This window comes from Alosa pseudoharengus, unplaced genomic scaffold (assembly GCF_046254945.1).
Source record: "Alosa pseudoharengus isolate Yale_2024_CS ecotype anadromous, Long Island Sound unplaced genomic scaffold, YU_APseudo_1.1 YU_APseudo_1.1_scf_10, whole genome shotgun sequence".
Classification (NCBI taxonomy): domain Eukaryota; kingdom Metazoa; phylum Chordata; class Actinopteri; order Clupeiformes; family Clupeidae; genus Alosa; species Alosa pseudoharengus.
Window position 1 is genome coordinate 11,775,787 of NW_027468565.1, and position 115,103 is coordinate 11,890,889.

The 115,103-nt window shown below is 43.3% G+C and overlaps 8 protein-coding genes and 1 long non-coding RNA gene across 16 annotated transcripts; 6 read left to right on the forward strand and 3 right to left on the reverse strand.

Moving 5' to 3' along the window:
* Nucleotides 1-822: 822 nt before the first annotated feature.
* spire2 (spire-type actin nucleation factor 2) lies at nt 823-14,471 on the forward strand. 3 transcript variants are annotated; one of them, XM_076263412.1, is made up of 15 exons: nt 823-1,468; nt 3,896-3,939; nt 4,288-4,671; nt 5,219-5,299; nt 6,085-6,249; nt 6,460-6,546; nt 7,582-7,702; nt 8,490-8,656; nt 8,978-9,200; nt 11,082-11,209; nt 11,437-11,574; nt 11,696-11,763; nt 11,856-11,883; nt 12,405-12,502; nt 13,064-14,471. In XM_076263412.1, the coding sequence occupies exons 1-15, from the start codon at nt 1,159-1,161 to the stop codon at nt 13,359-13,361; spliced, it is 2,340 nt and encodes a 779-aa protein (XP_076119527.1). In that variant the 5' UTR covers nt 823-1,158; the 3' UTR covers nt 13,362-14,471. The 3 variants fall into 3 exon arrangements, with proteins under 3 accessions (XP_076119527.1, XP_076119536.1, XP_076119546.1); XM_076263421.1 differs by lacking the exon at nt 13,064-14,471 and adding an exon at nt 12,018-12,059 and having other exon boundaries at nt 12,405-12,494; XM_076263431.1 differs by lacking the exon at nt 13,064-14,471 and adding an exon at nt 12,021-12,059 and having other exon boundaries at nt 12,405-12,494.
* Nucleotides 14,472-15,100: 629 nt separating this feature from the next.
* Nucleotides 15,101-31,871, forward strand: sntb2 (syntrophin, beta 2). Its single transcript, XM_076263445.1, has 7 exons — nt 15,101-16,042; nt 22,566-22,770; nt 25,056-25,263; nt 27,354-27,496; nt 27,690-27,886; nt 28,495-28,685; nt 28,851-31,871. The coding sequence occupies exons 1-7, from the start codon at nt 15,310-15,312 to the stop codon at nt 28,941-28,943; spliced, it is 1,770 nt and encodes a 589-aa protein (XP_076119560.1). The 5' UTR covers nt 15,101-15,309; the 3' UTR covers nt 28,944-31,871.
* Nucleotides 31,872-32,327: 456 nt separating this feature from the next.
* On the forward strand, nt 32,328-39,190 carry vps4a (vacuolar protein sorting 4 homolog A). 2 transcript variants are annotated; one of them, XM_076263468.1, is made up of 11 exons: nt 32,328-32,506; nt 33,325-33,436; nt 33,622-33,766; nt 34,036-34,097; nt 34,701-34,820; nt 35,026-35,182; nt 35,408-35,556; nt 36,377-36,458; nt 36,698-36,951; nt 37,793-37,933; nt 38,063-39,190. In XM_076263468.1, the coding sequence occupies exons 1-10, from the start codon at nt 32,486-32,488 to the stop codon at nt 37,900-37,902; spliced, it is 1,212 nt and encodes a 403-aa protein (XP_076119583.1). In that variant the 5' UTR covers nt 32,328-32,485; the 3' UTR covers nt 37,903-37,933; nt 38,063-39,190. The 2 variants fall into 2 exon arrangements, with proteins under 2 accessions (XP_076119583.1, XP_076119573.1); XM_076263458.1 differs by having other exon boundaries at nt 36,698-36,917.
* A 96-nt stretch (nt 39,191-39,286) lies between these two features.
* On the reverse strand, nt 39,287-43,710 carry cdk10 (cyclin dependent kinase 10). 2 transcript variants are annotated; one of them, XM_076263480.1, is made up of 14 exons: nt 43,696-43,710; nt 43,343-43,461; nt 42,880-42,952; nt 42,724-42,795; nt 42,495-42,597; nt 42,329-42,410; nt 42,170-42,237; nt 41,917-41,969; nt 41,680-41,749; nt 41,504-41,563; nt 41,088-41,211; nt 40,544-40,683; nt 40,187-40,239; nt 39,287-40,101 (listed from the first exon to the last, which is right to left on the reverse strand). In XM_076263480.1, the coding sequence occupies exons 2-14, from the start codon at nt 43,433-43,435 to the stop codon at nt 40,007-40,009; spliced, it is 1,086 nt and encodes a 361-aa protein (XP_076119595.1). In that variant the 5' UTR covers nt 43,436-43,461; nt 43,696-43,710; the 3' UTR covers nt 39,287-40,006. The 2 variants fall into 2 exon arrangements, with proteins under 2 accessions (XP_076119595.1, XP_076119604.1); XM_076263489.1 differs by lacking the exon at nt 43,696-43,710 and having other exon boundaries at nt 42,724-42,791; nt 43,343-43,357.
* A 1,305-nt stretch (nt 43,711-45,015) lies between these two features.
* chmp1a (charged multivesicular body protein 1A) lies at nt 45,016-56,205 on the forward strand. Its single transcript, XM_076263503.1, has 7 exons — nt 45,016-45,153; nt 46,115-46,134; nt 46,256-46,333; nt 48,259-48,405; nt 48,783-48,911; nt 50,534-50,724; nt 54,526-56,205. The coding sequence occupies exons 1-7, from the start codon at nt 45,147-45,149 to the stop codon at nt 54,545-54,547; spliced, it is 594 nt and encodes a 197-aa protein (XP_076119618.1). The 5' UTR covers nt 45,016-45,146; the 3' UTR covers nt 54,548-56,205.
* A 2,231-nt stretch (nt 56,206-58,436) lies between these two features.
* Nucleotides 58,437-60,842, forward strand: slc10a3 (solute carrier family 10 member 3). Its single transcript, XM_076263516.1, has one exon. The coding sequence runs from the start codon at nt 58,846-58,848 to the stop codon at nt 60,259-60,261; it is 1,416 nt and encodes a 471-aa protein (XP_076119631.1). The 5' UTR covers nt 58,437-58,845; the 3' UTR covers nt 60,262-60,842.
* Nucleotides 60,843-66,089: 5,247 nt separating this feature from the next.
* Nucleotides 66,090-66,624, reverse strand: LOC143139599 (uncharacterized). The gene is made up of 3 exons (XR_012990440.1): nt 66,538-66,624; nt 66,204-66,275; nt 66,090-66,108 (listed from the first exon to the last, which is right to left on the reverse strand). It is a non-coding gene; the product is annotated as an uncharacterized LOC143139599 (long non-coding RNA).
* Nucleotides 66,625-67,659: 1,035 nt separating this feature from the next.
* fanca (FA complementation group A) lies at nt 67,660-105,396 on the forward strand. Of its 4 annotated transcripts, none has more exons than XM_076263531.1 (43): nt 67,660-67,913; nt 68,018-68,136; nt 68,339-68,454; nt 68,810-68,918; nt 69,204-69,340; nt 69,811-69,906; nt 70,035-70,102; nt 76,273-76,376; nt 76,890-77,000; nt 77,429-77,501; nt 77,695-77,807; nt 77,940-78,016; nt 78,611-78,752; nt 79,163-79,296; nt 80,122-80,232; nt 80,557-80,652; nt 84,681-84,740; nt 84,942-85,030; nt 85,124-85,184; nt 85,307-85,356; nt 85,545-85,621; nt 85,953-86,054; nt 86,249-86,382; nt 86,633-86,703; nt 86,847-86,946; nt 87,230-87,462; nt 87,899-87,986; nt 88,371-88,586; nt 88,793-88,866; nt 89,354-89,482; nt 89,814-89,892; nt 90,151-90,314; nt 90,640-90,745; nt 94,030-94,089; nt 94,346-94,450; nt 96,143-96,258; nt 96,730-96,883; nt 97,151-97,213; nt 98,022-98,124; nt 98,265-98,340; nt 104,520-104,667; nt 104,900-104,998; nt 105,301-105,396. In XM_076263531.1, the coding sequence occupies exons 2-43, from the start codon at nt 68,073-68,075 to the stop codon at nt 105,394-105,396; spliced, it is 4,404 nt and encodes a 1,467-aa protein (XP_076119646.1). In that variant the 5' UTR covers nt 67,660-67,913; nt 68,018-68,072. The 4 variants fall into 4 exon arrangements, with proteins under 4 accessions (XP_076119646.1, XP_076119663.1, XP_076119655.1 ...); XM_076263548.1 differs by having other exon boundaries at nt 90,190-90,314; XM_076263540.1 differs by having other exon boundaries at nt 67,660-67,876.
* znf276 (zinc finger protein 276) lies at nt 105,394-112,350 on the reverse strand. The gene is made up of 11 exons (XM_076263569.1): nt 111,713-112,350; nt 111,215-111,536; nt 111,057-111,097; nt 110,568-110,945; nt 108,271-108,352; nt 108,087-108,170; nt 107,902-108,006; nt 107,735-107,810; nt 107,047-107,164; nt 106,687-106,786; nt 105,394-106,363 (listed from the first exon to the last, which is right to left on the reverse strand). The coding sequence occupies exons 1-11, from the start codon at nt 111,963-111,965 to the stop codon at nt 106,006-106,008; spliced, it is 1,917 nt and encodes a 638-aa protein (XP_076119684.1). The 5' UTR covers nt 111,966-112,350; the 3' UTR covers nt 105,394-106,005.
* Between the last annotated feature and the right edge of the window lie 2,753 nt (nt 112,351-115,103).

Consider the following 115,103-nt stretch of genomic DNA (forward strand, 5'->3'; position numbering starts at 1 on the left):
CCTAAAAGTCGCATTGACTTCAAAATATTACTTCTAGCATACAAAGCCATTAATGGCCAGGCACCAGAATATATTAAAGATCTCCTAGTCCCATATAACCCACCCTGACCGCTACGATCACAGAATACTGGCCTTCTTGTAATTCCAAGAATCTCAAAAACTTTAGCTTTTCTGTTGTTTAGACACGGCTACAATCACGTAAGATATCCAAAGTGCATAATACTCCATTGTACTTCATTCACAGAGTACCAATATGGCCGCGCGTGCTGGGTTACCATGGTTACCGGCCAGAATGTGACGTCCGTGCAAACCCCTAATAGGACAGAATGCAGGGGGAAGCTGAAAGTGGAAGCGACAGAAGGCAGATATTTCATGCATGCAAATGTCTATAATTTGTGATCTGTGAAATCTCCTCCAATTTACATTAATTTGATGACACCAGGATACTTCTTCTTTTGAGATAAATATATTTCATACATGAATATAATGCAACATATTAGGCCTGAAGAAATTGATTTAAAGAGCATTTATTTGTAGCTTATATCGAGAGAGGGCTGACATATATTATAAAGGCAATCATAATCATTTTACCAACAGTGGCGTAGAATCATGTATTTCTTCAGTGTAAAACACCAGCATAAAGTTATTACCACTACAGGATAGGGTTGGAGCTCTGAGCGAGATGGTTTGATTGATCTGGGGGTTCAGTATAGCCTATTTGTGGGCCGGGCACTTGCGCGAGACATGGGAGGAGCAGAAGGAAGACGCTCTGCGGAGAACGCAGGGTGTCAGCACATAACAAGCATACGTAATCTAGGAGAACCCCCCTTCCGGCAACGACCACTTTTCCCTATCCCTGCATTTTATGGAAGTACCAGATTTTCAAACAACTTTGTCCTTCCCCCCTTGTGTGGTCACCAGTTAGTCGCGGATGTGCCACCGTAAAAGGGGAGGGGGGATAGATTTTCCCCAATAGCCGCGTCTGTTTTGCTCGGCGCTGAGTGACATTCCTGTGGATCAAAGATCGCTTTCATTTGCTGGTATGGAAACTCGCGGCTGCGGCAGTTGAACGCCTATTTAATTAAGAAGCGAAAGCGAGGGAAATAAGGAGCTGATCATGGCCAACGCATAAAGAATGGACTTGCTTGTGCCGCAGTCATGGCCAGATCCGCCAACAGATGCACTCAGGAAGGCGATTCCAGAGTGTCAGTCCCGTCGGAACGGGCAGAGGCCCGGGACTTCGTCGAACCTCGGGAACTGTCTCTTGAAGAAGTGCTGAAATCCTACGAGCAGCCCATAAATGAAGAGCAAGCTTGGGCGGTGTGCTATCAGTGCTGCAGTTGGCTTAGGGTGCCGCGCCTGAACCGCGCAGAAGACAGAACAGTTTACCAGGTGAAAGATCCATCTTCAATATTCCTTCACAGAGACGGGACTGTTTCTCTGCATCCGGAGCTCTGGAACAGTAACGGTAATAACCTTGTGTGGTTTCCAACTTCCTGATATTGCTATTAGGCGACTCAACGGTGAAAGGGCTGTATCCGCATCGTTAGCTCACTCATTGCCCACTAACTTGTCTGGTGTTTGGGGATTTTTTTGTCATCAGATCGTCACTGTGGGCTAGATAGCTCTCACTGCGGCTGGGTATCAAAACATCAGCCAAAATAAATAATTGGTCAAAATAACTCACCTGCTAGCCAGCCACCCGTTGAAGAATAGACTTCTCTTGGATTGTGCCGGTTTAATATGCATTATTTATCGGATACAGTAGGCCTAGGCTACAGTCTCTCTTTGGCTTACATATGACATAGGCCTACTTTAGCTTATTTATTTTAGATATTTACATTATATGCTATAGGCCCTGTAGTTGTAGGTTGCAAACCCTGGCATTTTATGGCTCAGAGACTATAGGCCTGCATGCCTAGGGGTTGCACACCTGACGAAAGCTATGTAAAGAGGGGTTGTTAGGTCTAATAATTAACAAATAGTGCGTGTTTACTTTTGGTGTGGTTTCAAAATAAGTCTCGGTTTGTTGATCTATTTTTGTAATCGATTATAAAGAAGCCTAGGCATTTCAGCAGTTCAAAAGTGGCGAAAGTGTTCAATCTCAATAGTCAACACATTATGGGAATAACTGTAGGCTACTGCAAAGCAACAGAGTAGCCTAGCCTTATCTAAAGATTCCAGAAACGTTTCTATATTTTTAATGATCAACTTCTTATTGCCCTGAGCATGAACATAATCAAAGTACTTTTTACTAATGCTTTAGGTCTCTGTAGTGTAGACTTACAACCTGTGTTCATTGGCAACATAATACAACTTCTGACCACAACACATAATAATTGACACAAATCTCTAGTCTGTAGTTGGACATCTACCATGTCACATAATAGAAACATAATAGAAGTACATATTTCCATGTTCAGTTCAGCTGGCATGAATGGTTCTATAGAGTTTTGATGACATAGCCTTGCAAGAATTGTGCTTGGAATGTGGGCATTTGTAGGCAAATGGTGTGTTGACAGTTCAAGGTCAGGATTGCTTTTAACGCTTTGAGGCTATTGTTTTGGTTGAGGTCAAGATCTTGACTGATCTATATTTAGCAACAGACTCAGGGAGGTCATAAGTAATACCGCTGCACATCAGGGACTTTTTCAAGGTGAGTGGGCTTATTGCTGGGAAGGAAATAATCCAACTTTTCTCATGTTGTTTCCTGTTCTTCTCCTATTTCCCCCTCCCCCTTTCTCTCTCTCTCTCACCCACTCTATCTTCCTCCTCTTTTCTCTATATGTGTCTGTGTATATGGGATCATCTTCTCTTGAAATCTCATTCAAAATTTCCATGGCAACAGATAGTCTTTCTTGGGAAAGCAGAGAAATGGAGGTTGCATGAATAATATTACTAACAGTCTCAGGGGTTGGCATAAAAAATAAAAATGGACTATTTGGCGAGAGATTACATTTGTAATGTCTGACCCATAGTTAACACATGCTTTCTCTCTCTCTCCTTCTCTGTCTACCATTCACATTTCTTTCCCTTTCTCTCCCTTTTGTGCATTCTCTCAGTCTCTGTTTCAGTGTAGAAACTCTCACTCTCTTTAGTCCTTCGTGTTAAGTATTAGTTGGATTCTACTGACCAGTTTCTATTGTATTATTCAACTCTTACCCTCCAAAATAGCACCTGCCCAAACTGGTTTAGGCCAATAGAGCTCCAATTCTATGTGTATTTGTTTGTGTGTGTGTGCACGCACGTATGCAGGGTGTAAATGTGTGTATGAAATGAAGGCTATTGACTGGAAATGTCTTCACATCCATCTGCTATCGGCAGTCCTATCCCAGCCCCCCTTTTTTGTTTTTGCCAGGGCCTTGCCCTGCTTTCCGGGCTCCTCTGTGGACGGAGAGGACAGTGCTGACCTCCAGGTTGTTGTATCACATCTCAGGTTTTGGCTGCCCTGCTGATTGTGATGTTTCGGCCCCCCTGGGTGTCCTAAGTGATATCTGAGTCAGGCATTCTGTGCTCTACGCGTGGAAAAGCAAACTGCCAGAGAGCAAGGACCGCAGCTCAGGCTACAGCTTAATAACATCAACATGAAGCAGCTCCACTAATGCCACAGAGAAAGGAGGAGAAAATGCACGCAGAGAGCATTAATCAGAATGTCCCCTTTTTACAGAGTTTTCACTTTCCCCGCATTCATGTTTCATTCATGTGTCACTTGCTCTTAATTATAAGAGGGAACTGCATATAGCATACCAATGTCTGAAAGCTCAGTTCATGTGTTGGTGTAAGGCGACTGAGCCCCTTTCTTTTCAAAGAAAAGAACAGGAGAACTGTGGGAACGAGGCACGGTGGTGTGAGACGGCTCTCAAATCTGTCATCTCTTTCTTTCCTCCCTTCTCAGATGACACAGAGGCACTGTCCTACCCGCCTGTTGCTGAGAGCCAGGTGAGCGCCCGCTGCTCTCGGTTCACAAGTCCGACCTGTGGACAGGCCTTATCTAAATAAACATCCTCCTGTAGAACTTTGCTCTGATGTGATTCATGATTACAGTTGGCATTATTTTTGGCAGATGCTCTTATTCAAAGTGTCTTACAAGTGAGACATAATACAAGCAAGATACAGGCAAAAAAATTCAAAGTAAAGTGTCATGAAAAACATGCTTCAGTTCTACCTAACATACATGGTTTTACATATTTTATTGTGTCATAAATAATTACTGAAGGTCTAGTTAGGACATTTTTCTTCCTTGTGTCTTTTCTTACCCACTCTTCCCTCTGACACCCTCGCTTTCAGTTGGTTCAGTCCCTGGGAGTGGCCATCTACAAGGCCCTGGACTGGGGATTGGACGAGAGTGAGGAGCGGGAGCTGAGCCCCCAGCTGGAGCAGCTCATTGACCGCATGGTCGGGGGGGTCGAATCCACCGAAGGTGGGAGTGAACCTGGGGGCAATGGTGCAACCGACGAAGGCTACAGTGGTCAGGAGGAAGAAGAGGAGGAGGAGGAAGGCGAGGTGGCGACTCGTGCAGTGCGCACCTTTCGTCAGGTGATGGCTCTGTGTGGAACCAGGCTAGCGAGCCCAACCCTCGCCCCGGAGCACTACCAGTCGGTGTGCAGGGCCCTGTTTCTGGAGACCTTAGAGCTGCAGACCTTCCTGAGTAAGATCAGAGATGCCAAAGAGGTACGCTCCAAAGATGGGAGAAAGGTAGATGGGGTGGGGGGGGGGTGAAAATTATAAGAGAAGACTGAAGAAAATGAAAGGTTCTGTTCACACAAAAACTTAAATCTGGCACAATGTGTTAAAATATATAATAATATAGTACTAGATTACAATTGAAAACAATGCTTCAATACCATTGAGAAAAGAAGAGGTCTTTGTTAATAGTGAGAAACAAGTAAGCATTTGTTTGATGTGGAAAGGAGATCCAAGAATAGACTGATTTTCAAGTCAGACTGTGTTGGAAATACACATGTTGCAGCCCCCGCCATCCTTTTATCACCAGCAGTTATAGGTGACCCCAACACTCCCTCAAGGGTCCTCAGAGTCCCTCTCTTCCCATGATTCCATGATTTCAGAGAGCCCTTGCTTTAAGTGTTGCTGATCACCACGCTGAATTATTCATGGCCTCCTTCGCCGCAGTCATAATGGCGGTGAGTCAGTGTCTGCCCGAAAGAGTACTGCTCTATTGTACTGCTATTGATCCGGGTGGTCTGTCCTGGTCCCGTAGATGCTGAAGAAGATCCGCACAGAGGACAGCCAGGAGGACCGGAGCGCAGCAGAACTGGACGCCCTCAAACACACAGACTGGGTGAGAGACGCTGCTGGGTGGACTCTTCAGGGAGGGAGGCTGTGGCACAGACTAAACTTGGACCATGGTCCTGATCTTTCCTTCTGTGGTTCACCTTCACTTAGTGCACTATGTTGGATGAGTTTGGTTACTCAGAGTGACCGAAAGTGGCCGAAAGATCAGTGAGATGGTCCTGGTCTGTAACATACGGTGAGCCTAATTTCTCCTCTTGAGAACTGTGTGGAACAGGCTTGGCATGGAGAGACTTTATCTCAATTCAAGTCCCTTTGGATTGCTGTCGGTGTCCATAATATAAATGCCAGCTGGCTCATTTCTTTAACGGCCGCAAATACTGTACCCTCTCTGTCTGTTGTTTATATTGAAGTCTCACTCTCCCATAACAACAGGATATGAATTGATCAAATCCAATTCAAAATGCCATCTGTTTAGGTAAAGCGGTAATGAAAAGAGGATTATGAAATGCCAGTGCTGTAATTTCAACCCTTATATCATAGCATGTTGATTTGACAAGGATGATACTCAGAGTGAAATGAGATAGTCAGATGGCTCATATATAAGAAACTGATGAAGCTCCTGTGAGGACCATGATGATTATGATGACGACAGGCATATGACTGGTGACGTGTGTGTGTGTGTGTGTTTGTGTGTGTGTGTACTTGTATGTATGTGTGTTACTGTGTCTGTGTATATGTGTCTGTGTGTGTGTGTGTGTGTGTGTGTGTGTGTGTGTGTGTGTGTGTGTGTGTGTGTGTGTGTGTGTGTGTGTGTGTGTGTGTGTGTGGCAGGCTCGTCTGTGGGTGCAGCTGATGAAGGAGCTGAGGCAGGGGGTGAAGCTGAAGAAGGTGGAGGAGCAGCCCTTCAACCCGCTGCCCACCGAGTTCAGCCTCACGCCCTTCGAGATGCTCATGCAGGACATCCGCTTGCGCAAGTACAAGCTGCGCAAAGTCATGGTGAGCCCAAACAAGCAGAGCCGTCTCTCTTTAACAGTCTCAGAGTCCACAGTGGCGGTGAGTGGGCATGGCGTTTCTGTTCCGCTAGACGTAATTGCTGGATGCTATTCTCTTGTGTCTTCCCTGTCCATTACTCTCCCTTCCTTTTCTCTCTCTCTCTTCCTCCCTCTCTCTCTTTCCCTCTGTGGCTCTTTTGTTCCTGTTTCTCAGGTGGATGGTGATATTCCCACGAGGGTGAAGAGAAACGCACATGAACTCATCCTGGAATTTATCCGCTCCAGACCACCTCTAAAACCTGTGAGCTACCTCAGGATTTTTCCTATGATTACATGACTGTTAAGAACTTAACCAAAATACATATGTTGTAATGGTCTATTTACCTACATGTAGGCCTATCCATCAAATGAACCACACAAACAAATCACCCTGAACACTGGTTTACATATAGACCCTTTCCTCGAGGGTTTCCTGTTAAAACGCTCTAAACAAATAGAGATACTTTGAAATGAAAATGAATTGGACTTTAGGGTGATGTCCTGCAAAATGTCAATTTTAAAAAGTTTTATTTTGTTTGTCCCCTAGTTATCATTAGCTCAATGTTGTTTTCTGTGCCACCAGAAATGCCTTAGGAACGCATATGTTTGTTCATGCAGTTGAAAGCGTCTATATAAACTATAGGAGCTATAATGTTTGACTATGACAGTAGCTGTGCATTGGTGATCGGCTCCACTCCCAGGAAAAGCATATTGATATGATTTGAAATACAGTACACCTTCATCATGACATGCCACTTTATTATTTAGCAATAAGCCCCGAGAGGCCGTAGGTTACATTGATTCAGCGTTGTTAGAAACCCCCTTAGCTGTTGTAGAATCAGTGTAACCTATGGACTCGAGTGGCTTATTGCTTTTCTAAAACTGTTACTATAATACCTGGCAAAGTTTCATAAAGTAAAGGCACAGCAACTAGAAATATAACGAGTTATTCCTAGATAATCATTCTTCCGCCAAGAAATATATTTCCTCTATCTGAATGGTTGCCAAGCAACGTTGAGATGCAGCTACTTTAAGTTTTGTATCAAGTTATGGTAGTGCAGTAATATAGAACGAAATGCGGTCAAGGTGTATGTTTATGCTGCATTTTACAACGGCATCAAACGTGATTCAGCCAATCACAATCAAGGACCAGAACTATCAGTTTTAGAATAAAAAGTCTAAAACATGCATTTTAATGAGTCTTAATATAAAGCATTTTGAATCTGTTCTATGTATCTCCCAGTGATGAGCTGGACTGATGAGCTGTGTGTATCTGTGTTCTCATCTTGTCTGACAGGTGTCAGAGCGCAGCTTGCCCCCACCACCACAGCGGCCGCAGTCCCTCCATGATCGCGTCCTGGAGGGGATCCGACAGGAACGCAAGCTCAGGCCTGTGGATCCTCCCAACTCTAAGAGACGTGAGTCAGTCCGAGCCTAACACCTTTAGCCAGCCCAATCAGTTAGTCATTACTCCTGCTCAGTGCTCTGCAGTGGGTTATAGTTTACTGTGAAACTGATAAAAGGTGATGTGTCAGTGTAGTAACAGGAAGTAAACGATAATGTGTATGACAGTCAGTGTATGAAAATGACTGAAGTGGAGTGTGATAATACCTTGTGGGATGTGGTAAATGGTATCATCATTCTTTGAAGTAACACAATGTAGGAATTTATTTAATTGCTTTCCTTTACTTTTGCCCATTTCTTTGATCAATTTTAAGTACTGGGTACCCAGTTAGTGCTGATGGGTAATCCCAATTTGTCTAAAACCAACGGAAAAGGTCATTAAGACATTAGGACATTACATAGTGCAATACAAGGGGTTCCGGAAGAGCATTTGCAATATCAGAGGCTCCATTCTCTTTATTTTTTCTCTTTATATTGTGGACAAAGCAAGACTGCAAGCTTTAGCCATTTTTTTAGAAGTAAAATAACTACATTATGTTGCTTTAAAGTAAAAAATGGCACTGATAATCACAATGGTGAGGATGATTATCGTTACTATGATACCATGATGAGGAATGATACTAGGATGTTGATGATGATGGTAATTGTGGTCATGATTGTGATTATGGTGATTATGGTGATGATGATGATGGTAATCATGGTCATGATGGTGATTATGGTAATGATGATATTGTTGATGATGATGATGAGGATGATGATGATGATGATGATGATGATGGTCCAACCCCTCTTGTCTTGTAGCCTTCGGCTCTCTGCCTTGCCTGGCACACACCTGCTTGTGTGACATGAAGTCCACTTCCTGTATAGACCTGTCTGTCACAGAGCTTGGGACACGCCCCCCCTCCCGCCCCAGAGTCCTGCTCAAAGCACCGACTCTGCAGGAGATGGAAGAGATGAACATCTTTGAGGTAACAGGAAACTCAATACTGTGATCTTGCCTCACAGACAGAAAAAAGGGGTTGCATTTCCCGAGTCATATTTCCACAGGCACAAATTCCAGTAATGATTTTAACCACTCGACAGACTGATATTGTTCATCAGATAATACTGCCTCAGACGCTCAGCCCTTATCACTGATAAATGTGCACCTTGCCAAGTTATGGTTGGTGATGTCTCGCAATGGTATGCTGTTTGTAGTGCTGTTGGTAGCAGTAGTGCTTTACCTGTAGACTGCTATCCTATCGATGTATTCCCTGTTCAGTGTGTTGTTGTGCTGGTGTCTCTTGCAGGAGGAAGACTCTCCGGGCAGTGGGGAGATGCGCCGGGCTGAGAGCTCCCCCACACCCCTGAAGCGGGACCGCTCCTTCTCGGAGCACGACCTGGCCGAGCTGCGGGGGGAGATCCTGCCCTCACTGTCCGAGTCGGGGCACCTGGGTGGCCCTGTGGTGCTGAGGGGAGAGAGGCCTCGCGCCAACACGCTGGGAGGGGCCTGGCCGCTGCCCACGTACAGAGGTCAGTCAGTGCTAGAGCCACGGCCATAAAAGCATGATTTATGGAAGTTGTAGTATGTAGAAGTAGAGCAAATGTAACCAACATTTTTTTTCCATTAACTTAAAGGAATTATCCGGAGTAAAATGCACTTTAGATCAATTTACGGATGATTGGGAGTACATACGTTGAGTTGACATCCAAATCATGTCATTCGGATGTGTTTTGAGAAAGTTCGATGTTACCGTTTTTAGTCAAAACTCGTTAGCGTGGAAGTGAGAAGGGCATATTATTTCGCCGCTACAAAACGCTATTTTTATACCTCTTCTACAGTTCCAAACAACATTACACTTACGTGGTAGTGAGTAGAGGGTCCCTAAAGCCAAACCGAAGTATCCCGAGGTCTTTATGTGGTCGGATAGAGAGTCCAGAATGAATTTCATCAAGCCAGTACCTTTCCGGAAATGTTGCCATCTTTGCTGCCATCTTTCCTGCCATCTTTAGGGGAAAGTCCGTAGGAGTCGATTGCCAAGTGTGCTCTGGAAATTCACAATTTCGTCGCAGTTTAAAAAAAAAAAAGAAAAACATAGTCCAGTCCATACAACTTCATTTCAATTTCAAAAGAAATACTGGACTATGTTTTTTTTTTTTTTAAACGGCAACGAAATTGTGAATTTCCAGAGCACACTTGGCAATCGACTCCTACGGACTTTCCCCTAAAGATTGCAGCAAAGATGGCAACATTTCCGGAAAGGTACTGGCTTGATGAAATTCATTCTGGACTCTCTATCCGACCACATAAAGACCTCGGGTTACTTTGGTTTGGCTTTTGGGACCCTCTACTCACTACCACGTAAGTGCAATGTTGTTTGGAACTGTAGAAGAGGTATAAAAATAGCGTTTTGTAGCGGCGAAATAATATGCCCTTCTCACTTCCACGCTAATGAGCTTTGACTAAAAACGGTAACATCGAACTTTCTCAAAACACATCCGAATGACATGATTTGGATGTCAACTCAACGTATGTACTCCCAATCATCCGTAAATCGATCTAAAGTGCATTTTACTCCGGATAATTCCTTTAATTTTGCTTTCTTTTTTAGATAATATCCAAAAGATATTCATTTTTATCTGCATTAAAGGACAACTTCTGTCTAAGAACCATCTAGAATCTATTTTCGGAGTTGTCCTTTAAGCATTAAGAAAACCTACAGTATAACATGTCATCAGAAGGTTTCAAACTGAGTGCTCTGATGCCTTTTACACTAGACTTCTAATCTAAGTAATGAATGTAATGTAATGCAATGAATGATTAATGTTTTTTAGTAATTACATCAACTGGCAAAATAACCTATAATGGTATATTTAGAAGTGATCAAAGGTGCCTTCATGTGTCTGAAGGTCAAAGACATTTTACTTAACAGTTTCTTCAGGGTATTAAAGGGACTGAGTCTGTTGCCGTCTCTTGACTCTAAACCAGGTGGTGTTGATTACATTGTCCTTATGTATGACAAGAGCCCATGTAAAATCTGTGTAGTCTCTGGGACATGAAAACAAATATTGTGACAGCATGTTTCATTACGTCCCCATACTGCCCACTAGGGGGAGCCAGAGCCTTGTCCTCTCTCAAGGGTAGCAAGGCCTTGAAGAGGGAAAAATATCATCTAACCCATGATTCCGATGTTCTGTTGGGCCCACAATGAGTTTTTTTGTGTTTGACCCAAATGATTATGATTTGATGAAAGGGACATTAAATGTTCTCAGGGCCCTTATGGTATTCAACTGATAAACGCCACTCGGAGGCTACTGTATACTGTGCACACCTAGAATACTACAAGCTGAATTATTGTTTGTTTTTCTTTCTTTTCTTTCTTTCTTTCTGTCTTTCTCTTTCTCTCCCTGTAGCCTCTTTTCCTGTTGCTGGCTGGATGCCGTCCTCTCCGGCTCGCTGCTCCCTGAGTTCAGTGGAGGAGGCGTCAGAAGGGGTGGGGAGTGTCTCTCCCTCTCGAGGGGCCAGCAAACGCCAGTGGATGGTGAGTGGGAAAGGCTCGTTACTGCAGCGCCGCGCCGCTCCTGACGCGGCCTCTCAGCCACTCAGCCGTGCACTCCTCCCTGCCTCGCAGCGCCACTCCGCTAACACGCAGCGGGACACGCCTGCTGTGTCAGAGCACTAGTTTCAAATCCCCCTCTCTCTTTCTATCTCTCCCTTTTTCTCACTCTCGCTTTCTCTCACCTTTTCTCTCTGTCCTCTTCAAAAAAGGAGGAATTCAGTCACCCTGTGGAGAGCCTCGCATTAACAGTGGATGAGGTCATTAACGTGCGCCGAGTGCTGGTGAAGGCCGAGATGGAGAAGTTTCTGCAGAACAAAGAGCTCTACAACAATTTGAGGAAGGGCAAGGTGCACAACAAGTCACTCAATAAAACAATGGCACCAGTTTGTTTTTGACCTCTGATTCACACAGTCGGTGTGTGTGTGTGTGTGTATGTGTGTTTGTTTATGTGTGTTTCTACCTGCCCAGGTATGCTGTTGCTGCCGGGTGAAGTTTCCACTCTTCTCTTGGCCATCCACTTGTCTTCTGTGTAAAAGGTGAGGGGCATTGTGACTGTTTGTGTATGGTGGCTGTTAACGGAAGTTGTATATACAGTGCAAACTAATGCCTTTTCCTCTTTGTTTCGCAGGTCTGTCTGCAGTTCTTGCAGTGCAAAGGTATCTATGTTCCCTCAACACATCACATGGCACTCGTATTGATGTATATGCACCATGTGCTGGTGTGTCTCATGGTCTCTATTAAGTGGAGCATTAACGATTGATAGATTCTATTGTATTTCTTGGAATGGCAGCAGCTGATTGAAATGGAGAAAATAACGTAACGTATTAAATTGGTCAGTATCATCTGTTATCCATTGACTTCAATAGATTACCTATCATTACCTGTCCTATATCTGGTGGGTACCTTACAATGATATCTTTCTTTGTGCTGTGTCGTCTGGAGCTATGGTTTGTGGGGTTACATGTGTCTGTTCTTGTCCCTCCAAGTGTGTATGTGTGTGTTTCTCATGGGGTCATGTGGTGCTTTGTTATTACATTATTATCCTCTGCTGGTCTGTCTTCCGTATCACTGCACTGGACTGCCACTACTGTAGGTCACGCTACGCTACTTGACCCCCCCCCCCCCACACCTCCCCAAACCTCGTTGTTCACTTCTTTTGCTTGCCCCGACCCCGCAGATGAAGATCCCTTCCAAGAAGATGGCGCACATTCCTGTTTACACCGTCGGCTTCCACAGCAGCCCTAGGAGCCAGCATCGCAAGAGCGAGGTCTACAAGTGAGTCTGCCCGTGATCTTCAAGACACGCCCGATTCCATTTCAATTCCACAATTGTCATTTGATTCTTTCTGGTATTATCAGTTCTACTGTAGGTAGACAGTTGGTCTGTCACTGCATTCTGCCTGCCTCTGCCACCAACGGTTGGCTTTAACCAGCCCTTCTCAGCAGCGCTCAGTAGCGTCAGCCTAATAAGAGTCCATCACCTAGATCCTTAAATACTCTTGCATAATGACCCCTCCTCTTATCTGGTGACGGCACTAAGTAGCCATTACATAATCCCTGCACTTGCTCGCTCTAATACGGCCGGTCTCCTTTGCATTGTACTGGAATCCCCAAATGTAGATGCTGCACAGTGGTTCACCCATGACACATAGTAGACTCTATCAACAAATGTTACACTGTTAATAACACTCTAAATAACAGATAATACACACACTCAAATCTCACATATCTTAGTCACATGCACCATCTCATTTTCTCTCTATCTATCTCTCATACACACACTCACAAACATACACACACACACACACACTGACTCTCTCTGTCTTCCCCATCATAGATCTCTGCGCTCTCTCTCTCGTCGGTCGGTGGAGGAGGAGTTCCCACATCTATACGCTCACGGCTGCAGCTTGCGGGACGTGTGCGCCGAGTGCACCAAGTTCGTGGCCGACGTCATCTCCTCCAGTCGCCGCAGCTTGGACATCCTCAACAACACCCCCAAGAGGGAGAAGGCGCCCCCCACTGTGTCCTCAGCCCCTACCTCCACCTCAGTTAACCAGCACCCTCAGACTCAGCACCTGGCCCAGCCCACGCCACACCCACAAACACCATCCACGCCCAGGAAGAAGATCAAGTGAACCCCCCACCCCACCAACACCCCATAGACATACATTGACCGCCTGTTTGACTGACTAATGAAAGACCCCCAGCTTTAATAATAATTTAAAAAAAAACATTAACACCTTCCATGGCAGACCTTAGATGGACTGACTGACTGACTCTGATTGAGTGCTGTTCTGACAATCGAATGAACTATCGCACTTGACTATTAACGCTTCTGCTTTGAATGGCAGTCTGTTTGAATGATTGATTAAATCATCGAAACTGATCAAAGAGTTTTAACACATAGATCTGCTGATTAACTGGAACTTGTACGCAATCCCAGTTGCCCCATTAGTGCACTGCTCAGTATGCCCCCCAACTCCACACATGCTGCCCTCTTTGCCTCAGCCCTGCCCCCCCCCTTCCCTCCGTGCCCCCAGCATATGCGCTTGTCTGATGTTGCTGCACCCCATTCAGGCTGTGTTCCAGAGCTGGACGTATAGGGCAGACCAGCGAACGCCATCTCTGCCTTAGCTCTTCTTTCCCTTCACACTGGCCCTTCACCTCTCTGCACATGTTTGGATAAAGAGTAACCGAAGAGTAGGATAACAAAATTGAAGAGGAGCAGGGTTATCCTAAATGAAAACTCCTAGTTGCCTTGCATTTTTTATGTTTGAATGTATTAATTTAGCTATTGATAAGCAAACCTGGCACCTCTCCAATACACAGCCCCTTAGCACTAAAAAGGCAATGTTGGCCTAGACTGTTGTGTGACAGACGTGGTGATCCCCAGGAGGAAAAAGAATGGACTTTGGACATGACTGCCAGATCAACGAGCTACTCCGAGCACTTCTGAACTATTTTTAAAACTGATGAAAAAAGAACTTCACCCATGATGGTGAGCGCTAGTGTGCTTTGCCACCACTGTGCGACTGTCTGAATGTAGATAGAGACAGTAACATACTTGACATTTTGGCAGAGAGTTTCTGAGCAAAAAGTCTGTCGCCTCAGCACCTTACTGAACCCAAGCTCTCGAGTTCCTCTGCAGAAAGAGGCTGGATGTCCTCCTTGCCCTGCCCGCCGTTACCCTCACCAACTCTCCACATGGTCTTGTGTGATCTGCTTGTATTTTGTAAACACCTCAACTGCAATAAATCAAACTGAAAAAGTGTACCCTTTTGTGGGGTGACTGTTTAATCGCTGGGGACTTGATGTAAATAATTGGTTTGAGGTGGAGTACAAGGCACTCTAGCTGGCTTTTTTCGAGACAGGAGATGTGTTTGTGTGAGTGTGTGTGTTTGTGTGTGTGTGTGTGTATGGAGGGTGGGGGTTGCTGACAAAAACACTTTGTGTTAAATGCTGACAGAGGGGCTTGCTGTTCTGTGCAGCACCCTGCAAAAAAATGGTCCTCTGGAGAAAGATCAGTGTCTGTCCACTCCTAACCTTTTTTGTTTTTGCCAAAACCTCAGATGAATCACAGACACATTTGCATTTGTTAGAACACTAACTTAACAAAAAGTAAGAGCAACTTCCAATTGTTTTTTAGAGCAGACATTCCTGTTATGACTCTGACGAGCCACTTCCTAATCAGCTGTAGAAGAAATCTGACAGTAGCACAGTAACTCACCGAAGCAAACTCCAGCGGCAAACACTGTATGCAACGCTCCGCCTCTGGGCATGAATAAGTAATCAGAAAGGCCAGGGCGCACGTTCATTGGTTGCTTGCTTCATCCGGCCTTGAGGTTTTTTTAGGTACTTAACAGACCGCTCTCCGAATCTGGCGCTCACTGCACGATAGCCCAATAGATGTTGTTTTCCTTTCCCTCTTTGGGTTTTTTTTTTTTGGAGAAACAGTTCTCTGTCTCCCTCGGCTCCCGAACACTGTGCGTAAGTGGGTGTGTCGATGAGTAGCTTAGTGCGCACTCCGAAAAAGAGGAAAAAGTTCATTATGAGTTTAGTTTGAAACCTGCCCTGAGGACCAGAATGGCTATCTGGACTCGAGCGGACAAAAATGGTCAACTGGATCTTTTGCTACGGGACCGCTGGATTCGAGTAGCGGCTGAGCTCACCCGTGAAACTTTAACTTTGACGGCAGAAGCCGATTTAAGTGGTCCGGGTGGTAACTTGGATTACAATAATTCGTCATCTGGCCTAAGAAATGGTTTGTCGAACGGTGGCGAACCTGGATTAACATCAGGAAATCCGAACCGAAACCAGAACTCGGACATCCACCCCAACCACGGTGCTTTAAGGCGAAGTGATAGCCCAGCGCGGGGGGCACTCACCCGAGGTCATTACGACAACAGCGGCAGCTACGGCTACAACAGTCCTGGTTCTGGCAAGTTCAGTCGAGATAACGGAGCCAACTCAGACTTTGGAAGTCCTGGGTCTAGTTATGGTAGCCCTGGGTCTAGTTTTAGCTCACGGCATGGCGAGACACCAAATAGTTTCGAAGCTGGTGGGTCGGAAGCATTACGGAAAGTAAGAGTTGTCAAACAGGAGTCGGGTGGTTTAGGCATCAGTATCAAAGGTGGTCGAGAAAACAGAATGCCCATCCTCATATCCAAGATCTTCCCCGGGCTTGCTGCGGACCAGAGCCGAGCTCTACGTGTCGGCGATGCCATTTTGTCCGTCAATGGCAATGACTTACGTGAAGCCACACACGACGTGGCGGTGCAGGCGCTTAAAAAGGCTGGGAAGGAGGTTATGCTCGAGGGTAAGTTGTCTAACGCAATAACGGGGATTCATGAAGGCCTGGGTTGACACGGAAAGTAGTCAACTCTTGAGCTTACTTTTGTACTCATTCACTAGGCTATGCCACTGCGCAACTTAGCCTATTTTACAGAGCCATAGCCTACACATCCCAGGGTGACGTCTCAGTTTATTATTTGCCCCGCTCAACACAAATAGACTAGCCTACACTTTTAAACAAATATCATGATCACAGGACTGCTATGCACATAATCGTCAGCTAAATCACAGCAACACTGATATATTGCATTGGTTATTTCAGGGACTAGTGTAGCCTAGATTACATTTTAATCAACAGGCAAAGCACAATGCTTACCGCTACAGCGGTGCGTGCGAGGTTTATCAGAAGTGTTTGTGGAGATTTCAGAGGGGCGGGGTGTACAGTATGTCATCACATTATGGAGGTGTTTGTTTATTCGGCTACGCTGCAACAGCCTCATGCATGATATACGTGTCGGTAGCCTATATTGGAACGTTTACTTATCTGCCGTTATTACTTTGTAACAAACTATACTATTATGTAGTTTAATATCCAAGTATTGGCAGCTCTTACTACAAGTGTGTTACCGCATGCATGTAGACTAAGCTACTGTTGCAAAACAACTTGTGCCCACAGGGAGTGTGTGCTGATTGATGCAACAGCATGAACACTGCCAATAACCTGGGGAGATTTGGAAACACGTCGGACATTTTATTGTTAAAATGTCCAGAGGCCCGGCAAGGGCAGTGGTCCGAGACTCGTTGTGGTTAATGTGTTGGAAAGAATTGAGCTGGTTAGCGTGATCTCTCGTGATTTAACGTCTTGTTCACGCCTTGTAACACCACGTGCTCAGCTAATTCAGCAAGTCAATGTCTCTAAATTAACATTAATAGACAAGCTATTGTCCCAGATTTTATCCTCAACTTCACGTCTCATATTCAGTGGCCAGTGTTTGGACCCACCTGTCACGACTATAAATGGGAAGTTGTTCGTGTTAAGATGCTCCTGTGAATGTGTGCAAAGAATGTGCCACGTCCATGACAGTGTTTGCCTTTCTTACACAAAATGAGCTCTTGTATTTGCCAGTGTAACTTAGAGTGTAAGTCCCAATTGATGCATGGGCCTGGTAGCAAAATCGGGGGATATTTTAACTGCCTTGTCAGTCACCTATAGACTGGACGAAAAATGTGCTAAGACCAAGCTTTCAGAAACCAAACACATCCAGAAACACTTAAACTCTACAGGAGGCCTATACTTCATTTAATGTACTACCAATGTGGCTAATATTTATCTTTATGATGTACAAGACTGAAACCTAGACAGTCATTTGTTAAAGCAACTGGCATGCTTTTATCTGACTCCTCAAAAATAATTGTCATCATCACACTTAAACTTAGCTCCTGTGCCGGGATCTACACAAGGTTACGTCCTGTGATACACTGAAACAGAACATGTGGTCACGTATGTTTGTTTCAGTTCACAGAAACAAGAAGTGATCCAAACAAAAACAGCTGAATTGAGCAGAGCACAGTGGCGAGCAGGGCCTGAGGTGACACTGACCTTCAGCCGGCCGTGTCACTTAGTGTCTGTGTTCAGTGGTGGATGGGAAGATGTGACCATTGTTTGGCCAGGGGGGAAAAGAAGCGTCGAGAAAGAACTGGGGCTGAAAACAGTGCTGAGACAAAGCCCCCCATTCATGAGGGCATCTCAGGAGTACTCAGATGAGAGACAGTTATTTCCTTTTGTTTCCCCAAAGCCAAACACCGAATGACTGCCGGGAATGTAGCATTAGGCAGAGAACCTGAGCAAACATCAGTCCACAGTACTGTACAACCGCAGACTTAAATATGAACTGAACCGGGCCAGATTATGTAATTGGCCGTTCGCCTACCACCATCTTTTGACTGATTATGAGGGGAGAGGAAAGTATGAACTCCGATGAAGTTGTCTTGTTCTTTTTTGCTTGCTTTCAGCCTTGTTTTATCTTTTATTTACTTTCTTTTCATTCTTTGCTCTATCTATTATTTTTTCCACCTATCTATCTATCTCATATATCTATCATTCTTTCCAGCTCTGTTCCATACATTTACAGCTTTCTTCTACTTCTGTGTGTATCTCTTCTTTCCTCTCTTCTTCTGCTCTTTTCCTGTGACTGGCAGAGCAGAGGTCTGTGGGTCCGAGCCTCCTGTCTTTGAGGCCAAGCCAGGGGGAGCGGATGGCAGGAGCACAGAGAGAGCAGAGAGGGGGGGCGGATGTCAGAGCAGGAGCATGTGTCTGTGACAGGCCTCTGATGCAGAGCAGAACCACATTGTTTTCAGTGCGCAATGGACGACGGCGCTCTTGGCAGTAACTGGACTTCTCTGAGTTGGGACCACTCTCTTTCCCACTAAACTCGGCCCAGGTGGCAGGTGATTGTGTGTGTGTGTGTGTGTGTGTGTGTGTGTGTTGGGGGGGGGGGGGGGTATGAGTGGGCTTTGTGTTGGTGTAAGCATAGGTGGTCGGTTAGGTTTGTGGGAGCTTCTCGGTGGAAAAGTGTGACATGGCCTCTACCACCCCCCTTGCCCCTCCCACACGCCCTCCTCCTTTTCCCCGCACAGTTTTTGGAGGAGTCTGACACACTGTTCTCATTAAGGTCCTGGCAGCCTGCGCCATGGGAGGGAGGAGGGGAGAGAGAAGAAAGAAAAAGAGTAGGGACAGATTGCAGGGGAATTTGGCTAGTGGGAAAGCAGTTGTGCCTTTGTGGGTTTCAGTGGAAGACTAACGTTCTGGGGGCCTCTGTCTGATAAAGGAAGCAAGAATAACAGGAGAAGCACTAGGTGTGTGTGTATGTGGTGTACCCCATTCCGATGGTGTGATAGTGTGTTTGTGTAATTTATCTGTAATTGTTTGGAGGGAGAGGCAATGACTTACTGTATAAACTGATCATGTGTGTGTTTAATGTGCATATTAACTTTTTGGTGTCTTGTAGTAGTTTTATCTTGCATTGTTCTTTGGGTATTCAGGGAAACATTGTTATATGGGACAGCACCACTTGGGACACTATCCCTTATGCACACACAGACACACACTCACACTCACACTCACACACACATAAATTCCTCGGTGTCTTCTTTTGTATGGTGTGCCCTAATTAAAATTAGAACTGGAGCTGTGAGATGCTGCCGACGTTCCTAATGAGATCTTTAAACAGAGCAGAAGAGGGACTTCCGATGCTGGAGAATTGCCTAGCTCACTGGCGCTGGGTTGCTGGAACCCAGCACATCTCTCTGCCTCTCTCTGTCTCATGCCTGCATCTAAGTCTGTGGCTGCTTCTCCCATGATCTTTTTGCTGTGAAAGAAAAGAATACTTTTCTGAGTGGAAAATTCCTCTCAGATGACCTGCAAAAAACGCAACTCGTTGAAAAAATAGTCATAGCCTGTAACAGTCAAACCTGTGCTTCCTGTCGAGTCACCTCTAACCCTTGACATGGAGAGGGAGAGAGGGTGGGAAAGGGAACAGATTTGAGATAGTGAATTACTAAATCAGACAGATAGATTCTAGCTGTAGATGGTTTATGGCTCAGTTTATGGCAGTTGCAGGTGGAGAGAGGCCTTGTACTTGCAATATTGAGCGGTTAGTAATAAATTGTCTAAAATGACAATAATATTGTTTATGGCAATATTTCTGGTACATTATAGTGTTTATTATGTTATTATAGTTATTATGATGGGCTTTCTTGTAGGTCTATTGAGCCCGAGCTGCATCCAGTGGTAGTGATTGAGAAAGGACATCAGTTTGAATTCTCTACTGTTGCACTGGAATAGATGTCAACAGGGTCATACTTGGAATCTGGAGGAAAAGGAGACAGATGACTGTCCTTGTGTTTGTGAATGTGAACACAGCTATTTTGAAAAGATGAGGACACTGTCTGACGAGAGAGAGAGAGAGAAAGAGATTGAAAGAAAAAAAACAGGCCGCCTTCGTTCCAACCAATTAAAATCCCTTCTAATTAGTCTAGAGACAGTCTGGGACTGTCAGATCTTGTAAATGTGGGTTCACTTCGGCTGCAGGGTCCCAGAATATTGGCCCGTGAGTTATTATGTCTGTCCATTCCAGCGCTGCTTCATTGATTAAGCCGGCCGGTCAGCGGCTGCTAGCATTGCCCATCCAGACCTTGTGCAACTTGTGACGAGAACACGAGAACAGTCAGTCTGCAGACGGTTCTTTGAAATGGTGAGAGAAATGCTTGCTTGGCTTCCCACTCGAAACCTGCCCACGTTTCAGCTAAAACACAGCACACCTCTCTGCTCTCTCTGTTTGACTGCTCTATTACTTTGAAGTCTGGCCTTTTGAATGCCTTAATCAAAGTCAGTAATCTAACCATTCCCACCCATATTTTAAGCTAACTACATGCCATGGGTGTCTCTAGACATGTAGAGTATAGTAAAGTAGAATGTTACAATACTGCCTTGTGCCATAATACTAGCAGTCCTTGTGCCATAATAATACTAGCTTGATGGTTGACTGTGGTATGTAGGGAGCAATGGCAATGTCAATATATGAGATATTTTCTGCCCTTGAATCCTGTCCCTTATCTATGTTATGTTTGCTTTATTACTCCGTTGAGTTTCTAATTATGTTTTCACAGATAGGGGAGCAAATGTTGGCAGGCAAGGTATCTATTAATGAATTGTGTTGTCGGTGACTGTGTGTGCATGCATGGATTGCCTCTGTGATTTACAGTAAGAAGTATTATGACTGTCACTAATGTGTGTTTCATACTTGAAGAACAAATAGGAGAAGGCAGAAATAGGATACTATCAAAGGAGCCAGATCTGGAGAAAAACTGTACACATTCATTAAGCTCTCAACACTACCCTTGTTATTAGTTTTGGGGGTTGGAGGTTTTTGAAACTGAAGTTACAATCTCCATTGGGCTTGCATGTGCCACCCCATTTTCTACAGTGAACCCTAGTGCTACCTTTCCTCTGCTTGTCAGCCATGCTGATCCCACAGATTTGAATTGGGTTAATTGCTATAGTGATAGTGATTTATGGATTTCGCAGAAAGACAATCTGTCTTAGGCTGCCCTCTTTTGTAAGAGTCCGCTTTTCACAGTGCCTTGCCCAGACCGGGGCTTGATCTGGCTGGATAGGCCAGAGTTCTGAGGCCTTCAGCTGAGGACAAACCACAGAGACCAGATCTGCCTTACTGATCCCTCCTCGCCTAGCCTGTCATCTGCTAACTTGAGTCTGAACACTGAAGTTTGGTTAGTTGAGGTCCCTGGCTGAGGGCCTCACCAGAACCACTATACCCCAGCCCTCAGTTCCATCTAGATGAATAACACACACACACACACACATACACATGCACACACACACATGCATATGCACATGCCTCCTGGCCAATTGCTTTCGCAAGTATAATCCTCTCCCATGAGTGACCTCATCTCTTCAAACTCAGATCAAGTTTCTCCCTCTTCAATAGCCCATCCTGAAGACCACCCCCCCCCCCCTACACACACACACACATACACACGCACACTCACACATACACACACACACTCACAAGCAGACATTCCATGCAAAAGTGTATGTTTGCGTGTGGCTGTGTGGGTATGTGTATGCGTGAGTGTGTGTACAAGAAAGTATGAATGGCAAGAGAGAAAGCAAGAGTTTGCATTATTGTGGTTTCGCTGTGGCATAGGGCACCCAACCAAAAATGGGGAAATTGAAGCCATTCCTCCTTGTTGAACGACAATTTTTGCCTTCGTGCTGAGGCAGCAGAAGCTCCGTGTCAATTCCCCCCCTACGAAAAGGCATGCAGCGCTACCCAGATGTTCCTCCCAAAGACAGCTTTGTGCTGAGCTCTCTGAATCCCTGTTCAGTTGCAGGGTATCATTTCCAATGGAAATTCCACTTCACTCGAAAACGCTGAGCGTTATCGGTGCTGGTAATGTGGTGGGCCAGAAGCCGCCATATATGTGGCTTCAGGAGACTCACGCCTATTCTCCACATTCTTGTCTTTGTGGTTGTGGGCATCGACCACGTTGCCGACCGTGCCGGAGGAATGTGAGAGCCATCCTTTCCGTCAAACTCTTGACAACAGCAGTAAATTCATATTACAACCAAACAGCATGGAACACTAACACAGAGTGGTCTGTTACAGGATAGGGGCTTGTCCTTTTTTGCCTCTGTGTGTGTGTGCGTGCATGCGTGTGTGTACTGTCTCAGCTACAAAGCAGTGTATCACAGCTACCCCCTTTTCCAAACAAGTCCTCCATGGTCTGTGGCATTTCAAACTATGAAATCTACAAAAAATGGAAATAAATGTTGTTTGCTACAGCCAAACCACAGAACATATCAATGCACATTTTCAAGCATTTTTGCTATAATACTCACTTCTACTTACTGTAATAAGTTACTACCACTAGGCATTGTACAGTAAGCACAACTGAGCATAAACACAACAACCCACACACACAAAAAAAACTGTACTGATTATGTGTCTGTGTTTCTCTTCTCATAGTGAAGTACATCAGAGAGGTATCTCCCTTGTTCAAGAAGCCCTCTATGGTGGCAGACCTGCCTTGGGAAGGGACGCGCTCCAATTCCCCCAGCCTCAGTGGCGATGAGCTACCCAAACACAGCCCTGGCACAAAGGACAGGAAGATCATCCCACTGAAGATGAGCTTCATCAGCCGCAACCTCACCATGCCCGACCTGGAGAACAGGTGTGTGTGTGTGTGTGCGCGCGCTATATGCAGAGAGAGAGAGAGAGTGTGTGTGTGTGTGTGTGTGTGTGTTTGTCCACCAGGGGCAGCCGTGGCCTACTGGTTAGCGCTTCGGACTTGTAACCGGAGGGTTGCCGGTTCGAACCCCGACCAGTAGGCACAGCTGAAGTGCCCGCAGCTCACTGCGCCGGGATTAGTGTGTGCTTCACCTTACTGTGTGTTTTCACTGTGTGCTGAGTGTGTTTCACTAATTAACGGATTGGGATAAATGCAGAGACCAAATTTCCCTCACGGGATCAAAAGAGTATACTTATACTTATACCATCCAATAATGTCTTAGAATTATCAGTATTCATTATTATTATGGTCCTATATTTGGATGTATGTGAATCTTCACAGTCAATCAGTATATGCTGTATATTTTCAATGTGTGTGTGTGTGTGTGTAAACTTACTATTAATTGACTCACTTATGGGTACAGTGGACAGGCTCATTAATAATCTGTAAAACTGTTGGCACACATGGCTAATTCATGGCTAATTTATGTGCCTAGCCCTGATAAAGACAGCTACAATATAGCTGATAAGACTGATTTTTGCCTCTATTGGAAAAATACCATTTACTCTAGGACTATCAGTCTCTTTTGGGAAAATGCCATTTACATTAAGACTATCACAGGAGTGTTAAAATGGATGTATAGTCCCTCCCATCCCATCAAAGACCACCCCTCACCCCTCTCTCTCTGTGTCCCTCCCAGGCCACCATAGACACTCACCCCTCTTTCTGTGTGTCCCTTCCAGGCCACCATAGACAGACACTCACCCCTCTTTCTGTGTGTCCCTTCCAGGCCACCATAGACACTCACCCCTCTCTTGCTCTGTCCCTCCCAGGCCACCATAGACACTCACCTCTCTCTCTCTCTCTCTCTCTCTCTCTCTCTCTCTCTCTCTCTCTCTCTCTCTCTCTCTCTCTCTGTCCCTCCCAGGCCACCAAAGACACTCAGCCCTCTCTCTGAGTGTCCCTCTTAGGGCTAGTCCACACGTACCAAACCGATCTTTTTTTCCTCCGTCTTCCCTGGAACCATATCAAGAATATTTGCGTCCAAACGGATCCATCTCAACAAGACTCAACATGTTACTTCATATCCTAGGCCTATAGGTGGCACTGTTTCTCTTACAGAAATTGACCAAAGCTTGCGCACTGTAGGCTATACTTGACAGAATAGGCTAGGACGAAAATGGCTAGTGCAAGGAAACCAGAATTGTTTGTGTGGACTGAACTGCCAACTGTAGTCAACTGTAAAACTAATAAACTTCATTTTTACGGTTTGTGAAGGGTGCAGTCCCGTCCTTTATTTGGCTAACGCAGGTACAAATAATCTCCTTTCTTTGGTTGTAGGATAGTCCGCGATTCACATTAGTTTTGGCTATCACCGCAAATGCATAGGCTACTAAATGCTAGGTCTACCCAAGTTAGGCTATTCTGTCGCCACATTTATAATATTGCTATAATACCTTCGTTAGTAACAGTCGATAATTTTGCCTGCATCAAATCACGCATTCGCATTTAGTGCGCATCTACCATAGGCTTAACATGAGTTACGCATCTTTGTATGCTCATATCTGACTTCACTAGACTATGAATGCATTTATTTATGTCATGTAAAAAGACATGTAAAATAAATGAATGACACCGGCACTACGCACAAATTAATTTAAACTTACACCGCGCTTCGCTAATAACTTCTGACTAGTTCTCTCGCGCACCGACGATAGCTAGAAATGCTTTAAGAAAACACTGTTCAGTCCCTATGTTCAGTCCACCAAGTCATGATAAGCTATTGGCACTGCGCAGCACCAGTTGTGATATTTACCCTACTGAATGTAATCGTAGGCAATGTCATGTATGAAAACTAGTATTGTTAGGCAATACTATAAGTGTCAAGTCCAGGGCAGCTGAGGTGTGGCGATGACATCATCAACACGCAGGTATGCGGTTTCGCCGTCCAAACGAACTCACAAGGGCTACGGTTTCAGATTTTTCCACCCTGGGACCAGGTTTCAAAAAAGTGCGGTTTTGGGCAGTGCGTTTACAGGATTCGTTTGGACGATCAGCCAAGACGAAGCAAAACCGGTGCGTTTAACCCAAAAAGCGTCTCCGTGTGGACGGGGCCTTAGGCCACCATCAACACTCACGCTCCCCCCCTTCTCTCTCTCTCTCTCTCTCTGTCCCTCCCAGGCCACCATAGACACTCACCACTCTCTGTCTGTGTTGTCTCTTGCCAGGCTGCTGGAGCTGCACTCCCCGGACGGTCAGCACACGGTGGTGCTCCGCTGCAAGGATGCCGCCTCGGCGCAGGCCTGGTTCACCGCCATCCACACCAATATCGCTGCCCTGCTGCCCCAGACACTGGCCCACGTCAACGCCTACCTGAGTGTGCCAACCACCGCCGCACACCCCCAACTCAAGCACATCGGCTGGCTAGCCGAGCAGGTAAGTGCTGCTGGAGGGCCAAGTCAGTCAGACACAGACAAATGTTGCGTGTGGTCAAATACCTTGCACATGACAAGTGGAAGTATTTTTAATTTATACAGTCATATACATACACACATACACAACCTAACTTATCCAGTACATTAATGTATTGTATACAGTGTTGGGGTCGTTACTCAAAAAAAGTAATATATTACACATTAGTTGTTACTGTAAAAAAATGTAATCTCTTACATTACTTTAATTTCTATGGAAAGTAACGTGTTACATTACCTTTTGCGTTACTGCTTTGAAATGTTTCTATGAACGCTGTTATTGATTTTGTCCCCTTTTATATATTATTTAATTAATGACGTTGTATGAAACATTAGGTAGCATAATCTAGTCTATTACACTACTCCAACCCAGGTTGCCCTGTAGGCCTACCGGACATTTCTTACAGATAGCTGATCATTGCTTTGTCTTACTGAAAGCTGCCTTCAAGATCACAAACATGGCACTTCAGTGCTGCTTTTAAAAATTGCAAATTCTATCTGCTTTATGGAAGCACTGCTGCCCTGCTCGCGCACTCTCCCTCAATGTTGAATGGTGACACGCACACAACTTGCAAAAAATGTAATTGCTTTGAGTGAAGTGCACTCGCGAGTTGCGCACCTTCTGTCATTAATTCTAGATGCTCTTGTTCACATTGAAAACAGTGGCAGTCCTAGCTTGTATAACACCCTGAAATGTTTTTGGAGGCAATTCGTAGTGTGAATGACTTCAGACTAGTCATTAGTTAGTTGTGCACTGTCTCCCGCTCAATATTAAGCTAACAAATACTCCGATGGGTTTTGTTTTTTGTTCTTTTCGCCTTCTCAGAAGATGCACGCACACACACACACACACACACTCACACACTCACACACATACACACACACACACACACACACACACACACTCACACACATACACACACACACACACACACACACACACACACACACACACACACACACACACACACACTAATACCGGCAACACAGTTTAACTTAGAATGCACTCGCTACCGCAACATTTGGAACAGCAGATTTTTTTTAATACAGGTGAATATTTAGTCTTTTATTTTTACCCCTTATAAACGGCCTGATTGTAAATAGGAAAGGATCTAAAGCCAAGAAGACCATCTCAGAGGCAGTGCTGTATTTGTAATGCGTTACACCCAACTCTGACTGTACATAAAACCAAGAAATCCCCTCTGTCACCTGCACAAATATTGACCCATATTCTAATGACACATTAGCAAAGCAATGCTGCTGTACTGTAGTTTTTTTTTTATCGCACACTGATCCTCTCAATACTCTCATATCTTTTTTAAAAGAATATTTTATTTTATAGATTGCAACCATCACAGAAATAGCCTGTTTTGGCCATTGTGCCTTCTTTGGTAAATTCTTCTCTGTTTCGCCTGTGTAAAAAACCTGACCCAAATACCAATGGCATCACATCACTTGAGCATCTCAAGAATACTCAGCTGGTGTCAGGCGAGTGTGTCAACAGTGAGTTCTTTCCCTGGGCCTATTTTTCTATTGTTACACAACATGTGAGCTTTTGTGCCCTCCTGTCACAAAGAATTTTTGAAACAACTTAATTCATGGAACATGAATGAAACGCGGTGAATGCACTCGGTCAGACCACTCATAGTTCCCAGTTAAAAGACTAACGGATCTGCGTTAAGGGATTCTCGTGGTGTGGTCTTGTGTTATTCCGGAACTGTGTCTGTGAAAATGGAGTGTTGAGATTGTGTCGAGTTATGTAAGTGGGGAGTGTAGATGGCAGTGGCATGGAGGGGTTACAGGAGGTGCAGTTGAGACTGAAAACCACAGGAAGATGCGTTTGTGTTAACTACTTCCTCCGGGCCCTGCTAAGACAACACACACACACTAGCAGCTATTACACATAAACAGATACCATGGACTCAGAGGTTTGGAAGCAGCATCCCATGTCATCCAACTGGATACACACACACACACACACACAAGCACAAATGAGCACAAACCCACTCTCTCGTACTCACACACAGCCTGACTATCTGCACTGTTTGGTTTTAGATCCAGTTGGAAGGTGGGCGGATACAGTACCGCCCGGTCGTCATGGCGCTGACCGAGAAAGACATCCTGTTGTTCGACTCGGTGCCCTGGAGTCGTGAGGCCTGGACTAACCCGCTACTCACACACCCTATCCTCGCCACAAGGTCTCTCTTTCTCTCTCTCTCTCTCTCTCTCTCTCTCTCTCTCTCTCTCTCATTTTTCTCCATCCTCCTTTTTGCTGGTACATAAACATGTTGTATTTTTACAGGTGTGCTTACCTGACCGTCTCTCTGACCTTTGCCCACCCCCCTGTCCTGTCCTGTCTCTGAACTATTCCCTCTCCTGCTGTCCTGGTAGGCTGGTTCATTCGGGCAGTTCCCACGGGTCGCCGGCAGTGGGGGCAGACCTGGTGTTTGCCACACGGACGGGCACGAACCGTGGCATCGAGTCGCACGTCTTCCGTGTGGAGACCCACTGGGACCTGTCGTCATGGACACGGGCCTTGGTGCAGGGTGGGCACGCCGCCGCAGAACTGATCAAAGAGGTGTCCATAGGTACGTTTGTGTGTATATGTGTTTAAAGAGGTGTATGTTTGTGCATTATGTATGATTGTATAATTAGGCTTTGTGTGTGTGAGTAATGTAGGCTTTCTGTTGCACTTGTGTATCTATATGTCCGCATTGTACAGACGTAGTATGTGTCTGTGAGTGTGTTTACTCCTACTTTTATTTGCTGACATTTCACAATGAGTCAAACCCACCTCCTCGGGGAGGAAAGAGGACAGTGTCCCATGTACCAGAGAGAGAAAGAAAGAAAAAAAAACAGAGAAAGAGAAGGAAAGAGCGATAGACTGAGAGAGGAATTGCCAAGTTGAAAAGAACAGTGCTGATTAGGGTGAACTTGGACTGGAAAAGAAGGCACTCTGCCAGTGGGTCGACTTTCTCCCCCACTTATGCGTAGAACAATAGCTGGCCAAAATTAAACACTGGAAAAGTTCACTTGTTTCCTGTCCTGTTCTGCCATATCCTTGAACCTCAAAGATGTGTACATTTATCTTCATGTTCCTCCCCCCTACACACACACACACACGAGCGCGCACACACACACACACATACACCAAGCAGTATCTGTGTGACAGTTGTGTGGTTTTGTTGTGTTCCAGGTTGTGTGTTGAACAGGCAGGAGGTGCGTTTGACCCTGCACTATGAGAAGGGCTTTACGGTGAGCCGGGAGCCAGCAGAGGCGGCTGGGTTCACGGTCCTCTTCCGCTACCCCTACGAGAAGCTCAAAATGTCCGCTGATGATGGGGTCCGCAAACTCTACCTGGACTTTGGTGGTCCCGAGGGGGAACTGGTATGTCAAAAAATAGTTTAGTTTAATTCAGTTTCAGTTGTTTACAAATGTCCTAATAGTACTTTTATGTTTTACATTATGTAAAGTGTTTTTGTTTGTTTTGATATATTATATTAGTGCAGTTTAAATGTACTTTCTTTCTTTCTTTCTTTCTTTCTGTGGCAGGTGTTTGACCTGAGATCGGGGCCAAAGCCTGTAGTGTTTGTACTCCATTCCTTCCTGTCAGCTAAACTCACTCGCATGGGCCTGCTGACGTGAATGGGGACAACAGGAGCTCAGCGCCTCAGTTCCTTTTTACATATATACATATACGTCTTGATATCGACACCATCTATCATCGCCTTCCATTTTTTTTCCCGAATTTTTTAAGCAAACTTTGCTTTGTTGTCATGCTTTGTTGACACGTGTGTGTGTGTGTGTGTGTGTGTGTGTGTGTGCGTGTGTGTGCGTGCGTGTGTGTGCGCATGTTTGTCTGCATGTGTGCGTCTGTATGTGTCTGTGTGCGCATGTGCGTGGTCAGTGGCAATGTGGACTTGTGAGCACTGTCGGTAGAAGGCTGTGTACACCAGAATATGTGTGTTAGTGAGCTTGTATTTCCATTTTTAGCATATTGAAATGTGACTTATCAGGATTACCAAATGTGCCTTGTTGTAGAGCTAGTGGAAAAACTGTCTTCTAAACTTTTTCCATTTCCTAGAGGCTAAAGCAAAACTAGCTTTGAAAAAAGCACACTTTCTCACACACACACACACACACACACACACACACATAATATTACTTTCATATATTTGTGTTTGTTTGTTTTTGGTCCTTACCTATGTTTCATTTCCTGTATTTTGTATTTATGTTTTCTTTCTCTTCATGTTAGGGCACAGTGAGTAAGGTATTGTTGTTGTGCCGAGGAGTTTAGGAGTGCTTGAGCTGCCTTGTTTAGAAGTGTTGAGGAGTTTAGGAGTGTTGACGAGTGCTTGAGCTGCCTTGTTTGACTTTACAGTAAAAACTCTCACTGGCGTAACCTCTATGTGCCTGTGCTGTGCTCGGTTCGCCCGTTTTGCAGTGTGTGGTTTCACGTTGGTGAAATTGTAAGGGGTAACTGACTGAGTAGTTAATCAGTCTAACGCAGCAGTTGTTATGTGGGTAGGACAACACCTAGAGCCTTTTCTCCAAGCCAAAAGAAAGTCATTCACTTTCACAGTCCTTCATATCACTGCCATCTCCACAATCCCTGTTTGCCTTGTATCATTGGATTTCAACTGATCCCACACTAATGACTGTGCTGCCACCCAGCCTAGGGGGAATTGCATAAGGGATACCGACTATGTGTAATTGTGTGCGTGCGTGCGTGTGTGTGTCTGCATGGGTGTGTGTCTGCATGGATGTGTGTACCTGTGTGTGTGTGTGTGTGTGAATGGTGGAAGTGGCAAAGGGCTCGAAAGCTTCTCGCCTCCCAACCCCCCTACACCCCCCCCCCCCCCCCCACACACACACACACACACACACACACACTCTGGGGAACGATCCCTTCATCTCTATTCAAATGCACATGAGTTTGCAAATGAATGTTTTCCACCACTTGTCAAGGTTAATAGCTGTCAGTGAGAAGAGCCTGAGGCACTTTGAATCCAAAGGACGCCACATCGCCCCCTGTGGCCGCTCTTAAATGCAAACATAATCTTGTGCCAAGTTTCATCCAGGCATTTGTGTGAAAACAGAGGGCGAGGAGTGTCATCTATTCTGTATTTCAGGTTTATAAATGAAGTCCAATCCAGCAATTGCAGAACAAAACAACAACAAAAAAAGACGCCTTAAGAAATGACATTCCTAGAACATGCACTTGCCATCCGTGATTGGGTGACCAAAAAAATGCACCGCAAAGCACATTCCTTACCTTTTCTGTCCGGGGCAGCACAAACGTGTACAGATGGAGTAATGTGTTGCGTCGAAGAGAAGCCAATACTGATTTCTTCCTACTGCAATGGGGGCGCTAACTATGCCTTTCTGACTAAACCCATAGCTCTGTAAAGATCCTCCACATAGCTGCACGAATGCACATCCCCTGTCCCAGAGTGGGATTGATCACAGCACAAGCACGACTACAGTCATTCCAGTGGCCTTTAATATTCAGAAGTTGAATAATTTCCCTGCCCCCCCCTCCCCCCCTCCCAAAGAATACATATGCAAGTGAGAATATTTCAAGAGTTTCAAATGGGGAAAAATTTTGTTGAAATATGTTGATATGCAATACATCCTGTCTTTGTCTGCCGTTAGGATCACCTGTCTCTCTCTGTGTGTACTGTATGTGTTATTGAATGTCTGTGCATGGGCATGCTTTCACGGTCCAAACTCTTTCTACTCTGTTCCTTGGTCTGCAGAGTTTCACTGAGCGAAACGTGAGACATATCTTTCTTTTGCATCACTGCTGGACTTCCACCGATGGTGTGGTGTGGGTATCAGCTCCGGCTCTCTCTCAAAGGGCCGGCTCTGTTCTCCCGCAGGTCACCTGCTGAAAGACAGGGACTTGGCGTGCACCTGAGACACTCTCAAGCTCAAATCTGGGGCCACGCCAGACTCCCAGCTAGTCCAGTCCTCGGCTGAACCCTTTCCTGGCTCACTAAAGGTCAAGGCTTTCACTGAAGATTCTGAAAGATCCCAGGCCCTGTTTGCCAATTCTTCTGCATGTTGTTATAAGGAAATCACTCCAGGTGTTATCCGAGCTAGAGCAATTCACAGTTGTCTTCACGACCACAGCATGCACACAGTCCTTCATGGCACATGGATGGCATGATTTTAACATCTGACCTTACTAATGCTCTGGTCTCCTTATTAACCAAGAATGTAGTAGCTTCTCCAGATGTATGACTGAAGAGTTTGCATTTTGACCAGTGACATGTTTTCATCCTATGTATTTCTGTTCAGTGCTTTAGGCATGAGGCCATTAGGCTAATTTTTAGTGTTCCATAGAACTTTTTTTTTTTTTTAAACCAAAGGTTATTATCTGTGGCAGCTTGCGTGACATGCAATCATTTATAGATCAAAAAAGAGAAAATATAGCAGATACACTGCTGCTGCAAAGTTGTTTTATACAAAGTATTTTAGTCTTGAAAGCCTGCTCCTAAGATATGCAAAAAATGTCTGTTAAGAAATGTGCTCTCATGAAACTGTAAATAAAACAACCACACACCAGTACGCTTGCCTCTCTGGTTATTCATAATTCTGTGTGTATCAAATGAACATGTTTTTGTATACATGAACATCGCCTCAACACACTTGCAATTTAATTTATCCATTTGATGGACAATTGCCACTAAGTAAGCTGATGACAGCAAATCGGATGACAGCTGGCTGGCCTGATTAGGGATTTATGGAAAGCAAAGGAATAAGCTTACTCAGGTTTTGTGGTATTTAATCACAAAATATTAAATGGCTCTGTTAATATCAATGAATCCAATAAAATATCGTGAAAAGTTTTCATCTGCTGACATTCAATTAAATCAACACACAATTCCAAAGGGGAAACTGAGTTGCATGTCCATATGGGCCGGACCGATAGGTGGCACTGCCGCGTTTTAATGTGCACTTGTGGGGCATACTGGATCTTAGATTGGATTCGGTATCTATGGTTAATACTGTTTTCGTGTTTTCCTCTGTTGCTGGGCCGAGCTTGTCATGTAGCTAGCTAGTATTATCATAGGCAGTAAACGCACTCTTATTTTGGCAAGACTATATTTTTTAACAAATCGTCAAGTTTGCTACGTTAGTTGGATAAAAGACTGGGGAAAACAGCAGAAGCGTGAGATGAAATGACAACGTCAACACTACAGGTAGCGTTATCTTCCAGGCTAGAATTATAGCCAACCCTACTATCCTTTCGCTATGCTCCTAACCAGCAATACAATAGTAAACATTGCAAACCGCTAGCAGAGCCCGTTTACTTATTAGACATTCTCTGCCGCTAGCTACCAGGTTGAAACCGTTAGCTTCTTAGTAAATGCACCCATTAGACAGACGTATAGATACAATTCGGCGTCATTGGTTATTTTGTCGAAATGGACAATTCTTTGTTATCTTTTTGGTGTCGATCGTGCTGGCATTTTAATTAACCTTAACGCTAGGTTCCAGTCTGGTTGGGCATCTCAGCTTGACTGTAGAAATAGCTTGTAAGTTGTTCTGTTCTGTCATCGTTTATTTGTAGGCCCTAGTAGGCTAAAATGTTTTGATTAAGTTCCATGACAGGACTCATAGACATATACACATGTATGTGTATATATGTATATATACACATATATATGTATATATATGTATGTGTATGTAGGTGTATATATCTATGGACAGGACTAAAGAAATGCGTTTGCATCCATTGGTGTTAAGTCCATTTACGTTAGCCCGCTAGCAGTGTAATTATTATGGTTAACGTTACTGGTTAATTATTTATGAAAATGAGTTGACAGTTGACAGGTGGGTGATAACGTTACGGAAATTATTTGTTGTCTAGCGGCGTAGGCACAGCGTTAACTTCAGTCGGCTGACTAGATATTAAGATCTAGTCAACTTATTACTTTGATATACTAGCCTACTGTGTGAAGTGCCTTAGCAACTGTACTAGTGTCTTTGTTTACCGATTCCCACCTGCTCTACACAGAAAGCGATTGATCTGGTCACCAAAGCCACGGAGGAAGACAAGGCAAAGAACTATGAAGAGGCCTTGCGCCTGTACCAGCATGCAGTGGAGTACTTTCTGCATGCTATCAAATGTAAGTTTTACTATCGTAAATTTCTAGAGGAATGGGCGTGTAACTCACATAGCATAACCCGTGTATGTAACAGTTTGGATAATATTGCCCTAAATGCAGTATGTTTGTCTGAAGTCTAAATTGATTTTACTATTAAACTAAAACGTGATCTTGATGTTAAACGGGTAAACCACTCGTCAATGCAGATGAGGCTCACAGTGACAAAGCGAAAGAGAGCATCCGAGCCAAATGTATGCAGTATCTTGACCGAGCTGAGAAGTTAAAGGACTACCTGAAGAATAAAGAAAAGCAGGGGAAGAAACCTGTGAAGGAGGCACAGAGCAATGACAAGTATGGGGTTTCTGATATCATTTACTGTATTTCTTTCCATCTTTTGCCTTTTCTCCCCCACCCTCATTGTGTCTCTTTCAAACATCTTGGCCCCCACTGTCGGTCAATGTCCCCCCCCCCCCCTTCCGCACGCATGCACGCACACACACACACACACACAATGGTGTTTAAAGTCCATAATCATAATTTGGTGTGATAGCTATGCACTGGCATTGCACATGTCATGAGGGCATTTAGTAAATATTGTGTGTTTGTGTGTGGCTCAAAAGGAGCGACAGTGACAGTGAGGGTGAGAATCCCGAGAAGAAGAAACTCCAGGAGCATCTGATGGGTGAGTATGCTTTGTAAGTCACTTTGTCTTCTCTCTCTCACTACAGGTGGGCAGGAATAATGAAACATCCTGAAAAACAAAGTCATTTGCAGCAAAATTTGAATACCTCTATTTGGTTAATATGTGCAGAATCATGGAACGTCCCAAGAAACCATGGGAGGCCTTTTGCCCACCTCAAATAATTGCACTGTTGATTTGTAGAGAAATAATGCACTCACAGTTGTGGTATCCATGTGTGGAGTGAGATGGCATACTTTCCAGATGCATCAAGCCTTACATCCACCGCTGCAAATAATGCAATAAAACAACTGCCCCTACTGTAATAACAAACTCCCCTACTGGAAGTGGATGTTCTTGAATAACAAACTCCCCTACTGGAAGTGGATGTGTTCGGTGCATAGAACAACTCCTGTCTGACCATTTCCTCTCCTCTACTACTGTTTGTGGATGTTGTTGCCGCAGATAGAACAAGCCCACCTATAAAAATAATATAAATCAAAATATAATGAATTCAAACGGGTAACAGGAGCAAGCTCATTCAAGCTCTTTGACAGCATCTTTGCCCAGGATTAGCAGTCACCATTTTGTTTTGCGGTCACACAGGTGCTATTGTGATGGAGAAGCCCAACGTGAGGTGGAGTGACGTGGCGGGATTGGAGGGAGCCAAGGAGGCCCTCAAGGAAGCGGTCATCCTCCCCATCAAATTCCCCCATCTTTTCACTGGTCAGCAATGCATTATTACAAGCAGTTTTGGTCCAGTCCCTATAAAAAATCAATGTATTGAAATGTAGGGCCAATATATTAATTTTGTTATCCCTTCATTGATGTGGATATTACACAGTTAACTTGTGGAGAGTGTGGAGTCAGCAGTGGACACAAGTCATCTGGATGGTCTTGAGGGGTGTCTAAAGCGCCACTGTTTTTGCAGGCAAGCGGACACCATGGAGAGGGATCCTGCTGTTCGGGCCCCCAGGGACGGGCAAGTCTTACCTGGCCAAGGCGGTGGCCACCGAGGCTAACAACTCCACTTTCTTTTCCGTCTCCTCCTCCGACCTGATGTCCAAGTGGCTTGGAGAGAGTGAGAAGTGAGTGGACCTTTTGAATGTTGTTCACTACTAGTCTTCACATGGATCTACTGTTTAGTTAAAAATGGTAAAGTTGGCTTTATTTGTGTATGTGTGTGTGTGTGTGTGTGTGTGTGTGTGTGTGTGTGTTGGAATGCATATGTCTAGTTACTACCAGTAACATGTGTTTTGTTCTGTTCCGTTTCTGTCAATTCTGTTACCATCCCCTTTCTTTGCCTTCCTCAGGCTTGTTAAAAACCTCTTTGACCTGGCTCGCCAGCACAAGCCCTCCATCATCTTCATAGATGAGGTGGACTCGCTGTGTGGCTCACGTAATGAGAACGAGAGTGAGGCAGCGCGGCGCATCAAGACCGAATTCCTGGTCCAGATGCAAGGTCAGTGTAACCTGGCTAACGCCAAACCTCATCTCATTGAGATGGGGTCTGAGAACTACATGTACATTTTCTCGTATTTGAAACGTGGTTTACGAATGCCCAGAGCCGTTTATTGGGCACTACGAATGTCTATCAAATGCGTCTGTACGTAGCACACCGCTTCGGTGTGTCGTCATCGTCTTGCTGTCCCCCCTCCGTTCGGTGATTGGTTCCTTCGTTGAGGTAAAAACGAAGTCCATGGAATCGAGGCTGCCTAGCAGCGGGAATAAAATCGCACGCGTATGGCAGCATGGGAAAACCCAGGCTAAGGTGAGTGTGGAGGAGAGTGTCATCTTCCTCCTACTCCGTTTCAGTACCTGATCCCTCATCAAGTCCTAAATCAGAATTTCCAGTTTTCAGAAAGAGAAAGAAGCAGAAGAGTACAGTAAAGACAGTTTAAGGCTATGTTCAGACTAGGCATCTTTTTCACAGCTGCCGGCATCCTTTCTACATTATAATCCTATGGAGTACACCGTGTTGTCAAAAAAGTCCTCGGCTTCTTTCAAAACGCGATCGTGGCTGTCTTTTTCTGCATTTCAGAGCTGTTTTTAAATTTGAAAAATTTTAAACCTCCTAGTGGTAAAACGTCCTACGTCAAGCTGTTTTTTGGCAGCTGATCAATCACAAGCGGATAATAAGAAAAAGACGCTTTAGGCTGCTTTTTGTAACAAAAAACAGAAAAGTGGTCTGCACAAATTCTCTTGTCAGAAAAAGACGCCTAGTCTGAACGTAGCCTAAGTAGTGAATGATGCAGTGTTGTTCTTTGTTGTCCTGCTTATAGGGGTGGGAAATAACAATGATGGGGTCCTTGTCCTGGGGGCCACGAACATCCCTTGGGTCTTGGATGCAGCCATTCGCAGAAGGTCAGTAGACCTATGGGAGAGTCACATAAACATAATGGAGCATGTCATAATGCTGTATTGTGACACAGTGCATTTCGCTGTCTAAAGGCTGTCATTTTCAGGATCCTTTTGCCATTTATGGTATTCTCTTGCCTTGTAACATGTCTTGTTTGTTTTATAAATCTATATTGTGAGCAAGATGCAGGGAGACTTTTTAAAGCAGTTGTGGTGTGGTGTCTGATCTCCCTTCATGCGGTCAGGTTTGAGAAGCGTATCTACATCCCGCTGCCCGAGGAGCAGGCGCGTTCGGCCATGTTCCGCCTGCACCTGGGCAACACGCCGCACAGCCTGAGCGACGCCGACCAGCGGCAGCTGGCACGCAAGACCGACGGCTACTCGGGTGCCGACATCAGCGTCATTGTGCGCGACGCACTCATGCAGCCTGTGCGCAAGGTCCAGTCGGCCACGCACTTCAAGAAGGTAACTGACAGCAGACGGTCAAGAGAAGAACAGGGTCAGAACCATACGTATTTCATAATGTTGTTGTAATTGAGAACCCCTCCACCTAGGGGAAAGCCAGATGTCACAAATTGCATTATATATTGCTATAGTTACATATTGCATTACATATTGCTATAGTGTATGATGAGGTATATGATGATTAGATGGTCATTATGTTGAGTTGCTTTTGTATGTTTTCAGGTATGTTGTGTATGTGTCCAAAGTCAAACCTGGATGCATGGTGAAGTGGTAAAGTGGTGCACAACTAATAGAAGAACCTTAGCTGTATCAGCTGTATCGCTAGGAGAATGAAGCCATAAGCTGCTTCTATTAAGTTTGCCCTTTACTATGAGGTAACTTGCCCAGGTTTGTCACTAAATCACATACTTGAAATACGTCCCTGGTTATTTGACCTGAGAGTGTGCTAAGCAGATGGTGTAGGAAATGGTTTCAAATGTTTTCTGAATATGCAATGGAATAATGTAGCAGGCTGCCCAATGACATGTCTGTATGCCAGAACATAGCATTTGACATGTAAATGCACTACAAGTCTTAATTTCTGTGTGTATGAGCTTAGTGCTTTGAGACAGTGCCACCCTATGGCTTAAAGGGAATCTTACAGGTTGGTGTTGTCAATCAGCAGACAAAATCATAGCATTGAGTTTTATATTTTCATATGCATTGCTGAAAGACCTCTATGATTTTTTGATTATTATTGTATGTTTATACAGGACAGATTTTAGACACAACCTTAGATTTTAGACACAACTGCTGAGCACAGCAGTGTCTGTGAGCGTAAAGTAAATTCTCACCCATCCCTGGTCTCACCTGGCAACGGCGATGTGCTTGTGCAGGTACGAGGCCCGTCCCGCGCAAACAGCTCGATGATGGTGGACGACCTGCTGACTCCCTGCTCCCCTGGCGACCCTGCTGCCATAGAAATGACCTGGATGGATGTGCCTAGCGACAAGCTTCTAGAACCCATTGTGTGCATGGTAAGCTTAGTGTCGGCACACATCTTGGCATTCTGCCAAACCCAATGAATGGACTATCTAAATACCCAGATTGTTGTGATCACTGGTTGTTGTAATGTGACTAAGCGCACACCTGTTCTGTTTCCTCAGTCTGACATGCTGCGGTCTCTGGCCACCACTCGTCCCACAGTGAACACTGAAGACCTGCTGAAGGTGAAGAAATTCACAGATGACTTTGGACAGGAGGGCTGAGAGGCCGTGAGAGAGTTGTAGTGGCGTATCTATCCCAGCTTCAGACACCAACATTGTTATCCGGCATCTCTAGTACCCCCCCCACACCCCCACCCTCAATCCTCTCTCATTCATACAATCCCATCCCATTCAAACAGTAGCACCTGCAAACTCGACTGACCGCCACTGGACTATCTACTCTAGACTAACCCACCATGGTGACAATGAAGGAGTGTTTTACCTTTTCTCTAATGTGTACCTTTTTTTCTCTTTGATCGCTCAAAGCATAACAAAAAGCAAAAGAAAAGGCTGAAGGACTTTTATCTCTGTGCACCACACCAGTGCTGTTTGATGTTTCCAAAAAAAAAATAATTTCAAAGGACGAACCAATGGCACGTTGAACAAGAAGCTAATCATTTTTATGTTGAAGGATTGCTGTGTGGGTACCTGTGCATTTACTGTAAGAATGTCCCTGTCTGTAAATGTTTATTTTTTATTGTTGTGTGTGAGATGTGTGAATGCGTCACAAGACTGCTATTGTTTGATTCGGAGTGCGACCTCTCTATCACTCTGATTCTGTTACGATTATCGATGCTCACCCTGCGAAGGAAGAATTGTTGTTCTGTTATAGACAGTATTACATTATTTATATTTATTTATTTGTTTGCCATGTAGGACACTAAAAACTCAATGTTTACTGGGCAACTAAAAGAAACAGCATAATTTTTTTGTTTAGTCTTCTCCACTAACCTAACGGAGATAGTATTGGAAATTCTGGGGCAGTACCTCACACCCCCCAAAGCCCCAGAAGTCTTAATAGTATGGCGGGGTATTGACTGAGTGATGTTCTTGTTTACCTGACGAAAGGACTGAACACGCAAAAGGCCTCAGTCACACTGCAGAGGATGCACTCGTTTCTTCTATCTATCTCTGTCTAGGTAGTTAATGGTGCAGATAGTGATGTCAGACTTGGTGTCCACAGAGGCATCGGTCACCTGTCATGACTACAGACTTTGCCTGATCTGATTAAACTGCGATTCTAAAACAGTCTGATAACCTGTGTTGTTTCGAGGATGCCAACTCGACTTAAGACACATTTACACACAACACGTCTCTCTGAACACATATCCTGAGAGAGACAAATTGGGTTTCAATAAGGCTCTTTAATTCATGAAAAATGGCCCCTCCACATCCCAAAGAGGATAAAATGTATGAGGCCATCAAGACCTAATCCAATACACAAAATATGACATCCTCATACACATAAATCTGTGCACAGTCATTTTACATTGTAAACATGCAACAACAAGTTACAATAAAGCAGGCTAGCGAATGCATGCCTCCAGACATACTGGACATCAGGATCCAGGGAAAGCAAACTGGAGAAAAATTCTGCCAATGTCTGTGGACTAAGCTAATGATCTGCTGTCCAGACATACTCCTGAAGAGCCTCCCAGGCCAGAAAGGCACAGTCAATGGTCCCTTACTATCCAGTGGCCCTTTTGACATTTCCAAAGTTATTTCAAAACGTGCAAGACCAGGCGGATGCCCACTGCTCACATATCTGAAGGGCTAGATATACAAACTCGATTTTTCCTTGCCATGAAATGGTGTAATGTAAGTGGACATGTACTGATGGCTTCTGCACACATATTCACACGGCAGCTATGTGCAAATTAGCAGTAGTAGGGCTTAAAAAGTATTCACAACTAGCAAATAGTTCTGTACTTGTACACTGAGACACACTTCTGTATTGTTATCATACATACAGTATCATCAACTGTAGATTTGTAAGTTGTCCTTGTTTTTGTCATGTCATTCTTCGCACAATATTTATTTTACAGCAGAAAGGTATGAATGATGTCATACTTTGCTGCGTTTTGACTGGCCCTCGGTGGCTGGGCCGTGCCTTTTGTTGCGATGATGCGGAAAGGTTGGCATGAGTTCTGGTTCGCATGCTGTAAGGGAGACAAGGGCTGATTATGACAAGATAACTACCATCAACTCATTCAACTTTGCACCATAGTCTAGCACCATACTTACGCAAAGGTTTTTCTTTAAAGTAGGAGCTCTCTAAGCTGTCTCTAGCAGAGGCCCTAAGAAAAAGGCAAAGCCAGAGGTTGAACATGCAGGTACTACACAACAGATCCCATTAAAGCTGTTTATGAATGACAAAATATTTTTTAGACTTTTTTAAAATGTCTTCACATCAGTTTTCATAGCTGCTTTCTCAATACAACTATACTTAAAAGTACAGTGTGATGCAGTTGGTATCTCATCTCTACAGGCAATGAAATTACAGCCCTTCCTTCTATGCTGATTGGCTGGAATTGTTTAGTGCTTGGCCCGTGTCACTGTGTATGGGACAGGGTTGTAGGGCTGTGCTGAATAGGTGTCTACCTGCGCTGAGGGTTGTACATGAAAAGCAGGTTAAGCAGACGCAAGCCAGCCTCTGAGAGCCAGGTGAATTTGTTCTTCAGGTTGTTGTATGGCTGCTTCCTCAGACTGTACTGACCCACAAGAGGCAGCCGAGAAAAACCCTGTGATGCAAGCAACAAATGTACCTCAGGGAAGAGACATAGTGTCATAACATAATGGCACAAGAGCAGAAAACAAATGCACAGTGGTGGTCCTAGCTTCTAGGATGCATTTATTTATCTATCTATCTATCTATCTATCTATATATCTATCTATTATTTTGTTTATTGCAAGCACTCGTGCTGCCTATATGAGGATCTGCCAGTGCAGCAAACCAAGTCAGGGCTTCAGTCTGGATACTTGTTAGAAAACCATTCTGAAGGTAGTTGTGCTCCATCGACTGAGACATATACATAGACAAAACCATTGTTTGCTTGTGCTTGAGGAACCCAATATGACTTTGACAACATGATTTTCTTCATGGTTCTAAGATCCAGCAGGAGAAACAGAGACAATCGGACAGTACCGGCCATATGTTCTCGTTGGGCGTCCCCAGGAGCTGCACGATCAAGTCCACCTGCTGAATCTCTGAGCCACCCGGCAACAGGGGCTTATGGGCCAGAAGCTCTGCCAGGATGCAGCCCACTGCCCTGTGGGCGAGAAGGAGCGGGGGGATTTATTACAGAGCACCACAACTCACAAGGATTGTATGACCACCTGCAGAGCTCCTGAGAATTACAACCACTATAGGAGCCCTCCTGGGCGGGGAGGGCTAGTTCGAAAGAACAGTGTCAGCATGTGGAGGATTGAATGTTCCCTGTGAGGGGAGGAAATCCAATAGCTCAAGACGGGACCTCCAGTAAATCAGCGCGTGATTGGGCAGTTAGCCAACGTGGACAGTTAGCCTAACCCTAACCCTAGCAACATGGCAGACGTACGTACCACATGTCCAGGGCTGTGGTCTGAGTCTTGGACCCAAGTAGAAGCTCTGGAGCTCTGTACCTGCAGGACAAGAGAAAGAAAGAGTGATAGTGTCAGAAAGAGTGAGAGAGAATATTACAGACAGGATTGAGAGAGCATCAGGGGACAGAGAACACCATGACATCTGGTGGCCTTACCACAGCGTCACCACACGAGGAGTCATAGGTTGGAGGGGAACACCATAGACCCGTGCCAAACCAAAGTCGGCTTAAAGGAGAGGAAAACAACTGTAGTAAGACAATCAGGCTTTTCTAAGAACAGCCTCAGCCTATTGTAAAACAAGTCTGCACGACAGCCACAGTAATTTTGTAGTATATAAGTAAGTGTTTGAATTATAATGCCCATGAACCACATCTGTGTATGCAGCCACTCACCTATCTTAACACAGCCTTTGTCAGTCATGAGTAGATTGGAGACTTTAAGATCCCTGCCAGTCACAAATAAACAGAAGCAACCCATCTAAATAAAATAAATAGAGCTACTGCTTTGGACGGTTCAGAGCAACTTCATCTGAAACAGTTCCCTGGCAGCCAGCGCACAGGTCAAGCACATCTTAGGAGTGCCATGGACTGAAGGAAAATGGACTAGCCAGGGCTTAGGGATTTAGGAGACAGCCAGAGGTCTTACCTGTGGAGAATGAAGTTATGGTGAAGATAAGCCAGTCCCTTAAGCAACTGCAGAACAATGCACTTCACCTACGAAAAAGGACAGCACCGTTGAGCACTCAGATGCTTAATCAACATTGACATGTGGATGTACATGTAATGTATACATCTGTGTGTGTACCTGTGCCTCTGAGAAAGGAGATTGCATGTTTTCCAGCAGGCTTGCCAGGTCCTGCTCACAGTAGCCCATGACCAGAAAGAGGCTGAGAGGAAACCCACACAGACATCAGTCAAAACTACTTGTGCTGATTCAGAATCAGACCACAGTGCAGATGTGTGTACCTTACCTTTCTAAATGGTTGCCCACCACGACCTCCTTAAGTTCCACTATATTAGGATGCCTCAGCTCGAGGAGCAGGGTAATCTCCCTTAAACTGCTGATTGGTATACCTGAATCAGACACCCAAAATTAAAAGCAGCATCTAACTCATGGGAGGAAGAGTCACATTTCAGCAGTAAACAAGGTGAAGACAAAATAATCTAGTTTAAATGTGTTTATTGACATGACACACTCACCATCTTTCTCCTTGTCCATCCGCACTTTCTTAAGAGCCACAATCTCATCTGTCTTTGTGTCACGAGCTCTATCTAGAGAGTATAACATAGCAATATAAAATCCCTCTTTTTCTGACCACTGTCACATAAGAAATTCCATGAAAATGAATTACTTACACACAATGCCATATGTTCCTTCACCTATCCGATTAAGTTTCTCAAACTCCTTGACACTTCTGCAGTTCCCCAGCTGTTAAGATATGGTTGGCATTTTAGGCTGCATCAAAGAATTTTCATTGAAACTCATACGAACAGTAGGATCTTTACAAGTTTCCAGGTACAGTACAGTAAAGCCTGTTAAGTAATTGACGTTAGAGATGTTCTAAACTAGCCCACTGACGTTACATTGAGATTAACTTAACCGATCTGTGGTTAAGGTTAAATGCTAATCGATGAAGGAGGACTTTAGCCTGAACTGCAGAAAGGGAGAAGTGCTTTAACGTTACACAAAATATACTTTGCAGGAAGACCTCCTGTTAAGCGCTCCGAACACTTTAGCCTGAACTGCAGAAAGGGAGAAGTGATTTAGACAAAACATGCTTTGCAGGAAGACATCCTGTTAAACGCTCCAAATACTCACCCTGTCTTTTTGTGGAACTATAAATGTCTTGCCATTTTTGAGAGATTTCAATTTGATCGGATCCTGATCCGCCTCCGTCGTCGTCGTCTCCATCGGAAAACTGCGTTGTTCTTTGCACACTGTTGATGAATATTTTTAGAGCAAGGCTTAGCCAACCATAAACTTTCGCGGAGTTAACAATAATTCAATTCACAGATGCACACGCACACGCACCCACACACACACACACACACAATAATGATAATAATAATGATAATAATAATAATAATAAATAAATAAATACATTGTTATTGTTACATCAAAATGGAGAATGAGTGTGAGAATGTTTATAGCCTAAATATTGGAGGCCATACCTGGGTGAAATTTTCATATTTATGATGTAAACATACAGGTCATTAAGGACGGGTGGTAATAGGCCCACGTCCAACACATATAGGTGATCTTCTAGGTATGGCCTCCCTTGCTTCACGTCCAGCCTCTTCAATAGTTTTGGCAGGGGGCTCAGCCAGTAGGTCCTCTCTTGAAGGGGCTGTAATTATGATGCTTGGGGGTGGTGGAGGGCCACAGCTCAACGAAGAGTCACAGCTCTGTAATGATGTAGTTGAATTGGGTTCAGCTACAACAGTGAAAAGTGGGAAGACATGACTCATTCTTAAGCATCAGTTATGAGAATTTGTATGACAAGTTTATTTAGGTCAGCTGAACAATATTATGCCTAAACATGTCTAGGATACTGAGTTTCCATTATTACAACCATGCCATTTACATTATATTAGCACAAACAAATGAACAGATACTATTATTTTATGTAGGTATACAGCCTAGCCTACAGTATGTAGAGCAACAATTCAGTCATTGACTATGAAAAGTCTACATTGTTCTTAGAAAGCTGTGCCGCATCTCTAAAGTGGATTACTGGCATTTTCCTAAGCAAGCCATGACCCTTAAAATGTTCATCACAATTATTTTACATAATATTGCTCACATTCACTTTCAACCCCAATAAAGTTGCTAGGTATTAGAATAAATTAATTATGAGCAATTTCAGTATTTGATACACATTTATCCAAAGCACATCAACAACCATCAGCAACCAACAACAACCAACAAAACAACCTATTGGCCACAACTTACCAGCATTGTTGATGTTCTTGCTTGCTCCAGACCCCATTCCCCATGAAAAGGAAAGGATTCAGTGTGGCAGGCATCTACATCAAACTGCTGTTACTGTGATACTGTAGACTAAAGTCTCTCTCTCCCCCTCCCTCTCTCTCTCTCCACTCACTCACTCAATCCAACAATCTGTCTCAATCCCTATCAAACAATTGGTTCACACACAATTAGGTCAATGCCTGTGCACTGAATAGAATGAGATGGGGCTTATTTTCAAACTCTTTTGTAGGAAGATTTCCTAGGAAATCCTAGGAAGATGCCAATTAAATTAGACCCATATGGCTATATATGTAGGCTAGGCTACTGGACTTTATTAAATAAATTATCGAATTATCTTATTTAGCTGACATATGTATTCTATTGTTTGTATGTCTGATCATAACAACATACGTATTCTATTGTTTGTATGGCTGATCATAACAACAGGCCTCAAACTTTTTAAATATTTGTCTATTGATGCCTGTTTTAGTCTCTTCGTGGATTAATTTGGCCATCATTTATCACGTGACAACACTGAGCCAGAACCAGGAAGAAGATTGCCAAGAAGGAAAACAACATATACCTGAAATTAGAAGTAGCTGTGTCAGCGCCGTGAGAATTAACAAAAAGGAAAGAACAAACACCCACTGCCATGGACGGTAACGTATTCTAGTTTAATCCTTCAAAAGACCAGCCACTTGCTGGTCAGCGTATTAGTATTGATTGTCTGAACGTTTAGCCTAAAAGCTAACGTTAGCAATCTAGCCAGGGAGGGAGGGAGGTAGCTAGCTGGCTTAGAAAGCAAGGTTGGTTAATTATATGATTGTGATTTACCAGTTGACAGTACATACCAGACAGGAAGAACCCGCATTTCTGTCAATATTGTTAATATGTCATTATGCTCCATTGACGATTTATTTTACTCATATCAAACTTTTTAAATATCTCTAGCCATCCTGCTAGCCACCGCCGCCGCCTAGCTAACGTTAGTCCATGTTGGCTAATTTTACGTCACTGTATCAACGCAAGACTACTTTATCTATTTGCTTTTACTTGTAATGTTACTCGTTTCTTTCTTTTTAAAATTAATCTAACCAGATAGATAGAAATATAGTTCATAACGTTCCTTGAAAATACTCGTTAAGGTTAAATTAGATGCCTTGCAAAACTACCTGTTAAGCTAACATTAACGTCATCTGTCATGCAAAAATTCTTCATAATGTTTTCTAAGCAACAACGCCGTGTAATAATTTATTATTATATGTAATATGTAATGATGCTGTATACTAATTTGAGAATTAAGTCAATGCGCCTGTGTGAGACAGTGACAGTGAGCTAATTGTTCGTAACACTATGTTTTAGATAATGTATAATGTATAATGTATGTCCAGCACCTGCGTGTTCAGGCCATGTGCAGTCAGGGGTTGTCTCAAGTATTGCTGTCAGTTCTTAACTGATTATGAAGTGATGGCTGGAGCTTTATACAGTCTATTAACATCAGGAAGTACTTCACTGTATAAGTATAATTTTGGACAATGTGAGAGTGAAACCCTCTTATGTCATGTCATGTCATGTCATGTAATATGATGTAATGTTTTTCTCGATGTCTTTCCCCAATAGAGACACTCTTTCAATTAAAGGTAAATAACCACAAAGACATTGTACAATAGAACTGATGTAATTACCTCCGATGAAAATGAACAGCTTTAGGACAATTACAGATTTGTTGGACTATTGGACTATTAACTCTCATTTTTAAAGTTTACAGCAAAGCAGTTGGAAAGACTGTCAAAGAAGGCAGAGAAGGACTCAAAGGCCGAACAAGCCAAGGTTAAGAAGGTATGTACAAATAGGATTGTTTAACCATTTATGATGTGTTTGAGACTAGTTGTAACATAATATAATGTTGGAGTTAGGATGGAGTTAAAAAATACATTTTGTTCCCCATAGCAGCATTGTACACATGCTAATGACACATATTAATCTGGGGAACAAAGTGAGCATCTTGTATCTGGACCTAGGCCAGTCATATTTTCAAAAGGCATGGTCACTGTAATAATGGAAATATCCTGAGTAATGGTTGTCGAAGGCTGTTCATTTGTAGATACTGTCCTATAGACCGTACTGTGCAAATTTCATCAGGGCGCTAATTGATTTTTCTAGCCATGTAATGAAATCTCGCTCTTGCTTTCTTGTCAGGATGTTTATTTACATGCTAAACACTACTCTTTTCATTATATGGTAAAAAGATAGCACTCCAAATCATACAGAAATGAGAGATTAAGCTGCTGCAATGCTTTTTTGCTAAACCTTTGTTGTCTGATTACAACCACAAATGATGATTACGGTATAATCATACAGATGTTTCTGAAAAGCTGTTTTCAGACATGACGTCCAGACAATGCTCGAGTAATTAGATCCCGACCTTAAACGCAGTCGGGTGTTCAAAAATGATCCTCTCACAACGGACATTGCACGGATGGGACTTGTTTGTACCTGGAGTAAATACTCGGGGTAGTTCAAATGAGGGGAGAATCCAGGATTGACGCACATATTGTGTGTCACGGTATGACACACAATATGTATGGCAATGCTAATATGGCAAGTCCAGATCGTTGAAATGAAAAGAAGGTCTGAAAACATTACACACATGGAGAACAGTGGCCTAGAATGGTTGATCATCGGAACTTCTTGTCTTTGCAAAGTAGCGCCAGTCTGTCATGAACGAGAATTCATGGATGAACTTGATTACGACGAAGTCATAAACTTATAAACAGTTACAGTTAAGCCAAAAAGACACCATCAGCTTCGCATGGCACATCATCACCACACCCCCTCATTAGTTTAATCTACCCATTTAAATGCGCTGTGTGACCCGGGTGATTTTGAGGTAAAGTAATTCGGACAATGTGTTCACACATACAGCCCGCCCGTTTGATTCCCGGATCATGTCTGGAGTCCAGTGCATGTTTGAAAGGGACTTTAGATTCTTTAACAATTGTGTTAAGCTCTTGTAAATGAGGACATTTCAAGGTGAAGGTCATTCCAAATTTCTGTTTGTTTTGCTTTTGTACAATAATAGAAGGAATTGGAGACTGACAGTCACCAAACCAGGTTGAAGTTAGCATGACCAGTTCATGAACAGCAGCTTCAAGGTTTTAGGATACACCCTAGCCCTCATATACCGTTTCAGCTGGTGACCAGCAGGGGGCAGGGCATCACATGATTTGGAAAGTCATGTCTTTTCTGACCTAATGGAAAATGTTGTAGCTTAAAGACACTTCTGTTCTTTTTTACAAGCTGTTTCCCAGCAGTGTAAAATAAATACAGCTTAGAAGAGGTCATTGACTGAAATCCAAAACAGATGTAGAAATGCCAGGTTTTCATGTTTACTGTCGAATAGGAAGTCGGTTGCATATTTAACTTAACCACAAGTGAACCACACTGGATGTAAGGCATTGTATTAACACCAGATTTTGCAATGAAAGACAGACACGGAAGAATCCTCTTGCAATGTGTCTGACTGAAGGTCTTTGGTATTCAATTCTCTGTATTGTCTACACCTGATAACAGTATCAAGCCCACTCACAGTGCTAACCCTAAAGGATAGTTTCCAGTATCTAACAACAGCTTTTCTCCAGTGTCTGAACTCTAATGCCCTGTAGCATATGTTATATTTTATGATTTTCAGCAAAACAAGCTCAATCAGGTTACCTGTAGATGAGTTTGTTTTGGTGTTTGTGTGTGGTCTTTCCTGACTCCAGGCCCTCCAGCAGAAGAATGTGGAGTGTGCCAGGGTGTATGCCGAGAACGCCATTCGCAAAAAAAATGAGGGCGTCAACTGGCTACGCATGGCCTCACGTGTGGACGCTGTGGCCTCTAAGGTCCAGACCGCAGTCACCATGAAAGGAGTGAGTATGAGTGTCTTTTCAGACTATGACCAATACACAGCTCATTGAAATCTATAATGCCAATGAGTCACAACATGCATAACACTGGTTAAAAAATGTGTCCATGATACTGCCTTAGCTGATCAAAAATGTGAAATATCAGAGTTGGACCATGGCTTTCAGGGCAAGGACCATACATAGAGTAAGGTTTGCCATTTGGAAGCTTAGTTGCAGGGTGATACTTCAGCCTTCAGGGATTGACATAAGGGGCGTTTATATCACTGGTGACTGTTTTGTATTTGTGTAGCACCCTTATGAACAGATGATTGATCCGTTTTGCAGAATGGAGATACTTATGCGGCCATACATGTTATCATATTCCACTTTTCATAACATAGGTCACAAAGAACATGACTCAGGTGACCAAGGCCCTAGATAAGGCTCTTGGCTCCATGGATTTGCAAAAGGTGTCAGCCGTCATGGACAAGTTTGAGACACAGGTGCAGAACCTGGACGTTCACACCTCGGTAAGTTCCACCTAACCACTCTAGACTGAGTAAGGATATTTTATATAAGGTCCATAGTTTATATTGCACAGTGATCTTTTTACCTGCTTGAGGTATTAAGATCTCTTAGCGCAGTGTTTCCCCTACAATGTATTCATCAGCGGCGCAGCGCCGCTCCTGGAATTCAAGCGCCACTGCAAAAAAAGTTGCCTAATTAAAAAAAACAAATAGACGCAAGTGAACTTCAGGAACAGCTGCCGTTCGTTCAGGTTTCATGTCAACAAATAATAGTAGGCTAACGTTGAAGGCGCAGTCAGGGATTCCACAGGAGATCACGCTTGTTTGTGTTTATTTTTAAGTTTATTAGCAGACGCAATTTTGTGCAAGAAAAACGTAGGCTACAGTATGTTAAGGAACCAAATTAAACACGCCAGCGATATAGCTCGCCCCTACCTTCAGTAGCCTATTCCCAGATAAATTCCACGCATTGTTTCGTTTTTGTTTGTGATACAGGCAATGCTTTCAAGCCCTGTGTTGCTAACATACCTAGGCTGTGAAACTAAGGTCTAGCTAGCCTATTGGTGGGTTTAATTGAATTTGAGTAATAGGATACGCAACCATTTACATCTGAGATAGTTTCTAATTCCTGTAGAGCTCACCAAAATTATAGATATGATACAAGACACTTATCTGCTATAATCCAAGATAGATTTTCTTCGGGTTTTTGACCATTTATTTTACCAAATGACATGGGAAACATAATTCATTTCATCCACATATTCTTATGCACCATGCACAACAACGCTACTAAGTTAGCTTAAAACCGTGAGAATCAAGCAAGCGTCACGGCCCGTCACGACATTAAAGTGACAGGCACTCAATTCGACTTGCACAGCACCAATACATGAAAGAGAAGTTTATATAGTTTAAACAGTGCTGTGCAAAATTTAAGACACCCATGCTGAAATTGACTAAAGGGAGGAACAAAAAAAATACTTTGCCTTTTGTCTTAATGCCTTAATTAAAAAAAAAAAATAGGACATCAATTATTTTTTAATGTATCATGTATCGTAAATAAATAAATGTTATTATATAAATGTCTTAACTTATGCACAGCACTGTATATTCTAAATAGTAATCGTTTGTACAGTGGCCTACAGTTGTACAGTGGCTAATACTAATAATGTAAATGAAAAAGGTGAAAGAAAAACATGAATAATCCTGTTCAAGTACTACAATAATCATGCTTTGTAAATGCTTGCTTGTGTTGATGGTTATGTCATAATTTGTAACTCAATCTGTCCATTTCTTTCACAAAATCCACCAGAAGTCATTTTTTCAAAATGTTCTCTTTTCTTGGGGGGGGGGGGGGTAATTCCTACAATCAACAGCACCGCTGCTGGAAAAAATTCTAAGGGAAACACTGCTTAGCGGGTAGTTTTATTTACATTTATGTGTATTTACGTTACGTTATTTACGTTATTCCTTAGTTTGGTTGTGGCTATCTTTGTCCTTCAGTCTTTGATCATATTGCAGCTTCCCACATTACCTGCAGTATGTTCCTGTTTCTTGTTGTTGTTATTGTTGATGTTATCAGTCCAGCTAGTGAACGCCAATTCCTATTTCTCCACCTTCCCCTTCAGGTGATGGAGGACTCGATGAGCTCTGCCACCACCCTGACCACACCCCAGGAGCAGGTGGACGACCTGATAGTGCAGATAGCCGAGGAAAGCGGCCTGGAGGTGATGGACCAGCTCAACCAGCTGCCAGCTGGTGCCAGTTCTCTGGGGGAGAGCTCCCGGGCCCAGGAGAGGGAGGACCAGCTTTCGCGCAGGTAAGTGGTCACACACACACACTTACTAACCATATACACTGATCAGGCATAACATTATGATCACCTGCCTAATATTGTTTAGGTCCCCCTTTTGCCGCCAAAACAGCCCTGACCTGTCGAGGCCTGGACCACTAGACCTCTGAAGGTGTGCTGTGGTATCTGGCATCAAGACGTTAGCTGCAGATCCTTTAAGTGCGAGCTGGGTCCTCCATGGATCGGACTTGCTTGTCCAGCACATCCCACAGATGGAAATTAGGAGGCCAGGGGCCTGTACTACGAAGCGGGGTTACTGGCTCTCTTCGCAGGGCGAGGGGTTTTAGAGACCGCCATACCCGGACGATATTCTCTATGAAGATATAGATTGTCAGCCGAAGGAATTCGTTATCTTTGTCAGATGATCTAGGCAGAAGTCTCTAATGTCACCCGTCATAGCAATGCCCTTACATGGACATTCATGTATTCCATCTAATCGGTGATGCTGAACATCTGATACTGTATGTCCGAAAATAAATCGGACATAGGCCTATAGCCTACAGTATGTTGAACATCTGAGCAAGAATTGCCTAAAATAAATCGGACATAGCCTACAGTAGGCCTAATAAATTAAAATCACCATTTTAACAAACTTGTTGAATTGAATGTCATATTACTGTACCCTGCACATAAAGGCTACACATTTCCACAGCACCAGAATCCGACCGAATGCCTCCCTCAACCCCTTCCATAATCGGCCTTCCACTGTTACTGCCGACGTATTTGATTTTTGTCGTAGAGTGGGTTTTAATTCCTCATAACTTGTCATAATAATTGTGCATTCCTCATCCGTAAAATAAGGTGATCGCGTCATCACTGAAAGTGGTGACTTGCGCTGCAACCCGCCCCTTTTATGTGAAACTCCAATTAGGTTAACCCCGGCTCAACAAATCAACTTCATAATCAGCGTCGTAGTACCGATTAACACAACTTAAGATAACCAGGTTTTGTCAACCCCGGTTTAACAAAGTAACCCTGGGTTACATCAAAGTCCTTTTAGGCAAGTCCCTCCACTCGGCGACCATATACCAACGTTTTATGGGCACTCATCGGGCACAGTCTTTGGGTCAAACTGCGCGTACGCAAGGCTTCACGACACCAATCTTGCTCCAGCGGCGAGATCACAACACATGATTGGCACGATGTCTTCACAACACACCATATGATTGGCTCAATGTATTCACATGTCGACGTTTTGCCGAGGAAGGGGTGGGATATGTGTAGACAACGGCCATATTGGCGTGACAAACTAGCCCCATGCATTTCTATGGAGTATTTTTTGAGCGCTGTGTCTCGTCATTAGAAAGTCTCTGGTTACATCTGGGTGATTCAGCTCCCTTCGTAGTACAGGCCCCAGGTCAACACCTTGAACTTGTTGTGTCTCAAACCATTCCTGAATGATTTTTGCTTTGTTATGGGGTGCATTATCCTGTTGTAAGAGGCCACTGCCATCAGGGAATACCGTTTCCATGAATGGGTGTACATGGTCTGCAACAATTCTTAGGTAGGTGGTACGAGTCACATGAATGGCAGGCCCCAAGGTTTCCCAGTAGAACATTGCCAAAGCATCACACTGCCTCTGTCGGTTTGCCTTCTTCCCATAATGCATCCTGGGGCCATGTGTTCCCCAGGTAAACAATGCACCCAGCCATCCACACAATGTAAAAGAAAACATGATTAATCAGACCAGGCCACCTTCTTCCATTGCTCTGTGGTCCAGTTCTGATTCTCATGTGCCATTGTTGGTTTTCGGTAGTGGACAGGAGTCAGCATGGGCACCATGACAGGTCTGCGACTACACAGCCCCATACGCAACATACTGTGATGCACTGTGTGTTCTGACACCTTTATATCAGAACCAGCATGAACTTTTTCAGCAATTTGAGCTACAGTAGCTCTTTTGTTTTATCCGACCACATGCACCAGTGAGCCTTTGCCACCCATGGCCTGTTGCCCGTTCACCTCTTTTCTTTCCTTGGACCACTGCAGACCGGGAACACCCCATAAGAGCTGCTATTTTGGAGATGCTCTGACCCAGTCGTCTAGCCGTCACAATTTGGCCCTTATCAAAGTCTCTCTAATCTTTATGCTGTCCCATTTTCCCATCAACTTAAAGGAGAAAATGTTCACTTGCTGCCTAATATATCCCACCCACTGGCCGGTGCCATGATAACAAGATAATCAGTGTTATTCACTTCATATGTCAGTAGTCATACTGATATGGCTGATCGGTGTACTATGGATATATGAACCATATCTGGCTGCATAGTATGCCCATGATTTATTATTAATTGATTAGCTTTGTGGTCTATGCAAGTCCAAGATATCAATTCTCAATGTATTGTTTTGTCTCCACCCCTTTGAAGATTTTAGTATAGTATAGAAATTAGACACGTTTCAAATTTCAGAACTTTCAAAACTTTTTTCATCTGTTGTTCCTTGTTGGTGGAACGCGCTACCAGTTCCTACTAGAGCAGGGACATCCCTCTCCATCTTCAAAAAACCCCTGAAGACCCAGCTCTTCAGAGAATATCTCCTCTCGTAGCACTACTTACAACTAGTCTTGCTGATCCTAGCACTTACTGTACCACCTGACTAGAACTGACACTTGACTGTTTAAAAACAGCACTCACTGATGCACTTATTTTTATTGTACTCTACCTTTTTAGAATAGAATAGAATGGAATATACTTTATTGTCATGCCTGCATGAAAATTATCTTTGGTCTCACTGATAGGAATAGTATAAAACACAGAGGAAACATAGAGTAGACACATTCATTCCATTACACACAGACATATATCCACAGGATTAACACAACACAGCACATCACATGTATCCCCTCCCTCTAGCCCACACACACATGCATACACATCAGATACAAGGCAAAAAGCACCAGTTCCAGCCCATTTGTAGTGCTCTTGGCTACACCTCCCTTCTGTCTGTTTTTTCCATTGTTTGTTGACCATGGAAATTGCATTTGGAATAAAAGAGTTTTTGTATATATTTCTCCTTGCCATGTGTACTCTGTAGCGCCGCCCTAGGGGGAGGAGCTCAAATTCAGAATGAAGGGGGCGTGTGTCATCATCTAGTATGTTCATGGCTTTTCTGTGTACTGCAGTGCTGTATAGATTATCTGGTGTTTTTTGAGGTCGCCCTATGATTAGCCATTTTAACAATTCTGGACAGCTTGTTCTTATTGTGTAAAGTCAAGTGACCATACCAGACAGAAATGTTATAGGTAAGGATGTTCTCTACTAAACTGACATATATCCTCTCAAGAATATTACAGCTGACTCCAAATCCCTTCAATTTCCTAATTAAAAACAGTCTTTGGCTGGCCTTTTTGTATATAGCATCAGCAAAAAAATGGTCCTAGAATTGTTGAGAGAATTGCTTTAAAAAGCTGTTTACTGTTGTTAGTCACTTTGGCTAAAAATGTGTCAGCCAAATGTAATGTAATAATGTAAAGAATCAGATTCTTTATTTAAAAAAAAAAAAAACAATTATCAAAATAACTGGCGATTATTGTAGAAGTTGACAGCTAATCAGTTAAAGTTCATTGATAAATTGTTGCAACTTAATGCTTCTCTCAGAAACATCTAAATAAATTCACTGTTTTGTCAGTGTTATTGTTTAGAATTGGTGTCTAAACAGTGAATTGCACTGCCTTTTATACACGCGCACACACACACACACACACACACACACACACACACATATCAGTAGACGTCCAGGCATATATGGATTTGTTCTTCTTCTTCCCAGGTTGGCCGCCTTGCGGAACTGAGGACCCGTCTCAGTGGCTGTTTCGTAGAGTGGAGAGCAGAGGCTAGATGTTCACCGAGAAAGAGACAACCAGGACAGTTTGGCTCTCTGCAATTCTATTGAACTGTTCCTACAGTGAAGACCTGACAAGCCTGTATTGATTCACCCGTCTATTTATATACACATTGGCGCTCGGTGTGGCTGAAAATACTACTGAGTGTGTGTTTCGTTCTTTCTCCCGCCCACGCACGCACACACACTCACTTTCTCCCGTTTTACACTGTAAACGATCTGTCTCCCCTGTGACTTTTTGTCCTCCCTTTCTATTTCTGTCTTGTCTCTTTCCCCATCACCTCTTTCCCCATATGTCCCCCTCTCTCTTCTGTTCTCTCCTCTGTCGCCACACAAACACTCACACACACACACACACACACACACACACACACACACATACACACACACACAGACACACACACACACACACACACACACACACACACATACACACACACACATACAGATGCTGGCTGTAGTGTGAGCCCCTCATCTGAGGTTCAGTATCTGATCGGAAGAGCAGAGCTCAACATAATCTTTTATCCAGATATGTTTTCAATATGTACAAAGGAAATGTAAAAAAAGTTTACTGTATTTAGGAATGAGTGCTGCTTTCAGCCCGGCCATATCCTTGGATGATGGATCTCATCTTTTCCCCAATGCAATTTAGGTTTCACGGTCTTCTCGAGAGTTTTATATACAATACCTGTTTTGTTCAAACTGAGGCAGGAATATGATAATACAAGAGCTGAAATGAAAAACAGGATTGCAGGGGATCTTTCTGATGCAGTCGTGAGAGCTGCCAACCATAGAACAGGTCTCTTTCCCTGACTTGTTTTGCTGTAGATATTAGTCAGAACAGGAACATGGATATTTAGGAGAAACACTAAGACATCTGGGACCCCGCTCCTGTATCACATCATTTAAAGTCATGGGACTTAGTCACAGCATAAACAGTCATCATTTGCATTGCATGCAGTGTAATACTGCTGCAAAATGCATCATTTTTTGCTCTGTAAAACAGCTTTTGAATTTGTGTAATACATTGGTAACTGTTTTTTGTTTTTTTGTTGCTGGATTATTCAGTTTTTTTTAATTTTATTTCTTTTTCAGTGATTCATGTTTTTATTGTTCTGATGTGTCTGGTTGCTTTGGTGAATTGTTTGTTGTTGTTTTTTTCATGAATGCCTTACTGTCACACAGCTGCTTGTCTAGGTGCTCTTCCTCAGTGCCTATGTCAGAAAACCCATAGAGAGCTTAAGAGCTGTAACGACAATAAGAACACCCCCACCCACCCACACACCTCCCATCTCATCCCATCCACCATCATTACCATTACTGGCTCCATGTTGTCATGGAAACAAGGAAGTCCCCTTTCTCTCTCACACACACACTCTGTAGTCCTGCCACAATCAGCCCTGGGTAAATCTTTGCTTGGTTCCTTCTGCCATGATGACTATCATCATTTTAATTTCAGTTTGTTTTGTTTGGTGGCTCTCCCCGTCTCTCAGTTGAGAGGGTAGGACAGGGGTTTATTTGTACTTTAACTTACAAAAATGACTCCAAACGGCAGAGATCTTTCTTTTGTATATTTAACTTGTGGAAATAAAATTCCCTCTGATATTATTTTTTGTGTGTCAGTTTTATTATTGCATGTAACTGTTAACACAGTTGATCTTGCTCTCTTACATTGTCTGTAATATTGCTGTGACACCTGTCAACGCCTATTAGGCTAATGTAATCTGCATTAGGAAGGGATGTGAATCTGCTCATCACAAAGAGCATTGCAGCTTGGGAACGAATTGACTCGGGGCAGTTTTGTTTTTCCTGTGTCAGGTACGAGCTGGTTTCCCCCAGCTGCATTGGTGAGGCACGGCTTCTGCCTTGCCACTCTCCGCAGCTGTCACTCCTGCTAATGTCACAAGAGCTCTCCACATCAGCAGGTTGTCAGGTTCAGAGTGCCACAGCGAGACAGAACCTCTTTTGTCTTTCTCGGAACCACATCCTGAGACATGTGAGTCATGATTTGAAGTAAGCCAGCGCGTCTTCTCTGTGACATAGCAATAGCACTGGGGACTCTTTAACAAGGGTTAAACATTGCAAACCAAGGCCATAGAGTGAACAGATGGAGTGATATGTTTAAACATATTTTATACTACCCTATCCCACACATAGCATTCTATTTATATTACAAAATGTACATACTGTAACTACACTTATGTACCAATATTCTACTGCTCTTATAATGTTAATGCCATCATACTGTATACTATACTCCATAATCAACCGTATATCTGTCTATACTGTTAATACTGCACATACACTTTTTTATTATAAGGTTACTGTTAATACACTGCACATATCTGTCTATATTGTCCATACTGCATATCCATATTTATTTTGCTCTTATAGTGTATTGTTAATACACTGCACAAATACCTACTGTGAACCATGCCACTTGCTTAACTGTATACTGTCCACACTATTTACACTGCAGTACCTGTCTGTTCACATTGCACTTTTCTACTTTTTTGCACAACTTACACTAACTTCATTTCGTTGTTTCTGTACTTGTACTCTGCACAATGACAATAAAGTTGAATCTAATCTAATCTAATTTTGTTTTTTACAATAGTGTCTATAGTAGCCTATTACATAGTCTTGTTCTTCCCATATTCGTGTTGTTCTATCTTATAACATTCCATGATTATTATAGGAAAATAAGTCCAAATATAGTAGCCAAATTTAGCTAACTTCTTTTTTTTATTATTTAAATCTTAAAAACTATTTTTGCCTGTGATGGAGTGCAGTCACTACAGTTGAGTATGTGCGCTGACTGCCATACCAATGAGCCTGGCTTTTAGGCATTGTGCTCAAGCTGCAGGTTAGGCCATTTGCTATTTATGTTGGATTGTCTGATGCTTCAACAGGCAAAACCTGATTGATCCCCTTTGTTTCAACTTTTTGTTGATTTCTCAAATCAGGATGCAACAATTGCACTACCAGCCTGTTTTGTTGATGGCTGTTAAAATGTCTGGAGTTGGGGGGTTGCTATTTACTTTTCCGTTGCAAATAGGTGTGTAAGGTTTCACTCTCATGTTTAGTAGCCTACCTACTCGAAAACTGTACATGCAAGATCTGAACTGGACACCATTAATGTGGGCCTGAAGTCAGCATCTAAATTATTCATTGAGCTCATGGGCAGATTTTGAGCCTACTAGGTCAGATTTGAAGAGTTTATTATATGGCAAACTATGGAGATAGCTATATTTAACTATGTGAATGTCATTATCTAGCCTATCATTCTCACCACCAAATGCATCAACACGGGAAATTAATTTCAAAGAGTCGTGACATGTTAAAAAAAACATGAAATCGCCCTTTTGCCCCCACCCCATTGGATAGGCACACTAAAATTAAGTAGCCTAGGCTACAATTACCAGTGGATCCACCTCAAGACCATTGTCCTTTGTTTATTTTGTATAGTCGGGGTTGCAGGGTAGGTTACAGTGACTTTATTTATTTTTAATATAAAGCAATAGGCTAAATATTTCGGTCCCATTGCGTTACGTAAATGATTAAACCATTTCATAACGCCAATGAATTTCACTGCGGCATCGACAGCATCTTCAGCATATCTACAGTTAGAGCCGCTTTTGTGTGCATAATTGCATAGCTTACATCCCCCACACAACACAATGTAGGCTATCCAGGGGATCCGGGGAGAACACCCCCTGTATGTGATTTCTCGTATGACGTTGGCGTTTCTTCAGGAAGGCGCCCAGAGAGTTAACGGTTTGGGCTGCTCTGATTGGATTAGCCGGGGCTCAGCAAGTGAATGGAAAAAGATAGAAACTGGTAGGCAGGGGTAATGACAGCTGCAATCAAACAGACAAAAAGGAGCACGCACGCACAACGTCGGCTTTTGGACGGTAGACATTTTTTTTCCTGTTTTACGGAAGGAGAAATGTGAGCTAGGTCAATACGACACAAGTATGACATTTCATATCCGTGGGGAATTGAGCCATTTGAGCTGCACGGGGCGGGGTAATGTCTAAGTTCCGGTAGAGCGAGAGAAAGCGAGCACAGTCAAATGGGTTCCAGACGGAATTTACCGGGCGCGGCTGCCGACGTACTGATTGTATTCCCGGACTGGATAAGTTTTTTCGGTGTACGGTGAACGAAAGACGGCTCTAGACGGACCAGGGACACGGCAGATAGGGGACGCGTTGTGTAGCGCCCCTCTGCCCCCTGTCCGTCAAAACGATGAGGATGCTATTAGCATTCTGTTGTCTTTTCTTCGTAACTGGGGGAGCGGACCATACAACGGCAGACAGGTCCACGGCAAACAGCAACATCGACGAGAACGTGACGGCCGACAGCAACAGAAGGTATCTGAATATTGGAGATGGGACATCTCAAGAATTCGAGTTCCCCGAGAACACGAAAGGCGTGATTGTTCTATCAAGTAAGTACGGGAGTGCGGCGAGTAGGAAGGGCCGGGAAAGCTGGAAGCAAACAGTCCGAGTGCGCTCTTTGGACCCAGATGTGCTTTCCATTTTGAACGTTACTGATAGCGGACACACGGGACCTGTGAGGAGTTACATTATCAGCATTCGCTCAGGTCTAGCAGGCCGGGCTCCGCTGCTCATCCAGCTAATAGACCTGGACCAGAACTCAACTCCTGTTCTCATCGAAGAGCGATCGGACTATTCCATCAGAGTGGCGCCTGGAGACGATGACCCCGCCACCCGGCTCATACAGTCGGGTGGGTTGTCCCATTTCTCAGAGAATCCTGTGCTTTTCGCCCTGCTGCCGCTTATATTCATCAACAAGTGTGCTTTTGGGTGCAAAGTGGAGGTTGACGTGTTACGAGGGCTGCTGAAGAGGCCTGTGCCACTGCTGCTTGGTGTAGTGGGCCAGTTTTTGGTCATGCCTCTCTATGCGTACAGCTTGTCCAGGCTGGTTTCCCTTCCCAAGCCACTGGCCCTGGGCCTGGTCATCACCTGCTCAGCTCCAGGCGGTGGTGGAGGCTACCTTTACAGCTTGCTGCTGGGTGGAGACGTGACCCTGGCCATTTCAATGACGCTGGTGTCCACGGTAGTGGCAGCAGCAGCCATGCCTCTGTCATCAGCGCTGTACGGGCATCTGCTAGGTGTCCATGCCGCCCTGCATGTACCCTTCGTCAAGATCCTGGGCACGCTCCTGTTCATTGCCATCCCCATCTCCCTGGGCATGCTGGTGAAGCTGCGTCTGCCGGCCCTCACCCGCGTGCTGCTCACCCTCATCCGGCCCTTCAGCTTCGTCCTCATCGTGGGTGGCATCTTCATGGCCTACCAGATGGGCGCCTCAATCCTGGCGCACGTGCGGCCGCAGATCGTGGCGGCGGGCGTGACTGTGCCACTCTTCGGCCTGGCACTCGGGCTGTGCATGGCACGCGGCGCCGGGCTTCCGCTGGCTCAGAGGAAGACGGTGGGCATTGAGGTGGGCGTGCAGAACAGCCTGCTGGCCCTGGCGGTCATGCAGCTGTCCTTCCGCAGGGCTGAGGCCGACTACGCCTCCCAAGCGCCCTTCATCGTGGCCCTCAGCAGCACCTCGGAGATGCTGCTCACTGTCCTGGCACACATGGCCTACCGGCGCCTCTGCTCAGCCCCTACCAGCCTCGCCCAGACCGACGCCTGATTGTAGCTACCCAAAACACTCGGCGCCCCTTGGACACACCCGGAGGATTCTATCAGCCTGGAGAGCCGCCATTGGAAGCATTTTACAACAGGTCTGAGCAAGAAATGTACGTACAATGAAGCCACACTGCTCACAGGGAACAGTGCCTGTGAATAAACTGTGATCTCTTTTGTTTTTGTCTTGAAACCAAAGGCCTTTTTTTCCCACCCTGGCCCCCCGTTTCGGTTAAATTTGTTTCTTATACTTTTCCTATAAAAGTAAAAATTAAAAAATCATGTAAATAACAGAGAGAGATACTTATGAAAATATTGATATTTTTCTATGAGATTTTTTGGTTTGGTTGTTTTTGTAATTGAAATGATTGCCATGTATCATGTTTACAAATGGTCTGTGTTGTCGGAATGAGACTGCGACTGTGTTTTCTTGAGGTGGAAATTGTATGCGGTGTAAGGTTCTATATGGTGTCAAAAAAGGTGTTCCTGCTGATTGTTCCTCTGGATTCAAAGGAGGGTATCTGAGAATCCATGTACTTGAATAATGCAAAAGAGGAAGTATAAATAAAAAGCATTTTGCCAAAAGCACACTAATTATGTTTTTTTCAGTGGTGCATCTAGAAACAAAGCTCTCATAAGTCAAAGACTTATGGTTGTATAGTGTGAGTGTGATTTTTGGAAGTATGTATTTGGCTTCATGTTGTTATTCAAAGGATCCTGTTTTATGTTGAATGCGTGTCCTGCTCTGTGCTGCTTTCCATAAGTGTATTTGCATCATTGTGTGCACATGTGGTGTTGTTGAGTCAGTGTGAATTCTAAGCTCTTTATCTGCGTCTCCTGTGAGGCTAGAGAGGGGCTGTTGCTTAACATGGCAACATGGCTCCACACTTATTTCTTCACTTATCAGTCTTTATGGGGAAGAGGCTAACCTACTCAGACGGTGCTTGTTGTTTGTAACTAAGCAAAAGGCAGAAATACAGAGGTCGAAGTCCAGTACAGGAAGAGACTGCATGTGACCGAGGCGAGTGTGTGTGGGTGTGATTGTGAGACAGGGTGGGGGGCGGTGTTGTGGTGAGACTGACACAGAACTTGTCATGACAGGATTGGGCAGGCAGGGCTGTATGTGTAACTGAGTCATAAAGCGAGTGGGGGAAATTCTGTGGTCTACATGTCAGTTTGCAGTGCAGCACTGAAGAATGCTTCCGATTTCACAGAATGGTGCTGATTTTTGGTGGATGAGTCCTGTCCCCCGCTACCCCCTCTCCTCCACATACACAGCTGTTTTCTGATCACATCTGTTGTGCATTTGTAGTTGTAGCTTTGTTGGCTCAAAGTGCGTTGCCATAAGGGGCCTGACTGGACCCACTGGAATGTAGCACAGGGTTTACAGGCTGTGCCTAATTATTTGGTTTAAAGAGGCGTTGTCAACATAAGTCTTTGAGTGACTCTGTAGGAAACAGGCCCATTAAGTCTGTAATGATCTTTTAGTCAGGCCTCTACTCTTTTTCACAAAAGCTAGCTAAAACAAGTATGATCAAAGTTGATTGTGACCAAACAAGCTAACACACTAACAGCAAGCACAGTATACCACTGCTATATATCCCTATATGGATGCTCTTGTATCGTCTCTTAAGACTCCTACGCGGCTGGATTATTTTTCATCACGAGTTACTCTGATATTTTGATGGCTGATGTCTGTTTACACTCGAGCTGAAACTCTGTAAGACACTTGACAGGGGGAGGCAGAAGTCCTGTTGGTTTCCTCTCACCTAAAAAGAGGGGAATCCTGATTTAAGAAACACAATGGTATGCCTACCAAATGCCTGTTGTAGTCTAAAAAATACATTTCAATTTCATTTACTTTGATTACGTCTGTATGAGAGGATAACCTCTAGTAACCTCCACTGCTGGCAAAGGGGGGAAGTATCTGACTTCTCTCCCGGCTGCCACGGTAACTTGACCTGATTTCTCCTGGCTGTTGACATCAGCTCTCCTCTCAGTTACCTTTACATGTGTAAATACACATTTTGCACATCATCCCTTGAACTTCACTTACACTGATTACCTTTGCATTCTACTCGCAGTATGAAAAATATGCGCTAAAACACAAAAGTCAGCATATTGTCCCATCTGACTCCTTTCTCTTATACAATTATACTACATTATTTTAGCCTTTGTGTCAACTAAAGCTTATTTAGACTTTCATAATGGTAACTTTGCATGACCAGTACCTTCACCTTTTTTTAGATCATTGTGCAGGACCAGGACAACCAGGTTCAAAATACAAAAAATGGTCAATTTGATTCAATGGCAGGTGAGTCCACTGCCTGGGCAGTGCCACATCCATTTAGAGGAACGGTCGAGATGGTGTGCCAACGGCATTGGTGTCAGCTGCAGTTGACGGGCTGATGGGTGATCCCCCTGCCCTCTATGTTGTGTCTGCAGCATTTGGTTCTTGCTGTGTGCGCAGAGGTTTCATGGCACAATAGCGAAAGTGCTTTAAACATTCATGAGACAGCGTCGATTAAATTTTAATGGGATCTTTTCACCTCTCAGAAGCCCATCCTCCCTGCTGCAGTGCCAGGCTTCCCAAGAACACCACGACAAGAGGGAGAAGCGTGGGAGTGCATGTGGGAACAATCGCCCCTTCATAGCTCTGATATTGCACTCAAATACAACATTGGGCAACGCTTAGGAAGGGTGTTTTCATACCTCCTGCCGAGGTGCGGTTGTAGCCCCACCTATTCATAATATTTTACAGCAACACACACACACACACACACTTAGACACACTAATGTGCAGTATGTTTGTACATTGATCCTACAAAATCAATTTTTGATCGTTTACTAGAAATAGGTATCATCATGGTAACAGCATGTCTGTAATGGACTGGCAAGTAGTGTTTACCTTGAGTGGATCGATTATGTGTGTAATACTAGAGATGACCAGAGAAAGGCCTCCTCGGAAACAGCTCAGGCCCACATCCATACCAGAGGCAGCACTTGACAAGCCATTGAGCTGGGAGGCAGACGGCGCCGAGGGAGATGCTTGCACCATTTGCCATGCAACATTACTGGCCATGTTGATACGAATTGATCTGCTTGTCTCTCTCCTGTCTCAACGCTCAATATTTTTCAAACCTAGACTACGGAAGTCTAGCACTGGCGTCTTTTTAGGCTATGCATCAGCGGGGGCAGCTTTGACGGCAAATATATGCTGAAGGGTTCTAGTGGCAATCACAAAAGAGGGTTAAACATAAACATTAAACTGCTCAAAATTGCCACCCATTAATTCAGGCAGTAAATTGATAAATTAGGTTGGTTAGGCACAATGAGGTGCATAAATCGCAGTGACAACAGAATGGTTAGTGGTTCTTAAAGTAGGCGCTGAAAATGAGATTAACACCCTCCCCACTACACACCCTTAAAATCTATCTGAAGTAATTCATTGAACCAAAATGAACGGTTGAAACATTTGCACTGACACTAAACGCTAAACACTTCATCAGATGTTCAATTGAATGTGCTGGAATGCTTCCTTTTCACGAAACATGAACTTTGTAGGATAGTCTACAGAGAATAAAATGGTTTTATTGATAGGAGGACTATGAAGAAGAATGCATTTCATATCTTAAATTTTATTAGGCTACTTAAATTTTATTAGGCTAAAGTATTTTAATTTAATTGTGGTGTCGGCCGTTTTATATTATATTATATTGTATGTTGTATTATTATGACCGCGGTCATATAGGTTTAGTCATGAGTTAATTTTATAATTTTGTGTCAATGATTCCAGGGACATTGAAAGACCGGGGTGCACAAAACTTGGTGGGCATGTGTAGCCCCACAAGGATGACACGGAACCATTGTTTTTCGTTTTGATCCGTCACACACACACACACACACACAGGTATGCACACACTCACTCACATGCACACATGCACACACACACACAGTAGATATGCAGGCATACGCACTCACTCACATGCGCACATGCACACACACCGGCACGCACGCACACACACACAGGCACGCACACACACACACACACATAAACACACACATAAAAACACACATGCAGGTAAGCAGGCATATGCACATACACACATAAAACACACACACACACCCCATTACCCCCAGAGGAAGGCACAAATACATCAAAAACTATTTTATTACAAACTACAAATACTAGCTCATAAAATGTAACAAAATAAAATACAAAATACTGATGTGAAAATTAAAATTTATTTAATTAAAATACAAGTAATTAGTAATTTGAAAATACAAAAATACCCACACAATAATCATGGTATACCAACTTTTTTAAAAAGAAACTACAAGGCATATTATTGAAAACGTATCCCCAAGAGACAAGAAATACTATTTTCTGATTGGCTGGCAGAGGGCTATTAATTCTGTACATTGGGGCTCCTATCAAGTAGATCTGGTAAAAAAATGTAAACAGCATCCCATATCGGTAATTGAATTGACAAGAAGCAGGCTTCGCAACAGTGGAATCAACTGTAACATAGCACAGTGTTTCTTAACTGGTGGGTCGGGACCCAAAAGTGGGTCACGGAACCGTTCTCGAGGGTCGCAGAGCTTGTGGTTAAAAATAAATAAAAAATCGCCAATTTAAAATGCTACCTTATCAGATCTAATATTGGACCTTTATTCTGATGAACTTTATTCGCAGGCACTTTGCTACCATGTAGCTCACCATATCCATTGGCTTGAACACTAAAAAATATATATGGGTCTATATATATATGCGAATTTATGAACATGGGAAATTGTGGGTCCCAAAGCCAGATCAGTTGAGAACCACTGACATAGCATACCCACCACTATTTCCGCAACCAATGTATGTAGAACGACAAATTTAAGGTTGGCCTCTTTTTAAACTGAACTGAATTTCCTTTTTTGTGCTATAAATGCATGCCTATTGCCTACATAAATGACTGACAACATGGGGGACAAACAGAATAACATCCTGTAAGGTGTCTCGATATACATATAATTAACTTGATGGGGGGGTGCGTGTATCTGCTTGCCTGCATGTGTGTGTGTTGTATATGTCTGTGTGTGTATGTTCGCTTGTGAGTGTGTGTATGGGGGGTAATCAGACACGTATTGGGGCAGCCGTGGCCCTGTTAGCACTCCGGACCTGTAACCGGAGGGTTGCCGGTTCGAGACCCAACCAGTGGGAACGGCTGAAGTGCCCTTGAGCAAGGCACCTAACCCCTCACTGCTCCCCGAGTGCCGCCGTTGTAGCAAGGCAGCTCACTGCGCCAGGATTAGTGTGTGCTTCACCTCACTGTGTGTTCGCTGAGTGTGTTTCACTAATTCACGGATTGGGATAAATGCAGAGACCAAATTTCCCCCACAGGATCAAAAGAGTATATACTTATACTTATTTAATTACTTTAGCATATTTTGTAATTTGTATTTTTTAGGATTGGAACAAATCTAATGTCGTTTGTAACAAAATACTTTGAGGGATTGACTAGATATAACTAGATGAGAGGTAGCCTACATCTAGTTATAATCTGGTCAAAATTAAAAAAAAATATCTAGAATTTTCTAGAATTCTTAGAACACTGATGACAATTCAGAGTTCAACATTACAGAATATTTTTTTATTCAAAACAAAGCAACTGAATTACAGGTTGTTAGGTTGTTACATTCTGTAGAAGAAGAAGAGTAGTGCATAGCAGGAAGATTGTGCTAAAGGGCCTCAGCGATGCATTAATGAGAACTGGCGCTGGTCTAAAAGTACAGTTTTTTCATAATGGCACGGACCTGCTTGGCATTTGGGTCGGCACACAGCTCTCTGCCCTTCTTTGTGATGAGCCTTTAAGAAAAAGAGTATAAGGGTGAAACAAACCTCAACAAAGATGTAAAGAAACTTAAGTGGGAATTGCTCTTAGCAAAGGGAGAAATACTCACAGAACCGCCTGTTTGGGGCAGATGGGGCTGGTGGTTTTATATTTTATTATGGCTCTAGGTGGAATCTGCTTGCTGTAATAACCAAAACAGCATTTATTTGGGCCATTGGCGTCTGAAAGAGAAAATAATCAAAAACCACAAGCTGCAATGTCCATATTACATTCGGGTGCAAGCGCCCACAGGGACCCGGGTGAATCCGGCCTGCAGTCATTTCCCAATCCCACCCTCCCTCTCTCTCCCACTCGCTCAAATATCAATCTCAATCTCAAAACACAATGCATCTCAATGTATCTTTAGAGAAAAAAATAATAATGACGCAATCTGAAAAACTTACGCTGACTTTGTCCCTGGGAGCAGAGCGCAAGAACAAGCACAGCAGCAGCAACAACACACGACAGTTTCATCTTCATGTCTTCAGAGGTGATGCAGGTGTCATTGACAGACTTCACACATTGACTGATGGCTTTTGCTGTCATGTGTGTTATATCACCGCTTAGGACAGCCCATACCACTCTGCAAAAAGATCAAAAAGCGAGGTGGTGGAAGAGGGGTAGGAAGAGGAGGAGTTGGTGATGGTGTGTTGGGGAGAGAGACATAGGTGATGCAAAGTGGTGTGTAAGAGATAGTACAGTGTGTGTGTGTGTGTGTGTATGTGTGTGTGTGTGTCATGTATGCATGTTGTGTATACAGCCTTTATTATGACCGCCGCACAGCGAGGACCCCCACCCCCACCCCACCGGACTTGATCCCCGAAAGGAGGGTAGGACAGACACAGTTTTCTGTGAATATCTCGAGAACCGTAGGGCTCAGGATGACCATTTTTTTGTATGTTGGCCTCCAGGGGCCATGTCAAACCATCCTATATCCACTCATGTAGCGGCACCTAGTTAAAAATGAAAAAGCAAAAAAGAGGCATTGCAATCGCAGGTATCTGTGGCTGACAGGTTCAAAACTGCACAGAATTTAAAGTTTATCATTATGACACCCCCGTTCATGGGGGTCATATCAACTACACGCACACACACACATATAAACACACACATGCGCACACACATGCTCACACACACGCGCACGCACACACACACACACACACACACACACGTATGCTCAAGCACGCATATACACAGGCACGCACACACTCACACGCAAGCACATGCACGCACACACATAAACACACACACCCCATCACCCCCCTTGGCGGTGATATTTTGTAGCGCTACATCTACATCGTTACATCTAGTATTATATTATATTATATTATATTATATTATATTATATTATTCCAAAATAGTGGGGACCATGGTGACTAAACTTCATCTCGTTGGTTCTTCTGACGTCTGACGGATGTGGACCGATACAACCTGTGGATTGGCTGCCTGAGAGCCTTTCAACCAATGAAAGTTTTTAAACTAAACCGCGCGTCGAACGTAATAGGAAGTAGCCTATGTTAGAAGTAATCAAATGCTGTCTATCGAATAAACAACATGGCTTTGAAGGAGATATTTGTGATGATTGACTGTTTAAAGTTATTTAAAATTAAGCTAAATTAATCGGTGGCCATGTGCTGTCTATCGATAGAGATTTCACCGTTTCCCCAGTGGACCGAGACACGGATGACCGAAATCAGCAACTAATTTTGATCTTCTCTGATTAAAAGCCAAGTTCCTGAAACGGTAGGCCTACTACCCCCACAGCAGCTAGCTAAGTTAGGTAAGTCAGCAATGACGGCTAAAGAAGGCAATTAGCTAAAAACTGTTTCATACGACACTGTTGTGTAGGCCTACTGTGTATAATTTTAGACTTGCTACATAAAGGTAATCCTGGCTATATGGTTGTCACGAGACAAGTAAGCTAGCACGCTAATGCAGAATGTCTTTGGAGCCGTCAAGTGTGTTGGCACCATCGCAGAAAACGTCGCTGTCATCTCTTCTTGGTAAGCTGCACTTTGTTGCCTTAGAAAGAACACAGGTCACTGTCATTTCACATCCTCCCTGAGTAGGAAATTAGATCTTGACTAATGTTAATCCCAGACTCGGGTCTGTCAGTACAAAATGATGAATATAATGAATAAAATGATTTCACATCAGGTGAAGTTCACATGTTGGTAGTGAGTGTTCACGTCCTGTGGTTTGCAGCTAGCCGCGCTGGGAAGAGGCCGAGAGAGCATCTGTCCGGAGAGGAGCTGCAGGAGGCTGCTATTCAGCTGCTCAACAGCAACCAGAACCTGTCCGATCTGCTTCTAGAAGTGGGGGTATGTCCGGGAGAGAAGGAGGCGGCCTGACGGCCTGTAGCCTTTAGCGGTTCACTAATTCAGCCTGACAGTGCCATCCATATTAATAAATATCAACCCATTCCAGAGACAACATGATGCCCATGTGTTTTATTGGATGTGTGCAGTCAATGAGTGTTACTAGTTTAGCATGGTTATTATCAACAATGTACTGCAGGCAGAAGTCCTGATTCGTATTAATTATTGTCCCACATATGATTAGACCAATAGCTGATTGTTTTAGACTCCTGCATATTTTTCTTTTAACTATGGTGGTCACTTGGGTGTGTTTTTGAACCAATTTTAATGTGTGTGTGTGTGTGTGTGTTTAATGTAGCAACACAGTCCCAAGTTTGGGAAAGTAGATCATTACTGGGATTCAGGAGAAAGAGATGCATTTGATCACCGCCCTGACCCTGTTCAGAAGACTGGAGCTTCTTTCCTCTGTACGTTTTCATCTTATGCGCACAAGCACAAATCAGCCCACATCTCTCATGTCACACTTAATTTTGTAGCCTCCCAACACACTCCAGCTTTGGCATTTGAAGTTGGACAGGTTGAGTGTCTGTTATGTGCTTACTGTGTTAGGGATGTCTGTCCACTCTGAAAAGGCAACTGTCAAGTCAGCTGTGACTACAGGCATTTCATGATGTTTGTTGGTTGTGTACTGCTGAAGGAGCTATATGTATTCGTGTGTGTGTGTGCGTGTGTACGTGCGTGCGTGCACACAGTGAGTGAGCTGAAGAGGCAGTCACAGGAGCTGGGGGTCCCTGTGGGTGTTCTCTCAGTCAAGGTGGTGCTGGAGAGAGTGCTGGAGCTGACCACAGAGGGAGATGAAGATCATGTACTCCTGACCTCAGCACAAAGGGTACCTGCCACTCTATTTTCCTTCTTCTTGTCTCATCTTAAGACCTGTCTGCCAGTTTACTGCCAACAATAACTATCCATAACGATAGTTTAACATGATTGTTTCAGCTCATGAGAATAGCAATATCCATACTGCACATTATAACAATGATTGTGATTGTGTGTGAATGATGGAAACTAATAATTTGGAATCCAACAAATTTACACATTAAAACATGAAAGACTCATTCCTTATCGTTAGTCAGTCATTCAAATCGTTTCTTGCTATTTTCTTGCTGTCAGTATGGACAGACCTGTTCAGTTGACAATGCAAGCCATGTCAGTTGTAATGAACCGAAATGCGTCACATGCTAAGGTTGTAGAATATGGACTATGCTCGTGTCTGTGAGGCATTTGTATGTATTTTGATATGACTTAATGAGTTGTGAGGTTGCTCATATGGCTGTTTGCTGTGGTAAATGTTTTTCTTAGGCCCAGCTCTGTGTGTTGCTTCAGTCTACAAGAGAGCTCCTCTCACTTGGAACCTTCAGTCCCAGGCTTTTATGGCAGGAATATTGGAAAGCACAGGTGTGTGTGTATATGTGTGTGTGTGTGAATGTGTGTACATTTCCTCCTTTCTAGAAGGCTGTTGTAATAAGCAGAGAAACACATTTACATTTAGTTAAGTGGTTAATGTATCTATTTCTCATCCACAGCCTAAGCTTGAGGTTATCTACCATTTACATGCTGAAAACATTCTTGCCCTGGAAGACCTCTTTGAAAGGTTAGTTTTGACATGTCACACCCCCTTGTTTACCTGAGGCCATTTTCAGATCACAGTAAATATAATCTAAAGCAATGAACACATACGAGTTTGGTCTAAAGCTATGCAGAAATGTTAAGTACACTGGCAGTAAGGTTTTATGCATTAGTTTTTTTATGCATTATTCAATTTCAATATCCAAAAAAAGATTTACATTTCAGCAGGGACGGACTGGGACTAAAAAAGGCCCAGGGCTTTCTTCCAGATAGGCCCACTACCATTCACGCACGCACACACATTAGCTGTCTATCAGGATACAATCTCTCAATATTATTATGCACTGTATAATAATATTTTTTGTATCACATTCAAAATAGTCAGTCAGATTTTACAAATATTATCGTTATTTATTAATGATTAATATTTTGCCTCCTACATTCATTCATATTAGTAGCCTAAACCAACAGGGATGTCATATATCATTATGGTAAATGGGGGTCTATCAATGAATGGCCTTGAATCAGACATTACACATACTACAAATTCTACAACTTGGTCAGGTTAGTGCACAGCAAGATGTGTATGGATGGACCTAGGGTTGGAGCTATTCTTTGCAAATTAGTCATTCCGTGTCAAATCAGACAAAAATCCAGGAAAATGGTTGCAGCACTGACTTTCCTAAAAGTTTGTCTACACAATGTTTAGGTTCCATAACTAAAACCTGTAACGTATTTTTGTTTAATTCTATTGTTTTCATAGTCTTTTTTTCCCTTTACATGGCCATGTTTGGACATTCATATCTTAAAAGTATTATTTCTAGCCTGACCAAACTTTGTAGAATGGAAGACAAACATGTTCTTAGTAAGATTCAATCATTAAAATAGTTTGTACCACAGTCTCATGGTTTTATAAAAGTCCCTAGTTTCAGAAAAAAACATGCAAAAAAAAGTAATATTGAGGGTCTCAAAATTCCTTTATTGTGCCAACAATCAGGGTTTTCTCTAGAAGTATAATCCTTTGTTAATGTTGTCCCAAAATGTGAAGTCTCCAAAACAAAAGGCCATGACAATAATAAGGATAAAACAAGGCGTGTTTATATTTTTGTGTCGTTTTCATGCAACTGAAATGGTATGTGGGGTAGCTAGTAGGACCATAACAATCTGTGGAAATAGCTAAGTATATGGACATTTAGTTTGTAAAGCACCAATATTGTTCAAAGTCCCATTCACAGAAAAAATGCATGTAGTTACAGGTGTTTTGGGAACACCAAAATGAACATTTACAATAAACAATAGATTTTAGCGCTCTCTCATGTGAAATACAGCATAGCATTTTACTCCTTTTTAATGAATTTCAAGGTCTGAAAAAGATAAGAAGACAGAAGATTTGAAATATTTCACAGGCCTTGGTTTTAGGACCCATTGATGATCTAGACAAGGTTTGAACATCTGAGACGGTGCAGCAACAACCTTATCTGATTTGACACGGAATGACTCAAATATGTGGTGGTTGTCTTCGTCATTCAATAATGAGGCAACAAGCTGTTTGTTTTGCAAAAGGACCAAAAAAAAAAAAGAAACTGAAGCGCCCTTACGGCCAAACATGCAAATATATAGTCTCTGAGATGCAGGAACGTTGGAACCATCCAAATGGATGATGTGTGCATGGCATATATCGCGAACATGACCGCACCCAGGCCTAGCCCTGTCCTTAAAATCAACAGGTCGGACTTTCACCCCCCTTCCTCTTTTCCCCCCTAAGAAAATGTTTAAAATTCTGGTTGCTAAACGCACCATCTTAATGTAGATGTAGTTGGAGACGGACAGAAATACTAAAGCATTGCCCGTCTTCGGTCTGACTCACATCAACTTTATCCAATGCATTATAGGCCTACTGCTTGACTCGCATACATGAATATAGACTACCGAACATGGACATCATCTTAGGTGATGACGTTTTGTGCCAACATGTTTGTAGAAGCACAACCACAGGCAGTCCTTTTGGTGAATGGAGATGCATTTCCCTTCCTTTGATTAGTTATAGCCCATGTTCCACATTAATCGTAGACTATCACTGCAAGGGCATGCCAAATGTGTGTGTTTTTTTCCCCAAACTGTATGCCGTCACAAACACAGAGAGACAGCAAACATTGATACCGGAAACACAAAACTGAATTAAGAATGCACTTGCCACAGAGATGTTTTTTAGGTTTTTTTTCAGGTTAATATTTAGCTTCAAATCTTATTTTTAGCTCTTAAAAAATGACTCCTTGTCAGCTTATAGTACTGTGTACGCTGTGTTTGGAAATGGGGTCCCGCTGGATTTTCATGTAAAAATTAAATTTTTTGCATATTTTTTGTCTTCACATTTTCACGATCCATCTTTAGTGTTTTTATCTGTATGTTTTAAAATAAGCGATTATATCTACTCCGAAAAGTGATTTTCACATTTTCTTTTAATTTTTGACAATTAATTCCACTTTTTGCACAGAAAACCCCCCGATAATGTAGAAAGGTTGTTGGTTCTAAAACAATATCCATAGTTTTCAAACTTTGAGTGTCTGAAAAGTGTAAAAACACCTCCACCCTTGTTGCCTATGTCAAAACAATTTCTTAATCTTTGCTTTTCTTGATGCTTTCCTTGACCTGCCATGTCATTTTATTGTCTACCTTAAGATAAATTTGTCTTGGAAATAATCTATAATAGTACAGGCAACACAGTACACCACTAGGTGTCATAGGAATGGGTAGTTGAGTAACAGTAGGCAAAATTAACAAACAAAAGAATATAAGGTACAAACAAACAGACAAACCATGGATGGCCCTCTCACAGCCTGAACTAATACAAAAAACAAATAACTCAAGGGAAAACATTTCTCAGACACTAAACCATGTGCATTTGCTCTCTTTAAAAGCAACAGGTTATCCACAGCCAACAGGCCGGGTGTGCGAGAGAAGCAATGAAGTCTTATATTAAGAATAAAGCCATGTTCTTCCAACAACAACAACCACAAGCACCCATGTGCCAAACGATTCAAATGACCGGCATTGTTCTCCCAGAGAGGAAGCTACGTATATGATCACCACCCACGGGTGGGCGTGTGTGCCAGCGCTGCAGGTCAGCCTTTCCACATACACACCTGGCTTTAAAGTTCACCGTCCTGGTAGCATACCTATCTACTGCCAAGGCCTGAAGGGGACAGGGAGAATATTTACTTCTGCTACACTGGCAGAGAACTCATGTGAAACAGACTATGGGAGGTGGAAGGGGTTTGAATGCTGTCCGGCAGTATTATGAGTGGAACGTCTTAAGGGGGCCCTCTTCCCCGTACGGCCTGATCTTATAGTGTGTGCCAACTCCACAATTTCATACTTTGTAGACACCCATGTATCCTGTGTTATGTTTTTAACTCAATAAATGTAGTTCTTCTGGGAGATTGCAGTGTGCGGACAACTACTCTTCTTTCCTTGATAGGCCTCAGTTAGGGGGGATGTGCATACAACCACTTTGAAGAGGACTACAGTGTCAGGACCACCATGCCTACGATATGCAGCAGCCTCTTTTAAGTGTCTCCTAGCACTAGAAGTTCTAGTATAGACAGAGGTCAGGTACTCTTGATGTTGCACCACCCAATCAGTCGGTGGACTATCCCTGTGGTCACCTCCAGTATTTCCAAGTAGGTGGTCGACTGGTAACTGTGACTTCTGACCGAACATCAGCTCGTATGGGGAGTGCTGTGTGGACTGGTACACGGTGGTATTATAGGCGAACAGGAGCTGAGGGAGCAACTGGGGCCATTTACACTTCTTTACAGGGGGTAAGGTCCTGAGCAAGTCATGAAGTGTCCCTGTTGAAACATTCACATTGACCGTTCCCCTCTGGATGATAAGTGGTGGTTCTAGTCTTTGTTATGCTGTAGGTGTCACACAGGTGCTTCAACAGCTCCCTCTCAAAGCTGCGCCCCTGATCAGAGTGGATTCTCCTTGGCACGCCATACACATAGAACCATCTCTCAGTTAGAATCTTAGCTATGGTGGAAGCTCTCTGATCAGGGGGGGGAAAGGCCTGGGTAAACTTTGAGAAAACATTTGTGACTACCAGAACATTCTCTTGTCCTGTGCTAGCCCAATCCAAGAGAGTAAAGTCAATGGAGATTATCTACAAAGGCTTAGTGGCTAACACATTTCCGAAGAAGGTTCTGGCTTGGGTTGTCTTGCTTTAGCAACCACACAGTGCTCATACTCAGGACACCACTTTTGCACCTCATGCCACATCTGGGGCCAGTAGCACCTCTGTCATATCAAATCTGTGGTACTGTCCACCCCCAGATGGCCGTGGTTGTTGTGTGGGCTAGATAGCACTTCGACTCGCAACACCTTTGGCAGTAAAAGCTGCAGCACTGGATCCCTGAAAGGTGGAGCCTGGATCGCTCGGTACAAGGTCCTATCCACTTCCTGTATCTGGGAACACTGCTTCATCAACTGCGGACTTCCCTTGGTTCACTCCACTTGTCTTAACGGGTATGTGGTCGTCCCTGTCACCAAAACCACAGGTATCTGGAAATACAGGGATCAGTCCCTTGCAGGACTTTCAGGTCTTCTTTTAGTTCCACCAGGGATGGTGTCCACCATACAAGATTTTGTCATCCAAGAGTCTTGGATAGGTGCACTCGAGGCTTGCATGGTGGCTATGGCAAGCGGCAGGGGGACGTCCAGGCCATGTGACACAGATCGCAAAGTGTTAGTGGGGCTTGTGGGAAGCATAGAAAGGGTATCGGCATTGCAATTAGTTGTCCCAGGACGATATTTGATGTTGTAATGAAGAGGGCAAGCTGAGAAACCCAGCAGTGTTCCAGAGCGCCCATTTTCGCTGACTGCAGGTATTGGAGGGGATTGTTGTCAGTGTACACGGTGAACTTGTTGCCCAGGAGATACTTGCCATTTTTTTCCGTGATTGCCCACTTGACTGCAAGGAGTGAGTTTCATGGCACTATAATTTGACATGTTCCTCTCACTTGGCTGCAAGCTCCGGCTAGCAAAGGTTGCTGTAACCCATCCTTCTCCTGTGACAGAACTGCCCCCAATCCGGCATGGCTTGCATCCGTCTCTAAGATAAAGGGACGACTGAAATCGGCATAACCTAGGACTTGAACAAGCCATTCTTTTAAGGCTCTGAATCCAGAAAAAGTTCTGAAGGCAAACCTGAACATGACTACATCCAATGTTAACTATCCAATATTCAGATGTCTGTAATTGAAATGTATGCAAATTAGTGCATAATTAATGAGATATTGTTAAATTACATCCATAAACATATATTTTCAGAAAACTTGTAATGCAAAAAAATATTGTCTCTACGTAAATAAAGTAGTGAAGTTTCATAAGAATATCAAGGAGTTAAATTTTTTACCCTATTCACCCGTTCTGTGTTGCCTATGGAGGCCAGTTTTAGGCCGCAAATGCTAATTACCAGGTATATATAATAGGATATTCAGAATCAGCACCCAAAAATTAGGCAAAATACTCTCTTTACCAGTGTTTTCTCACATTTGACCCCCAAGTGATAGTAGTCAATTAATTATGCATTATATAAATGATGATGTCATCTAAGTGTGAAAAATGGATCGTGAAAATTTGAAGACAAAAAAAATATTGTTCCTTAGACTCTATACTAGCAAAATATGCAAAAAAATCAATCAAGTTGGCAACCTTGGTGACACTTTAGGCTTTCCATTGTCCCTTGTGCCTATCCTGCTATTGAAAACGCGATGGGGCAAATGTTGCTAGTTTTTTAATGATAATTGATAGCGTAGACATGGGCTACTGATAGGCATAAATGAAACATTTATTTGGAGCTAGGCACTGACTAGGCTACTTGGCTGATGAAACATATCGAATCAGGCTGTTGGATGGACAGCCGTTCTGAACTTTTCCAGAACGTCCAGATTGCTAGTCCGCCCCTGCTTTTCAAGAAACAACAAAACGCAGACTGGTGTAATAGCCAGAGCAATAGAAAGACAGAGTTGTGACACTGTTTGATGTCGCCCCCACGCAATTAACAGTTCCAAAAAACCTGTGCTGAATGGCTGTATATAGTACAAACTGCTCACTGCACCAAAGATTTTTAAAAGATTGTGTGTGTGTGTGTGTGTGTGTGTGTGTGTGTGTGTGTGTGTGTGTGTGTGCGCTCAGTAATGATGATGTTGGGAGCTGGTTGGTGAAGGAGTTCCAGGCTCTGTGTGGGTTACTCCCATCCCAGGAGGAGGAGGAGCTGACCAAGCAAAAGATCTTGTCAAGTAGGAGTACCACCTGGTTATTATGAACACACATTCCAGCCATGTTTCAATGAGCCGTGTTTCAATGAGCCTGCCAATTATTCCATTCCATTTTTCTTCTTTTCCTCATCATTTAAATGATGATGATGACTGAGAACTCAAAACCCTTGAGATCGGGTGTGTTTGTTTTGATGTAGCGCCTTACAGCGCTGACTAAAAGCAATTCATACTGCACTTAACAGAATGCACGTTGGCCGGTGGCGTAAGACGCTGCATCAATAAGAACACACCCATTGAGAACTTAACTTTGTTATACCTTACCTCAGAAAGGTTTGTTAAAGTTGCCCATCACATTTCTCTGGAATGTTATTACAACCGCAACCAGAATTAAAAAATACAGGCCTCTAGATTCATTTTGATAGTTTATTTTTTCTTTTGTCAGCATCTCAAAGAAATAACCCACTGGATGTGTGAACGCACTCTTTTAACAGTCTCATGTACATATGTAAACATATTCTCAACATTGTGCTCCAGCTGTCATGTGTGCTCTGGTGCGGGGTGGCTTTGAGGAAGCCCAGGACACTGCTTCATCTTCCAGAAGGTTCCCTCAACGTTGTTGCTCCGTGCTGGACAACATGCTTTCCTGTGAGTGACTGATGTCTCATTTTGACTTCCACATACTGAGGCTTTGACCAAGAGTGTGTTGTCTGTTACATTAGCCACAGCTGTGTTGATATATAACCTAGGCTCAACTTTAGCCCTTTTGACACACTTCTATTGTTAGAATAGCCTCGGGGGTGTCAGACTATATCTTGGCTCAGTTTTTCGCGGGGATTAGTCTCTGGAAACTCTCAGCTGGGATGACCACGGCCTAGCAGCTTTCTGGCAGGCCGGTCAGTCGCCCACGGGGACTGGCTGATCCATCCAGCTTCGATTTGATCTCAAATGGCTCTCATTTGCGACGGCTCTTAACCACGCACCAAATGTCCAGACCACAATAAAGGAAGGGTGGGGCTATTGAAACAGATGGGGCTATTGTAGACTCATTGGTGGATTTTAATTCTCTTAATCAGGGCTGCTGGACTCGCTGAGCTCCAGCCAGGGCCCACAGGAGCAGGAGGAGGGGAAGGCAGCAGCGATGGCCTGGTGAGCTGACCCAACCACAATCTGATGACACAGCCACCCATGGCTCAGACATGCAGCTTGTGTTGGTGTAAAGTGAATTATTTTCCTCCTCCACTCTCCCTTTCTCTCTCTCTCTTTCTCTCTCTCTCTCTCTCTCTCTCTCTCGCTTCTTTCTTTCTCTCCCTCCCTTACGCTCTCTGATGGCATCAAACAGGGTGGGAGTGTTTGAGGCCTGTGTGTCTCATGCCTCTGTTCTCGGCCAGGCTCTGCGTCGTTTCTCCACACGCTCCCTCACACACATACTCACCCACTGCCCACGACTCAAAGGTGAGCAGGCAGACATATATCTCACACACACACACAAATATTTTTTTATATATATTTAGACTGAAACAAACGGTTATCTCCGATATTCATTCGTGGGGAAATTAGTTTTGTGTTCAAAATGTGTATTTTTAGTGTCAGATGCAATTGCCATGCAGAACAACTGGACCTTTGCCAAAACCAACCCCCTCTTGACGTCTCTGTTTTGTAAGGTAGGCCTAGTCTCCTTTGTGTACATAAGCCTCTTGTGATTATGTACAGTATGTGCCATACCTGAGTCAACAAGCATCATTCATCATACTGAATACAGGTGTTTAGCATGGCCACTGTCACAGCTGTGTGACAGAAGTCTCATGGGAACTTTATGTTGTTCATTGGAAAAAATCGAATTAGCATGCATTGTTTGTTTACCTGGAATGAAGTTATGTGAGGCAAGAAATATAGGGCACTAGTTCATTAGTTAGAAACACAGCTGTATTTTCTTTTCCTTTTGAGCATAAATTGCATTACGCAAGTGACATTTTAAGACCATATGCTTGTAGAGATTGAGAACAGTAGCATGGCACACATGCCATTTCCCATGTTAACCACTTCCTCCTTGAATGGTATCCAGAGCTACAGCTATCTGATAAATGCCTCTTATGCTAGTTCATGTCTTGGTCCTGTGATCAGAGAAAGAATACTGTGTGCCATTGATGGCCCTATAGGTAAATGTTCTTTCTCTTCAATCACATACACGGAACAAAGTACTGTGGGAATTTGACTATCTGACTTGTGTGTGTGTGTGTGTGTGTTCTATGTGTTAGCTGTGTGTGTTGTTCAGTATGGAGGAGCTGCTCTCTCATTTGCAGCAGGTGCTGGAAACCCACGAGGTCAACTGGCAGCATGTCCTTTCCTGTTTGTCCACCTTGCTGGTGTACCACTCAGATGGACAGCCATGCCTCAAAGGTCAACACATGCACATACACACACACACCAAATGCAAAAGCAATAATACACTTGAAAAAAGTCACCTCTTTTAAGCAAATATGGAAATGGCACACAATCCCACATGATAACCTTTGCCACACACACACACACACACACACTCACTCACTTATACACACATGTTTACCATTATTATGCAAACATTATATGTTTGGGCATAAGTCAGGCAGCAGCCATGTTTGCTTTCCAGCATATTAATTGGTGTTGATGGACTGCTGACGTCAACTCCAAGAGAATAAACATTTTCTGATACCCATTGCTTTGCCACAGATATCATGCCTGATTACAACACTTAGTGCAAAACAGCTAGCAGCTAGCAAAACAGATTAGCAGATCATGTAATTATGTATGTCTGCCTTTGTCTCTTGCAGAAATGTTGTCTAGACTCCTGAGCTTAGCATTTGAAGTCTACGACCTGGAGAGCATGATCACCGCCTTCCTGCTGGCTCGCCAGGGGGCGCTAGAGGGCTCAGCATTGTTCCCCTCCTACAGTGACTGGTTTAAGGTGAGGGAGAAAGAGAGAGAGAGAAAAACATGCCCTCTGATTCAGCATACACTCTCCATTACACTGGGGCTGTCCTGATAATTATGGGAGTATGCTTGGGTAATGGGTTATATCTTTTTATGGGGTGCATTGTGGGTACTTAGACTATTTCCATGTACTGTAAGAGCAGTCAGAATGGCTATTCAGGGCAGTGCGTAGACCTCTGGGAGAGGTGATACACCCTTCCACACTTTTGATAAATATATGAACACATATTTAAGTGTCTTATCAGACATGACTAATAGAACACGTCAGCACCATTTCCCTAATGCACCATTTCTGTGTAGTCACTCACTGTGATATACCAAACAGTCCCAAAATGTCTTGTATCAGATTTGACCTTTTTGTTTAATTATACATCACTAATTAATTTATTTCTGCGGAGTGTTGTTCATGTGGAAACCTTCAGTCTCCCTTGTCTTGGATCATTGGCTGTCCTGCCGTGCGTTCATGTCCAGTTCATGGTGTAAATGAATGGAGATCTTTATTTAAAAATGGCTCCCCTGTTGATTTTGCTCCACTTCTTCTCATCCGTTTGTCAGCACAGGTAACAATGTGGCAGAAAAATTGCTGTCAGTGGCTTAACTGTTTAATGAACTCTGAAATGGTTTGGGGATGCAGTAGGGGTGTCTCAGCTGTCTCAGCTGTCATGTGTAGAACAGGAACACCACACACACACACACACACACACACACACACACACACACACACACACACACACATGTATATTATCTCTCAGGTTCAACTTGACAGTCATCACAATAGCAGTTGTTTGTTTATTTTTAGCTGGCCTTTGGAGGTGCCAGTGGTTACCATGGCAACAGCAAGAAATCGCTGGTGTTCCTGCTGAAGTTCCTGTCTGACCTGGTGCCCTTTGACCCGCCACAGTACTTGAAGGTACATTTCCACCCTGTGACCTTTAAGTGGCCTTTGAGTCCAGACAGGGTTATTATCGTGTGTATAATGTAGCCTGAAATAACTGCAGAAGAGTGCATCTTAATTAAGTTGACCTTCTGAGTTATTCAAGCCCTGGCTGCATTTGCTGTGTGACTTCAGTGGGGACTTGTCAGTGAGCTATGTGTGAGACATGTATTTCCACAGAGTAACATTGACATAAAAAAACAAAAGTCTATTTTTGACTGATTTTTGGCTGTTCTTTGTTAGATTCTGGTGAGCCGCTTGTCTTCCAGGTGTTCACTACCCTCCTCTCTTCCTGTCCAGGTGCATATTCTACACCCCCCGTATGTTCCAGCCAAGCACCGCGCTCTCCTGCAGGAGTATGTGTCCCTTGCTAAAACCAGACTGGCTGACCTGAAGGTAAGCCCAGTAGTCCTTGAGCCAGAGGGGTCGGTAGGTACCATCTGAGGGGAACAAGTCTCATAGTGATTTTTGGCAAGGTATTCCACCCTAGAGTTAGAAAATAAGTGATAGCATTGCATTGGTAGTAGCTTTTTGTGTGTTATCACCCTGTTTATGTCTATTTGCTCATGAGGGGATATATTACAAATCTTAACTTATCCCCACAAAACTTCTACTATACTTTACTATACATATGTAAATTAGGCATTATCTAGTGAAATACGCAATTCACTCTAATATGTCCAAAATGAAAACAAAAACAAGAATTTTGAACCTGACCTTATGCAGTGTTAAGGTTTCTGTACTTAAAATGTATGCAAATTTTTGCATATTTCATTAGATAATGGATAATTTACATATACATACAACTTCAGAAAATTGTGATCCAAAAAACATTGACTTAATGTACATAATAAGCTGTGGAAGTTTGTGGGGATATATATTAGTTATATGTTATATGTTTTAGCCCATTCACCTGTAAGATATTCCTTCATAGACTTACAATGGACATAAACCGTCTGATAAAACACAAAAAGATACCACAAATGTAATGCTATCACATATTTTCTAATTCTAGGGTGGTATACCTTGTCAAAAATCACTATCAGACCTATTCCCCTTGAATGGTACTGATTGACCAAAATTAGGGGGTCTGGCTCAAGGACTACAGGACCTGAGCCAAACTCTGCACATCAGCCTGGCTCAACCAAGGAAACTGACCTTGTTCATTCCCTAGTCATGTGTGCTCAATCACAACTTTTTCACCAAGGCTTCTGTTATAGATTAGGCTAAGACGGTTTCTCCGTTTCTTTAGCATCATTTGCTAATAGGAACCTCTTCCAAATGAGACAGAAGTAGTACAGCGGCTAAGGCCAGATTTTTACCTGAATCGTTCAGTTTTTGCAGAAAGCACGAAACTTGGTACAGTTATAGTACTACCCCTAATTTTAAAATTTGAAATGGACCCCAACACATAGCGCCCCCTAGTGGCCCCTATCTTGACTTCAAATATGGCCACCAAAATATGCCTTTTTTTTACATTTATAATGCTATGCTGCTTTTAACACATAATATGACGTCTATAGCCATCTTTCAGCATTATGAAATATATGAGACAATCATGCATAATTAAAATGGCAGACATGTTGGATTTTAAAGAAGTAGCCATACATTCTGACACTGAGTCAAAAACTGGGGTGCGTTTAGGCTATGTATGAAGTTTCGACTGTGTGACTAAACCCTGCACTTGCCTGGGCTCAATCCTTCTAATTTGCCCCCTAGAGGCTGGCATGCTAGCAAGGAGGCTAAAACCCATGGATACTAGATTCTGTCAAATCTCTTAAAGAAACATATGCTGCCTTTTGGGAAATTAGCTATTTTGTCTTCTATCCTAGAGTTAGATAAATTAGTACATACACCCAGTCATAGTTAGATAAATTAGTATATAACCCAGTCCAACACATCCTACTGTTAGCTTAATTCAATTGAGGTGGGTGGGGCCAATTAGCATATGCCAATTTAAGGCTTATAGTGATTGTTTGAAAAGGTCCATTTTGTTTTATTGTAGTTTAACATTTTGCATCCCATAAAATGATTATGCCTGTCAATGAAGCTAATTTAAATACGTAATACCTTATGAGTTTAGCTCCCTCCTGACACATTAGGGCTCATGCTAGTCAGTGAACCAGCACTTTTAGGACACTTGCTAGTGCGTTCAGCGCCCAGTCCTTGGGTGTGCTTGGTAGTGGAAACACCAAAAGCTCAATACAAGTTGAGGTTGTTCTGATATAGTAAGTCCAAGACTTGCTTGAGGACCACTTTCTCCAAAACAAGAAAGGAAGAAGGGAAATAGGTCTGTAAAAACAGGAATGGTTTTAGAGGTGGTGGCAAATTATAACTTTTTCCATCTTTATCCTCCTTGACTGATTTTTCACTATTTTCACATTTGGCTACGGTCAGTGTCACACTATCCCACCACAGGGGTCTCCCAGGGCTCAGTACTGGGCCCCCTTCTCTTTTAGCCTGGAAAATCCAGACCCTGATAATCTAGAAAGATTAAGGGTCTGGCAAAGAACAATGTAATGGCCCAACCCGAGGGGCGGCAACAAGCATGCATTCAAAAATCTCACTGCACGCAATTGGATAACACTAGACCATGTTTACTCTGAATTATTTCGGACTTCGACGCAATCGGATAACACTACGACCAATGTGTACTGTCCGTCAACGTTGCAGCGCTGTCTTCATCAGTTTAGCTGGTTTCCCGGAATGTTGGGGTAAAAGTAACATGCATCATTGCTCTTTGCCAGAGTGTCTCGCAGAGACAATTCCATTGTGCTCTCACGAGAACTCTGGATTTCCACGGTACTTCTCTTTGCTATCCACACCACTTCTTTGGGACAGATTATTAATTCGCACAGCTTCTCATACCACTGCTATGCAGATGACACACAGCTTTATCTGTTCTTTCCACCTGATGACCCCTTGGTCTCGGCACGGACCTCGGATTGCCTCTCAGACATATCTACATGGATGAAGGCACACCACCTCCTGCTAAACCACTCATAAACCAAACTGCTGGTCCTCCCAGCTAAACCTATTGCTCCCACCTACACGATTGCCCTCATACAGGCATATATGCTACCCCCCGACCATTGCGCTCTTCAGACAAACATCGTCTAGCTCTGCCACCGCTACGCTCAGGTCAATCCAAACTTTGTTCATCTGTTATTCCACGTTGGTAGAACGCGCTACCAGTTCCTACTAGAGCAGGGACATCCCTCTCCACCTTCAAAAAACTCCTGAAGACCCAGCTCTTCAGAGAATATCTCCTCTCGTAGCACTACTTACAACTAGCTAATTCTAGCACTTACCACCTGACTTGACTGTATAAAAACAACACTCACTGATGCACTTTTCCCTATTGTACTGTACCTTTTTGAATTGTTTTAAATTGTTCTAGAATTGTTGAGAGAATTGTTTTAAAAGCGTTAAACTGTTTACCAGGTTGTAAGTCGCTTTGGCTAAAAATGCGTCAGCCAAATGTAATGTAATGTAGATATCCAGTATGATGTTTTTTCCCGATTGAGATATGATGTGTTTTATTTTTTAAAGTGTATGATTTTTTTGAGCAGTGTATAGTAAGAGTTAAGGTTTGCTCAGAAAGAGAAGAAGGTAGAATAAGAATGTATTGATGATGTAGGTAGTTACTTCAATTAACCAAGATATAGAATAACTGGCTTATTTTCTTACACATAGTGGCCATATTGGAATCTTACCAAATTATACTTGATGCCTTGTATATTATTGAGGTTGTCATGTGATAAAATGACTGTTCAAACTTTGAAATTATATCATGAATAACAATAGAGATGGTCTATATTTTCACATTTGGTATCCGCCATATTGGATTTCAAAATGGCCAACATCAAGTTTGTTTGGAAATCATGTCAATAGCTTCCTTGACCCTACAAATTGAGTGTAAGAACTTAAAAGACATTTTGAAGTTGTATCAACAATTCTATTAAGAATGGTAGCCATATTTGAATTCAAGGTAGCAGCCACTAGGGGGCGCTATGTTTTGGGGTCCATTTCAATTTTTAATCACTAGGGGTAGTAGTATAACTGTGCCAAGTTTCATGCTTTCTGCGAAAACTGAACGATTCCGGTGCTTAGCCGCTGTACTAAAGCTGGATGAAAAGGGAAGGATTGTTACCACTCTCTTGCACACATGCACACACACGCGCAGACACACACACACACACACACACACACACACACACACACACACACACACACACACACAAGCATGCTATAGGGTAAAGCATGGATAACCCATACATTTGAAAACTATGCGACATCCATGTTTTGAAATTCACATCATGTTCCCAGTCAGTACTTACTGGCCTGATCATCTGTCTGTGTATGAACAGTGAACACTGGAGGAATGGTCTGTAGTGGTTAGACTAGTGAAATGTTGTGTGCAGGTGTCAGTGGAGGAGATGGGTCTCTATGAGGATGTGACTGGAGCCGCTCCAACTGTTCTGGTAAGAGCTCCCCCCCAAAAAAAGTAAAAGTCGGCACAGCAAAGGTGACCGGCTGAAGTAAAAAAGTTTGCTTTTTCCAATTAATCTGTTATGTACCGGTAACTTCTTTTTTGGCTCTTATATTGTTTTAAGAACTTTACCTGTCTTTTCCTTAAAAAATGTTTTTTTCTTACAAACACACACACACACACACACACACAGCCCCAGCATCAAGCCCAGCAGGATGTGGAGAAGGCCATCTCTCTGTTTGAAAGCACTGGGAAGATTTCAGCCATGGTCATGGAGGCCAGGTAGCTGCCCTGTATTTCTCTGTATTCACATTATGTGCGTGTCTTTACTGCATACAAAGGATATTCAGTATCACTGCTCTTCTGTGCGTTCAGTATTTTCCGGAGGCCCTACTTCCTGTCTCGCTTCCTGCCCGCCCTCCTTACTCCACGAGTGGTCAGTATCACTCAAAAATGTCTCGTTATTATTCAGTATAATCAGGCCTGTGTTTTATGTAGCTTTGAGGATATGATTGACGTCATTTTGTATTGAATACCTGTGCTATCATCTATGTGTAGTTGCCCGTCAAGGCAGATGCCAGGATGAACTTCATTGAAGCTCTGCGGAGGTAGACACACACACATACACACACACACGCATGCTCACCTTCTCTCACTTTTACACTTTGTGTGGTGTAGGCCTACGCTAATTTGTCCATTGGAATGCATTTCAGTCATGTTCACTATCAGAGTAAATCATTGTGTGACTGTTTTAATTGAGTTACATTTATATGGGTCGCTCCGGTGTTTTGTCCAGGGCGGATAAGATCCCATCAGCTGTCTACTCATCATACACAGACTCCTGCCATAGTGAGAGCCAGAGGCAGCAATGTGGTGAGTGTGTGTGTGTGTGTGTGTGTGTGTGTGTGTGTTAGTGTGTGTGTGTGTGTGTGCATTTATTTATGTGTCCATAGTGGGTTCCTGCTTGCTCTGAGTGTGATTCAGAGGCATGCACTACACATGGAGGTTACTGGTTCATCCCGATATCTTTGGCAGAAACCACTAAAAGAACTCAGCTCTGAGCTATCTGATGTTTATATTGTGATGTTTTGTTTTGAGATTAGTGAAGTTGCCAGGGAACCAGTTCCCTTGCCCTCAGGCTAAACTGTGTGTGTGTGTGTGTGTTTGTGCGTGTGTGTGTGTGTGCGTGTGCATGTGTGTGTAGGTGTGGTCAGGCCCCTGGAGGGCAGTGAGGCTGTTCTGGCAGTGTTGCGCTCTCAGCTGCAGGAACTCCGGAGGCTACTGTCCTCAGGAGCTAACCATGGAGGCAAGCGCACTCACACACATGCACTACAACATCTCTCAATTCACAATTCACTCTCTCTTACTATCCTACACACACACACACACACACACACACACACACACACACACACACACACACACACACACCTGTAAGCCCCTGACTACTCCTCACACTGTGCACTCTCTCTCTGTCTCTCTGTGTTGTGGACTGCACAGATGTGTCGGCCCAGCTGGCCCGTATCTCAGACACGCTGAGCGGAGCGTCCCCCGAGCCCCCAGAGGAGGCGGTCGGACACCACGTCATTCAGCTCCAGACGGGGGCGCTATGTTCCAACGAACTCCAGACCAGAGTAAGAGTTTCCATTCACTTTCACTATGTGGCCACCCAATTGTATTGGATTTAGTCACACACAGGACAGGATCTTCAGGTGTTTTATGCGGCATTCCTCCAACTGAGCTGTTGGCCTCTACGTAGGACCAGAGAGGTCAAGGGCAGCTGTACAGTGGCTTTTATACTTGTGTCCTGCATTGTATTTCATTGTGTCATGTTTGCGTTCCCCTCTCCTCTCCACCTGCTTGTCCCCATGCTGTGATGAGCAGCTGGTAAATGCCCTCCTGAGGGGCTTCTGTCAGTGTCTCCTGGATGCCTCCAAAGCCAATCCCCCCAACAGGTGAGAAAATGTTACTTCCAGACTTTACACAAGGATTAAGTCTCATGAGTCATGACCCCGGTTGTTTTGGAGTTGAGATCTGGAACATGCTGCCCCCTTCTGGAAGCATTCATGACCGCTTGGCTTCTGTGTACCCCCCCTAGGCAGGGAACGTGGGCGGCCCAGTTTGTGAAGCTCCTGCTGGGCCACAGGCGTCTGCTGACCTCCCTCCTGCACCGCCTCTGGGATCTGCTGCCGCAACAGGTCAGCTGACGGCTCATCCTCTCACTTGCTTTTCTACCCCCCCCCCCCCCTCTGTCTCTCTCTCTCTCTTTATTTGTTTCTTTCTTTCTTTCTTTCTCTTTCCTTCTTTCTGTTTCTTTCTTTCTTTCTCTTTCCTTCTTTCTTTCTGCTTTTCTTCATCTAGATTGCTCTCTCTTTCTCTCATCTCTCCATGCCAACCTCCAGATGGTCTTGTCACGATTTGCTTTCCTCTGTGAAAACTAAACCCGATGGTGCAATCCTCTCGCCCTCTCTCCCTGCGTAGGGTCCCTCTTTGGGTGCAGCTCACGTGCTAGGACTGGCTGCTCTGCTGGTGCAGCTTCATGCAGCCGGACCTCTGTGCCCCATGGTGCAACTGCCTTCATCCTCCCCCACCACCTCCTCCTCCTCCGCCTCCTCTTCCTCGTCCCTCGATCCGTGCGGCCCCCTGCCTGTGTCCGAGGCTCTGAATGCAGCCCTGCTGAGCCACAACAGTGACCACATGAACTTCAGTCTGCGGTGAGCTCCAGTCCTTCACGTTCTCCATCTGATCTGAGATCAGCACTCCCTGTTCCTTTCATTTCCTCTTTAAAAAGAAGAGGAGTTAATGCATACATCCTTAATGCCTGCTGTCTGATGGCTTCCAGTGGTGTTTCTAAGTGCTCAGAACATAATTGTTGTCTCCCATCAGCCCTTTAATGGCCAATTATAGGAGCATAAGTGAAGCCTCTTTGTAAACTGATGTTTTATTCATTGACCTTGTATAGACAATTTCAGATAGTGCTTAATTCTCATTTTCCCCACTCTCAAGGGAAACTTGAGAAACTACCACCTAGGTGGGGGAATATCATAGCCTGTGCCTTCCAAACTAGTGTATGAAGATGAATTTATTCATGCCTGTTGCTGGAGTTTTCATTGTCAGGGTTGATGTCTGTATTTACTTTTTTCCCTACAGGTTTTGTGTGGCTGCTGTTAGCTATGGCCTGTGCAGCTCCCATCCTGAGGGTGTCCAGCAGTGCATCCCCAGCGGCCTCTACAAGAAGGTCTGAAGTGCCTTACGTCACCACAGAGCCATAATGTCTGCACGCAACCAGCAGAATCACACAACCAGCAGCTACTGCTGGATACTGTTCTGTTTGTACTTGACTGTAGGGAAAAATTATTTCCACAAGGTTATTATCGCAACAATTGCACTATGAGTCGAGATCAGTCCTTTAAATCGTGTACTTGTCAACATCAGAACAATGTGGTTTTGGGTGAACAGAACTGCCCTAGTGAAGTGAAGAAGCCTACCTTCTGAAGTAACAAAACATATCAATCCCTGTGTCTAGTAGCCTAAGTCTAGTAGCCCCAAATGCCTCTTCCTATGTTGCTGGGGATGTTTGTTATACAGCAGTGCGTTATAGTCTGTGCTGGGTGTTTTGTAGCTGGTGTACCTGGTGCCCAGACTGGTACCGGAGGCACGGGCAGAGGGAGGCTGCAAGGGCCGAGGCCAGCCGGAGCACCTGCAGCCTGGAGGGGGCGCCGAGGAGCCGGGGGTGTGGAGCTGCCTCACCGACCCTACAGTCACCCTCACCGCCTCCGTCCTGGAGCTGTGGAGATACGGGCCCTTCCGCTCCCTGCAGAAACTGCCAGCCTATCAGGTGGAGATTTGTGTGGAGATTTGTGTGGAGATTTGTGTGTGTGTGTGTGTGTGTGTGTGTGTGTAAGTGTGTGTGGTCACATCTGAGAATCTGTTTTGTCGTGTCATGTTCCAGAGTATAAATGGAAAAAGTACACACAGTACGGTCATGGTGCTCTTCTGATTTCTTTGTGTGTGTGTGTGTGTGTGTGTGTGTGTGGTGCTCAGTTATCTTTTCCTGAATGGCTGGCCCTTGAACTCCGAGTGCAGCGGAGTCAGGATGCCCTTTCTGACCCACAGAGGTAAATTACACACACACACACTACGCACACACACACACCACACACACATGCACAATCACTCACCTTCACCTTTGCAATGTAAGACAGTCTTAAAGGGGAACTTGGCAACTACTTCAACGTAATAAACCCGTTTAGAAATCATTTGGATGGTTAAATGACCTGTTCTGGTGAAAAGTGACTTTCCCCGCTGCCCCTAGCGTCCCCAGGTGGAAACCCAACCTTGCAACATTGAGACTACCGTCCCGGAAAGAGAAGTGAGAAACAAGAAACCGTGTTTAAATCGTGTTTCTTACCTTGTAACATCCACATTGTCTGCCGAACTTATGCTAACCGTTTTGCTAGCTTGTAAACAAATCCATGTGCTTTATCGTTACCTTTTTCCACAGTTTGAAATAGCATAATGCACAATTTCTCCAGCAGAGGGGGAAATCCTCTGTTTCCCTTTAAGATGGCGTCCACAGATGGCAGTGTCCTGTGTGTGTTGCAGGCAGGAGTATGAGCAGTGGGCGTGTGAGCAGCTCTACCTTCCCACCGCGCTGGGACAGGGGGGCTGTGGAGGAGACGTGCAGAGCACCTGCACACACATCCTCAACGCAGTCATGGACATGAGCACCAGGTGAGGGTGCCACCACTCAATACTCATCATGACTAACTCTTCTTTCTTTCTTTCTTTCTCTCTCTCTCTCTTTCTCTCGGACATGCACATCCAATTTGGCCCTCTTACAGGTCTGAATACTACATCTGAAGTGTTCTTTCTGTAGACCTCTGACTTAAGCCAGTTAAACTCACATTATCCACAAAGCATTAACCAGAGTGCTTGTAGTGCTGTCTACTTTGGCACTGTACTCTCTGTAATGTTTTGCTGTGTGTCTAGTGTTAAAGCCTCACAGTCCCATAATGGTTATAAGCTTTGGCTCAGATTAAGTCCCATCATGTGTTCCCGCCAGACCCCAGTCCTGGCTGAGTCCTGACCACAGTGTCCCGCTCACGGACACCTGCCTCCCGGATGTCCTGTCCAGACTACAGGTGCTGAACCAACTCTAGCCACTGTTTGTCCAGGGGATTTAGTGACTGTGTGTGTGTGTGTCTGTGTGAGTGTGTGTGTGTGTGTATCTGTGTGAGTGTGTGTGTGTGTGTGTGTGTGTGTGTGTGTGTGTCTGTGTGGGTGTGCACATGGAAACACATTGTTAACATAGCTGTGCTCTGGTTATAGATTCAATATTTCCTACGTTGACTTGAGTGTTATTGACTGTGTGTGTGTGTGTGTGTGTGTGTGCCCTGCAGGAGATGGTATGTGAACTGCAAATGACTCTGCGCTTTCAGAGTTCAGGGCGAGCAGATGGGCACTTCCTCTTTGATGTGGTTGCCGGGAGATGCTCCAAAAGCCCCGACTCCCAGGACCTCGGCAGTGAGCTGAGCCTACAGCAAACACTTCACACCTGGAACAGGTACCGGGCTGTGTGTGTATGTGTGTCTGAACTCCTGGTGTGTGAGTGTTTGTGTGTAATTAACACTTTTTGCTGTGTTTGTGTGTGTGTGTGTGTGTGTGTGTGTGTGTGTGTGTGTGTGTGTGTGCGTGTGTGCGTGTGTGTGTGTGTGCGTGCGTGCGCATGGGAGTGTGAACTATTATTGTGTGGGTGTTTGAGTGCAATTTACACTTTTTGCTGTGTGTGTGCCCGTGCAAGTATGATCTCTTACTGTGTGGGTGTTTGTGCAATTAACACTTTTTGGTGTGTCTGTGTGTCTCTGTGTGTGTGTGTCTGTGTGTTTCAGAGTTATCCTGGCCTTGCCAGCTCTAAGTCTCATCCCAGTGAAAACTGAAGGAGCCAAGAGGAGTCTAGACTGTCAGCCCCTCATAGAGCATGTGAACCTGTATCAGGTGAGGAGAGAGCTGAGATTTAGTCATCAACATCGGCTCTTTAACTATAACACTATCTCGGGCAAGGGAAATATCTGTGCCTGAAATTATTTTTATATATATATATATATATATATATATATATATATATATATATATATATATATATATAAAAATAGACATATATAACTAGATGTACCGCATAGCAGTACAAAATATGACCGCTGCTCAGTCCTGTACATCCGCGAAAATAAATATTTTACTCCATCCCCCACTCTTGAAACTTTTGTGTACAGTATGCTTGTTTGGCATGCCTGAGTGTGTGTGTGCGGCTGCACAGAAAGTAGCCTACTGGTGCTGAAAAGGTGAATAGATTGTAGAATAGCCAAAGAAGATGTAGCATTGTTATAAAACCTTTAAAATCTCTAAACAATCACAAGTAGGGCAGTTCATCACAGTTCATCCATGGCAACTGGATTGATGAAAGGTCTCTTACACCTGTAGGCTACATTGTATTTGGGAAAAGCAAAAGGTATCAGCATAATGTTATTTATTTATTTATAAACAAAAACATCTCTGTCAGTTCCATGCCGTTTTCAACAGCTATCAAAAACAAAGGTCATTTTTGGATGGATGGATTTTTTGTGAATGTTTCTTCTTCTACATAAGATTTTAGTCATCTTTAGTTCATGTAATACTTTATTGTCAATGCACAAATTAAGTAACAGTAGTCTGAAACGTTATTGTTAATGCACAAATTAAGTAACAGTAGTCTGAAACGAAATGCTGTTTTACATCTAACCAGTGGTGCAAATAACTGTCCAAATGGGCCTTGATGAAATGCGTCGCTAGACTGTTCATACACATTTTAACGGGCCAAAGTTGAAGAGCTGTTGTCCGTTATTGTTCGTGCAAATATAGGCTGATTCATGTTCCCTTGCATTGTGTAACTGAGGGCCATGGCTAGTCTGGCTTTCACCAGACCAAGCTCAATCTTTTAAGAAATCAAAAAATAAATAGCGGGCAGATCAGGCTGGGTTCACCCAGCCTAGTCCATAGGCACCCGATATTAATTTTCCGATTGAGATATCCACGCTCTGGCTATTCTAAATGCAAAAATGCATCAGGGAGTTATGACAAAACTGTAACTAACGAACTAGATCCTAATAGAAAGCTGTTAGCTTCCCTAAGCTACAGGTAGGCTTATAAGGTAGGCCTATTTACAACATAAATTAATGTATAGGCTATGCTGGCGACACAAATAAAATCTCCTATGGAAACCAATGGCTTACGCCTTACAGTATCAAGCGGACTTAAACTGCCATATCGTGGCGAAAAGTTGTAATAAAATTCACGCAGCTCCATGAGTTAAGGAAAGCGCGAATGAAGTAGCCATTTCTAAATGGGACCCATTACACAGTAGCTTAACGTGTGTTGCTAAAGCAGCCATAATGAAATGAAGGTGTCATTGTTTGGATACTTCACACACACATGCTTTTTAATTTCACAGACTACAACTACCAAGCTGGAATCAACCCTGCACGCACTTAAAACAAAATAAACAGGCGTCTCAGTCTCACGCATGTATAGGCAAAACTGTATCAGACCGGTGTAACGTTGGTAAATCTTCCATTGCACAGAATGATTTTTGTAGCATGTGCAACAAATGACAGTCGAAATATACAATTACAGTGCTGCTATCAATTTGCTTGGTATAACCGCATTTATAGTTTTCTACAAATGCAATCAATCAAATTGGCCTCCATCACTCAACCAAAGCTAACGGTAACATTACCTAGGTCCTTATTGATATTATAAGATTAACGTACCTGTAGTAAAAACCAAGCATGTCCGATAAACATCCTCAGATTTATTTCGGCTTCAAGAAGAAATGGGAATTACATTTCATGTGAACATCATCCTATCCTTATTAGACGTTCTCTGCGGTAAACTACAGTCCTTTTAGGAAGCGTCCATTGTTTTTCCAACCCACTTTTAAAGGGACACCAGGAATGCCTGATGCTTTTTCTCTACGAAACTCCCTTTTGCTCGGTCTGAAGCTCTTTTCCTTTTCTTTGCATCTTCCGTCAAGGGTTTTCGCTGCTTCTGCGCGGGCTCTGCCATTAAACACACGTTTGCAACAATCACTAGCGTTTCGTTAGCCTCCCTCTGTGCTGTGGATGCAGGATGGAAACTGAAACTGCTACGGTCGCCGGGTACGATACACTGAACTTGCAAGCGGGATATTCTTCCTACAGGCAGTAGGGGCGGGCGAGAGAGTCTTCATTCACCCTGTAATGAGTCATTTAACCATATACCGACTTACGAAGATGAGTAATTAACACGAAAACGTTGCCTGGTGTTCCTTTAACTTCCAACAAAATTACGTCTGACTGCAACGATGCGCCATCTAGTGGACAAACGACTACTTATCGCCAATACTGGAAATGCAGCCATGATGATGATGAATATTTATTTTGGCTTTCTTTTAATCCTACTGAATTTGTAATTATGTATCGGCCGTTCTAATACCGATAGTATGTGGGTGCCTGTGTGTGTGTGCATGTGTATATGTGTGCACCGCCATCTACAGGCCAATGAGTGTACAGTCACTAAATGTACACATAACCTAATTTTTTTTAGACCCCCCCATGGATGAAATTCTACGAAACTTGGCATACCCCCAGAGAATGCCAGGTCAATCATACACATAGAATTTGGTGCAGTTCTGAACATCTTAACTGAAGATAGGGGCGATTAAAGCAGAATAATATTGCATTTTCATTTTTTACCGGGGGGTGCAAATCACAAATGAGTGATTATGGGCCAGATTGATGTGGGCCCTTGAGACCAACATACCATAAAAGATTCTTCATCCTCAGTGCCACGGTTCAGGTAGTTATTTAGGAAAAACTGTTTTTTTTGCAGTTCGGGGGGCCCAGCACGGGCACTGTTTCCGTAAAAGTCTAGTGGGGCTACATACCCACCAAATTTCATGTGCCCCGATGGTTCGGTGTCCCGGGTATCGTTGACCAAAAATTCAGGAAGTAGATGACGGGGGAAAAAAAAAAATAAAAAAAAAACTTTGACAATCCCTATATGACCACTTTGCTAGCTTCGCTAGCGGCGGTCATAATTATCTATTTTCAAATCTTAAACAGCCTGGCCCACATCTGAATTCTTGCACAGTGCCTGAGAACTTTGAGCCCTGTTATCTTTCTGTATTCAGCATTTATTCAGCTCTCACATCTCTTGTATGTTACATGTCATGTCATCCCAATAACTGATCATGTTGTATTTTGCAGAGAAAGGTGTGTAGTCCAGCTGGACTCCTGCCCTATCCTCTCACTGCTCACTTCCTCAGGGTGAGTGCAGCAAATTAGGCCAGGCAGACTTTGGAAATGCACTTGGAAACTTTGGAAATAGGAAACGCACATGTTGTTGTGTGTTTGTGTCCCTTTGTCCCTTCATTATAATACTCTAATCCTGTGTGTGTGTGGTGTGTGTGTGTGTGTGTGTGTGTGTGTGTGTGTGTGTGTGTGTGTGTGTGTCTGTGTGTGTCTGTGTGTGTGTGTGTGCGTGTGTGTGCGCGTGTGTGCATGCGTGCGTGCGTGTGCGCAGGGGATTGTTGGTGCCAGTATGTGCTGTGAGCGTCCGGCTGCATCCATCAATAGGGCCGTGTCTCAGATAAGCCAACAGTGCCCTCTGCTGTTGGCCTCCGCTGGGGTAAACAAACACTTCATTTAAGCTCATCCCATGCCACTGTCCTCTTCATCACTCACTGCCACTGATCATACGCTACCGTTTCCCCATTACTAAGCCTTAGCCTAGTAATGATGCCAATAGTGCACAAATCAGTCATCAAGGTCTTGATCAATGCAAACACAGGCACACTGGCAGTGCAGTGCACACATGTTTTTACACACACACACACACACACACACACACACACACACACACACACACACACACTGACTGGTGCTTACTTAGTAATTTGCCCAGACTTGTGATCAGAATATTGAGATTCAGAAAGATGACCCAGTGCAAGATGAGTAAGGTGTAGGTTGCTCACACACACAATACACTCCCTCTCACACACCAACCCACTCACTCAACCACATGGATACTTGCTCACCCACACTTATAAATGTCCCTGTTTTTGGTAAGACTTTGAATGTGATGTGTATTTGTCCTCCAAAGCTGATGATGCACAAGGCACCTTTCTGAGCAATGTTGCTGGGCAATGTTCCGGAGTGTCGTTGTTCTGGCACGTTTCCTTTGATATTGGGCAACTTATTTTTCTTGAGAACTTCAGTCGGTTCAATCGGAACACATGGACCCAGTTATGTGTTCACCCTGCTCAAAAAGTTGCCCCATGTATCACCTAAAGCAATATCAAGCATTCTGGGCATGCGTTGACAATGTCAGAGACGTCATTCTCCTAATTATATGTCGTTATACCATGAGTTTGAAGTCGTTATTTTAAGGTAATAAAACTGCATTAGGTTGCTTTAAGCCCTCATTCTGTGGCTCTTAATAGTTTCGGTGGTTAGGTTGTACCACTTGACAAGTTCAGCTGTGACTTTTAGAGTACATCTCTGATATAGTATTTTAGGCTATGAGATGTAACAGGCATGCCAGCACAGTTGATCTGTTGACTGTTTGCAGATTTATGGCATGTTTCGTAGGCAGAGAAAACCTGTTGCTCTAGAACAGTGTCATAAATCAACAGAGTCTGTACTGATGAACAAATAAATTAGACAGATATGGAAGGTTTGCAAAGTGATTTCATTCAAAAGAGTATGTTAGTGTTTCGAAAATACAATGATTAAACACTTGAAATTAGGGTATAAAATATTTTAACACACATTCAAACAAAGCAGTGTGTAATATGAACGGTGCGTAATAGCAGACGTATGCTTGTGCAGTGCAGTTTGGTGCCAAAGAATATGTTTGGTGCCAAAGAATATGTTGTCCATTGTTGCATACTTGTCTTAGTGAGGTTGTGCATGCACGTTTTTGACCTTGTTGACGAAATGAGGATGAGTGTGGCTTTAGAATACATACAGTATATTATTGTACAAAATTTGTACACACATTTGTAAAACAACGTTTTGTAAAATGCATGTGTATACCTCTGCAAGAATTAGAGTTTCAACAATCACTGAGCAACTAAGAGGAGACCATGTTAGAATTCTGGTTAACAAGGAGTTGTAGGAAGAGGGGACAGTGGAAAGTTCAGAAGTGTGCTTTATTTTCTTTGGATAGTACATGGCATCACCATGCAATGCTATGTGTTACATCTAGTTGATGTTCTGTTGAGCAATAAAATATTGTGTATGTTTATTTTTGTGTGTGTGTGTGTGTGTGTGTGTGTGTGTGTGTGTGTGTGTGTGTGTGTGTGTATGTTATTCACAGCACTGGTGGGGGCATCTCTCACCTGTGCTGGGCTCTCAGTGGAATCGGGGGAGCGACGGAGACTTTCTGCCAGAGAAGCTGCAGCAGCTGGCCGACTGCCACTCCTGGGCTTGCAGGTCAGTTCGGATTATCTGATTTCAATTGACAGTATGCTGATGAAAATACCAACAAAGTAATAGTACATTGTTCCAGGCTATATGTGTTATATAAGACACTAACCACACTGAGTGTACAAACATACACACACACACACACACACACACACACACACACACACACACACACACACATTTTTCTTTCTTATCCCCATCCAAAAGGTATAAATGGCCTTCTTGACCCACACTCTCATGCATACTCTAACATGTTGACATAAAACAAGACTTACACAAATTCTGACCTCCCATCGACCTTACACTCCCAGATACCACCTCGTCTACAGACGTCAATACTACCATGCAAAGATACACAAATACACACATTATCTAAATGTAGACTCAGGCTGTATCTTCACTGTCCCATGTGTCACCACTCAACACCATCATCAGGTGGGGTCTGAATGTCTGAATGTGGTTGTGCCCTCACTGCAGGTGGGTGAGCAGCAGCACCAGTCAGTCTGCAGTCCCATCTGCACCTGCGCTCTTGCTGGCTGCCTGTCTGCACCAGCAGTGGACCAGTGGCCTGGACATCTCCCCCCGGAGCAGCCCCGAGAGGCTGGCCCAGCTGCAGCAACACCATAGGCCGGTGAGAAGTGGGCAGTCATCACCTTCTATAGGGCCTCCACTCATGAGCCCAAGGGCTCAGACAGGGTTGAAGCACAGGGAGAGGGAGTGGTTGCTGTCTATTCAGTCTCTCATTTTTTCTCCTAAGCATGTAAAGCTTCACTAATTATGTCTTAGTTCAGCTCCACAATACAAAGAGTGGTTTACAATGCCACTCTATTTCAAAATCACTTCTATTTGTTCCAGCTGTGCTTGAGTCTCTTAGTGTTGAGTGTGTGTTGGTTTTCAGATGCTGGTGTTCCTGTTGTTCTTCTGCATGAGCGACCTCCTGACTGCTTATCTCGCTCCTCAGGTATGTTTTCACCATTCAAGTCTTACACTTCACCAGAACTCGCGACAGCTGATGGGATAAGAAGTTTTGGTAACACTTTACTTTAGGTTTCTACATAAGAGTGACATGACACTGTCATAACCCTGACACTTACCCTAACCCTAACTTGTCATGACAAAAACCGAATGACACTTGACAGAAGCGAGTGACGGAAGCGTTATGTCATAAACGTTTATGACTTGTTTATAATGTTAATGACACGTTCATGACAGTGTCATGTCACTGTTATGTATATACCTTATGTCTGTACCCTATGGGGGGTTTATCTTGGTGCTCCCTCTGCCTTAGGCTTTCCATGTATGCACGTGGAAGGGCAGGGGGCTCCCAGAACAGAGCCATATCACCAAAGAAAACATTATGCATTGCAAATAGCAATTAACTATCTGGACAAAGTGGTCCTGACTGAACTGGTAAACACAGGTTTTTCCAACAAGGACTTCCAGGGAATTTTTTGTCATAACTATGCTCATCAGCCAATCACAGTGGTCACTGCAAGCAAACTTGTGCTTGAATCAATGTTGACCATAGGAACGGAGCCTTTCTCTTATCATTTGAGTTGTCTTTTTTCCTTAATAAATGTTTCTCAGCCATTTTTGAAACACTTACTATTTTTAAAAATAAAATATATATAAACATATTTACATCTGTTCATGAATTTGTATATAGGACATTTGGTCTCCCCCTAATGTTATATACGTAGCTATGGCCTTGGTGTGAGTGTGTGTGATAACGAATAATGTGTTAAAAGTGTGTCCCCGGTTGTTGGCAGGGAGCAGAGAGTGTGAAGCAGGCTCAGCAGCAGTGCTGTGACATCCTGACATTACTGGTGGACTCTGCAGACTGGCTGCATCTATTCCACTCCCAAAGCACTGGTACATACACACACCTACATGGCTACTGCTTCTCCACACTCAAGCATAACCTGCCACTTGAAGTTTATGGGTTCTCTTTTTTTAGAGAGAGAGAAATAACTAAATAAATCTTGCTTTTCCCCCTTTTTTCTGTGCTGCAGAGCAAAACCAGTACCAGTCTGCCACCATTATAAGCACTGAGGAGAACAACAGACTGATGCCCCTTGCATTCTACAGGTGAGAGATCAGCTTTTCTATTATTATGTATTATTTATATTTTAACACATTATTATTATTATTATTATTATCATTTATTAATAATCATTATTTATCTTAACAATTGTTATGAGATACGCAATAATGTTTTATACAACAGTTAGATTCGGTCGAACTACTTATTATGACCGCCGCCCAAATTTCCGTCAAGGATTCCCGGGACACTGAAAGACCGGGGTACACGAAACTTGGTGGGCATGTAACCCCACATGGATAGCATGGAACCATCGTTTTTCGTTTTGATCTGTAGCCGCCCCGCTGGACTGGACCCCCCGAAAGGAGGGTAGGGCAGACACAGTTTTCTGTGAATATCTCGAGAACCGTAGGGTTTAGGAGGACCATTTTTTTCCGTATGTTTGCCTCCAGGGGTCATGTTAACCCATTCCATATGCACACATGAGCACAAACAGATACACACACACACACACACATACATTCACAGTAATCATACATATGACAAATACTCACACAGTAGACATATGTACGCTTGCATGCACAGGCACATACGCACACACACACACACACAACATAAACATAACACAATCAAGAATTTCTCAGAATTATGAACAGGCAAGATGGAGGTGGGGTTGTATAAAATGAATTTTACATGTGAAATCTATGACTAATCATGTTTTGGTACTTGTTGTCTAGCAGATACCAGTGAGAATTGAGTGTGGATAATGCAATTTAGTGAGACAGAATCATATAGGCCTTTCAGCGTGATTTCTTTTTGTGGAAAAAATGTGCTGGACTGGGCGGCGGTCATATTTTGTACCGCTCTGCGGTACATCTAGTTAATTTCTGATTGGATAAGAAGGATTTTATGAGTCCTCAAGAGTGGCGATGTCCCAAGACATCCCCACTTAGACTTTTTAATGCTAGTATACACTCCACATATTGCATTGAATTATCCAACACAAACTCTCCATTCATTCAAAGCGAGAGAGCAGCGATTTCGTAACGTCACATTTGAGTGAGAAAATGGAGTAAATGTAGAGTAGGTGAATGTTCAATTTCATATGAGACGTATAGACGAGTAGATAGGCTATACAAGATACTGTATTCAAAAGCCTCTCACATAGTGTTACGTTGCTTGGCAATGGGCAGATGAACGAACAAAATAAACAATAGAAAACACAATTTTGCATCTTACAACTAAATTAGTTGGCAATGGAACTGCTCTATAAAAGCAATATGACACTTGTTTGTGTCATTGGTAGCATCACTGACCACCATTAATCACCAACACTTTCGCTAAAGACATTGAATAATAAGCAACACATAATCTTCTATTAGTCCATGAGCCACAGGCCCAAAAAGGGGCGTGTCACTACCACTTGGGGGGGCAAATTCTCACTATATTTTTCTGAAAGCTACATATCTCTGGAGTATAAAATGGTATGATAGCAAGTTGGATCTTGTAGCTTTGTGGCTGTACAGGCCTTCAAAGTTGACCTCTGATTTGAAAAAAGGAAATTCCGCCTATTGGCTTTTTTTTGTTAAACCACTCATAAGAGCCCAGAAAATAACCCAATTTGGTTGATAAAATTCAAGATTTATGTGTAATAATGAGCAAATCTACGTTTTCAGAGACACAACGTGTTGCAGCACTAATTGAAATGCCCACTACCTCATTAATCAATGTATTTATACCTTCCTACCTCCCAGCAGAGACTTAAAATACAAATGATTACATAGGTCTGCATTGCTATGCTATTTACTATTTGTAAATGTACTATTCGGAAACACCCCAAAATTCAGTAAATTAGTATTTAATAAGAGATATTCCAAGAGATCAAAACATCATGATTACCAATCACATATTACCTTTACATTCAAGGAATACCATATGAAAATTGTTCACATCACCACATGTACCCAGCTTAACATAAATATTATAATTTTATAATGTCCAGGGCACATGAAATACATACAGTAATTTTCTGTGTATTAGCCGTATTGTGTAAGCCACAGGACAGTGTTTTATGAAGTTGAAAGAAACAAAACCATATACGATATTAACTGCCCCCGTGTATTAACCTCATGGGTGAAGAAATTTTGCAAAATCAATGTATAAGCTGCAGCTAATAGTTGGGAAATTATGGTAATTGCATCACAGGTGCTAAAATGATCTACATTATACATTTCAGTTGTACTTTTGACTAGTAAGAATGTGGGAATGAGATTAAGATGAACTGGTTGGTGAAAATATTCATACGTTACACATTGTTATCACATTGCTATTATTATTATTATTATTATTATTATTATTATTATTATTATTATCATCATATTTAAAATTGTCTTTCATCTGATGTTAAATGTCCATTGAAAAGAAATAATAACTATTTTCCAAGATCTACAAGTACATACATTTACAACAGTTAAAAATTCTACACAGTTCTGATGAGATGAGACAAACAATGAAATTGGATCAATCCATTTTCAGAGGAACATGAGTTCATTTGCATATCTACAGCAGGCAAAGCAACACAAGAGGTTAGGGATGATCTGATTCAGGCAGTTTTAAAAATTCTACACAGTTCTGATGAGATGAGACAAACAATGAAATTGGATCAATCCATTTTCAGAGGAACATGAGTTCATTTGCATATCTACTACAGGCAAAGATCATGACATAGAGGCTGGAGTCAGATACACCTAAGCACAAATTCCATGATACATTGACAAAGCAAAAATTAAAGACATTTACGAGCATGAGTCAAAAAAGACAACACAGGCACATGGCAAGACCATCATGTTAAAGACTGGACATGAGAGAAGTCTTTTGTCACCCTCTTGGACCTTGGCGACACCTGAGGGGACCCCAAGGAAAACCTCTAAAGCAGCACTTGCAAAGCATTTGCAGAAACTTGCATCACTATCAGATAATCTTCCAGATGAATATAATACAGCAACAATCATTGATGGAATGTCTCTGGTCCAGAAGGTCAATAACAATGTCTCAACTTATGCAGACATTGCTGCTGCTATTCATAGCATGATCCGTAAAGAGGCAAAGCAGAGGCAGATATTTTTTTAGATTAAATTAGATTAGATTTAGCTTTACTGTCATTGTGCAGAGAACAAGTACAGAGACAACGAAATGCAGTTTGCGTCTAACCAGAAGTGCAAAAAAGCAGAAAAGTGCAATGTGATATACTGTACACAGTATAGGCAGGTGGTGCATAGACAGGACAAGAAATATAGTGCAGTGTAGACAGTAGTATACAGTTGTTTTGCAGAAGGTGGTTTAGAGTAGCATAAATTAAATATAAATATGTGCAGTGTATTAGCAGTTAAGAGCAGAATAAATATGGCTATGTACTGTAATATGAACAATGTATGAACAACATGTACAGGTATGTGCAATGTAGTGGCGGTACCATTATAGTAGTAGTAAGAACAATATAGATATATGCAGTGTATTAAAAGAATATATTACAGAAAAACTGAATAAATATGGATATTTAGTATGAACCATATAGAAAGATATGTACAGTATGTACAACTATATGCAGTGTGGTAACAGTACCATTGTAGTGCAGAAACAGTAACATTACAATAGTATTGTGTAGTAAGTGTATGTGCAGGATGAAAAGCAGTGGAATATGGCTATGTACAGTATAAGTGTAATTACAGTATGTACATTTGTAAATAAATAGATGGGTGGGATAGGGTAGTGCAGTTGTGGGGGGGGGGGGGGGGGGGGGCTAGGGGATGTCCGCCTCCTTGTTGTCCCTGTCAAGGTTGCCATGGTCGTGGACACCTCAACAGGCACAGGCAAGGAGGAATCAGGCGGGGCAGGGGGTGATGGGGGCTTAGTTGGTTGGATGTCACCGGGATGCAGAGCTAGAGTTCAGTAGGGTGACAGCCGCAGGAAAGAAGCTTCCTCTGAACCTGCTGGTTCGGATGTGGAGAGACCTGTAACGCCTCCCGGAGGGGAGTGGAGTGAACGGTCTGTGGTTGGGGAGAGAACAGTCTTTGATGATGTGTGCCTTACGCAAGCATCGCTTGCCCTGGATGGCCTCGATGGAGGGGAGTGAGGAACCGGTGATGTGTTGGGCAGTTTTCACCACCCTCTGCAGTGCTTTCCAGTCGTGGGCAGAGCAGTTGCCATACCAAACTATGATACAGTTGGTGAGGATGCTCTCGATGTTGCAGCGGTAGACGTTCACCAGGATTTGAGGAGACAGATGGACCTCAGAAAGAAGAAGAGACACTGGTGAGCCTTTTTGATCAGGGTAGAGGTGTTGAGGGTCCAAGAGAGGTCCTCAGAGATGTGGACACCCAGCAACTTGAAGCTGGTGACATGCTCCACCTCAGTCCTGTTGATGAGAATGGGTGTGTGTGTGCTAGCTTTAGACTTCCTGAAGTCCACAATGAGCTCTTTGGTCTTCTTGGTGTTGAGAGCCAGGTTGTTATCAGTGCACCACGATGTTAGGTGCTGGACCTCCTCCCTGTAGGCCATCTCATCGTTGTTGCTGATGAGACCAATCACCGTAGTGTCATCTTTAAACTTGACAATGGTGTTAGAGCCATGTACAGATGTGCAGTCGTAGGTGAAGAGGGAGTAGAGGAGAGGGCTCAGCACACATCCCTGTGGTACACTGGTGTTCGATGGCTGAGAAGGTGCGATTATCTAACCTAACAGACTGAGGTCTGTTGGTTAGGAAGTCCAGAATCCATAAGTTTGGTTTTTCTTTTATCACATACACATTTATTGGTAGATGTTTTTTCTTTACCTTGACATGTTTCGACGTATACTTCCGTCTTCATCAGAAGGTCACACGGTGGAGTAGTGTGACGCATTTTTATCAGCTGATGTTACGGAGGTGTGATCGACCTGGTGTGACCGACCAGTTTTTTGACAGGTGGACCACACCTCCTGCATGCCAGAGTCATTAAGCAGGAGAACAACCGATACCACCGCTGGATAAAGGAGGCGATTGAAATAAGAAAGCGGAGCCCAAAGACGATGAACAGAGATGAGAGAGCATATATGCTCTCCCATACCTGGAGTGCCGTCCTGGGGGGCGGCTGACTGACAGCAGGAGGTGTGGTCCACCTGTCAAAAAACTGACAGGTGGATCACACCTCCGTAACAACATCAGCTGATAAAAATGCGTCACACTACTCCACCGTGTGACCTTCTGATGAAGATGAAACATGTCAAGGTAAAGAAAAAACATCTACCAATATATGTATATGTGATAAAAGAAAAAACAAACTTATTTATCTCAAGTGTAGACACAATGAATGCAATACAAGTAGTCCAGAATCCAGTTACAGAGGGAGGTATTGATGCCCAGTTCACTGAGTTTGGTGATCAGTTTGGAGGGGATGATGGTGTTGAACGCTGAGCTGAAGTCAATGAACAGCATTCTTACATAGGTGTTGCTATTGTCAAGGTGGGACAGGGCAGAGTGAAGTGCCATAGAGATGGCATCCTCTGTGCTCCTGTTCTGACGATGAATTCAATGAATAGATTAAAGATCCTTTGTACTCGTTTCAGCTACAATTTAATGAACATTTGTACTGCAGACCTATGTATGTCATAATTTAACATTCATTTCAACTCGCAATTGAAAGTAAGGAGGGTAGAATAGTAATGATCAATAAGGTCTGCATTCAGGTATTGCCATAACATGTTGCTCTGAAAACTCAAATTAGCTTTTTTTAGCACATAAATCTTGAATTTAATCAACCAAAATGAAGAGCAAAATCACATAATGAGTCAAAATATGTATGCCAACATCAAACACCACATATGCATCAGTAATAATAAGATTTTGATTATTTTCTAGGCTCTTATGGGTGTTTTAACAAAAAAAGCCAATAGGCGGAATTTCCTTTTTTTCAAATCAGAGGTCAACTTTGAAGGCCTGTACAGCCACAAAGCTACAAGATCCAACTTGCTATCATACCATTTTATACTCCAGAGATATGTAGTTTTCAGAAAAATATAGTGAGAATTTGCCCCCCCAAGTGGTAGTGACGACCCCCTGTGGCTCATGGACTATATCCTCTTTTCTGAAGATCTTCCTCCCAAACATGGCATACATATTCTGCTCTTCTGTAGCAACACACCCAGTGTGTAGTTCAGAATCTTATATATCTTTCCCGTACCGTTTCTGCAGCCTAGTGCCCTCGCTGGATGCAGCAGTGCTGAACAGGGCAGTGAGTGCTCCCAGGTTTCTCTACACGGCCGTTCTGAGCTACTGTAAGCTGCTGCAGCTCTTCCTGGATGGAGAAACCCCAAAACCCCGACCAGTGAGCTCTCAGCAGGTAACACCACAGTCAGATTGCAGTGTTGATTTCATCAGCTGCTCAAAATGTTGATGACCAAGTTACCTGTGTGCTTCAAGTAAATATGAGGGTGAAATCATTTGTACTCTGCATGTGCAAATAAAGTGTTTTTCTTTTGTGATAGAGTTCCTAACTGTAGTTTCAAAGGATTGTAGTAAAGTTTAAGCCATTGACACTTTTTTTTTTTACCCTTTTGTCCTTCTCTCTTCAGATGGATGTCTCTCAGGTTTTGTCCAGGGCTCAACAGGTCCTCTTAAAGATCATCATCCTGAGCTCACCAGGCTGCCTTACTCACACCCAAAGAACTGAGGTACACATACACACCACAATGGCTGGTCCAAAAATCACAGAAAACTTCAGAACATGGGGTTGTATATATCTTATTACAAATGTTACATTTTCCACCATGTACTGTACATCACTGTTAATCACAAACACTGTACAAAGGCATCAATGTCTCTTGAAGGGAACACACAACACTTGACATCTTGTCCTCTTTAAGAATGGGGGCCTGGTCCAAAGTATTTTGTGTGGGTTTAGTTGGTTTTGAAGTAGCTGCCTGTGTAATTCATACTGTCAACAATTTAGTGCCCGCTATGCTTTCCCCTCTAGCTGGAGGAACTGTGTGGCGAGCTGGACCCAGAGGTAGCAGCTACCCTCTCCATGCAGCTGAGTCCTCCAGACCTGAGCCAAGAGATGGACTTTTAGGCCACACTCAGTGAGAGGCCTCACTGAATCCCTCCTAAGTGTTTACTATGTTAGAGGGGGGGTTTTTAAACTTAAAAGTTAATTTGAATGCTGCTGCTTCTATTTATTTGACCAAATATAAAAATCAATTCCAATGCACAAAGTCTATCCTTGTTGCATCCTTGGGGCATTTGAGCAAACCATGGGACCAATTCTTAGTCATTCATATCATGTAACAGTCTCCGTCACAGGTGCATGTGTCCCACGCACAATAAAAACACCTTTAGTCTTTCTGCTTACAACTCCTAACAGCATACCAATCAATACTTCCTGCTTTATATATATAAAAAAAAAAAATCATCTCATTCCATATATCAGGTATGTTTAAAACATTTCCCACTCTGGTAGTCACATCAACACATATTATGACTTTCACGTGTGGGGATCACTAGTGCAATGTTTTTACACAGCGTCTGGTGCTGAATATAGTATTCAGTTCAGGAGAAAATTATATCAGTCATCTTTATCAAGGGACTGCAAGTCTTGATGAAAACATAAAAGAAACACGTTACTTTCTGGTCCATGTAGGTAATATCTGGACTTAGCGCTATGGCACGTCTTCAAAACTCATTAGAGATTCTCTAGCATGTAGCTCATGTCTGGGCTAGCCAGAGTAGTCCTCTGGGCGTCTTGTGTGGCAGACCCAGTGTCCAGTTCCTGGATTGGTTGGGCTTGTGGCGTTTCAGTGCTACGGGTTGACTGCCTGGACCTATCCAGGTCAGACGGGTTGCCCGGGGTCGGAGTGTCGTTGCTGCCACCTTGTGTGAGTGGGTGCACCATGGACATGTGGACGTTGAGGTTGTGGGCCTTCTCGAAGCGCTTGCCGCACAGCATGCAGGCAAACTCCAGGTCGGCCTCGGCTTTGTGCTTGGTCATGTGGTATTTCAGGGAGGCCCTCTGGCGACACTGGAACCCACACACCTCACATCTGTGGAGAAGAAATCAAAAGGATGTTTGGATGGAAGGACCACAGATGCCAAATAGACAATCTGCCAATTATATACACAAGCCATCCATCTATACTGAACTTGAACCTAAATAGATGCTATCGTTATGTGTACTTGGTGCAACAGCCAAGGGTCTACATAGGTGATCCATACCAATGGGATGTCCAAGAGATTGGCTGGAATGCTTGCCCCCACAATCTGTTCTCACCTTCAGACCCTCCACAACTGAAGCTGTTTGCTGTGTAAACTAATACACAAGTCTGTTTTGTCTCTTGATGCATTCTCGAGACATTCTTCAACTTACTGCAGTGGCTTGGCTCCCGAGTGGCGCATCTGGTGTACTGATAGATGCTTCCGCTGCTTGAAGGTCTGTCCACACTGGTCACAGATGTAATTCCTCTCCTCTGAGTAAAGGCAATAGAAAGGTTATGGTGCTGGTCTCCAGCTGCAGACATGAATCACTACTACTCCACATTCTGCAATCTTGAGCACAGCAAGGCTGAGAGAAATTTCTCTTTTTTAAAACCAGGAGATCACATATGTTCAATCCAATCCAAACAATCCATTCAAATCAAAATGGTGGAGATGTCAAGACAACAATTTCATGAGGGTTGCTTTGTCAGATCGTAGACATTGACAGAAGAATATTCTTAACCAGCCTTACCTGTGTGAATGAGTTTGACGTGCCTCTGCAGGTAGCGGTCGATCATGAAGACCTTGTTGCAGCCAGGATGGGGACAAGGTCGTTCCCTCACCTCTTCGTGGTGCTCCTTTATATGTTTCTGTTCACAAAGTGCCCCCAAAACACCATATTATGAAAACCCTCACTGGCAAGGACTAAATGTATTATTATAATTATAAACACAAAAGAAGGAAACCCTTTGCGTAGTCCAAGCCATTGCATTTGACCATAGACTGCGTGTACATGCACTTCAGTATCCTGGTTATGAAGCTTATCCTGATTTTGATCATATTCAGGATATGGTGTTTACATGAACACAGAGAAACCCGATTATTAATATCCCTGTATACATGATGAATACTAGTATTCTGGTTACCAACAATAAAGTTCTATTAGCACTCCTTATCCCGGTTTCTAATGCAATCGCACGTTTGCCTGAGAAACCGGGATAAGGTGTATACATGGAACAGTATCCCGTTTCTTTCAGAGTACTCCACCTGGCATAACCGGGATAAGGGCTTATCCGGGTTTCTGAAATCGGGATATGATGTTTACATGCGCAAATACAATAACGGGATACTTCAAAATCCCGATAACCAGGATACTAAAGTGCATGTAAATGCAGTCATTGATGCACATGTAAGAGTCTTGGTATACACTTGTTTGATACCTTCATGCCATCAGAACCTCTGTACACTGCTGTGCAGCCTTGGTAAGGACACTTGTAAATGGTGGGCAGCTCCTCTCTGGAGAACAACAAAACCAGCTGTTACAACAACATCAAGACCACCTCAAGTGGTTCCGCCCAGTAAATTCAAGTATGAATGTGGTGGTCACTTTTCAGATTTCTGCTTCTTCTTGGGGCCTGGCTTCTTTCTTTCTTTAGGCTGTGGTGGAGGCTTTGCTGCCTTGGTAGTGGTACGCCTCTTAGTTGGCGCAGACCTGAAAGCACACAACAAATGTGAATGAATCTGGCATCAGTATGTGACTGACCCCCCCCCCCCCCCCTGGAGGTGTCTTACCGTTTGGGTGGGTATGGATCTGCCTGCTCATCAGACAATGCACCCTTCCTTCCATCTGCATACTCCTCATCACTGGAGAAGTTCCTGTAGGTTGGGGTTAACCAAATCAAATGGTGACTCTACACATCAGGGATGTATGACCAGTTAGGAGTCATTTCTGTTTGCCGGTCTGGGGGGTACTCACCTGTCAGAGAGGTCACTGTCTGCAGTCTGCGCCATAGGTTGAGCTGCTACAGGTGAGGGGATCTTGTCATTTGGGAACAGACCTGTGGACAGCAGTAGCACACACACTAAGTACTGACATTCTACATTTCAGCATCTGTGGTTTGGTGATTTCATACTCTCAGTTGACAGGGATGGGCAAAAATACAGCAAAATGTATTTTTAAATAAAATATCAAATACCCTAATTTTAAGTGTATCAAAATAAACTACAAAATACAGTAGTCATACCATGTATCAAAATAAAATACTGTATTTATGTATTTTGGGAATACTAAAAATAGGTTCAAAAAAGAGCATGAAATCACTTTGCAAACCTTCCATATCTGTCTATTTAATCTATTCTTTCAGTACAACTCTGTTGATTAAGTTGACAGTGTTTGAGAGCAACAGCTTTTTCTCTGCCTAGGAGACATGCCAAAAACATGCAAATGGTCAACAGATCAACTATGCTGACCTGCCTGTTACATCCCATAGCCTAAATACTGTACAAGAGATGCACTCAAAGTCAAACTGAACTTGTCAAGTGGTACAAAGTGGAGACAAGTCTATGACATGGTGAATGCCTGGCCAGATTGCTTGATATTGCACTGTGTAATGCTGTTGATCGGGAAGGATCATGACCCTTTTTAGTTGGTTTTCAACTAACTGGGTACCGTGTTAAATGGTCATACATACAGACAGAGTCTCACCATGTTGCTTTAGGTGATATATGGGGCAAGTTTTTAAGCAATGTTGCATGGCAACCAAATAACCGGTTCCATATGGTCCGATTGGATCAGTTCAGTTTTATTTTGTCATTGTTGATAACAATGAAATGTTGTTAGAGCAAAACACAGACAGGTATATAGTTTTTAGTTGTCCACCCATTTACCATATCATTTAACATTTAAATCCTGTTACGACCCCCTATGCCCTCCTCAGGCCATCCCATGTCAGTGCACAGGCAGGGTTGGACCTGGGAATGTTAATTGGTAATTGGGTGCACCTGTAACCAGGTGCTGCTATATTAGGGGCTGTCCTCTCTTTCCCATTAGGCACTTTTCTTCTTTCATGCAGGCACCTATTTTGACTTTCTCTTGCACTGGCACTTTTCACTCTCCCTTATTCTAGATCTCTCTACTTCTCTTTTCTTTGTCTACTCATTTAGTCTCTCACATAATCTACTGACACCTACATTGCATCCACACACACACACACACACACACACACGTCACTTCTCCCATTCATTTTCCCCTAGACATCTTGTATTTGGTAACGTTGCTTTGCGTTAGTTCAATACATTATTATTTGCTTTGAAGCTTGTTGTCCGTGTCCCTCTTTATGTTTCGGTCTGGTAACGAGCTGGCCGTAACAATCCCCATGAATCACCCATTACTTTATACATAATAACTCCCCATAGAAAAACCCAGAAAGTGGTATGTCCAGTAAAGTGGATTAAAGTTACTAATGATTACTTACAGTTCACAAGAAACTTGACTGTGAGGGTGTGAATTGTGTGTGTGCAACCTACAAGTTATTCATCTTGCACTGGATCATCTTCCTGAATCTCAATGATGACAAGTCTTGGCAAATTACTAAGTCAGCACCAATCATAGGCTATATTAATGGTGCATTCATGGCACCTGGGAATGACAAGGACCGCCCCCTTGATTACTTTGTTTTTTCCACAGCAAGTGTTCATGTGCTTTGCCGTGTGAAACACAGATACCACAACAACGATTAAAACATACGCTCACTAATCCTAAATAAACAACTGTATTTGCTTAAAATATAGTGTAAGACGCTTGTGAAAGAAAGATATGCGATATTCAAGTGACAAAAATGGCAAATTCCCAAGTTCACATTAAAACTGTTGGACATGAAAGGCCACATGGACTACAAACGAACTACAACGTGACGACAAAAGTAATGACAAGCCCCTAACTGGGCAACTCTGTTAGCAAAATATAGCCCAAGTTTCCGACTCACACATTACGTGATGTAAATGATGCGGAATGATGACGTTTTCACTGGGGAAAAGGTTTTCACTTTTATGATGTCATCACACCACCAAAAGTAGACTATTGGTTTTAGCAAACATATTTGGCAATATTTTTAAATGACAAAAATACACCCCTATAAAGTATATTGATACAAAATATGAAGCCATTTTTTTCAACCCAATAAAATACAAATTGCTAAATACTATTTTGTATTTGAAATACATATTTTAAATATATGCATAATAAATACTGCCCTTCCCAGCAAGTTGACTCACCATCAGTGCTGGGTGAGAAGTCACCCTGGTTGGAGTGCTGAATCTGTGGAGTGGTGGCTGGGCTTGGCTGTACAGTGCTGTTGGTGGTGGTGCTGGCATTGCTGGGCTTTCGGGGAATCTTAGGCCTGTGGCTGCTATCTCTGCTGGGCTGTTCCCCTGTGTCTGGCCCATGACCGGGGTTCACCATGGGTTGAGTGCCATTTGTGTCCATCACATAGCTGTGCCCATCTATGCAGCCCCACACTGCCTTCACTGAACCCCAGCATTGATCTTCCAATACCTCTCTTAGGTTTGGACAGGAATGACAGGCCTCCGCATGGTGGTGGGCCCAGGACACCAGACTGTGGAGACACTTGGGGTCGGAGGTGATGGAGGTGGCTAGGGAAAAGAGTAACAGTAACGGATAAGCACAAACTATGTGTGACTATTCCAAAGACTGCCAAGCACTGAAAGGACATAAGAGAGGTTAGATAAGAGTCATGAACTCACTTGATATGCATCCTTCTATAGCTGGTACACTTTCAGAACCCCTGCGAGAGAGAGAGAGAGAGTCTGTTTTCAAAGTGTCTGAAAACTGATGTACAAGTCAGGGTATTCATCCCCCTCCCACGTTGTTGCCCAACTGCTGTCATATTCCGAGTCCTTACCTATCCCTGTTGCCTTCGTGGCTTGTTGGGGTATGGTTTACCCTTCTGCGGAAATCGGTCAGGATGCGGTGACACTTGTAGAACTGTGCATGGCAGGTCTTGCAAATGAATGAGGACAACCGTGGGTCTCGATTCATTGGCACACCAATGAGCCGTTGAAAGTCAGTACAAAAAAGTAGCGGCGCTTCATGATTCTCTCTGTCCAAGAAGTCGTCCACCTCCATACCCTCCTCAAGCTGCTTATCAAAGGCATGTCGTAGTCTCCTCTTTGAAAATTTCCCATGGCAAAGACGGCAAAACGCAGTGCTCAGTCGACCATTTCCTGGGCAGACAATTGTCATACGAATTTGCGTTAACAGATTAACCGGAAACAAGCGAGTGCAGTGCGAGTCATCATATGGGTAGAATCACTCAATGCTGCACATTGCAAATACAGAGAAAGGCTATGAGAAACATCAAATAATGGGCAATGGAGATCTTTTAAGTTAGTACCCTTACCTTTCTGCTTTGTTGCGGTCTTGGAGTGTTTATTCGGAGTACTATTGTCAGTGCCACATTCTCGTGCATTCGCACCTTCTTCGTCGAAGTCTTCTTGAAAACTCCCGTCACTTGCTGAGGACGACGAAACTTCGAAATTTTTTAATGTCCGAGGTTTCCCTCTTCGCACAGGTCGCTTTCTTCCACCGGTTTGTTTTTGACTTGTTTGAGGAGACGATTCTGAGGCACGCGTACGCCTCTGCGTTCGCTTCATAATCAAATAGTTTGCAGGCACTGTAAAAACGCCGAGTCAGTGCAGTTTGAAAAGAACTGTGCCAAACTGATTGGCACTAACGTTAACGTTAGCCACTATCTTGAGCTAATGGTACATGAGATATGCTGGATAGCTAAACCTCAATCCGAATTTCCCAAAGTTAAAAACATATACATTTAATTTAATTGACCGTCTGTTTCACATGGAACGCGTTCAAAACACACTATGTGCTTCATGAAATGGTAATGGTATTGCAGTGCGACTACAAGATGTAACAGCCATGTTTGCCTTCCAACTGTGTATTTTCAACTATTGAGAAGGAAATAAATGATGTGAAAATAAACACGAAGCCCCGGAAGTAGTACACACGGCCACTTATCTTTGGTACAGACAACAGCGCTCCCATCTGATATTTGAAGAACTGCAAGTTGTGTGGAGCTCATGAGACCTATGCATCCATAATTATGCAACAATCGTGTTTGGATTAGAGAAAAGGGCCTGAAATACTCGACATATCCTTTACAGCAACCCACACCTCCAGAGCAGCACCACACCTCCAATTTATCTGCCTCTCTTACACACACACACACACACACACTGGCCTAGTGCTGCTGGGTTTAAGGCAGAAGTAAAAACACTTGCAGGCAACTTAGCCTGTAACATGAACTAATAGTAGGCCTAGACCAATTTCTAATCATTGATTGTTCTGGGCCCAGCTCAAACACAGTGCAACCTAAAGTCAAAGGGCAAATGTTAAGATTAACATTTGCATTAAACATGTATAGGCGAAGCACTTTTGGCCCAAGTCTGAAATGGTAACCAAACCTATCCTAGGGGAACTACCCCTCCTTGTTGCATTTAAAGGTGCAGGTTAAGGTATATGTGGCTACTCTAGAGTCCCGATATATTTAGATTTTACTCTGTTGTTGTAAATAGCAAACTTCTCATGACTTAAAATGCTTTTGTTGTGGAGGTGAAGGATCTTGAAGTTGCATGGATGTTTTTTTGGTAGCGACTTGATAGTCTAAGCTGCTAGGTGAACGATTTGCCTAAATGTTTGTTTACTATCAAATCGGCTTCGTAAAGGTTATATTAAGGTGAAAATCTTGCATAGTATACCTTTAAAATATTTGTATGTCATGTCAATTCTTCTACATGTAACTTCTGACAGACGACCAAAACAGCAAGAAAGGATAATAGTTTTTATTTAATTTGCCAGTAGGCAATGTGTCAACTTCTGAACATGACTCACACACATTTATTCTGTTCAGTTAGCCTATAACACACAGTTATGGGGGGATGTTCATAAGGTAGGCCTACAATTATGGCTATGTCTCAAGGAGCATCATAATTTGGTGTAAAACACCTGGGTATTAGCTGTGACAGCAGTGGATCCTAACCGCCTTATCTGTCATATCAAATGTCTCATTACAGGAACACACACAATTTGACTTATACAGACTGGATTTTGTGTGTAGGCTACATAAAACATGAAAACATTACGCCTCATTTCCATTACACATGTACATAATACATTTTTGTTTACATATAAAATGATAATACATGCTTGTTATTGTCATGAATGAATGTACATATTTACCATTCATATCCTAACTGCCCTAGCCTGGCCAATGGCCATCCCCTGACTGCCCTGGTGTGTTACATTATAGCCTGAATTCCCCCGACAGGTGCCCAGCTATGGCCAACAATTTTTTATTTTCTTTTTTTGGAAACTCCCTAGGTCTCCAAGTCCAATAGAGTATTTGTTATGCTGTTTTTAAATACAGTACTGTGCAAAAGTTTTAGGCACCCCTTAGATTTAGATCATAGCTGGAGGGAGCCGCTTCTGGCAGGCAGGCCTGTCAATGCCTGGGTGGAGAATGACGGATCTGTCAAGAGCTTCCCCCTTGGGTGACTGGTCATTATAACACTGCTAAAACAACAAATCCAATGGCAGCTTGAGACTGAAATTGGACTGGTATCAGAACAATAAAGTTTTATGTGTATTCAAATATACTGTGTATTTCTTGTGTTTTCTGGTCATTTTCTAATTAAGAGTGAGAGTGAGAAATAAAATAGAAAGAAACAATATGGACCTTATGGCATTACTGAAGCAAAACATGAAAGGTGCCTGAGACTTTCACACACTCACACGCACACACACACACACACATACAGGAGTGTAGTGCTAAAATAAGAGGTGGGTAAACTATGAATTATTGATCACAGTGAGGTGGACTGCACCATGTGGTATCAGATATATATGCCATAGTCAGGATACACATAGTAATTATCTTGTTTCTCTGAAGAATACACTATCCTGGTGAATTAGTTTGTTGATAAATGCCAAAAAAGAACAAAAATATCATGTTGCATGCGTTAACTATTATAAACAGTCACGGTGTCACAGGGTTTAGCCCATAGACTGTAAAAATTAGGTTTAGCCTCTGGTTTAGCCTAGAGCAGGGGTGTCAAACTCATTTTGGTTCAGGGGCCACATACAGCCCATCTGATCTCAAGTGGGCCGGACCAGTGAAATAATTGCAAAACATCCTTTGACAACTCCAAATCTCCAGCTTAGTTTTTTTCAGTAGGCTATGCTTTACCCTTCAGCCTACATTTGTAGCCTACATAATCACAAGGGATATATTAGATTATTACACATTTATTCAGAGAGGCCAATGAAATTGAAATAAAATGCATTTCACTCTCATAAACACCTGGTTTATTTTTATAGTTGAGTGGATAGGCCTACATTTTTACATCTGACCACCTGAACCAACTCACCACACTAAACTCAAGTGGGAGCTATGAAGAAAGTTAACATCCTGCCTTAAAAATGTAAATGTGCAAATGTATGAAAAATAAAATGAATTTAACAAACATAAGTTAGCAGTGCATGAGCAATACGATCAACTGATACGATTAGGTTACATCAGATCAAATAATTTTGTAGGCTAGGTGGCGGTGCTGTGTAATAGGCTATCCACCATAAAGGCCAGATCCTGCACCCATTCCGGGCATTTAAATTGCTACTGGTCTGCCTTTTTTCTCCAAGAACTGTCCAATTTCCTCTCGTAGTTCAAAGAAACGCTTGAGTACGGCACCTCGGCTTAACCACCGTACTACAGCGTGGTA

Bases quoted from the DNA above. Each gene is read 5' to 3' on its own strand.
- spire2 (XM_076263412.1), top strand. From the start codon at position 1,159: ATGGCCAGATCCGCCAACAGATGCACTCAGGAAGGCGATTCCAGAGTG. The intron at 3,940-4,287 runs GTGAGCGCCCGC...CCTCGCTTTCAG, and splicing joins CGCCTGTTGCTGAGAGCCAG to TTGGTTCAGTCCCTGGGAGT. The intron at 11,764-11,855 runs GTGAGGGGCATT...TTTGTTTCGCAG, and splicing joins ACTTGTCTTCTGTGTAAAAG to GTCTGTCTGCAGTTCTTGCA.
- sntb2 (XM_076263445.1), top strand. From the start codon at position 15,310: ATGGCTATCTGGACTCGAGCGGACAAAAATGGTCAACTGGATCTTTTG. The intron at 16,043-22,565 runs GTAAGTTGTCTA...CTCTTCTCATAG, and splicing joins GAAGGAGGTTATGCTCGAGG to TGAAGTACATCAGAGAGGTA. The intron at 27,497-27,689 runs GTCTCTCTTTCT...CTGTCCTGGTAG, and splicing joins CACCCTATCCTCGCCACAAG to GCTGGTTCATTCGGGCAGTT.
- vps4a (XM_076263458.1), top strand. From the start codon at position 32,486: ATGACAACGTCAACACTACAG. The intron at 35,183-35,407 runs GTGAGTGGACCT...TGCCTTCCTCAG, and splicing joins TGGCTTGGAGAGAGTGAGAA to GCTTGTTAAAAACCTCTTTG. The intron at 36,459-36,697 runs GTCAGTAGACCT...TCATGCGGTCAG, and splicing joins GATGCAGCCATTCGCAGAAG to GTTTGAGAAGCGTATCTACA.
- cdk10 (XM_076263480.1), bottom strand. From the start codon at position 43,435: ATGGAGACGACGACGACGGAGGCGGATCAGGATCCGATCAAATTGAAA. The intron at 42,238-42,328 runs GTACACACACAG...CCTTTTTCGTAG, and splicing joins CTCCTTTCTCAGAGGCACAG to GTGAAGTGCATTGTTCTGCA. The intron at 40,102-40,186 runs GTAAGTATGGTG...TCTCCCTTACAG, and splicing joins CTTTAAAGAAAAACCTTTGC to CATGCGAACCAGAACTCATG.
- chmp1a (XM_076263503.1), top strand. The intron at 48,912-50,533 runs GTAAGTTCCACC...CTTCCCCTTCAG, and splicing joins ACCTGGACGTTCACACCTCG to GTGATGGAGGACTCGATGAG. The intron at 50,725-54,525 runs GTAAGTGGTCAC...TCTTCTTCCCAG, and splicing joins GAGGACCAGCTTTCGCGCAG to GTTGGCCGCCTTGCGGAACT.
- slc10a3 (XM_076263516.1), top strand. From the start codon at position 58,846: ATGAGGATGCTATTAGCATTCTGTTGTCTTTTCTTCGTAACTGGGGGA.
- fanca (XM_076263531.1), top strand. From the start codon at position 68,073: ATGTCTTTGGAGCCGTCAAGTGTGTTGGCACCATCGCAGAAAACGTCG. The intron at 68,455-68,809 runs GTATGTCCGGGA...TGTTTAATGTAG, and splicing joins ATCTGCTTCTAGAAGTGGGG to CAACACAGTCCCAAGTTTGG. The intron at 84,741-84,941 runs GTAAGAGCTCCC...ACACACACACAG, and splicing joins GAGCCGCTCCAACTGTTCTG to CCCCAGCATCAAGCCCAGCA.
- znf276 (XM_076263569.1), bottom strand. From the start codon at position 111,965: ATGAAGCGAACGCAGAGGCGTACGCGTGCCTCAGAATCGTCTCCTCAA. The intron at 111,098-111,214 runs GTAAGGACTCGG...TCTCTCTCGCAG, and splicing joins CACGAAGGCAACAGGGATAG to GGGTTCTGAAAGTGTACCAG. The intron at 108,171-108,270 runs GTGAGTACCCCC...CCCAACCTACAG, and splicing joins GACAGTGACCTCTCTGACAG to GAACTTCTCCAGTGATGAGG.